A 102,878-nucleotide genomic window follows, 5' to 3' on the forward strand; every position below is an offset into this window, starting at 1 on the left:
CAAGATAAAGAAGGCTTCTAGGCAAGGGAAATACTTTAGCATGCTAAAGGCTGAAACTTTATGATTATAAGTAGCAAGATGAGCCTAGATCTGAAGTTCCAACTTCAGATCTTGGTTCATCACTCAAAATGGAACACCAACATGCTAAAATGGCCCTAAAACCCCAAATATAAAAGGATCTAACAAGAAGGATATCAAGGTAACGACTTGATACCTTCAAATGATGCTAAACTAGGGTAGACTTCAGATCCACACATGTTCCTTGCCTCAAACTTCTTGATCTTCAAGCTCCTCTCACCAAGATCCACCTTCCAAGCTTAAAACACACAAGTATGGAGAGAAAATGGCAATGTAAAGTTTCTAGACTCACAAGGGGTTGTAAGGGAGGCTAATAACCCTTTAAATAGGGTGCAAAACCCCAGAAATTAGGGTTTCATCCTCCAGCTTCAACTCGTCGAGTCATGTCTCTGACTCGTCGAGTTGATCATTTAAAACACGTGGTCCCTAAAGTTCCTATTCGACGAGTCAGGGCATCAACTCGTTGAGTAGACCTTCCAATATGAAAAATGTGACATCTCCAAAATCTCGGCCAGAAAAGACCGATTTTCATTTATGCTTTTAAAATAATTTCAGAGTAAATCCTTTTGATTTAAAAGAGTTGCGGAATTTGTTCCCAAAAACAAAACATGATAAAACAGTGTTTACCAAAGCATTTCATAAAAGAAATGTATTTTTCATTATATAATCAAAACTCGGGGTGTCATGTTCCGATACAGGCCAATAAGCATAAACGATAACATTACAAGTCATTTAACAAATATATACATATACAGACTTGTAAACAAAACAACTTGATGGTTCATCCATCTGACGCCCTTGCGCCACTTCCTGTAATACAAATAAAACTGAGTGGGTCAGACATGGGAGCCTGGTGAGCATATAGGGTTTTCAACCCACAATAAATAATTAAATTAATTATTATCAACCAACAATAACCCAATTACCCATTCCCGTTATTCTCACTTTATGTCCCTAAAATAACTAACACTAGGGACCTAGTCTAAGAATATTTCATCGGGGTGACAACACATGCTTCGGGGGTTCCTCAGAGGCAACCATGAGGGGGATGGAATACAGCGAATGAACACTCAAGTTCATTAACACCTACAGGTTATGAGCCTGCTAGCGTTCCACTAGACTGTCTAAGAAAGTCCGTGGTCATCATCTAAATTCCGCTAGATGACTGGATCAAAACAACAACGAGGCCTCTCATCTGTTTATTACACACCAACTATCTACCCATGTTCTACCCAACATATTAGTAGATAAAAACATACATTTTTATACATATTTTCAAAACCTGTATAGCATGCTTGATCAATACATTTTCCATATAACAGATGAGGCACACACACATAACACGTATTTCATATAGAAATAATCAGATCTGTAAGACAGAAGAAAGTGAATATACATTCACACACATAACAACAAAATATACACATAACACGTATATCGTATAAAATACTTCATAATTATACGTTAGGAGAAAGTAACAACACACTCACACATATAAACAACAATATACTTAGTACACTCAAATCATACTTGTATTATTATCGTGTTTATGATCGGACAGCAAAAGTAGTATACACTCACTTGATCATACTTGTATTATTATCGTGTTTATTATCAAGGTAGTATACACTCACTTGATCAGAAGATGATCGGACAGCACTACGACTTGCAAAAGTAGTAACCCTCAGCAGATCTGGAAGATCTCTACAAAAATCAAACTTCTCGCGGGCAGAGCTTCGGCTCGGGAACCGCACTTCTCGGGATCTTCGGGATCTCGGGACTTGCTTCGGGACTCGGGAATGATACCGGGGCTTCGGGGTGGCTTCGGGGGTAAAAACGTAGAGCTTCGGCACGAAATGGACGAGAAATGAGCAATTATGCCCGGACCCCTCGCATCCTATTTATAGGAGGCTGGAACCTCCCAGTACGCGGGGCGTACATGCCTCCGAAATCGTCACTGCATGCGTCATCCGAAGTGTCGACACTCTTCGCGGTACGCGGGGCGTACTCCGGATGAGTCCGGTGACTCGTCCTCGGATAATACCGGAATTAATAATTAAATTTAATTATTAATTATTTAATAAACTTCGAAAATTCATATCTTCTTCATACGAACTCCGTTTTCGACGTTCTTTATATCCACGTGAAGGTGAGACTACGCTCTACAACTTTCGTTTAGACTCCGTTGGCTAATTTTGAGTTATTTTTATTATTTATTTTTAATAGGCCGAGACAGAAAATTTCGTTATAAATTCATAACTTATTCGTTTGACGTCCATTATCGCCTAACTTTTTATTGCTTTGATACAAACAACGAGATATTCGATTCACATTTAGATCATTAAGGCTAACTATCGCTCTAACGTAAATTTCACTTTTTACGTCATTCAGCGTTGTCGGTTCTGTCGCGAAACTTCGACAGGTCATAACTTCCTCGTTATAACTCGGATTTCGACATTCTTTATATCTTCGGAAACCTTGTTTCAACTACTACAACATTATATAAAGATATCAAGTTTATTTTACACTTAAATTTTGACGCTTTTATTTATTCTTAGTTAATCAAACCACATAACTAAGCAATTAAGCACAAAACATATAATACTCAAATAATACACTTCTATTATTTCAAAACGGGTTACAAAGGTTAACCTAGACTATTACATTGCTAAAAATGGCAAGCCCAGAAACACAGACGTTACAAAAAACAAAGTTGTAAAAATTAATACATGAGAGTCGAGGCATTACAAAATGGTTGTTCAAGATGAATTAAAAAAATAAGGTTTTATTGATGCTTCAATGCTAAACAGATAAAAGAACAAAAAAAACTTGTTTTTCATTATATACCCATTTAGACCAAAAGTAACCAAGCGTAATTAAATCAGGGACAAAACATCAAGTAAATTGGTATATGATAAGGCAGGTACATACACATACCAGGTTATGTAAAAGCTTAAATTCTTTCATCATCGCCTCATTGGCGTCAACGCACAACCCTAAACAGATCGCAAAAGTTAAAATCTTCAAAAAAAAGATTAATAAAATGGGGCCGAATTGATAAGAATGTTAAAAAGGAAGAAGTGTTGATATCCTACAATTGGATGAACATGGGATCTATTAAACGATTTAAGATGTAAATCACATACTAGGAATAGTTATTTTCAAATCTAGTTTATGCTTACATTAGGTTGGATAAGAAATAAATTTGTGTTGAAATAGGGAAGCTAGAATTGAAATATCTAAGTATTGCACTATGATATCATAAACTGATATCAATCCAATATCATAAACACCTTGGCCTAATGCCATCATTTTTTTGCTTCTGAGAAATGATAGTAGATAGAGTCAATATGAAGAGAGAAATCGATTTCTACAAAGAAAGGATCTTTGAATCAATACCTTTACCGATGTCTTTAGTCCTGAGCATATATGTAGGTAGCCCTCCATCGAAGTAACCCAATTGGGATAATACACTTATAACTCTCTAGGTTTTTTTGAAGATTAGGCAGCTCAAAAGCATCAAGAGTTAACACAACAACAACGAAAATCAGTAAAAGTACATGATTGGTTTTTGGAGTCAAATATAGCATCAAACACACAAAATTGTAATATATCATCAAATACACACTAACCTTGGCTAGAAAAGGATCGACAAGTAGCAAATCAGCGAGACTTATGGATTTGAGAACCAACAATAAGTTAAATATGGATGATTTTTGTAACATCCATAAAATTTGAGCCAATTTAAAACTTTTTCAAACAATTAAAACCATTAATTATTACAAAGTGTTTTCAAAATATTTTAATGTCAGAGTATCCCAAAAATCAAAATCATAAAATTTGAGGAGTTGTACGATCACATATTCGCCTTCTCGCGATCATCTGATGTAATCCCGAAGCTTAGTGAGTTCCCCCAAAATAACGATACATAACAAATAGCACACATAATAACAGTGATAGCTTATTTTATTTCCTTATTTTTATTAGTTTATTTTAGTATTTTTAGCTCTTTTATTAGCATTGCATTGTATATTCTTTATTTTCTTTATCATGGATCGTTTCGGGTACTCTCTATTTTGCATGAGATATTTTGTAGGGTTTTGGAGCTCATTGTGGTTGCGGTTTGACTGGAGTTGGGCTTGACTGGACTTGTGAGGCTGTAATCTCAATCGTGCAATGCTTGTGCGGGTACCCGCACAACTGCACACTTTTGGGCATTTTGGTTATTTTTTTTACCATTTACCTTGGGGGTTGGATTTTTCATATACACTTTGATTTTCCACCATGGGAGACCATTAGAAGCGATTTTGGAGCTTGATACTCTTTCTTCTCATCTTTCTAAATAATTGGTAGTTTCTTGATACCATTATATTTTTGTGATTGTTATTTTGTTGCCATGAGTGGCTAATTTCTCTATTTTGGTTAACTTTAGCTATAACCAATTTGGGATGAATGATAAGCTTCATAATGAATCCTAATGATAAACATACAAATGTTCATTGTGTTGAGTTGCCTTGGTTAACCAATTATCTCCAATATTGTAGCATCTCACCGTCTTTCTTAATTGCAAGCTTTTTAGTTATTCAAGTCTTTTAGTTTTTAAGCAATCACAACCCCCCCCCCCCACCATTTTAGTTTAATTGTAGTTAGTTAGTTTATTTACAATTGTTCTAGTGTATTGCATTGGTGATTGAATACAACCATTTCCCCGAGGATCGACACCCATTTTTACCATTATATTACGTTTTATTTGCAAACAGATGGTGTAATTTTCTTGGTGGACTTGACATCCCACTAAGTTTTGGCACCGTTGATGGGGATATTGGTTATTGTTATTTGATTGTTCATGCCTAGGTCTACAAGAACCGAGGAACTACTCTACAATCCGAAGATTGAAAAAGAAGCAAAAAGGTTGAAAAAGTTAGCCAAACAAGCAAAGCAACAACAACTTGTTCAAGCTTCTTCCTCTTCCCCACTAATCAACTTAGAAGATCAAGTTCATACTTCAAGTGATACCAACACCGAACCAAATTCTGCAATTGTTGGTCATTCCTTTGAAGACATTTCATTTGAAAACTACATAGCCATGAATCACACTCCACCTTACAATCCCAACCCAAACCCAAACATTCAAGATGACAATACCTCACCCCTAACAACCAAGACAACAACAACACCAAGAACCTCTCATAGATATATCACCTTGGAATCAACCCCCTCATCAACCAAATCAACCTAATTATCAACAACCACAACCACAAAATCAAAACTTCCATCAAAACAACCAACCTCAAAACAATGTTTTTCAAGTTCAACAACAATCACATCAACCAAATCAACTTAATTACCCATAACCTCTAATGTACCAACAACCAGTGTACCCCCAACAACAACCTCCCTACAACCAATACCCTAACTACAAACCTTATCCACCATAAATGTACAATCACCAACAATATCATACACAAATTACCAACAACCCCTAATTACATGCAACAATATCCTAATAACCCCACTCTACATAATCCCCCTCAAGAGTTGACACTTAGAGAGATGATGGAGATGGATGTTACTCACACACCCCTTGGTATTGTTTATCCCGCAAACAACGAAGGGATTGAATTGAAATCAACTTTCATACATCAACTCACCAAGATCCATGGTTTGGACAGAGAAGATCCTCAAAGGTATTTGAAGTCCTTTCATATAATATGTGTTAGCATGTTACCCGAACATGTGACATTGGATGATTTCAAGTTAACCGCCTTCCCGCTCACCTTGGAAGATAAATTAAGCTAGAGAGTGTTTATTCGACTTACCATCAGGATCTATTCACACATGGGAAGAGTTACTCAAAGCCTTCAATAGCAAGTTCTATCCCACCTCTCGAATATCAAGTCAAAGAAGTGACATTTTGGGGATTCGTCAAGGGGAGAATGAGACTTTTCATGATTTTTTAAAGCAATTTAACAACTTATGTACAAGTTGTCCTCAACATAACATACACGCATAATTACTTCTTCAACAATTTTATGAGGGTATGAATGAAAAAGATCGAAGGATGATTGATACTTCAAGTGGTGGTGACATATTCAACAAGACACCTCAAGAGATAAGATTACTTTTTGGTACCATTTCTCAAAATCAAAGAAATTTTGCGACTCGAAGTGAAATGAAGAGAAATTCCCCACAAGTGGTTGGTGAAGTTAGCAACACCCAATACTTGGAATCAAAGCTCTTGGATTTGACTAATGTGTTAAGTCAAATGGTGGTGGGAAGTGGTCAACAATTGATGGTGTGTGGTATTTGTGCAACGACGGGGCATTATACGGATAAGTGTCCTATACTTGGAAGTGAATAGGAGGATTTTAATGCAATGGGAGGATATCAAGGTCAACCAAAACCCATGGGATTTCAAAATACATATAACCCAAACTGGAGGATTAATCCAAACAACCCATACCCACCAAAGAAAAACCCACCAAATGTTATGATGAGACCCCAATTTTCCCAATACCCATCCCAAAAACCTCCATATCCACAAACATCTCGTCCCCCTCCAGATTACCAACAACCTCAACAACAAGGACAATAAAGTGGTAACCATCAAATGAGTCGTTAAGAACTCATCACTTCCCTTACTCAAAGCCAAACCCAATTTCAACAAGAGACTAAGAACACCTTCTCCAATATGCTCTCCTAGCCCTCAGCTCGCATATGGGATGCTTAGGAGTCCTCAGTATGAGTCTGGCATGCTCTCTCTAGCCCTCAGCTCATATCTGGTATACTTCAGGGTTTGTTGGTCACCGCACGGAGCAGTGTAAACTCAACCCTACCCACATAACATGTCGACATATTGAATACTAACTAAGCATACGGATACTCAGACCATATCACAGGTAGTCCTATAGATTTATCAAACTATTACAACAACTAGCATGCATTAGCACTCTCAGAATATCATAAAAACTAGCATGCAATACTAACTTATATTCGACATATCAACAACTACTAGGATATCAAATCCAATAGGCCGACCTTGGTGCCTTAGACCCCTTAGTATGGTGAGGAGAACTCCCCTCACAATTGTCAAACCGAAGTGATAATCTCAAACTCTCAAATCACAGCCACAAACTCCACTACCTATATTTACCACAAGACCACTTCCATAAATTTCCAATTTACTAAAATACCCCCAGAATTCAAACTGGTCAACCCTTGGTCAAAGTCAAAGTCAACGGTCAAGGTCAACAGTCCATGTTGACCCAACTCATCGAGTGCAGCTTACTGACTCGTTGACTCCTTTCAAAACTCAAGAAATCTTGAAAACCCTAGTTGACTCGCCGATTTTCCTAACTACTCGTCGAGTTCATGCGATCCAAAAGTCGGGAAAACCCTAACTGACTTGTCGAGTCGTCTTACTGACTCGCCGAGTACTTGCATAAACTATACACGGTCAATCTTCATCGGACTCGTCGAGTCGTCTATGCGACTCGTCGAGTTTATGCAGTCCACTTCTTATCCAGACGTTTTTAAGCCACCCCAAAGCCCTATATTGCAGATATAACCTCTTAGGGATTGGTTTCTATGTAAAGTTGCAAACTTTACGTGCATGCATGGTCCTAAATGCCAAAACCAAACTAAGGGAAAGGTTTAACCCAAGGAAAGAGGCCCAAGCTTGCTAAATCATATAACTTTATGGCTATAAGGACCAAGAGGAGTCCAGATCTGAAGTTACAACTTCAGATCATACCCAATACACGAAATGACTCCCAAAATGCTAAAGATGGCCCTAAACCTAAACATGAAAGGATCTAGCTAAAGATAAGTCAAGGTAACGACTTGTTACCTTCAAAATAAGTAGAGTCAGATCCACAAGCTCCTCTTTGCTCCAAGCTTCTTGTACTTCACACCTTCTTCACAAAATACACCAAAATCACTCTTTAAGCCTCACAAACACTCAAGAACAAGATTAATAGCAATTAGGGTTTCTTCTGGCCGTCAAGAGGTGGTAAGGGACTGGAGGTAAGGACTTAAGGTTCTTTAAATAGGATGCAAAACCTAACAATTAGGTTTTTATCTTCCAGCTTCTACTCGTCGAGTTCGGGTCCTCCTACTCGTCGAGTAGGTCCAATAATCCACACAGGCTAACCCGCCTCTACACGACGAGTTGGGGCAACCAAATCGTCGAGTAGGTCCATAAACGTATACATAATGCTTTAAAACTTATACCTTGGAGTCGGGGTGTTATAATTTTTAGGGATCTCATATTAATTTCTTCATGATTAATTGGCATTATGCACAAAACTGCTCAAAATTGAGTGATAAATAAGAGAGCAAATCAAAATACAATATAGTCATGGGAGGGAAAAACAATTAGCTGGGATCAAAAATAGTGACACGTAGCATAATGGATTCTAAAAAATTGTCAAATGGTATATATATATATATATATATATATATATATATATATATATATATATATATATATATGCGCGTCAAAATAATTAATTTATGACTAAACTGCAAAATATGTCCTTTTTGTTTTGTAAAAACTATAGATAGAATTTAAAAAATTATTGATTTGTATGGAAAGTCCAAAATTAAGAATCTATAGTGTATTTGATCAAAATAAATTTGAAATGAATATTTTACCATGATTATTTCTTTTTTACATTTTCTTATTTTTTTTAGAATTAAAATAACTATAAAATAATAATAATAAAACAACACCCCTACCGTACCCCTCCCCTTTTTTTTTCTCCCTCCTTTTCTTTTTTACCCTATTTTATCTTTCTTTTTTCACTATCTCTCCACATCTTTTTCTTCCCCACATTTCACCTACAATTTTTCAAGATGCAAAAAAAAAAAAAAAAAAAAAAAAAAAAAAAAAAAACCAGATCCATCATCGGCCACCTCCAACCACCTCACCTATCACTGACATTTGTCGCCCACTCGACAACACCTAAAACCATCGTACCCCCTCTCTCACTCAAGATTTTTAGGCATGAACATAAACAGGTCTAGAACACAAAATAAATCCATATTCAAATTCAAGGAGAGAAAGACATATTATATTACTACTCTCTCGTATTCCAGAAAACAAATTTACATAACCCAAAGACTGAAACTACGTTGAACCTCTTGTAATAAATCAAAAACTAGAAAGGGTTTTCATCATACAAAATCATATAAATCACTTCTGGTTCTGAGTACCAAATCCTCTTCTATAATCTCCCTATTCTCAACCCTATTCCATGGAACCCACACATCAACTTATCTCGCCAATGCTTTGTCCCAATCACCAAACCACTCTCCCTAAATTTGAATCTCCGGTCCTTCTCAACATTTTCGAGAAATTAGAATCATCATAAACTAATACTAACTAATCAATTCCTTTACTCATGGAATGGTTCATCTGTCTCTTCAATGCCCAATCCACCGTTTGTGGCTTATCCCCCACCGTCTTCACAAAAAACTCCGCCCTTCTAAGCTCCGCTTCCAACTAATACCCAGTTTTGGGCATAACTACGGTTCTAGAAGCCTCCATGTATGTTTGATTTCCGGTGACAAACCTCTCTCCTTAAACCGTTGTCGTTTCTTTCCCTTCAAGAAATTCATTCTGTTAACCTTATTCTCTCTTTCTTTCATGTGTAATTGTTTGAATTGATTCTTGTGGTAAGGTAGAACAGAGATAGAGGTGGTACAGAGGGTGGAGGAGAAAAACCGGTTGCTGTCGTCAGTGGAGACAAGGACGATGGTAGAAACTTTGTCTTGTTGGAGAGAGTAACACCCTGTTCCCGAGTGTCATTTCATGAGGGAAATGGATAGAAAGTGGGGGAATAATATAGAAATAGTAAGCCATCGTGTTCCCGAGTTTTTTTTGGAATGATTTGGGAATAAAAGAAATGAAATCAGAGGATAATCTTCCTCCGAAATTGGAGAGATTTGGAGATAAGAGAATCCTTGATAAGGATAACAACACACAATTTACCAATTTATCCTTATTAACCCTATATAGGATCATGTATCATACACAACACAAAAAAAAAAATCTTCAACCTCTGTATCGACGTCTTGTTGTCGGCTTCCATCATCCATCATCCATCACAGATTTCACTAGCCTCTCCACTGCATTCTTTTTCTTGTTATAGTATGAATCAATTATATGGAATCGTGTATAATATGAATCAATTATATGGTTTCATTATTCTTTTTGTCCCTTGTTAAACTATTAACCACTTTTCCACCATGGATACAAATGTCTGCATGAAAAGATCATTATTTTTTTTTTATGTTTTGACTTCTTTTTAGTAACTTAATTGCAACTTGCTTTTTTAGGAGTGGTAGGGTCACATGGGGGATTGTAATGATTATTAAATGCTCTAACATATGATTACTTTATCTTTGGTTGAATATAAAGTTTAGCTGCTAAAGCATTTCAAAAAGCTTCGAGAGTCCTTCTCAACAATAATAAATTTGTCATTCATGATACATATCCACTTCAGGTACAACTATGGGTATTAATAAACACATATACCATAACATATATGATTTTAGTTATCTGTAAGTAATATTTTTCAAAATAAATCACTTTGGTGACATTATGTATTAACTCAATTGAGAAGTACATTTTGCTATCTTTTAATTAGAATACTGATGTGTTGTTTGTTTTTCTGAAGCAAAAATATCTGCAGTCTGCGAACCACATCTGTAAGCCTCTGCAACAGAAGAGGTGGATCATACGTCTGCAGTCTGCAATAAGAAGACTTTGTTTTTTAACGTCTGCAAGATGCTAAAATAAACTGAATTTTAAATAAAATTATTTTACAAACTCCAAATGATTTTTCAACACCAAAATTTTAACAATAATAATCATACAACACTAAAAATAAAATTCATTCAACTAAATTAGTCATACAATAAAAAATGGGTTTTCTATAACCAATATATCATTAGACAAATAAGATTTTATAAGGTATTGTAAAAAGTATTTTCAACAAAAATCATAACATTTACAACAATATTTCATATTTCCAGCACAATTTTTCATATTTTAATCAAGAAAAAAACTTGATTTCAACAATGATTTTCACAGCAATATTAAACAACATTTTCAGCAACATCTAACTTCAAATTTAAGAAAAAACAACCATTTTCAGCAAAAAGAATCAACAAATGTGACTAGATTATAGACTTTTCAGCAAGAATAAACAACATTCACAATTTTCAGCATATTAAACAACTTAAAAGGGTCTTTCAACATCAAAATTGAATTTTTCAGCAATGTTATGGAATTTCTAGAAATTATTTACACATTTTCAGCACTATTTGCTTATTTTTAGCAACAAAAAATTTGATTTTCAGCAACAAAAAACTTGATTTTCATCAATCTTATGAAATTACTAGCAAAATACATAAGGAATATGATTTTCGGCACTATTTTCATATTTTCAACAACAAAAAACTTGATTTTTAGCAATAAAAAAATTAATTTTCAGCAATCTTATGAAATTTCCAGTAAAATACATAAGGAATATGATTTCCAGCAAAATTTAATAAGAATTTTACATAGGAAAATCTATTTTCAACCATATTTTCGGATTTCCAATATCCAACAACAAATTCATACAACAAGAAGAAATTTTAGAAAAATTAAACCACATATTTCAGTACATTAGAGAGTTTTCAAGCAATATTAATCATCAATTTGATGTTAGAAACGAGAAAAAAAAAACGAAGAAATAAACGAAGAAAAAAGAAAGCAAATATGTTCGCTGCGTTGTTGTTCATCTGCGATGGGAGAGGAGGCGTTTTTTGTTGCCTGTGATCGGAGAGGAGGTGATGGCGGACAACGGTGTTGATTGGAGAAGATGAACGATGAAGACGATGTTGGAGCGAAGCAGGAGCGTCGATGGTGGGTGAAACGTGAGAATGGATGGGCCGAATAGAGAAAGAAAAAAAAAAGGTGTGTTTTTTAGGTTAAAAGGATTTCACGGATCTTAGAAGATGTTAGTCTATGTTTGTATGGTGAAAACCTCGTGCAGACATTTTTGGATCTGTCCACTTCGAAAAAACAAACACACTGCGAGAATCTATGTCTGCGCAGTGCAGACAAAAGTGATTTTGCAGATCTGCAGCAAAAAAACAAACAACCTCTAAATGATACTATCAAACCTAACTTTAATTTACTTTTTGATTGTCTTTGTTTTTTACAATTTGTCGTTTATGATTTGCATGTTCAAATAATTTATAGCATTATTAATCCAAACAAAAATATGTATAGACAACACTTATGGAGAAAAAAAAACACAGCCTTAAATGTTCTTCCTGATATACATATTTTTTTTAACACTATGAACCGATACCAATCAATCGAGAATGGCCTTCATTCACCCGCTCATATTCTGAAATTAAGACAAACGCAAGTGTTTGTCGAGAGAAGAAAGAATATTTCATCTGGTTTCTTATGATCACAAAGGAGATGGGGCATTAATGGGCCCATCGCCTTTTGTTTTATTTTTAATTATTAAAAATGATACAAAATATGAAAACAACAATCACAAAATAAATTAATAAAACAAAATATAAAAAAAAATCAGAAAAATAAATTAATAAAATGGTCATTTCAGGTGTTTTAGCGACCAAAACCATGGAAAATTCATGATTTTTTACTTTCAATGTAAGTTGTACATTTTTTGAACGCTATCCATAATTTTTGCAAAACCACAAGAACCAATTTTACAGTTTTATCTTAATTTATAAATATGATAATTTATTATCTCAATTTATTCACAAATTATCTAACTTAATATTATAGTCCCTAGAATTTTTTTTTATTTATTTACAAACTACATATCTTTTAAACAAAATTGTAAAAATGGTATTTATGATTGTCAAAATTTTATAGTTTGGTCCAAAAAAACTTGGTAGTGCATTGGTGGTCTAATTTTAGATCTTTTTAGTGATTTTGGTCCTATCAACTTAAAAAGATTAGTATACCCTTATATTTGTTCTTTTAGTCTCTCTCTCTCTCTCTCTCTCTCTCTCTCTCTATATATATATATATATATATATATATATATATATATATATATATATATATATATATATATATATATCACCCCTAATGGTTGCCACTATCACCATCGAATGCTACCACCGCCAACCGACCGCCACCATCATCGACCACAAACATCTAATCTCACCTTCACCCCCATCTCTCCTTCCTCAAACCCGATAAAACTTCCCCACCATCCACCACAGCACCGTTCACCAACTTTCTGTCACAAAATATTACTAGACGTTGGCCCCCCACTCTTCTCTTCGGAGCTGTTGCCTTTATCATCGGAGATGATGCCTTCTCGTCAAAGTAGGGGTGTTCAGACGCCTCTCAAATGTCGTCACCACCCTTCTAACGGGAGTTGTCCCAACCCAAATGTGGCCACCGCCATCTTTCAGTGATTAGGGTTTTCAGCCGCCGCCACCACCATCGCTCTAGCGTCGCTTGCCCAGTTACAACATCATCTTGTTCGTTGATGGTCAGGTGGCGATTGTCGGAGCAAGGGTTTTCAGATGCCCAAATCTTCCAAGATCTGTTTATCTTCGTTAATAAGGATTTATGTGAGGAGGCCAAATCAGATCTTCTATAAAATACTTCCTCCGTGTGAGGTTTTTTTAGGGTTGAAGAACATAACAATGAGTGTGTGTGTGTGTGTGTGTGAGAGAGAGAGAGGGGGAGAGAGAGAGAGAGAGAGAGAGAGAGAAAGAGAGAGAGAGAGGGAGAGAGAGAGAGAGAGAGAGAGAGAAACTAAAATATTTTTGGACCAAAACTATAGAACTTTGAAAACCATATGGACTATTTTTGCAAATTTTTTTTTTGTTCTAAAAAGTTACAAATTTTTGACCCTAAATTTTCATCATTTATATATATATATATATATATATATATATATATATATATATATATATATATATATATATATATATATATATATATATTTCAATTTTATTTAAATTATGGTTCTTTTTGGTAGTTTTGGTAATTTGTTTTAAAATAAATAAAATGAAATGAAAAGGGAGCATCAACGTGAAAATACTTTTCCCTTTTGTCGACCTAATTTAAGTTAATTATAATTTCGTGTGTTTTTTAATTTGTATTAATTAGAGTTTCAATATTTTTATAATTTTTTTCTCTCTTAGGCTGGTGGGGATGTCATACCATACATACCACATTTTTGTACTGTCATGTTATTGTCGTTTCATTTTGCCTTCGGTCCACAAAACTCATGGGCATAATACCACACATTATCATACTTTTATTTAACTTTAAATATATGTAAACAATATATCAATATTATATTATATATGTAGAGAATTAAAAACCATTATTTTTGATATATTTTCAATAAACTATATATATATATATATATATATATATATATATATATATATATATATATATATAATAACTAGGAAAATATTCGTGTGTTGCACGGATCATCCTTTTTAGAAAAATATGACAAAAGAATATGATAGACAAAAATAACAGAGAATAAAAAATTTACCAATTTTTTAGAAAACATGTGGCGAAAGTCTCAATATTAAAAAGTCCCGGTTGATAATAAAAGATGGATAAAGTAACAAAATAGAAGAATGTTGGAAAATTGGAGGCTAATTTGTAGATGGATTAAAGAAACATGGCACTTTTGGAAAAATGTAAAAAACATGAATGACAAAAGAATATGGTAGACGAAAATGACAGAATAAAAAAAATGAGTTGAATTTAGCAACTTTTTAGAAAACATGTGGCAAAAGTCTGAATGTTAAAAAGTTCGGATTGATAATAGAAGATGGAAAAAGTATCAAAATAGATGAATGTTGGAAAATGGGAGGCTAAGCTGTAAATGGATTAAGGAAAATATAAAAAACATAAAGGGCAGTAGAATATAATAGATGAAAATGACAAAGAATAAAGGAAAGGGGTTGAATTTAGCAACATTTTAGAAAACATGTAGCGAAAGTCTGAATGTTAAAAGTTTGGGTTGATAATAGAAGATGAAAAAAATATCAAAATAGAAGAATGTTGGAAAATGAGAGTTATAAATGGATTAAAGAAACCAAGTACTTTTGGGAAAATGTAAAAAACATGTGAGAAAAGTCGGAATGAAGAAGGTCACTCTTCAAACATCGCAAGCGGGTAAGGATGACCAGTGGAACTGGGTACCCGCTTTCGTAACCGGAACCGTTGGTTCCAGAATTTGAACTACCTTAAGTGGTTCTGGTTCATGTTCTTATTTTTATGGAACCGCTACCCGTTGTGTACCCATCGGAACCGGTATATATATATATATATATATATATATATATATATATATATATATATATATATATATATATATATATATATATATATATATATATATATATAGGTGGGTTCAATTGAGAAAATAAAAAAGGTTGAGAATTGGGGAATCATTCTCAGTCACTCATTTAATCTAAGCATAAAAAGACACGGTGACAAACTTTTAAATATGATAACAACCTTCAATCTCAAATATGTATCTGTAGAGAATTAGATTACACTTCAAACCCATTCATCGTTCATTATCCAACTTTCTTCTCCAACCTTCAACAATCATCCAGAGATCATCAATTAAACCATCATCAACATCATCCAGTGCTAATCAATCATCGTCTTCGTCAATAACATTTTTATCAACACGATTCAACAGTTAACAACAAAAATTTATTTTTGGTTCTTTTAATCCAACCTTCAATTATGCTTGAATACGATCAGATCTTCAACATCTACGATTAATTATACTCCCAGTTTCATTAGATCAACATTATCGATAATCAACAGAAAATCCACTTCATATCATTCATTCAACATCGATTATCAAATAAAACTTCAAAATTGAGGTTAGAAAAAGATGAAATCATTTTTTTTGAAAAATTTCATATAATTCTCTATCAGTCTACTATTTTGTAAGATTTAAATAGTCAAAGGATCATGTTTTTAACATTTTTAAAAAAGTTAAATTGTATGCACTCCAACTGTTTGATGAAATGCATAAACTAAATTACCACGTTATATTCATATATAGATATGTTTTCTCACCTGAATCGGTATATGATTATTAAAACAAAAAAAAAAACAAATATGCAAGTTTGTATGTTATTCATATGTGAATAATATATAAAAATTATATATATTTGTGAAAATACCTTGTAATATTCATATGTGAATATACTGTGTAATATTCATAAGTGAATATATCATCTAATATTCACAAGTGAATATACTATATAATATTCACATGTGATATACCATGTAATACTACGTAATATTCAGATATGGAAATATTATATAATATTCATAAGTTAATATATCATATAATATTCACAAGTGAATAAACAATGTAATATAAAAATACATTGTAATATTCATATGTGAATATATTGTGTAATATTCATAAGTGAATATATCATCTAATATTAACAAGTGAATATACTATGTAATATTCACATGTGATATACCATGTAATACTACGTAATATCCAGATATGAAAATATTATCTAATATTCATAAGTGAATATATCATCTAATATTCACAAGTGAATAAACTATGTAATATTCACAAGTGAATGCATCGTTTAATATTTAAATATGAATATACTATGTTTATTATATGTTATATTCATATATGAATGATACTTAAATTGTAAAAAAAAAATAATCATAGTTTTTATTCATAAGTGAATAACGAATGTAGTGTAGTAAAAAACTGATTCATTTTTATTCATTTATGAATAATGAAAACTGAAAATATAAAAAAAATAAAAATTTTATTTTATCTTAAAACTATATCAATATGGATGTCTATTTGTAGCGAATAAAAAATCATGAATTTTGGTATATTTAAAATCATTTTTCGATAAAAATAGCTTCTTAAAAATTAAAAAAAATAACGAAAACAGTATGTTTTTTTATATATTAAGGTAACGTTTAATATAGTTTAAGGAAACATGTTTTGTTGGAAAACACATGTCTATTACTTTTCCATTTCCACTGGTACGAAAGAGGCTTTTGCGGCAAAAATAAATGAGTGGCTGAGAATGATTCCCTAATTCTCAACCTTTTTTTTCTCAATTGAACCCTCCTCTCTCTCTCTATATATATATATATATATATATATATATATATATATATATATATATATATATATATATATATATATAGGTAAGTTCAAATGTTTTTCACATCTATTGTGTGCTACAATGCACCAATATGAATTTAGTATTAATTAAATGTATATTAAATGTTATCTATACTTATAACTACTTTTTATGGAAACCAATTAAACTCATCATTAATGTCAACAATAATATTCTTTCAGAATAAATTCATATCTAGAGAAATGATAGTGTATTCCAGCAGAATGAGATTACATTCTTCATATTTCATGCAACTTTATTTTATTTTAAGTGAGTGAGCCCTGAAACAAAATATAAACTCATATATAAAAACATAGATGTGAACTCATTTTGATAGAATGTTATTACTGACATTAATGACGGATTTAATTAGTTTCCATAAAAAGAGAATCATAGTTATGGATATCATTTAATATACATATAATTATGGAAATCATTTAATATCTATATTTATTTAATTAAATAATTATTTAATTTACTAAATTCCTATTGGTGCATTCTAGCACATAAAAAATGTAAGAAAGAAAATAACCTAATCCTATATATATATATATATATATATATATATATATATATATATATATATATATATATATATATATATATATATATATATATATATATATATATTAGTTTATAACCCGTGGGAACCATGGTTAGAAAATTAATTAAACTTTCTAAGTAAAAACTCAAAACTATTAATTAATATTTTTAAATAACTTATTAATTAAAATATATTTTTTAGTTATATATAAAATTATAATCGTTGATTCAAATAAATACGTAAAATATATCATCTTATAATTTGTATAAATTTTATTTTATTATAATTTGTATAATTTTATTTTATTTTTATTCTAATATTATTAATTTAATGTAATTAAAATGTGATTTAAATTTTGAAATTAGAAATTGAGAATTAATAGATTGATAAGTGTCATGATATTAATTACAAGTGCCAATAGATTGACAAGTATCATGATATTTATTACAGTACCTAATATGATGACACATGACAAAAGAACTACTCTTTTATTAGTATATATATATATATATATATATATATATATATATATATATATATATATCACAATCGCTAACTTTATACAATATTTAGAATAACGTCATATAATATTATAAAATTTTGAGTAATTTGTTTGGAACCGTTAAAGGTTTTAAGAAACATACACATTTTTTCATCATGTTTTCAAGCTACTAATATTTTATAAACATCATTTTTAATACGCATCAAAAATTACATATTGATGTCTCGATAACTTTCTTGTAAATTTACAATAGATATTTTATAAGTTTTAAAAATTCAACAAATTTAACGAACCTGGTACTCGGTATTGAAACCGCTACCCGTCGGTTTCAGTTCCGGTTTCAACATTTTAAGAACCACCGGTTCCGGTTCCATATCCAGATAATTAGGACGGATACCCGCCTACATTGATCCCTAACAGCGGGACAAGAGGATCGGTGGGGTGTATACAAATTACACACCTTTCATTTCTTTTTAAATTTTCATCGTTTTGAAATGTTAAAAGTTTAATCCCTAAAGTTTCATCATTTAAAACACCTCAGCAAAGCGTGGATATTCCAACTAGTTTATTGCATTATTTAAAGTCCTTCATGTGTTATGTTGTACATGAAGGATATATATATATATATATATATATATATATATATATATATATATATATATATATATATATCTTATTCCAACTGTAACATTTATGTGTAAATGTTGATTGTGTCGAATCTTGTTATATACATATCTCTATGGTACAATTTACAAGCTGATCTCCATTATTACTGGTCATAAAAGAGTGGTCACGAGCCATAAATGCAACACAACCCAATAAGCTATAAGACCCAACCTTGCCCTTGGCCTACTCATCAAAGCACCCCCACCTGAAACCCTATACACATACAAAAAGTCAAAAACTAACCCATTACAAATTAACTCCATATTTTTTTTTACTAAGTTAGTTAAAAGTAATTTATTTACCACATTCCATCAAGCCTATCTGCAATCATCTTCATCTTCCCTTGTGTTGGCACAAGACCAGATGTATGCAACGACTTGAATATATGACCTAAAAACACCAAAGTTTGAAACAAATTTCAACATTTTAACGTAAATGAATAACAGAATTTTTTTAGGATCATACCTTTGTCTTGAACAGTTTCTTGTTTATCAATTAAATGGTCAGATTCTTGATCGATGTTGAGGGCAAGATGGTCATTTGATCCCCTACGTGAACTTCTCACCATAGACATGCTCCGTTTTCCAATTGATACCTGAATAAAAAATCACTTTAAATAAATAAATAAATGATGCTAATAAAATGCGAAAATACATACCGGATCTTCAACTTCTGATATCTCTGACTGTGGAGCTAATGGAGATGCTTCAGTCAGACCTTTTTTATTTTCAGCCTCTGAAAAACAGCTGAATATTGTTAAGATGTTTATATTAAATGTAAACATATCTAAAATACATGTATTCATTAAACTGTACCATGATCTTTGGCAAATTCAGTTAGTTGCTTAGATAACTCTGCTTCTCTTCTATTCCACTCATCTTCTTTTGCCTGGAAATCTTGTAATTTAATGCCCATTTCGCCCCTCATGGTTTGAGATGCTTCAAGCTCGGTTTCCATCTTAGAAACTCTGTGTTGTAGCATGTCATTTTCTTCTTTGACTTTGTCATATATTGACCTGGTTTTCTCTAATTCAGCCTGCAATTCTTGTATTTCGGTGGAGATTAATAACATTTTTTTCTCCTGTACTTGTTTATCAATCTGCAAATCATCAACATTTTTTTGCAAAGTTTTTGTGTGTTCAAGTGTAATTGGCATAATGTTCTTTATTGTCTCCAGTTTTGTTAACAAGGATGTAGTTAGCTCATCAATGAATGTAGAGAACCGGATAAATTCATCAGTGAGAATCTGGTTTCTTAAATTTAACTTTTCCAAAGTTTTTCCTGCATATGATTTGATATTCTCAGCATCTGCTTCATTGCTGTTAGTTGTATCAGTGTTGAGAACATTGTTGAAAAGAGTTGATAACTGGAATCTTTCCTGAAAAAAAACAAGTGTCATAAAGAGCTGAACAAAAACCATATTTATATTGTGAGGATATAATTTGTTACCTCAATGTCAGGATAATCTTGAAGCTCTTCTGAATCTAAATAACCCTTCATATCTTTAAGATAATGGTCCATTTTTATAAAGGTTTCAAACTTTTTCTCATTACTTTGCTTGAACAAGATCAACAAAGTTTCATCTTTCAAAAGCATTTGAAGATTTTCAAGAAAGCTCGAGAGCTCAGAAGGCCAATCATCTGTCTTGCATGTCAACTCTTCCCTGAGGGTTGAAATTTCTTGTTCAGCATTCTTCTTTTCTTCAAGAAGATTGGAAACAGAGTTGTTGGCCTTCAGCAATGTGTCTTCTAATGTTTTGATAGTTTCAGAGGCATCCATGAACTTATGCTCATGATATGCAGCTTCATCTTTCAGCTTCTTTATTTCACTTTCTAATAAATTTATGTTATTTTGTGTCGTCTCATTTTCATGAGAAAATTGAGACATATGTGTCTGTAACTGAGACACTGTATCCTCAAGTGACTTTATAGTTCTGCAGGATTCCTCCTTTGCATTGTGTAATTCCTCTTCAATACAAGTTTTTAGATTTTCCAATTTTATCTTTTCTTCATTTAACTGAGACATGTTTTTTTCTGAAATAGATAATGCATCTTCAAGGGATTTTGTGGTTTTCAGGGCTTCGTCTTTTACATCTCTCAATTCCTGTTCTACTTGTGCCTTTGAAACTTGGGATTCATTTAAATATGCTGCACACAACTTCACCTTTTCAACTGGATCATTTATATCATTTGGAAGAATAATCTCATTAGTTGCATCAATTACCTGTTGTAATATGGTATTGCTCTCAACTAAGAATTGCTCAATTTGATCCCTTTCTTCTTTTGAATGTAGGAGATCAGATTCCAGCTTTATTATCCGTTCCACATCACTTGACAACTTACTAATATGATCTTCTTGATGTTTCAATTCAAGGCTTAATGCCTCAATATGAGCATTCTTTTCAGCTATTTGCTGCTTCATTATCTCACGCTCTTGAACCAAACCTTTACCCTTCTTAACTGCCATTGATAACTTTTCCTTCAATAAACCAACTTTATCCTCGGATCTTTGAAGATCAATTTTCAGAAATCCATTCGTATCTTTTAACACACGAAGTTCTTCAGAAACCTCAGCTATCTTACTCAAGCACTTATCCAGCTCCAACCTATCCATATTCTCTTTCTTGAGAAAATCTTCAAACTTGTGTGTCATATCTGCAACCTCATCTTCAAGATACTTCTTCTCCAGAGCTTCTATCAACAGTGATACTGTTAGGCGATCAATCTTCACACTTTCAGCCTCTTTCATTGTGTTAATTTCATCTTGTAGCTTAAAAGATTGGTCTTTCAGTGAATTAGCTAAAGTTTCAAACTGTAGCATCTCCTTTTCTCTTAACTCAGCAGCCTCCAGGGCACTTGACTTCTCTTGCAATTCAAGTAAACATTTCTCTAATTCACTTGTCTTTTCTACAACTGCTTGCTTCAATGAGTCACGTTGTTGAACCAAAGACTTCCCTTTGGTCACAGCCAAGTTAAGCTTTTCTCTTGTATTACTATACCTTGTCTTCTCTACTTCAACTTCCCCTTTCAGCCTTCCAATCTCTGAATTCAACATCTTAATGGTTTCTCTACCTCTCTCAAAATGTTCCATCAGTTTCCTGTATTCATCTTCTATATGACTACTTTTATGGGTCAACTCAAGTTCTTTCCTTTTCATCTCTGTCAAACACTGGTTAAGCATCGCAATTTCTGAAAGGAAGTGATTGTGGTTTTCAACTAAAAAGGAGATACCTTTTTCAAGATGTAACATTTTACCACTAACAGATGTTTGCACGGATTCTTCCACACCAAGGGCATGTGCAAGTGAAGATAAAATTCTATCTGTTGTGGTCTCAACAGAGGAGTATTCAAAGATCTTTACATTAAGATCATTGATTTCTTTATCTTTTGTATCTATAGTGGAATAGAGTTCTTTGACTGTGTGCTCAGTCTGTGATTGTTCACCTAAAGCAAGCTCAATAAACCTAGAGCAGTCAAAGATCATCTCATGCAGAGGCCACAAAGACTTGTCATCACCAGCTACTGTTGCTGCTGCAAGTTCATAAGTAAACAGAGCACCATCTTTTCCATCAATCAATGGATGTTTCTTGATAAGGATCTTCAGCTTATGGCGGAGATTAGTCAACTCTGTCATCAGCTGCTGTCTTTCTTCCTGCAAGAAAAGCTTAGTCAGTCAATGCAAGTCAAAAAGACTTCTACAGAGTAAAAGGTAGTAGACATTAGTCACATTACAACCTGATAATGGTGTGGCAAGATTTCATGTTCACTGTCAAATAAACTATGTTGATGATCTTCAGAAACTACTTCTTCTGCTTCCTGACTTTCATCAAAATCAGTCCTTCCATCATAGGAAAGTAAGTCATCTGGACAATCTACAAACTCTTCATTGCCCCCATCATCAGTCATTCTTAAATCACTTGACTCATCTTGTACAGTGTCTACTCTTGTTACCACTACCCCATCATCCTGCACAAGAAGATTAAATTGTAGTTTGATAATAAGTTCAAGGTACTGAGTCAATTATACATCATTTAAACTAGTAAAATAACTTGCCAACAAACCAATAGTGTGAAATTATCAAACTTAATGACAATTTATAGATCACCTAAAGCTGCACGATAATTATTAGAAGATATAAATACTGAATTGCATAACCATACCAAGGACTCCTCCATTCCCAAACATAGAGAGATATAATATTGACTTTTGAAGTCAAATTTCATACTTTTTTAAATGACATGCATGGTCTAACAAATTCAAGATCAAGAGTTTCTCACTAGTAAACCTATGGGAAGTTTCATAGTTTGTCAAATGATCCTGATAAATTTTCTGAATTTGAGTACAACTGTTCAAGTGGACATCAAAAGTCAAAATGGTTTCTATCTCAACCAGAATATCCCTGTCTTGTTTTTTTTTGTTTCTGGATAGGAGGGAGAACAATGCACATAAAAGGAGGGATTGCTATTCAGTTGTGAACAGCTGAAATAAAATTGTCTAAATTAGTAAAGACTAAAATTACCTGAATAATTGCGCTACCATCCATTGAAGCCGAATTAATCGACTCTACGTGAACAAATCCACTCTCTCCAGCTGTCGGACTTCCCGTAACGTGCTCCAAATCACTATCCTCTTCCATATCTACCGATTATTATAGAAATCGGTTCGATTCGCAAACACAAATACACACACATAAGAATAAAATACTTCTGGGTTCCTTCAGTATGTGTATTTGATATATACGGTCGCAAAAATGGAGATTGTAGGGTTTCGTGTTGTTAATTTGGCGTAGAAGACGATCGACGATTTTGCGCGGTGTGCGTTACACACTATACTTACCCGCTCAGTCAGAAAACCTAAATACGACGTCGTAAGGTTCTTCTGACGAGGACAGTTGGACGTTGGCCGCTGGTGCCGCCGATCAATATTATTTGTTTTAAAAAGGAAAATCGTCAAAAATAATCCTTGCTGCTTCCATAAAAATCAAGTTTGGACCTTAATCTTTTTTTGTATTCCAGGATGGTCCCTGTAGTTTAAAAACTTAACTTCATCATTTTTTTTTTATTTTTTAGTTAAGTCTAAACATATGCAAGCATACGAGGGGCAAAATTGTCTTTTACATACATACTGGCAAAATTGCCTTTTACATACATACCACAGCAACCATGTAAGTCATCTAGTGTTTTCTTGATCTTCACAACGAAACCCAAGAAATCTCTCTTGAACTGGAAATGGTGATTTCTACGAAACCATTTTTGATTCTAAACCTACTACTAACAATCACATATATCTTCCTCTGTACGCCTTACTCCTCATCCGTCGTTGCCGCCAATATAGTCGCCGACCTCCACTCCCTACAATCACAATTCCCTTCCGGTATCATTCGCCTCAACGAAAGTATTCTCTACAGAATCTTCAATGCCAGCCCTAGATCTTTCTACTTGATCATCTTCTTCGATGCTATCCAACTCCACAATAAACTAAAGCCAAATCTCAAAACTATCAAATTTGAATATGCCCTAATTGCCAAATCCTTCTCCATCAACAACCAAAACTCCTCAAGTCTTTCCAAAATCTTCTTATGTGATCTTGAATTCAGTGAATCTGAAAAAGATTTCCTCTGATTTGGTATACATGCATTACCTAACATTCGCATCGTTCCTCCTGATGCTGACAATTTAAAATCTGATTCAATCCCCTTAGACGTCTCAGAGTCCTCCAGTTTAGCCGAATCAATGGCGGGTTTTCTCGAATCCAAAATTGGATTATCAATCGGCCAAATCTACGGGCCCTCAATGTTTTCCAAATCACAATTAGGGTTTCTAATTGAGGGGTTCGATGACATTCATGACCAAGAAGATATAAGGAAGTGAGACTCATTTTCATCATAAGAGGATTTGGATGTTTGGTATTATGTTTGTTTACATCTTTAATGTTTCAGGTTTTATGTTCATATTGATTCGCAAAGTAGGATGAGATTTAGAACCGGAAAACCGGATCGGAACCGGAATCGAAACCATTAGAACCGAAACATGTAAAACCGGTCTGGGTCCTGGCTTTAAAGAATAGCTCTATTCGGGTTCAGGGTAATTCGGGTTTCGGTTCATTCGGGTCCGGGTAAATCGGGTGGGACCGTGTTAGGTATCGAAACCGGTTTTAGGGGCCGGAACCGATTTCTGTGAAAAGTTTAAAACATGCATATCTCATTCGTTTGAAGTCAAATTGGCATCAGGTTTTTTCCATAGTGTAGTTTATAATTTTTACATGATTTTAGACTATAATTTATCATTTTTGGGTTTATATTCATTGACTTACAATCTCTTAAAGTCGGGATATCAAAGCTGGAAATTTTATGTTTTCAACTTTTTTGTATTCACTGATAGTTTAAAACATGCATATCTAATTCGTTTGAAGTTGGAATAGCATGCGGTTTTTTACAAAGTGTAGTATAGAGTCTGTACATGTTTTTAAATTTTAATTTTGTCATTTTTGGCTTCATATGCATTGATTTATAGTCTCCCAAAGTCGGGATATCAAAGCTGCAAATTTTTTGGTTTTCAGCTTTATTTTTGTATTTTATGAAATTTTAAAACATACATATATAGTTCGTTTGAAGTTGAATTATCATGAGGTTTTTTTTCAGCGTGTAGTTTAGAGTTTGTACATAAGTTTGTCGTTTTTGGTTTAATATTCAATGACTTACAATTCCTCAAAGTTGGGATATCAAAATTGAAAATTTTCAAAGTTCAACAACTAAGTGATTGGTCTGCCCGCACCGAGCCTTCAATCCACTTGGTCCACTCTCTGAGTCTACAGTATGACTGGTCCGCCCGCACCGGGCCTTCAGTCGGCCTGGTCCACTCTCCGAGCCTCGGCACGTTTGGTCCGCCCTCGTGGGGCCTACATCCTATTCGGACCGCTCGTTGGGCCTTCGGAATATCCTGTCCGCACTGGGTATATTGGCCTACAACACAAAGCAGGACCCGCCTCAACCCAACCCTAGTCAACCCACCATGTGCACATAAACATATAGCCACATAACAATTAATCATCAATCAACTGATCTAGCAGATCACATACATAACATACTCTAAACAGGATACCGACCTAACCGGTCACTAATATAGCATCATCCTATGTACCAGGATACCGACCTTAACCAAGTCTCTAACATATACCATCCTAACTACCATGATGCAAACATAGCAAAGCAATAACATAACAACAATACCCGGATTACAATCTGATAAAGGGTCGGCCTTGGTGCCTTAGACACTGTCGATATAGTGAGGATAATTCACCTCGCAACTGCTGACTGAAAAGATAAGATCACGCTGTTCCAACCTCCGACACGAACTCCATCATTGATAATACCAAAAGACTGAACTCAATAAATACCAATAATTACCAAATTACCCCTGGAAGTCAACTGGTCAACTCTTGGTCAAAGTCAAAGTCCTCAGTCAAAGTCAACTTACCTGACTGACTCTACTCGCCGAGTCAACCCGCTGACTCGTCAAGTCCCATGAACTCTGAGTCACCTCCTACTCAACTCATCGAGTCGTCCCTCAACTCACCGATTCACAGCTCAACCAAAAAGGTTAGGACTCCGCGACCATACTCACCGAGTCCAAGAACAGACTCGCCGAGTCCAAGGCAATCTTCAACAGACTCGCCGAGTTGTTCTTCCAACTCGTCGAGTTCCTGTCTATCTTCATCCAACTCGCCGAGTACCTCTAGTTCTTAATCCGTACAGTGGCTTTCCGAGCCATACAGGGGCTCTAGTCCATAGATCTACCCTTCTGCAAGCTATTCCTCACGTAAAGTTGCAAACTTTACGTGATATCAAGGAGATATAAACTCAAAGCACCCCAGGGCTTGGGTTTTAGACAAAAGGGGCTTCACCAATCATCCAAGGACTTAAACTTTATGATCTTCTGGACCATCTCAAGTCCAGATCTAAGGTAGAAATCTTTGATCCAACCTCCAAACCCGAAATAACTCAAGAAATGCCACAAAACTCAAGCAACAAAGGATCTAGATGCAAAGGATCTTAAGCAACAGATTATTACCTCAAATAAAAGCTCCCACTGAAGTAGACCTCGGATCTATACCACTCCCTTGCTGTAATCCCTTGGTCTTCAAGTTCCCTTTTCAAGATTTCCTTTCCAAAGCTCCAATTTCTCTATCAATGGAGTTCCACTCGATTTCTAGGGTTTGTAGGCTCTCAAGGGTGGTAAGGAGGCTGAAGAAGGGTTGTTATGTTCCTTATATACGGCAAAACCCCCAGAATTAGGGCTTTCTCTCTTCAGCATCAACTCGTCGAGTCCCAGCTACCGACTCGACGAGTTGATCACTTAACTCGCGTCCAAAATTGCGACTCGACTCGCCGAGTCTATCCATGGACTCGTCGAGTCGATCCTTCTTAATTACACCAAGCACCCTGAACTTGCACTTATGAACTCGGAGTGTTACATTATGGATAGAAAGGATCCGAATAAGTTGATTTTCTTCTTTAAGGGTGTTAGGATGCAGTTTGGTGTTAAAGGTTTGTATGTTGGATTTGTGTTCATGACTGTAGGGTTGTTGTTGCCTTTCATAACGCAAGTTATTGTTAGGATAAAAGATTAAATGATATAGAGAGCAACTATGGTTAGTGCGATGATTGTTTCGTTTTGGGCAGTGAGGGAAGTTGTGGTGTTGAATCATTGGAAAACTGGTTATTATGCTCATGCTTATTTGCCTTCGAGTTGGTATAAGTGATTGTATTTGGGTAGTTATATGTTTATGAGCTTTGAGTAATAACCATGGCTGCAACATCTTGATGATATGTTAGATTTTATCAAGATTATGGGCTAAAAGAAGTGTGTTTTGGTGGTTGCTTTGATGAATTCTTATTTTTCGATCTGGGTGAATCTTAATAACCTATCTTGTATAAGAGATTATCCGACTATATGCGGATTTCGGACTTCCATATGGTGTTTGTGTATTTTTTTATTCCAGATAACAAATAATCAATTTTTAAATCTTGAATAGTCTTTACCCCCAAAATTTCATAAATGGTCTATGTGGTATGTAAAAGATGGGTTTTCCCTCGCATGTCTTGCACATGTTCAGACTTAACAAAAGACAAATGACAAAGTTAGAGATAAAACTAAAGGTTTTTAAATCACAGGGTTCATCTTTGAAGACAAAAAATAAATAAAGACGAAACCGAATTCTTTTGGAAATCATAGGGACCATTTTTAAAGATTTTCCTCTTAAATATTATCTTATATATACTAGGTGTATTTCTTGTGTCGTAAAAAAAATATAACTATACACTTAAAATAGTCATGAGTATAGAGTTTAGTTGTTTAATATATAAAGTTGTATCTTTCTAAATATAATATAAACAAAAGTTACAATTGAATTATAAAAACACATTTTTTTTTCAATGACAATGACAAAAAAATTATTTAATTTATTTTTTTAGGGGTGAGCAAAAACCGAACCGACTAAAAATAAACCGACAAAACCACAACAAACCGCAACCAATAAACCGAAACCGATGCAAAAACCAATGGTGCGGATTTCATTTTTGCAAAAACCGAAGGTTTGCGGGTCGGTGCGGTTTTTACCAAGAAACTAGTCCATCAAAACCGAACCGCACCAAAGATTTATAAAATATCACTAATTTATATTTATATTTTACAATATATACATATTTTTTTAAAATACTAAGAAATATTAATACATATTATATTTGGACTTTAGACTTTGATAGTTGATTTTAACCATTTAATCGGGATTCCAAATCATTTTCCAAACTTATTTTTTATTTTGTTTTTATTTTTATAGTTAAAACCACAACAAAGTAGTTCACTAATTAATCATATGTTATAAGGTTATAACTAGTAAACCAAAATTCAAATTTTTTTTTCTTAGTCAACCATTGTATATATTAAGTCACTTACAACTTTTGATTTATATAATTTATTTTGTATTGAAAATAAACCTTTACAAATAAATGGTTTCAAAAAGTGAAAAAAATTGCACCACACAAGCTTACATGCACATTGTTATCGTGTTTTTTTTTTAAAAAAAAAAATACTCCAAAAAACATCAAAGACCACACCAAATTTTAGAATCGGTTTAAAACCGAAACCGCACCGTACAAACTGAAACCAAATTTGGAAACCGAAAAATCGAACCATTGGAAAACCGCACCCAACGGTTTTAAGAATACAAAAACCACACCTTGCGGTTTGCGGTTCGGTTTGTCCTTAAAATCGCACCAAACCGCATCATGCTCACCCCTATATTTTTTAAACTAATGATATTTTATATAATAAATCTAATATTAATTGACGAACAATGTGATATATTTACGTTAATGTAAAGATTACAATATTGCTTAATGTTTTCTTTTAGAGAGATGTAGAAAAAAAAACTTTATAATGATATAAAAACACTCATATTCTAATAATAAAAATATTAAATGCATCTTATTTTATTTGAGATTGCGATAAAAACTAACATTCATTTTGTAGATAAAAATTATATATTCTCAAAGCATATTATGATTTATATAAAGTATTGTGAGTTAAAAGCTATAATATAAAAATATTTTAAATTGTTTGTAGGGATAATGACTTCAGAGGGTAACATATTTTTGATTTTGATCACATTTGGTCACTGAACTTTTTTTCGTGCTCTATTAACCCTTTAACTTGTTGATTTGTGCAAATTTTCCCCTTCCGACCGGGTTTAGCCGGTTTCAAACGGTTTATTGATCCTACGTGTATTTTTTATCTTACGTGGCGAAAGAGGTGGCATGTAGGGCCCGATTTTTCGTCTCCGTCTCATTAAACCACACCCCGAAGTCTCATTTGGTCCTTAAACTCGACTAGGTCACGAAATTCTCCATCGATCATTCATCTCCTTCAACCGTTCTATGGCATCATCTCCAAATCCTACTGATCAGAACTTCATTGTAGTGGATTTCCACTACAATGGTCAGTTTGCACCCAATCCCTTAGTTTACTTTGATCCCAACAGAGCATCAGTGCGAGATGTTGACTTCAGTGGGTTTAGGTATGAGCAATTCATGGAATTCCTTCACAAGCTCACCAACTCGAGAAGCAAAGACATCTATTTCTGCCTTCCACAAGAGTCTTTAGGTCTTGGAATTCATACACTGGTGAACAACGGTGATTACAAGGAATTTTTGGATTTGGCGTATGCTAATGACAAGAGAATGAATGTATATGTGGATCACCATAATGAACCTATCTTCGACTGGATTGAGGCTGAGGAAAGTGAAAGTGAAAACGAAGACTTAGATGAAGATGAGGATTCAGTTATTCAAGATTCATATTCTGTTGATCATGAAGAAGATGATGCTACCTATCCATTTCCAGCAAACAAAACTGCACGTGATAGATTTTTAAACATCCTTTGTGAACCTATAGAGAGTGAAGATCAAGATGATGAATACGTGCCACCCCAGTACCCTGTGTATGATGAGAGACAGCCATGGGATCAGATGAAACCAATTATAGGTATGCGATTTTCTAACCCTACTGAGCTTAAACATATGTTAAGCAATTATGCAGTTGCTAATGGGTATGATCTATGGTTTGAAAAAAATGACTCTGATAGAGTGTTAGTGAAATGTTGCAAAAAGAATAAGTCACCATCTTGCCCTTTCAGACTATGGGCCTCCTGGATGGGTAAAGAAAAGACTTTTCAGATCAAATCTCTAGTGAATGAACATAATTGTTGTAGGGTGTTTAAGTTTGGGTCAATTGTAACTTATAGATGGATAGGGAAACATTTTATGAGTCAAATTATAGAGAACCCCAAAATGAGTGCAAGGAAGATGAAAGCTAAAGTGTCAACAACATTCAACATAAATGTGAGTGTGGGGCAATGCAGAAATGCAAAGAAATTTGCATTACAAGAGATTGAAGGAAGTTTAATTGAACATTATGGGAGATTGTGGTCATATGGTGAGGAAATTATCAGGTCAAATCCTGGGTCTACTGTGAGATTGGATGTAGACATCATGCCAGATTCCACAACTTTGTTTTCTAAGTTTTATGTGTGTTTCAAAGCTGTAAGGGATGGTTGGTTAGAAGGGTGCAGGCCAGTAATTGGGCTTGATGGTTGCTTTTTAAAGGGTATAGTTAGAGGAGAAGTTATTTCAGCTGTTGGGAGAGATGCAAACAACCACATCTACCCTTTAGCATGGGCTGTGGTATGTGTTGAGAATAAAGAAACATGGAAGTGGTTCATAGATTTGCTTATGGATGACATTAATGGTGGTCTTGGTGCAGGCATTACCCTTCTTTCTGATGGACACAAGGTTAGTACTAGGTCATTTTTATGCTTCATTTTTATGCTTTTTCACTCATAATGATGTTGTGATTTGTAGGGGTTATTACAAGCAGTTAAGGAAAGATGTCCAGAAGCTGAACATAGACAATGTGCTAGACACATTCTGGCCAATTTTAATAAAAGGTTTACTGGTCAACAATACATAAAGTTATTTTGGAGGGCTGTAAGGGCTAGTACTGTGGAGAAGTTCAGAGGTGTAATGGAGAACATCAAATCTATTGATACTCATGCTTATGATTACCTTATAGACAGAGATCCTACTACCTGGTCTAAGGCATTCTTTCAAGAAGGAAGAGACTGTGATGCAGTGGAGAATGGGGTCAGTGAGAGTTTCAATTCTGCTATTAGGCATGCTAGAAGGAGACCTATAATCACTATGCTGGAGGAGATTAGGTTATTTGTGATGGAAAGGATATACACTCAAAGAGTTGAAGGAATGGAATGGGATTTGCTTATATGTCCAACTATTAGGAAGCGTATAGAACATCTGAAGGTTAAACAGAGGTAATTATTTTACTTTAATATGCTTATGTTAATTATGAGGATGTGTTATTGATTCACTGATGTTAATATGCTTAAACAGATTGTGGGGAGTTACTCCTTGTGGTTATCAAAAGTATGAGGTTAGATTCACTGATGTTGCATATGGAGTGGATCTAATTGCAAAGAAGTGTGCCTGTAGAATATGGCAACTTACAGGGATACCATGCTTACATGGAGTGGCAACAATATCTTACTTAAATCATGATGCTGAGGCATATGTGTCCCAATCATACACTACTGAGGCTTACCTAAAATGCTACAAATATAGCATTAATCCTCTCAATAGTAGTGAAATGTGGCCAGATGTTCCATACCATAAGCCTTTGCCTCCCAAAAGAAGAAGATTACCTGGTAGGCCATCTGTGAAAAGGAAGAGGGATGCAATTGAACGAGAGTTGAGTGGATCAAGTAGACAAACTGTCTCAAGAAGGGGTAGCATAATAAAGTGTGGTATTTGTAAGGAACCAGGTCACAATAAGAAAAAGTGTCCATCTAACCAACAAAGCAATACATCAGGTGAATATTTTTTAAAAAATTACATCATTTGAACAAAAAATTGACATTTTAATTTTTGTTTGCAGTACCAAGTTCTTCCAGGGGCAGTGGAGCAGACCCAAGTTTATCCAGGGGCAATGAAGGACCACCACCTCCTCCACCACCACCTGCAGCCCAACAACCTCCTCCACCACCACCTGCAGCCCAACAATCTCCTCCACCACCACCTGCAGCCCAACAACCTCCTCCACCACCACCTGCCCCCATGCCAAGAAGAAGGGTCCCAGTTAGTAGAAGTGGAAGGAGGAAATATTCTGAACGGATTATCAAACAAGCATTAAGGAGGCAGATACCTGGGGTTGGGAGCAATGCAGATAACCCTTCAGTTATTGATTAATTTAGGGGATAATAGTGGGTGGGTAGGAATATCTTTTGTAAGGCAGTTGTGATGTAAAGACAAAGTAGTAGTCTTTTTATTATGCTTTTCTATGGTACTATCAAGTGGGTGTATGGGCACATGGTGGCCCTTCTTTTGTCTATGCAGGAATCTTTTGTGTTACCTAGAAACTACTTTTGTGTATGCAGACAAAAACTTATATAACTGTAGAATATTAATGGCGTATTACAATGAATCCAACCACCACATTCACTTACTTTTTTTATTATATGCATTTGTTATATGTATGCTACTTTATGATTCCATTCCAGTCAAAACTAATTCTTTATATGCATCCTACTTTGTGATTCCATTCCAGTCAAAACTAATTCTTTATATGCATGCTACTTTGTGATTCTATTCCAGTCAAAATCAAATATGTATTCATTGTTATATGTATGCTTCCTTATGATTCCATTCCAGTCAAAAATATTTCTTGGTCATTCCATTCCAGTCAAAGTTACTTCATTCCATTCTTTGTGATTCCATTCCAATCAAAGTTAATATGTATGCAGTTAATATGTATGCTTCTTTATAATTAAATTTTCCATTACAATCAATGTTACTTCATTCCATTCCAACAAGAAGTTAAGATAACAACTCTATTCTATTCTAACAACATCTTTCAATACATCATGTGACTTCATTTCATCATATACACGATGATCAGAAAAAGAAATCCAATGGTAAACTTATATATTTTCTCCTTCATTGCAATGGCATCAGAGTACTTTTCCTTCTTCATTTGTTCCATGTCTTCCTTCACCTTCTCTACTTCGGTCTTCAATGCTACTAATTCAGCTTTCATTCCCTCCACCACTTCCATTAAAGGCATCTGTACAGGTTCTACATCCAACCATTTCCAATATTTGCATTTACCCTTCCACAATAAAATTTCAAAGTGAGATTTCAAATCTGGAATAAATGAATCAGAAAAGAGGGAAAATTTAAGTGAAATTGCTTACCTCATTGCACACCATGAAATGCCTCCCTGGATTCTTTGGTGTTGTTGATGTTAGAATACGTGCAGGGAACCCACAATCACAAGTTTTTGGATCATTCACTGTGGATTTCTTGCTTGATCGATTGAGGGAGGATGAGATGCTGTAGGAGGAAGCCATCGGGTATTAGGGCAACGGGGTATTAGAGCACAATAAATGAACAACAAACGCCCCTCCTTTAATAACAAGAACCCTAGATGCTACTTAGGATCAAAACTGACACGTAGGATCAATAAATTCATTGAAACAGGCAAAAACCAGTCGGAAGGGGAAAATTTGCACCAATCAACAAGTTAAAGGGTTAATAGATCATGAAAAAAAGTTCAGTGACCAAATGTGATCAAAATCAAAAGTATGTTACCCTCTGAAGTCATTATCCCTTGTTTGTATTACCACAATGTAGTTATATATATATATGTATATATATATATATATATAAGGAGATGATCAAATGAGAACACCTAAAAGGTTGAGAACGCGAGAACAGTTCTTGACCAATCATTTTATAAGGGTATATTAGTAACTTTATATAAATATTAATTAATGATTTCCTAAAATCTAGGGATAATGATTTTAATTACCTAACAAAATTAATATTTACTTTTTGTTAATGAAATATATATAAATATTTTTTTTATGATTTTTCCCAAAAATTATTTATGACAATTTCAAAAAAATTACCTAAAAAAATTAATATTTCCTTTTATATTAAATCTGAAAAGAAAATCTTAAAAAAATATTATTTTCTACTATTCACGTTTTTGTTTTTCAAAAAAAAAAAGAATATAAGTCCAATCTCAACTCAATACACTTCCAATCATAAATGAAAACACATTAAATTACAAATAATTCAATGCATTTTTCATAAATTGAAAAATAAAAAATAGTGTAAAAATTATCATTTTTTCCTAAAATGAATACATCTAATCATAAATAAATACACCCATTCACATGAATACACTACTATTCATAAAAAAAAAATATAATCATTCACATACGAATACATTGCAATTCACAAATGAATACACTGTTATTTATATATTAATACACATTCTATCATAAATAAATACAAACATTCACACATGACTACAACGTTATTCATAAATGAATACATATGAATAAATTCATAGTAGAATGACCACAAAGCCCTTGCTTCCAAGAATTGACAAAATAATAAAAAAGAACTTCATTTAAGGCTTGTCACATAAGAAAATCTTCAATCCTATCACCTCGCATATCAAACCAGGCGCAAAATTCATCAAAAAAACTTATATATTCCAAAAATGCCCTCGCTCTTTATCCTCCCTGTACAGTTAAAAAACCTTTAATCCTTGTGAACCCACCCATCTTCTTGAATCTATGTCGGCTAATCTGAGTCAACAAGAACCAACCCACAACCACCGCCATAGAATTCTTAACCTTATTCCCAAAATACCCTTCAGTCAAAAAATCCCCATATCGATCTCGCCTTGAACAATTAATTCTTCCCTCTTTCGCCATATAATTATGATCCAACCAATCAATAAAGCCATCAGAAAGATCAAACCAGGACCAGACATGTTTAGAAAAAGAAAAGTACCAAAAATGCCCCTGGTTAATACCACTCCCAACCGAACGCACATAATCATCTACTTTTATTTTTCTTCCCACCCCCAGGCACCTGCGACAACAAGAAAGCATCGACATCACCCAAACACCCATCTAGTCCTTAACTACACATTACACAATCACAATTCATTAATCTGCAAACATATATCGCATACAAACAACATTCTAACCAATAACAGTTCTATAAAAACAGATGCATACAGAAACTCATAGGAGAAAATCAGAAATTAATCTCAGAAAATCAAAACATGAAGAACAAGAAGAAGAAAGGCATGTATAATAACGATAACCACAACTTTGAAGTACCAGGTTCATAATCGGCTTGCTGGGCCGCCCAATACAGTGCGACATCAACAACTTCGCCTCTAACACCGCTATTACATCGCCCCCCTTCTCGATCTCTCTCTGTATCCTCCTCGTGTTATCCATTTTGTTTGCTTGTTTAAGAGAAAGTGAAACCTTGTTGTAGTTGAAATCGATCAGGATTCAAAGAGGGAAACACTGTGTGTAACTGACATTTAGACGAGGGATGAGCCTCGATGGTTGGTACATCATGAGATGACGATGACGAAAAGAGGCGAATTTGTTAATGAAACCCTAGGTATACAAGAGAGGGAGGATGATAAAGACGGGAAAATAAAAGGAAATAGGTGAGATTGAGAAATTATAGGAATTACTAAAGTTGTAATTACTTTTATACCCTTTTGACAATTTTAAAGTTATACTTTAATGTCAGTAGTTTAAGAATTTACATAAATAGTCCGATTAGTAATAGCCTTAGATCTAAATATTTACATAGTATAGATTTGTTCTCGCGTTCTTAACCTTTTAAGTGTTCTCATTTGATCCTACTCCTATATATATATATATATATATATATATATATATATATATATATTGATGTGACTAAATCTCTGGAAGGTCTTCTCGACTGCTGCGATGATAGTGATCTGGAAGGTCACAACTGAAATGAATATGTCAACTATTCTATATGTTGGGTTCCCAAGAAAACGCTCTGACAGTCAAGTTAGCGACTTGAGAAAAATGGTGTAGTGAGAGTATGGGTGATAGAGAGCTTAGTTTTTTTCGTTTGACAAAGGATATATTAGTTAGGTCTCACAGCCAGTCTATATAGTAGATAAAGATGTTAGATCCGACAAGGATCAGATGCATTGATTAGATGATCGTGCTCTTCACTATCTCAAAGCTTGTGATTGGTTGAGGTGTTAATGCTACTAGCATCACCTTTGTTGCCTTTTGTCGCAAGGCCATACTGTCTATTGGACAGTAGTGACTTGCGTAGATAGAGTAGACGTCTGCAATCATGGAGCTTGATCGTTTGTCAGATGGAGGAGATCTTGGTCGAACTGACGGTCGCCAAGGTGTCTTGTTGGGAGTTGTTTGGATGTCCATTGACCTGTGCCAAGGGGTATGTTACTTCGTTTGAGAAGACTGATTATGAAGCCAAAAACATATTTTTTAGATTAACTTTTATATCATCCGATAAACCTTTTTTATAAAACAAAAGAATATAGGGGTATTGGGATTGTGGGATTTTTGGTAGTATTTGCAATGTGTAAATATATTTGCATTTGAACTCTATTAGAACTAAAATGCATTTCAAATATGTAATGTATTTGGAAAATAGGATTTAATATAAAAGTGAATACCAATTTTTAAGATTTTGTTTGAGTTATAATTAGTTTTAAAAGCATTTTTCTTATGTGAAAAAGTTATCCATCTATAAAATATTATAATCATTAAAAAAAATATAAGAATAAAAAGTATTAAATTAAACTTTTATTAATTTATTATCCACATTTTAAAAACTACAAATTGAGATAAACTGTTATCATAATAATATATTGATGAAATTTATTAAATCATGAAATAAAAAATAACATATAACGTTAACAAGTATTAATAAAAAAATTAACATATATTTCGATGATTTGTTTTTAATCTAATGATTTATATGTTGGTTTAATAAAGTGCTTAATTTTTTTTTTAATGAATAGCCACGCAAATTGGTTTGACTGATAGTAAATTTATTTTATTTATAAAATTCATAACTGTTTTATGAATTAATACAAGTAACAAACATTAAATTGGTTAAAAAATCGGAGTTAATTGGATGTGAACATAAAATAACATATTCGTTTTATGATTTTATGATAAATATTGAATATTATTGGGAATATTTATATTGAATTTAATGCAACTTCTCAATATTATTCTAAGAATTTATTTGGATTACGGTTGATAAAGTTAGATATGGTTAAAATAACTTATTGACAAGTAAAAATAATATTAGAGCATAATAATATTGCCAGGTACAAAACTATCTAAACATCAATTTCGTGTAGTTGAATATAACGTGGAACATGAATTCTCTCAAAATCTAATTTCTTCAAAAAAGAAAAAGCCTAGTCTTAGTTTTCTTTTTAAATAATTTTAGTTTTCTTTTTAAATAATTAAAAATTATCATCCTCTTATTGTTATTTTTTATTTTAAGAAGGTGTTTGGTTTAGCTTCTTAAAGCCCAAAAGTTTTTTTTTGGAAAAGTTACAAAAAATCGGGATTTCATGATTTTTCCAAAAAATTGATTTTCCTTGTATAAAAACTCCAAAAGTAATTTTTTAAAACTAATTTACCAAACATTTTTCGTTTTTTTTTTCTTTTTCAAAAAGAATTTTTGGCTTTAAAAAACTAAGTCAAACACCTCATAATCTCTAAGTTTTACATCCTATGCAAATAGGTGTATAACAATTGTTTTGTGTCCCTATATATTCGACCTGTGACTTTAGCTATAATATCTTTTAGGTATACTAAGCAACATTTTATTTTATTTTATTTTATTTATATACTTTTGTTTTTCATTTGTTGGGTTGACAACCCAACAATTATACCCTAGAAATGCCAACAGTCCAACTACCTTGTAAACAAACAAAATTATGAATATATGTATTAGGGATAAAATGGTAATTTTGTTACAATTGGAAAACTTTTTCTTCTTGGATACAATGGTTGGTGCAAAGTTTAGTGGGTTGAATATTTCACCTGGTTACCAACTTCATTAGGAGGTAAACTATAACTTTTGAAGATTGGATCTTAGTTTACACTTCTTGGATTCTTGGTATTCAGTCATATTCTGATTTCAACATAGTGAAACAAAATGAATATGAACACGAACATGCCAGATGATATGCGAAATATTATGATTTACCAACGTTGTAATGTCCATATGAAATTTCCACTGAAGGACAAAAGAGAACTCTTCAACTTGCATCCTCACTTTTTATGTGAGCTATGTTATTTCATATTTGGATATCCATAATATCCTTATTTTCACCCTTATTATCATGTTGTTTTCACCCTATTATCATGTTGTTCAATCATTTTGGTAGGATCTTGTTGGATAATATTGTTTTAGACAACCTTAATATAATTTACTTCTATTTAATTTTTGTTTTAATTATGTAATACACAAATATCTAAGCTAGTCCTATTGTAAACATATAAGAAATAAAACATTTTCATTTATAATCAAGAGTCATTAACCCAACCATATTTTCTAAGAAAAATATTACACAATAACAACCTAACATGAAAGTTCATCAAGCTTAGTAATAACGATTTTCAAAATTTTGGATTTTTAACAACTTTTTCATTATATATATATATATATATATATATATATATATATATATATATATATATATATATATATCTTTACTATCTTATAAAAGAAATCCTACTATTACTAAAAATAGATTGAATAAAATAATAATATTTTTTAAAACGTTCAAATATTTATGCTTAAAGTACAACTGATCTTTAATATAATAATATTATCTATTATATCTACAAGTCTTTCTATACTACTTTGGCTCTTATCTCCTCCCGATATATCGGACGCCTTCCCCATGTTTCTTAACAAAATTGAATCCGCCCAAACTTATCATTTGGTTTCTCGTGCCTTTGTTTAAAGTAGCTTCTAAATCGAGGAACTTGGCACCGTCTTCTCCATCATTTTCAGTCTCTCAAATCCTAATCTCTCTCTCTCTCTCTCTCACCGTTTATCATCGCCACCACATCCCTCCTATCTACTCTCTCTAACATCCCGATCATTATTCACCATCTCCACAACACCGCATCGACACCGCCATTGGGGTCTCTCTCCCTCTTACTACCGCCTTAAATCACTGGTCAGTGGTCACCCATGTCATCAACGTAAGGAAATCGAAACTTTCTATATTTTTTCTCTGGTACATGGTCCATTTTTTAAAGTAGCGCTACAAGTTATTAAACAGGTTCGTATAATCGTATTAGCAGGATCAAATGCTGAGATAAGATATTAAAATCACCATCATTGTCTCAGTTTTGTCCTCCAGGTAACAAGCCCACCCTCTCTCTTTGTGGATTTTTATGGGTTTTGTTGTTTTACGCAACACATTCAAATTTTTTCTTGCAGGGTTTTTATGGAAATCACAATCGTCTTCTTCGTTTTGTCATCTAGGTAATGGACTCCCCCCTTCTCTATTGTTTCATTCAAAATGTAATTGAATTTACAGCTTTATCACTTGTAATTTTGAGGAGTTTTGTTCTCATTTTGAATATTTTTGCAGTTGTAACAACAATAAATGGTGAAGAAAAGAAACAGAAGAAGTGATTAAAGGATTGGCGGCAACAAGTTGGAGTTTTATTGGGGCCTGGGGGTTTAAAGTATAAAGATGAGGAATGTGTTTCTTATCCAATTAGAGGTAAATAATATATTTTAAAGTTTTGATTGTGGGTTTGCTTCCATGAGTTCGGACTCTTCATTCTCCATCACTCTATCGAGTCCCTCCATCTCCCTTTGCATCAAAAACCCTAGCCGTATATCACCATCAATTCCATGTTCTGGACCTGGTATGTTTAATCATAAACATATTTCAGATTTATGACTTCAATTATCTAAGATATATAAAGAAAATCATAGACCTTGAATCATTAGATTTCTGGAAGGCGGATATGGTGTAAACTAAATTGAAAGTTTTTGAACTTTATCCTTTCGTGTGTGGCTCTTGATTCTTATCCTTTTTCTGAATAATCTTGATTTCTTGGGTTTTTCTGATTTATCTTTTTTCTGATTAAGGTGTTTTGTTTTTTGGTATTAGGCTTTCAAATTTCTTGATGTTTTATGTTTTAGCTCTCTCTGATTTTAGGTTCACGTATTTTTCTTTCAGATTTCCTCATGGTTGTGTAGGGTTTTGCTCTACAAATATGGATATACCCCAATAACCAATGAGAAGATACACGAGGATTTGTTAATTTAATTATAATTTGCAATATGATTTTGTGCAACGATTTCATCCTAAAGTCATTTGCTTATTATATACAGTATTTTTTTTTCAACTTTAACATATTTGTGGAGCTATGAATACATTTCAACAACAGAGAAAAGAGAGATGAAATCCATAGTTCAACATGATTATAGATCCATAAACCATGGATCTGGATCTACATCCAGAAACCACCGGCATCGATTCACCACCAAGTAGTTTCTATTCAAATTTTGCATGCAAGAATCTCGAACCTCTCTCTTCACTATTACTCTGCACAAATCTATTGTCTTGTATGATATTTGGTTTCTAAGTACTTGAGAGATCTGATACATAATTTTGTGTTAAATAAGTTGTTAAGGGTTCAATATTTCTCGACAGGCTTTACTTCAGTTAAGGGTAATACTTCACCGAAAATGAGTTTAGTTATAATATTTCAAATTGTTTGTTAAGAAATTTGAAGCCTTTCTATTATGTGTTGTCATTGAAGGACGATCTGAATCTACTTCGCCTCTATATCCTGCTCCTCCACCAGCTTGTCAGTCATGGAGCAGTCTAAGTCAATGGGGAGAGGAACTTCGACCAGTCATCACAAGCCTAACTGGTAGCATCTCTTTTTCTTATATTTTGGATTTCATATTTTCTAATTTTTTTTAGTGTCTATTTTATTATATGATGACTAAAGGAGTTCAAAAGTCTTGAACTATGATTTTTTTTTTTATTTCCCACAATCTATCGGATTCTATAATGATCATGTAGGTATTTGTTCTAAATTGTTCCTAAAATGATTCTTTAAGCCATTATTAGTAAAAAATTCAGGTATTAGTTTAGGTTTTTTTTCCGGCTTCATCTATTTCAGAAAAATAATCACAAATAGTCTGTTTTTTCCTTTAATAATAAAGAGTATTTGTTACGCATTCATGTTTGATACGGGATATATTATATACTATATTGGGCATCAAAAGTGTATAGTGGACTAATAGCTTTTGACTCATTTCTTCAACATTTATGGCTATTGTGCAATAATAATCTTAGTTTTGAAGATAATGTTGAAGAAAAATAGCATGCAACAACAGCTTGGGTGAATCAGGACACGTCCATATTTTTCGGAGGTAACACGGTAAAGGGAGTTCAGTTTTAAGCTTTTTTTTGGCTTTGTTGTTACTCATGTGGGTTATGCCTCTCAAGGTTTATCACAGGTGGTGGCGAGTTTATCATATACGTAAGTTGTTATGATTTAGTTTCAGTTTTTTTTCTTCATATCTTGTAGCTTGTGATGGTCACTGAAGCAAGAAGTTCTGAATGTAATTAAATTTGGCTATTATGTTTATTGAATAATAAGATGAACCGAGAATAGGGTAAAACAATCATTTTTATAAATTATACATGTAGGTTGTCGAGTCTAATGGGCTTAGTGTGTCTTAAATTTTGAAGAATAGGTTGTTTTGTTGCAAAAGATATTAATGACATTACTATTTCTCTCAAAACTGATAATATTCCCCCAACCCCTCCCCCTCTTTCAGAAATGGGTTTGATTGAGGAGTGCACACATGTGTTTATATTTGAATTTGATTTTTAAAATATTGAATGAGTTTTTTGCTTCACAGACTTGCTTATACACAAATAATGTCAGGCCTAACATTTCTTTTTTACTCAATTTGTAGGTAATGGAGGTGGAGGGTATACAATAGAGAATGTTCAAGCTAATATATAGTCAACTAAAGTTTTGGAATATATGTACCCTGATTCTTATACATGTCAATTGAGATCTGGTATATATATTAATTTTCTTATTGCATTGTTTGACTGTCATGACTCACCTGATCTAATTCATTGAGATTCCTTATCACTTATGTATTCCCTGTTTGTTTTCTTGTTTTCATTTTCTTACAATATATTTTTTTAAGCAATACACTTCGAAAGTAGTAGGCGATAACATTACAAACTTTCAATGCCTTATGTATAAACAATGCTTGAATGACCAAACAGCTCGTAAATGCTACATGCAAATTCTCTTACACAATTTGGAATTGTTTTTTTTTTTAAATTCTAAAATTGTAATTTTTTTCTTTAAATTTCAATCGGTTGACGTTCGGACCATTGCAAACTGCACACAATGTGTGTATAATGGATTCCAAAAGCATAAATTGGATGTGCCCTAATTTCTAAAATGAAGGACTATAAACGTACACTAAACACCAAAATATTTAGTTTCTTTTGTATTGCGAGGGTTACATTTATTTGTTGTCGTAAAACCGATTGATAACAATATGCATATGTTTTGTGTTACTTGAAATCTAACATGTTTCTGTATAGAACTTATTGCCGAATGAGTAACTATTTTTCGCCGCCGCTTTGCGCGGGTATACGGCTAGTATATATATATATATATATATATATATATATATATATATATATATATATATATATATATATATATATATATATATATATATTAACTATATTATAAAGCATATTCAACATTTTTTGAATTTTAAGAGGTATAACTTTTACAACACCATGTACAACAGTTTTATGCGGCTAGCCTTATCCCGTGTCTCTGCGTCTTTCTCGCTCAATCATATGCATTTATCCCGAAAATACGTAAAATTCAATTATGAAATATTGTATTCCTTCCTCGATAAGGTTTATTCGATAAATCATTCTCATTCTTCAACTGCGATTTAGGGTTTGGTTTTGGCTTCCGCCCCTATAGCCTTTCAGACCCTATTGTTATTCCACAAGTATCCATTCCAAATTAATCATCAAGTTGAAAAATCTAAACGCAAAAAGAACGATACATCGGAGCCCAGGGAAGGAGAGGTGGTTTGAATCAAGAGGATACACTTCCCTCCCCGTTTTCTCTAAATGCCCTAGATGCCACCAGCAACCAAAACTACCGTCGTCACTAATGGTATGCATTGACAAAACCTAAAAGCTAACCAATTTTGCTCCTAAATCCGTCTTGTTCCTATCCTTGTTAATCACCATATTGAAACTATAAATCCTCTACTGATGGAAACCTTACCGAAGGAAGAAGGCCTGGATACGTCTCGGCTACATCGACGTCTGTTATGAAGGTAAGATTAATTTATGTTTCTCTCGATTTTGGTATTTTGAAATCTGTTTCTTTATCTTTGTTGGACTTTATTTTTACGGTTTTCATTATGCTACGATCAACCACCCATGAGTCGTTTGTTTATCTACCGCACCACCATCAACACCACCATCGCTGCTTTAATCGTTAGAAACTCAAGAGGTTTCCCTGCAGTTAGTTTTACCTAAATCTTTTTATTTCCCATTCTCTTCTCACTTTTCTCTTTTCTATCTAATTTTGTATAACATCTTTCTTTATTGGCCAAACAAAAAATTGAAATTATCAACATCCTGAGGGAGAGAAAGCAATACATCATCTAGGGTTTCAGATATCAAACCTAGATGTGAAAATCTTAGATGAAGGGTTGCAAGGTTTTGAAATACATATACATGTCGATTTCTTTATTTCTTTTTTATCTTGTGAATGAACTATGATGTTTTTGACTGATCTTGGGTATAAATAATAAATCCATAGTTTGAGTTTTTTTGCTCTTAACTCTGTTTTTATTCTCTTCTGCAGTTCATATTATCCAAAATGATTATCAAACGAGAGCTCTTAACTTTTTGACTGATCTTGGATGTAAATAACATATCCATAGTTTGGGTTTTTTTGCTCTTAACTCTGTTTTCATTCTCTTATGCAGGTCATATTATTCAAAATGATTATCAATCGAAAGCTCTTAACCAGGTTTTACTTATCCTCTCTCTATTTCTTTCTTTCTTTTTCTCTATTTATCTTTGGTTTCGATTCATTTCTTGAATATTTTAAAAATTGTGATTATCATTGAGAAGTTGTGGAACTAATGGAGTGTTAGTGTTGAATGATGTGGAAAATCATGAGTTATTGACTTATACATTTTGATGAAGTGTGTGATGGTTGAAAATAATAGGCAAGTTGGAGAACCTGTGGTTCTCTCTTATACTTTGCTTAATATTAAAATGGCAGAAATATTGAAGCCAATTGTGTGTATGGATACATCAGGTATGTATATGTATATGTATATGTATATGTATATCCATGTGTGGTGTATGTACAAGAATAAGAACAAAGGGTTAAAGTGGTACCTGTTTGTGCAGATATGTGTGTATCTACGTGTGTGTTAAATGCAATAAAGAAAAAAAATGAGAAGGCTAGCCAAGAAACGGAAAACTTAGCAGGGAATTAGTGATTGATTTCTAACTGCAATTTTGAAGTAATTTTGGCATCTATTTTGGTTTTGATTTTGGATTTGTAACTCCAAATTTGATATTATGTTTTAAATGGATTTCAGGACTATGATGAAGTCGACACTGCCATCACCATCGAGATCTCTGGAAGAAGAAGTGGCAAAGCTACTATATGACTCACGATACCTAAGCCGACTAAAAAATTCACGCCCAAAAAAATAAAGGTTAGCGTCAATAACACGCGCCAAAGAAAAGACGTGCGTGAATTATACGTACCCTTATTAAGACAAAAACATTTTTGTATATAATAATGATATATATATATATATATATATATATATATATATTTTCCCTAATCGTCTTCTTAAATCTTCATTTTGAATGAAGAAGATTGGATTTTTAATTTTTTCCCTTCTTTTCTATCTTCTCTATATATTTTTATGTATATCTAACGTGAATAACGGGTTTGAAATTAATGAACAACCTAGAGAATATAAACAAATTTGGAACAACCTAAAAACATGAAAAATAAATTCCAAAATCAAAAAAATTAAAAATATTTGAATTATATATGAATTATTCAACCTATTGAAACAAGGAGTTTGGAATGTCAAACAATTTTTCAGAAGAAATAATTTTCGAACTTAGCTTTTGAAAAAAAAAAAAAAACAATTTAAAAAAATTACAAGTTTCGAACTTTTTGGTTATTTTATTTCTCAAATTTCAAAAATATATAGAACAAAGTTTTTGTATGGTAATTGAGCTCTACAAGACATCACATTTCAGGATTGTGAACAATAAATGAATTTAGGAAAGGTCAGGACTTTAATGAAATGGGCTTTAGACCTTATTGGATGATGACAATGTTGGATAGTGATTAAAGCCTTGATTTGTGTCTTGGAGTTAAGTGGTAAAATGGGAAAAGTGATGTTTTAGACTTCTTTCATGAATTATGATTTTTAGTTTGACATGTGTTAAGCCAAAATTAACTAGATAGAAGTATGAGGCTCATCAGTACCTTTAACCAATGTTTTGACCAAGTGTGACCAAAGGGTATTTTGGACAATAGGGGTGTAAGAGGCTCATAAACAAAATATTTTTGTACTCTTAGTAACATAAAATACTTCTATAATATTTTAAATATTTGTTTGTTTCTAATTGCGGTTCTTGTATGAGGGTTGGTAGGTTAATGGACTGGTTGCCCACTACAACTATCCCCCGACATATGCTAGTCACTTCTCGGACGAATATAGTTGATTAGACTATATTCCTCCTAGACTTGAGTACATACCCCGAGGCATAATGTTAGTGTACAACTCATCCATTTTTATTTTACTTTTCGTGATTTATCCTAGATGTGTCACTATACTGGCATGCATGTACGTACTTATACTTTTTATAACGAAACTATTTCATTTCCAAAAGTATAGTTATTTGAAAATTGTTTAATCAGAGACTTTTAGTCCCAATACATTTAGAGCTTATATATCTTACGTTGTTTGATATACTAAGTTCACTATAAACAATGCTCTGATACCAATCTGTCACACCCCTAAACCAAAGATGACGGAAACATTCGGGGGTGGAGAACTTCATGTATAGTATCACAACAATGAGTATGATAGTGCTCAAAGTACAAACAACCAACATAATTATAATTGAAAAAGTTACGTCATAGTATGAGTTTACATGTTTCTAAATCAATTACATTATGTTGACAAAAATACAATGATTGACGTCTTAGCGTTCCATCCTCAAAAGTCGTTGTTTACTAGTTTTATTGATTCCCTGAGAATACAAGTAGTTTTGAAAAAGTGTCAACAATTAAGTTGGTGAGTTCATAAGCTTTTTGAATGAAATGTTGAAACCCTTCTTTGTAAAAGTAGTGTTTGTTCCAAAAAAAATCCAATATTTTCCCTTTTAAAATGTATTGTAGTCTTAAATGTCAAGACTAATAGTATACTAGTATTTTTCCATATAAAATCGTGAATCATGCAAGTTAAAATCGACATAAACTTGTTAGTTTAAATGGAAATCCCGTAAATCTTATGTTTGTTAATACCCCATGTGAGTTATTATAACCATACTATGACTTAGTTGGCCTTGTATACGACGTTCTTCAGGCGTCGAAATGTTAATGACATTTGTCACCCCAAACCTGCCGGTCTGGCTATTGCATGCAACTAAGGTGTGGGTTTGTCAAACCCAATATAGATCTATACACAACTATCACGTTCTCCTTACAAGAGATTCTGGTTATAATTATAGGACTTTTGTTGTGCTACTTTGGAAATAACGTGAAGCGAATGTCTCACAAATTTATTCATTAACAGATTTACGTAGTGTGAAATTGAAAACCCCTTTTTGTTTGTAGAAATGTACTCTTTTGTAATGTTATGTAAAATAAACTATACCTATTATAGTTTATCAAAATGTTCGTAATGTATAATATTCATTTTCTGTATAAGTAGATTATATAGCTAAACGTAATTATGTGGATGTTGCTTCAACATGCATTTATTGTAATAATAAATAGTTATTACAATTTAGTGAACGTTTTTTTTAATATAGTTTTATCCTGACAGATAACACATGAAAATTGTGAAGACATCAAAGATTTACACTTTGCTCAACATGTTACAAAGTGTTAATAAAGTTGTAATCTGTAAGTTGTTTTTACCATTTATACATTGATTTAGAAAAATCATACGAGATCGAAAACCAGATCCGTAAGCTCTGATAGTTTATAAAATGTGTCTAGTTTGTTCACAATTTTTTTTATGATTTTTAGAAGCTCCTAATTGGTGTGAAAATGTTCATATTTACAGACAAGTCTAAATTCGTAACTACAGTGATAGGCAGTTTTGTAAAAATCACAATAAATTGTAGAAAAATCGTATGGACATGTGCAAGTAGTCATTTTAAAGGTATAAACCTGAAATATTTTCACCTAATATAGTTTTGAAAAGTAAAAAGTTTAAGATGTCCAAAACAGTTCGTGAATGAACATTAACTTTTCTGTTGAAAGCTGATTTTTGAGTTTAGTTATGTTGTTGGTGTTTTAACTTGTATTCTCCCCCTAAAATTTGAAGAAAAGATGAAAATGTTAGGGTATGAACTCACCTTGAGTGATTTCAGTAGATAGATGATGAAGAAAAAGGGTTTCCAAGTCAAGAACACTTGGGAGATACTTGAGGATTCGAAGATCTAGTAACAAATATGATGTTATTTGTGTAAGGAATCCATGAGCTGAGTGAAAATATGTAAGATAATAAAGTGTAGGATGAAGTCACTTACCAGACTTGGAGGGAAAAGCTCAAGAACAACCTCCAAACTTGAGTTTAGAGAAAGTGAGAGAGAAATGGGTTTGATTCTTCTTTGAGAAAGAGTGAATAATATGGGAGGAGAAGTGAAGATTTCTAGCCCTTTGATTTGATTATGGGCTGGTGAAATAGTGTGAAAGGACAACTAGTTGACTAAGTATGGAGGAATAGTGACTGAGTATGGCCCTGGAATGGTTGTGGTGGGTTGCTTGTGTCATAACATTAAGGTAAAGTCAACATTCCACCTTAATATCTTACCCACTAGATTTTATTCTTAAATAAAGATTTCCTTAAAATGTGTTTAAATTATGAATATTTAGGGTCTTATATGTCAAAATATGATTTTTGGTGAAAATCTCACATCAAAATCATGAATAACGGGCTTAAAACGCGAAAATGGTCGAAAACCGGGAAGAAGGGCGAAATCTGTGAAATTTCTGATTTTGGAGCCGAGGGCTCGGTCCCTGAGAGTCTAGAACCGAAGGTGGGTTCGGTTGTGGAAGAGAACCAAAAGGTGGTTCGGTCCAAGGAATCTCGCAGGCGAAGAGGCGAAGGCGAAGGTAAGTTCGGTCCTCCGGGTTTCGGGTTCGGTCATGCGAAGTTCGGTTTTAGCGAGTTCGGTCCCCTCTCTCGGTTTCGCTTGCTGTTGTTTCGGTCCCTTCTCTCGGTTTCTCTTGCTTCTATTTCGGTTCCCTCTCTCGGTTCGACTTCGGTTCTTAAGTTCATAGGGGCTTCGCTTCTTAGGGTTTCGACCCTAAGAGGGTTCGCCCCTATAAAGTTGGTTTTCAAGATTTCTTCTCGTGTTGCGAGGTTTTTGGCTAAATTAAGGGTCAGGATGCCCCCAAATCATTATAAAAAGTTTAAGGAGATTGTGAGAGAGATTTGGGAGAGAGATAGATTGATAAAGAGAGATTGAGAGAGACTTTGTTTGTGACATTTTTGGATGTTTAGCTTCGCAACGCAAGGTCCTTACACCCCGTTAAGCTACGTTATGATGGTTATATGCCCCCGAGGGGTATGGAATAATGTTTTATCGAATAGTTTCATCACTTAACCCGATTAGGGTTTGGAATTTTTGAACGGATGATCTTCCCAAGAGATAACTTGTTATTAAAATAGTGAGTTGTACAATAGTAACATAATGTAAACCCTAATATACAAGGGTTAGATGAGTTGGCCGGTATGACCTGTTGACTTTATTTGAATTTGACTTTATCGGAAATTGATGGTTGTCATACCGTTACAATTTCAAAACAATAGCAATTCGAACGAAGAAAATATAGAGGGAAAAGGAGATAGTGATGAAATCAATTTAGATGATGATGAGCCTCTTTTTCCTAGTTTCGATGAAAGCAGTTCAAGTAAAAGGAAGAGGTCTAAGATTGTTTCCAACAACCGTTCAACCAAGAGTAAAATTTCAATTTATAAGGAAAAAGTAGATGCTTTATTGGATGTCATATCAACAAAAAGCACACAAACTTATCTACAAAACAATCCTTCCCCCAACAATAGCAGATTCCATGGTCATTGTCATCAAGTTTCCCAATTTTCGTGAAGGTTCCAACGAATTTTTACAAGCATTACTTGTCTTTATCAAAAAGCAAAATCATGAAGCTTTTATGTTTTGACAACTGATGAAGCAAAGATGGAGTTTCTTAAGTTACTTGTGAAATAATGACTTGGCATTTGACATTATGTCTTATCGTTTTCTGTGTTATTCTTTGACATTATGTGTTATGCTTCGATAATATGTGTTATGCTTTGATATTATGTGTTGTCCTTTGACATTATGTATTCGAAATTTTATATGATGTGTTATTGTTTGTCGTTACATCATCTACATTTTATATTATGTGTTACTGCTTGACATCTTTTTATTTGTATTATGTAGGATGGATAGTGATGACTCTAATTCATCTAGTGATAATGAAGAATGTTAGGTGGAAGAGGATAGAGAATTTGAAATGTTATGTGAATTAGCTTTGAAAGGGATAATACTATGTAACATCCATAAAATTCGTGCCGATTTAAAACTTTTTAATTCATTTAAAACATTCAATTAGTACAATTTGTTTTCAAATAGATTAAACATCAGAGTATCCTTAGAACCAATCACAAAATCATGAAATATGAGGAGCGGTACGATCACGCCTTTGCCTTGCCACAATCTCCTGATGTTCCTGAAACAATAAACTGAAACTGTAAGCCCGAAAGCTTAGTGAGTTCCCCCAAAATATCAACCTCATAATACCATAATCATATCATATATCAAACACAGAACAATCATGCATCTCGAGTCTACAAAGTGACTGGTCCGCCCGTAATGGGCCTTCAGTCCACCTGGTCCACTCTTTGAGTCTACAGTATGACTGGACCGCCCGCACCGGCCTTCAGTCTATCTGGTCCTCTCTCCAAGCCTCGACACATCTGGACTGCCCTCATGGGGCCTTCAGCCTATCTGAACCGCTCGCTGAGCCTTCGCCCTGACTATGTGCCCTCCTGGGTCTGAAGTCTATCCAGTCCACCCTGGGTATGTTGGCCTACAGCACGAAGCAGGATCCGCCTCATCCCAACCCCTTTACTAACACAATCATGTGCACATAAACAGATAATCACATAACAGTCCATATATAAACAAACCGATCTAGCAGATCATATAGCATATCAACGTCCTAATCAGGATACTAACCTAAACCAGGTCACTAAACATAGCATCATCCTACATACCAGGATAACGACCTAAACCAGATCACTAAGCATAATACCATCCTATCTACCAGGATGCAGGTCTAACAGATCAATAAACATATCAAACAATACTGGTATATAATGTGAGAAAGGGTCGACCTTGGTGCCTTAGACCCTGTTGATATAATTAGGATAACTCACCTTGCAACTGTTGAACTGAACCACAAAATCGCGTTCCCAAAGCACTGCCCCAGACTCCAACAAATAACCATCAATGGTCCATTGACATGAATTTCCGATTTACCAACATCTCCTACAGAAGTCAAACTCAGTCAATCCTGGTCAAAGTCACAGTCAATGGTCAAGGTCAACAGTTCATGTTGACCTCAGCTCGTCGAGTATCCTCAGCTACTCGCCGAGTTTCTTGCATATCTCAACGACTCGTCGAGTTCCTAATGTCAGTGGTTGCCACTCCTTGGCCAACTCGCTGAGTTTTTCCTTACAACTCATCATGCTCATACGTGTCACTAGATTGGGAAAATCCCAGCCGACTCATCGAGCCACTCACTCAACTCACCGAGCTTCACGACAATCTTTATCGGACTTGTCGAGTTGTTCATCCAACTCGTCGAGTTCATGCTTATCTTCATATGACTCGCTGAATCGACCATGCGACTCACTGAGTTCATTCAGTCCTTTATCCATAAAAGGGTTTTTTAAGCCATGTAAAGGCTCCAAAATTGTAGATCCAGCTTCCCAATACATGTTGATCACGTAAAGCTGCAAGCTTTACATGCATGCAAGGCTCTAGATGCTCTAATTGGCAGATCCAAGCTTGATATGGGGTTTAACTCCTTAAGAAGGGTTCATTCTTTGAAAGGGCTCAGACTTTATGAACTTATAACCCAAGAAGGGTCCAGATCTGAAGTTGCAACTTCAGATCTAGCTTATTCACCAAGAAATAGCTCCAAAAACAAGGTAAAAAGCCCTAATTTCACCCAAGAGAGACCTAAAAGGAAAATAGAGATAGGATCACGAATTGATACCTCAAAACAAAGCTATAGGAGGCATGTTTATAGATCCACACGAGTTCCTTGCTGCTAGCTTCTTGATCTTCAAGCTTCCTTCACCAACTTCACCTTCCAAATCTCAAACACACTCAAATGGAGTCCTCACACGAAACTAGGGTTTTCTGGCTCTCAAGGGGACTGAAGGGAGGCTAAGGAGGTCTTATGATCCTTTAAATAGGATACAAAACCCCGACAATTAGGGTTTCATCCTCCAGCTCCTACTCGTCGAGTCCCTACTTGGACTTGGCGAGTAGGTCACTTAAAGTCGTGGACCACCCCGCTGCTACTCGGCGAGTCAAGCAACCAATTCGTCGAGTAGCCCTAAACTCATGAGAATTTATATCCATAAATTGATCCTCGGGAAATCGGGGTGTTACATACTAGCTTGTAATGTACGCAAGGCATGTCACACTTCAAATTTATTAATAAAGTACTAATGGCCATCCTACACGGTGTTATGAGATGTTTAGACTGCACGTACCAGTTTTTAGACAGTTATGTATAAATCTTGCTACAAATTACAGACTGCAACAAACACAAAATATATCTATTAAGGAGTTTGTAGGAATATTTTAGATGACTTTGGCTCATGGGTGTATCAATATATTTATACAAGAATTTTTTAATCATTTGGAGGAACCGATTCATAGGAATCTCCATACAGTTTTGGAAGTTGTGCTAAAGCTGAGTGCCGACATCATCAAGCCAAACACAAACTATAATAATGATGTTCTCGAATATATATATATATATATATATATATATATATATATATATATATATATATATATATATTAAATAACCCTCGATATCATCCAATGTTCAATGTATTATCCAGTGTTCAGTTACTTGGTAGTCAAATTTTAACAAATGACTTATTTATGATATCTTTTGTATTTGAAGGATTGCATTGGTGCTATAGATGGGACACATGTTAGGGCATCAGTTCCACAAAAAGAGGAAGCGAAGTATATTGGTCGAAAGGGATATGCAACACAAAATATAATGGCCAATTTGTGATTTTAACATGTTGTTTACATTTGTATGGGCCGGTTGGGAGGGGATAACACACGACACAAGGATTTTCAGTGAAGCCTTACAGAGACCAGATCTTAGTTTTCCATATCGAACGGATGGTTAGTATAATTTCTTTTGGAACACAAGTTTTATGTTTTTACTACTTCTTTGAAACGAATAACAAAATTTTGTTTTATTTACAGATAAATATTACGTTGTTAATGCCCGATATCCAAATACCAAAGGGTATCTTGCTCCACACAAAGGCGCAAATATTCGTAATCATTTACCGGATTTCCAACGTGGACACATGGCTGCTATTCGTGAACCTCGTGGACCGAAAGAGAAATTTAACTATCTCCACTCATCATTGAGAAATATCATTGAACGAACTTTTGGAGTGTGAAAACGGTTGGATTAATGTCTAAGTCCATAACTATTTTGGTATGTACTTGACCCGATTGTACATGGTCCTTTTGGGTTATATTCACCAAAGCAATTTGATAAGATGATTTATGGAGAAAGAGGATTAATTATGATTTATTAATACATTATATGAATAATATATTAAAAGAGAAATCATATTGTTTAATTAATAATAGTCAAGAATTAATAAGAATTAGTTTTGTGGCTAAAAGACATTAATTAAATAAAGGGGACTAGAATTGTCAATTGTGTGATAGTTGAATATTGGGCTAATGGACTCCATATTACAGGGGTGGACGAATTTTATGGGGAAACCCATTAGAAATCATCCAAGGCCTCTAAGGAGGGAGTCCATGGGCTGCTTAGGGCCTGAGTAGTCAAATTAGGTTTTCCTTGTTTGATAACCCTAATAGCCTCACTATTTAAGGACCCCTAGAGCACCAAAAACGTGGCCAAGAGTTTCCTTAGGGTTTCTAAACGTTTTTGGACGCCTCTCCTTTTCTCCTAAGTCATCCTCTTGCTCTTGGTGTTTGTGAGCCATTAGAGGTACTACACTTATGGTACTTGCTTTCAAAGCTAAGGAGATTCAAGGAACTAGTTGTTATTACTACATAACAACAAAAGGTATGTATTCTATTCTTCTATGTGGATTTGGAAAATAGTAGTAGCATGCCAGGTCTCTTTTTGTGTTCATAAAGTTGTATAACTAATAGTGAAAACATAGATCCAACTATAGGGTTGCATGCACACATATGATTGTTTGTATAAAACCTATAAAAAACTTGGGTGAACGTTATTAAGAGACATGCATGTTAATTACAAGTACAAGAATCAAGTGAGAATTGTGATAGCATCGATGACGATCCATAATTATATTAGAAATGTTGGTAGGTATGATGAAACATTTAATAGAACACAACAAGAATCATACAATCTCATACGAGGTGGTACTAGTAGTGAAGTTTACGAAGAAGGTCCAGGTACACATCTACGGAGAAGGTCCATGTACACATCGCACAGGTGATGATAATTCGTATATGGCAGCGATACGAAATATTACTGCATAAGATAAATCACATTGCAGGGATGAATGTAATATGACGTTATCTATGATATTTTTTATGAATAATTTATAATTTATAAGAACGTAATTTTAATATTATCATTGTCTAATAAAAAAAATTAGCAATATTTTAAAAGAATTTTATATTTTATATTTTCTAATAAAAATTTTACAAAATTATAATATGTGTGTAAAAAAATTGTTAAGTATAAAATAACATATGTAAAAGAGTAAACCATTGTAAATATGTAAGCATGTCTTTTTAGTCATTTTAGAGGTAAAAGTTTAGCAAACATTTTTTAAAAACAACTTTTGACTTTTGTTCCTTATAAACTAATCAAAACGCGCTTTAAAAAAAATCATTTTACAAAAAGTCCCTTTACAAGTCATGGACCTTTTTTTTTTTATAAAAAGCAATCATGTTTAAGTTACCATTGAAAAACGGAAGACATAACATGGGATTTACTCAACCTAATAATATTTGATACCAAACAAAATTTCATTCGTCAAATTTCTACATCAATCAAAAGTAATCCTTTTTAAGTTGGGAGCTGATATTTTCATGGAGCTTTTTTATTTTTCCACTGAAAAATATAGCATATTGACCATTATACCCTTATTTCCAATTTTCCATTCGTAAATAGAGAGAAATCCGTGTTTTCCTTTCGAACCTATATTAAATCCCAACCCATTCACAAGTGCCATCGGAAGTTGAAACCAGATCAAGCTAAGCGAATTCTTCTTGCAACAGTTTATAAGATAAGTCTATAGGACAGTAGACGATGTCGATTATTCCAAGTTTCTTCCATGGAAGACGAAGCACATCTTCGATCCTTTTTCACTCGAAATATGGGACCCTTTCATAGATTTCCTAATTTGATATGCGTTTGATATCTCAAGAGAAACCAACGGTTATGTAAATACACGTGTAGATTGGAAGGAAACCCTATAAGTCGATCTGTCCAAAGCCGATCTTCCTAGGATCAAGAAAGAAGAAGTCAAGGCGGAGGTAGAAAGCAACATGATTATACAAATTAGAGGTAAGAAAAATGTTGACAAAGAAGATAAAAACATACATGGCATCTTGTCGAACGAAGCAGTGACAAGTTCACCGGAAAGTTCATGTCGCTAGAGAATGCTAATATGGATCATGTGAAAGCAGCCATGGAAAACAGAGTGCTAACGAGTCACGGTTACTATACCTGGGGAAAAAGTGAAGAAGTCATATGTCAAGTCCATTAAAATCTTTGTTTAAAAAATCCACCGGTCTATAAAGTTGTACATGATTAAAGGTGTATATTGTTTAGTCTGGTTGGGTGTGGTTGTTGTGTGTGTGTCAATAATTTAGGTCTTTTTGTTTAGCAAGACTGATATATTAATAACATAATGACCGCATCTTTAAGATCATGTTTGATATATGGGTGATCGAGAAGAAATGAGAAAATCTTGTTTTGTGGGCTGAAGAAGCATCAGCTGAAGATGCAACCTCTAAGGGGAAGAAGTGTTAAGTGTTTCGTCCGCCGTTTGGAGTTTCCAAGACTTGGTCATGTAAACAAAAACTGCATTTCTTTATTTTTAAGTATTTACAAATTCAAATGGGGCTATAATAGTCCATATGTAATTTTTTTTAGTGGAAGAACCAAAAAGTTAAGTGGAAAAATCAATTCCCTTTTAAGTTAGCATTGAAAAAAGGAAGACTTATTACTCAACCTAATAATATTTGATACCAACAAAATTCCGTTCGTCAAATTTCTACATCAATCTTCCGTTTGAAGCCCCACACTTGCATGTTCTCTCGAGATGAGGCTTATAAAAAGATCTTACAAGTTAGGCAACGACTACTCCTTGATTTTGATTGCAAACAAAAAGAAGAAAACATGTACGACTTAACTTATGTATCAGTTTCTTCATAGTTATTAGATTAGTATACACATTATCTAGCAGAAGGAACCAGGCAGTCGTTGGAAAGATCTGGGCTCTCGATATCAAGGAAAGTCGTTAATAAAGTTTTCCGTGAAGATTGTGCTCGCGAACTTCCCGACGTTATTATCTTCCCGTCGTTCCCCTTTTCAATCGTGATTGCATCTTGTATCGCCAAGATGATTTCTTGCATCCGAGGTCTATTAGATCCGTGTTGATCCACACACTGAATCGCAACTTCTGCAATTCGCCATATCGATTCAATCTTCACATCCCGTGTTATCGTAGGATCGATTATACTCGCCACATCTCCTTTTCGAATCAACGACCTCGCCTGCAAAAACAAAAATCAATACTCTGCTCCACGAGAATCTAAACCCTAAATAAACCCATAAACTTAAATTACCCAGTGAACAATGCTCCAATCGGCCCCGTACTCTTCCGGCGACACAGGCTTCCGCCCGGAGATAAGTTCTAACAGAACGACTCCGAAACTGTAGACGTCGCTTTTCTCTGTTAACTGTTGGTTAGCGTAGTACTCGGGGTCAAGGTAGCCGACTGTTCCTCTTGCTACGCTCGATACGTGTGTCAAATCTTCTTCGGTTTGTCTTGAAAGTCCAAAATCCGATACTTTAGCCCTCATATTGATATCCAGAAGAATATTGCTGGTTTTTATGTCCCTGTGAATGATGCTAGGGTTGCATCCGGTGTGCAAATACTCAAGACCTGAAATTAATCAAACTTTTCCGGTCATTGTTCGCTTTCATTTGAAAAATCCACAAGAAGTTTTATTTAACCTTTAGCGGAATCTTCTGCAATCCGGAGACGAGCTCGCCAGTCCAAATGCTTCTTGTTGACTCGATCTGTTTGGATTTTTGTCTCGTAAGATTATCAGATTGAATACGAAGAGTGTAGATCGTGATTTGGTTAACAATTAACGTACCGTGTATGTGATCTCGCAAAGTTCCGTTGTGCATGTACTCATAAACAAGCATGCGATGGTGTTCTTCTTCACAGTATCCTATTAATGGTACGAGATTTCTATGATGAATTCTTGACAAAAGAGCAACCTGTAAGTATAGTACGCATTTCAATTTACTTATCGTTTCAAATGTAATATATGAATTACTGAAAACTGTTGTTTGTGATTTGCGATTACTACCTCTGTAACGAACTGTTGGGTTCCATGGCTAGATGAATCCGCCATCATTTTAACAGCCACCTCCTTTCCGTCTTTCATTTTTCCATAATATACAGGCCCGAAACTTCCTTTACCAATCTTCTTCGAGAATCCATTTGTAGCTGCTTCTATTTCAGCAAGTGAAAAATAATACGATACTCCTTCATCCATTAAACTTCCAGCTCGAGTCGAGTAGGCCATTAATCCTATGGTGCTCTTGCGTGACGAAAATGCCCCTGGAGTAGTGGCTAGTTTCACAATTACCAATCAGATAAAAACGTCATAATGGGAATGGGAACTAATTCGTAAAAGGATGTAAGATTAGGTACCTTTATCGTCACTTCTTTGACTCGGTGTTTTTGTCCGAAAATGTCGCAGTAGTAATAAGCTTCCTAGAAACAGAATAAATAGAACCGCAAGAATTCCGACCGAAATTCCTAATATCAATTTGTAATGAGATTTGTGCTTCGTATTTCTGTGGAGGCCATGATTACCTTCATAGCTGCAGTAGTAAATCTTGTACAACTTCAGAAAATGTGTTGTCAAATCAAAACACCAGACAGCATAGGACATTACAATTTTTAACTTTTTTTTTTTTACTACATCAATGTCATTACAACCTGTTTCTAATGTCGTTTTTTTTTTCTCTCTAAAACATGAAAAGGAAAAATTGCTTACACAAAGATTATTTTTCCTGTTAATAATGCCGGAGGGATGTCCCCTGTCAAAGAGTTGTTCTGAATATACCTGCATAAGGACCAATCAAAGTTACCTAACGGTTAATAACCCCATGAAAAACCCATTGATGTGCAAAAAAATTAAAAAAAAATCACCACTTACAATTCTTGTAGGTTTGGCAAACTACCAAAATAAGATGGTAACAAACCGCTCAGCCTGTTGTTCTCTAAATGTCTAATTTATCCAAGAGGCAAGAACACATTTAGTCAGCAAACACTTAACAAGACTACTCTTCTTTAGAATATTTAAGAGTAATAAACCAAAAACTTACATAATTTTCAATTGCTCAAGGTTACTCATATCCGGGATTGTCCCATTGAGTGAATTCCCATTTAACCACCTAAAAATAAACCAATAGCGGGTGTTAAATGTTAAATGTTAAATGTTAATTGTTAAAATGTTGAATTGACTTAAAGATTTTTATTGTAGTACAATACTTACAACTCTGTCAACTCTTGTAAGTCTTTAATCCCACCCGGAATTTCACCTTCCAGATTCGAACCTGGCAAAACGCTGTTCAAACATATCAATATAAATCATATAATTTTTTTTAACTAAGTTTAAATTTATAATATCTCAACTTACATTTTGGTGATTCGGGGAGGAACATTCGAGCTGCAACTCACCCATGCCCACTGAACAGGGACACATGGATCACCTTCTTCAATCATATCTCCAGTTTCAAGCATCGAACTAAACGCACCAAGAACATTCACTTCCATGAAGAAGACAAAAAACTGATCAGTCAACTTAATTTGTGATTAGTTTCATATAACTGAGAGATAGTTAGTTTGTTCTTACAATCTTTTCTATCGGTTTTTGATGCAATGGGTACATATTTACTGATTTCAACAGCATTCAAGAGTGGTCCTTGAGAAGAATCTAGTGTTTTCTTAAAAGAAAACGAAAACACAAAAGACAATGAAACGTTCATATAACTAGGTTCATATAACGTGTAGCTTCCATTAGCATTTTCTTCAATATTCACCACCGCATTACTGTAATCAGGAACATAAGGCTCCTTCATTGTGAACTTTCTAGTTTCATTTTCCGGCAAGTCTTCAATTTCTGCAAAATAAGCATAAGCTCGAGCATTTGCAGGGAAATCTTCCAAGTTCAATCTGTAACTAAGAGTCCCTTGAGTCCCCACAACCGCTGTTTGCATCACTTTCACCGGTGGATATTCTCTCGTGTTTGTGTTTATCTCCTTCGTTGTGTTAATCCTCACAGTTCCAGGCGCCACCCCCACCAGAAAATTCTGCCGTTTTGCAAGATCCGAATCCCATATTCGATCATACGGATCATCTGGATACCTAAAATATCGAAAATTTTGTATCAAAATCGTTCAATTTGTCAGATATGAAGATCGTAAGAACATACCTTACGGCTTCCGTGCTTGAAGCACCGAAGTTAACCCTAGCTGCGACTTTTAAGAAGAAATTATCTTCATAATCAGTAGCGTACATCGAGAGATTCAACGGCCGGAGCTCGAGTGTGGATAGAAAAGGAGCACCCGTCGTCGCACAGCATAAACATACGTCGATTGAACTCGAAGGTGCTCTGATGATCATCTCTTTGACGTAAACAGTCGATGCATCCAATACGCTAACAGTTGCCCATCTGGTTGCATCGAGATAGAGCTGAAATTTAGGGTATGTGTTTTCGCTCTCTGAACTGCCGTACAAAAAGGTGGTACGAACTACGTATCGTCTTCTTTCTGTGGTATTTAGAGTATAGCAATACTTCTTGTTGTCTATGGGGAAATCCCTGCGCCTTTGATACTGAATTGCGTTGTCGTTTGGGTTTTCGATCTCGACTGATGTTCCATGGTGAACGATTCCAGAATCCGAAACCCATGCTAGACCTGTTTTAGGGTCGGTGTGATTGCTTGTTCCTCCACAGTCGATACTTACAAATTCTGCAATGATTATATATATATGCTAATTAATTAAACACGAGAATCTTCCAATTCAGTGTAAAAGATGAAGATGACGGCATACCTGTAACTTGACAGAGAAGAGAAGGGATTGAACAGGTGAGAAATAGTAAAACAAATTGAAGAATTAAACCCATGAAGGTCGGGAAGTAGAAAAAGGTTGAAAATTATGAGGAAATTGCAGCATTTCAGTGAATTATTAGGTCTTGGATCGACATTGACAAATCTCGAAGTCTGGACTCCACTTGAATTCAGCTTTTTTTGATTGATGAGTTTGTGTGCAGCGTTGATTCACATTCTCTGTCTGTTTTTCCTGATTTTTCAAATCTTGCTTTTCTTTATGGACAGAATCTCATGTTCTTTTTTTGGTGTTCTCCTTTTAGTGCTTTGGTGAAGAATATAAGCAGGATACGACACCAGCTCATTCAAATAAAGGTGAAAAACATCTGCTTTGGACATAATGTAACACAAAATTATGTTAATTATCTCGCTGGTTAATTTGAGAAAATATGTCTGATAATACATTTACAAGAAAAATACAACCAATTTGATTCACTTTTAATTTATTACTTTTAAGGAAACTCATTTGATTTTGGTTATTTTGTACTTTATCCACTATGTATTGAAATATTTCATTAAAACAATTTTTTTCTATATAGACCATTTTTGTTGCCTATAACATGTTAAACTGCTCGTACCAGAAATAATTATTAAAATTGAGTATTTTAGTTAAATACTTTTATTTACATTGGTTAAAATGTGTTAAAAAAACAAAATATAGTTGTTTTTAATATAAAATATAATTAAAGTAACTGACTCATTAATTTAGTTATATTTTATTTGATAGTATCCTTAATTTTTTATATAATTATATTAAATTGTGAACTTTCTACTTTTGCTTTTGATCATACCTTTCCAACCAAACCTTATTGACTATGTAAAACACTATTGCCTTTGATTGAATTGTGCATATATTTTTTAGCTTATTTGTTCCATTCAAATATTACTATCACATATAATTCTAGGAGTATGCAAAGATACGTTTGGGGTCGATGAAAAGGTAAATTTTAAACGATCGTATGGAAAGGATTGGAACAAAAGATGTTTAGTTTTGTTTGGTACTAATTTTTTAAATAAATCATGTGCAACTTTTACCAATAATATATATATATATATATATATATATATATATATATATATATATATATATATATATATATATATATATATATATATATATATATATAATCTTATAGTTTCACAGATAGTTTGATCACCTGATATATACAATAAAACGTAGGGAAAATGAATTACAAGCCCAACAAAGTTTTCAAACCGTTCAAAAAACCCTAATCATGTTTTGTATGTTCAAAAAAACCCAACAAACTTAATATTTTGTCTAAAAAGTCAAACTAAGTTACACTTTCCTGAAAGTCAAATAAGAGAAACAGATGACGTGGCTTATTACTGTATCGGAAAAATGACTTGTTAGACCAACGAAGTTTCCAAAACGTTTAAAAAACTCCAATCATGTTTTGACTGTTCAAAAAAACCCCAACGAACTTAAACAAAACAAAATTGAGATTTTTTTGAATGGTTTGGAACTTTGTTGGATTTTTTAGACAAAATATTAAGTTCGTTGAGTTTTTTTGAACACACAAAACATGATTATAGTTTTTTGAATGGTTTAGAAATTTCATTGGATTTTTAAGTCATTTTCCCTAAAACGTATCACAATGTTACTATTTTGTATGATTTGGGATTTATCGAAACATGTACATAAAGACTTGTGTATAATGCTTGTAATTTGAGCATTACTTTAATAGTTTTCTTATTTCCACACTTCATAGAAAAAGTCTAACTTTAGTATTGTGAATCTAACATATATACTTATTTATGAGTGATTCGAGTTCAGTCACAATCTAGAGTATTCTTGTGAATGGGTCACGTTTATCTTTCATTAAAAAGAAATCTTTTGTGACATGCTTAGGGAGTAATTTAAATGTACACTATTATAGATTAGTAATTAGTGTACCAATATGTAATAATAAGGTGTAGTAGTGACATCTTACTATCCTAGACAGGTAAAAAAAGCATATTAAAGCAAGAAAAAGCAGAAACAAAAGGTACACAATTTAAATCTTATCTGCACTTTTGCTTTTGCTTTTTGGTAACACTGAAAATCTTTTTTTTTTTCTTGGTCACTTTGAACCAAATTCTCTTTAAGCTTTATTTAGAGTTTGTGAAAAGCAAATGCATTTGATGCCGGATGGCGGATATGCCTCCACCTTCATATGTTTGGACATTTTCGTTAGATAATCCCACCTAGTAATTAATCACTGTTAAAATTAAATATAATATTTGTTATATTTTCCCAACTTAAATGCAAATGTTATTGTTATAAAAGAAAAGCTCATTTTATTCATTAATCCACTTTACAAGACTTATATGTACCTCTATTAAAGGTTTGTATACCAAAGATCATTACTTTGTTCACAGAGGCTTCACTTCCGAAAACCGCACTTTGGCTAGGATATAATACATAATTTAAATCTCAAGTTTACAATTTTGAGAGGGAAAATGTGATTTTTATCGTTCACTCACAACCTATTTATACTTTGTCCTTTGTCATAATTTTGTCATCAAACTTTGGTCAAATGACATAATGACCACTTGACATTAAATTTTTTTTAGTGTTATTGCTTACATTTCAATCCCTTTTTCTTAACTCTTAAACCCCTAAAAGTATGATGCAAAAAATGTCCACGTAAGGGTGTTAATCGTGTATACTTTGTGGGTTTCAAGTAGTTCGGGTCAGATAGTTCGGGTATTGTCTAATAAAAAAGACAAGATTGCAAAATTGGTCGTTGTGGTTTGATAAAACTATGAATATGGTACAAAAAGTTTTTAACTTGCATGAAATATCCAAAATTTGAAAATTCCCGTGGTTTTGGTCCTAAATTACTTGAAAAGACTATCGTTGGCATCCTCCACCTGAAATGAAAGCCATAATCGATACTTGAAATCACAACCGAGTAGGATGATGGTAATGAAAAAACATCATGATTCGGTAAATAAAAACCAAATGCTAAAAAAAATCAAACTTGATCACTTGAAAAAACATCACACTAAAAAGAGCTCGATTAGGAAATAAACCGTTATCGGTTCTCTCATCTCCAACATATACCTCCCCCACCCTATACACATTTTCTTTTTAAACCCAGTTGAACTACAGATCACCAGTTTCAACCATACCTTTATAAGTGCTTCTTATGTTAACTCCTACATTGTTATAGTCCTTTTGCTTCGTGTTCATCAGAGGGAATAGGTGGGGGTGCCAACGACAGTGAGTTCTTTGGAGACACCTTCAACGTTGTCACTTTCATTGACCTGCTTTTAGATCCATCTCCTACTAACCCTTCCTTGATTTGCTTCAAAGTTTTCATCTAAAAGTAATTTCTCAAAGTTTTTCTATCTTCGGCTTCTATATGTTCATTTGGGTGAAACCCATGAGATCGAACCTCAAAACCCCTGAAATCGAACCCCCTTGATTTCAATCGAAACTAGAACTTCTCCAAGACGTTGATTTTGATGGAATGATATTGGTTTCGATTTGAAGGGATTAAATGGTTTTGATGGAGTTGCTCTTAGAAAGTTTATATCTTGAAAGAATTGTGTATGTATGTGGTTATGTCAACGACCAGTGTGTGGAGAGAAAGAGAGAGAGGTCCATTCTTTTCTTTTTATTTTTAATTAATAAAAGATTAAAATAAATATATAAAATACAAAAAATAAATTAAAAGGGAAAATTGTCCTTTTAGGTTTTCGAGGGACAAAAACCACAACAACGTTTTAATTTTTAGGACTAAAAACACGAAAAAATCTTAATTTTTGAACCGTTCATGTGACGTTCGATAATTCTAAGGTATTTATTTAAATTTGGTTATTTTAATTATTTTGATTTTGGGCCTTGAAGTCATTGAACTTTTCATTTTGGGCTTGGGGAGTGCCGTACGAGGGGCATACCACCCCCTTGATGGGTTTTGATCGCTACATCAATCCTAAGGTATACATGCAAACCCTAAAGCTTTGAATCTAGTTTGTCTAATAAACAAGCAATAATCATCCAAAGCTCATAAACCCTTGATCTAGCATACAATAATCGAATTAACATATGAATTAGGGTTTAGATCTTACCTTGATTGTTATGTAGCAATAACAATCTCAATTCCTTTTGACCTTGACCCTTGAAAGCTTAGTGCCTCAAATGTTGCACCTCTAATGGAGTCACAAACACCATGAGCAACAAGATGAGGAGGAGCACCAAAAACGTCCAAGAACCCTTAGGGATTACTTCACCATGTTTTTGGGGCCTTGGAGGTTCCTTATATAGGTATGCTATTAGGTTGTTCAACTAGGAACCTTAATTTTACTGCTTAGGCTCTAAGCAGCCCATGGACTCCCTCCTTAGAAGCTTTGGACGAATTCTAATGGGTTTCCCCATAGATTTCGTCCACTTTGACTTCTGTGGAGTCCATTATTCATATTAATTAAAAAATATGATTTCTCTTTTAATACATTATTCATATAATATGTTAATAAATCATAATTAATCCTCTTTCTCCTTAGTTCATCCTATCAGTTGCTATGGTGAAGGCAACCCAAACGGACCATGCTCACAATCGGGTCAAGTACATACCAAAATAGTTATGGGTTTAGACACCTAATCCAACACCCATGTATGTAGGGCATACTAGAGTAAAAGGAAATCAGATGCCATGCACGTACACGCAGCATACGAGTGGGTACGCCCGACGTATGTGTTCAGACCCTAAAACCCTAATATTTAGGGTTTGAGCACTATTTAAAGAACATTATATCCCAATGATCTTTTCTATCAGCCTCCCTCTTGTCCCTAATCAGCCTCAACAAAATCCTAACTCCATTGTTGAGTGTTCTTGATCTTGGAAGCTCTTTTTAAGTGTACTTTGATGCTTTGAAGGAAAGAGAAGGTTGGAGAAAGGTGTTGATTCAAGGAGCAGCTTGTAGATCCAGATTATCTGCTCTATTTCAAACTTGTTTGAGGTATAAAGTCTTAATCTTGCTCTTTAGAAGCTTAGATCTCCTTTGTTTGAGTTTTGAACCCTTGTTGTTGTAACGTCCGTAGATCCGAGTTAGTCAATTTAAAGATAATAGGGGTCTAAATAATCTTAACTAATTTGTATAATATTTCTCAAGGGTTCCATACATATAAAGAACGCCGAAATCCGAGATATAACAAAGAAGTTATGGCCCGTCGAAGTTTTACGGCAAAACCGACACAGTACCGAGAGACGTAAATAGTGAATTTATGATGGAGGATTTTTTAAACTTAGTGATCTAAACCAAAGTTTTAGTATACATTAAACCGAGAACATCCATAAAAAGAACGCCCAAATCTGACTTCGTATGAAAAAGTTATGATTTTTCTAAGATTCGGCTTACCAGTGTACAGCCCGAAACTCGGATTTAAGTTCGAGCGGTTTTTGGCTTATGCAAACTTAATGAGAGTTGAATATATCATTAATAGGAACTCAACGGTAAAAACATAGACGAAAACGGAGTTCGTATGTAGAAGTTATGAATTTTACGCGGACATTTAACAGTATAATCTCCTCATACTATTAAATTTAAGATCGATCGAGAATTAGATAACGGAGTCTAAATGAGAGTTGTAGATCTTATTTTTACCTACGTATGGATATAAAGAACATTGGAAACGGAGTTCGTATGCGAAAGTTATGAATTTTTGAAAATCGGTTGATTTCCACCCTGTGTGCGATGCCACGTGTCAGCACCAAGTGAAAACTTGGAGCCTACGCAACACCACGACATGGTGAGAGGCACCACAACGTGGTGACGCCCCTGGAGGCCTATAAATAGAGGCTCGAGGCTACCTCTTTTTCTCACACCTTTCCCCACTTCTTTCTCTCTCTATACTCTCTCTCTCTCTCTCTCTCTCTCTCTCTCTCTCTCTCTCTCTAAGCCCTAAAACCCCCCAAAAAGCCTAGGGAACCCCCTAGCACGAGGCGGAAGCCCCGGAGCGCCAGACGGCTCTGAAAAGAAGAGCTTTCAGCTCGGAAACACTGCTCTAGTGAATCCCTATTTTCAATAAAACCCTTTATAAGTGAGTTGTGCCTATCCTATCCTTAGTATACCTTATGTTTTGATATAGTAACATTAGTAGGACCTTAAAATAATTATTTTGGATATTATTATGAGTTATATAAGAGTGTTGTTTAACACTTATATAATAGTAATAATAGCTAGATTATTAATTAGTCTCAGTGAATATTAGACTAAACTCTAGTGGTAATGATACAAGGTTTTGTCCGATGGAAATTGTTTTGAGATAACGAAGTGTTGTCCGAGTGCCGAGTCACCACCTTCTTAGGTGAGTGCATGGTCCCTTTCATCTTACACATAGATATGAAGTATTTAATATATATTACGTGTTGTGAGTGCATAGTTACTTTCATCTTACACATAGATATGAAGTATTTTATATAAATTACGTGCTATGTGTGCATATTATCTAAATGAACGATTTTATACACGTTTTCAATGATTTAAACTGTATATGTATTTTATATCTACGAAAATGTTATGGTAAAACATGGGTAGATGTAATAGATGGAATATGAGTTGGACGATGAGTTGAAAGGTGTTATAGACCGTGAGGTGAGGGTGAGAGGTGGACGATGTGAGAAGCCTTTTTCCCAAATGATGGCCCCGTCATTCAGCAGAGTATGGATAACAACCACAGACTATTGTAGACAGTCCAGTGGAACACTAACAGGCTCGCAACCTGTAGGTGTTGCGAACGATGTGTTCACCCGGTGTACTCCAAACCTAGGTGATCATGCAGACTTGATGCCTAAACCCTAGTGATCATGCAGACTTGATGCCTAAACCCTGGTGATCATGCAGACTTGATACCTAAACCTTGGTGATCATGCAGACTTGATGCCTAAACCATGGCGACTATGTAGACTTAGTGACCGTTGTGTAAACCGTGGCAACGATGGACTTCGTGCCAATTCCTTAGGACGATCCTTAGGAATGAGTGAACGAGAAATAGTTTATTCTTAGGGTAGATCCTTAAGAATAAAGAAGATAATGGGGTTGGGTAATTGGGTTGATTGCTTGATTATTTAAACATAATAATTATATTATTGTAGGTTGAAAACCCTATGTACTCACCAGGTTTCCCAACCTGACCCACTCAGTTTATTTGTATCACAGGTGTCGATATGAAGTTACATTACACTGAGAGATTTAAAAGAGATGTAGATCACTAGTGATAATGAATGTAAGTTCTATTTATGCTTATGTTTCTGTATTGACGATGACATCCCAAATGTTTTAAAATGAATAAAAATACTTTTCTTCGGAAATGATTTGATAGCGTATTTATCATGTATTACTGGGAACAAATTCCGCAACATTTTTATTAAAAGAGGTACTCTGATTTTTATAAAGCATAAACAAAATCGGTCTTTTCTGGTCGTGAAAATGGGGATGTTACATTGGTTCCATAGATGAGATCTTATGGTTTAATATCATTTCTGAAGCTTAGAGTCACCACTCTTGGTGTTCTTTTGGTCCTAGAGGCATAAAGATGTCATATTTGAAGCTTAGATCCATCCATGCATGAGTTATATCAATTTTTATGAAAGTAGAATGTTATAAATCCAAGTTGGATCTTTTGGTGCATGCAAACTCACCAAGTCAGTGACTTTATGGTTCTAGATACTCTTTGGGACTCAGATCTGTGTTTTGGACCGGTGGGCTTAAGCATTAAGAGATTAATGGAAAAGTTGGCTTAATGGAGGAGTATGTTAGGCTTATAAGTCAGTACATGCAGCGTACAAGCCATGCAGTGAGTACGCTTAGCGTACAGTTGAGTACGCTTAGCGTACAGTTGAGTACGCCCCGCGTACTCAATCAGTTTGGGCTTCGCATCTTTTGGGCCTCGGTTGGGCCACTTCTTTGGACCTTGTTGCTTTGGGTCTTTGAGGCCATCTGAAATCAAGCTTTTGGAGTAAGGAAAATTATTGGGCTTTAGGGTAAGGCTCATGTGACATCCCCAAAATCACGGCCAGAAAAGACCGGTTTTTGTTTATACTTTATTTCAAAATCAGAGTTATCTTTTAAAAAAAAGGATTGCGGAATTTGTCCTAAAACAATAATATGATAAAGATTTATCAAAAGCATTTCCATAGAAATGTATTTCATTAAAAGACTCGGGATGACATGTTCGTACAGATCAAAAGTATAAACAGTACAATATAAGCCTTACTACATTATTTCATATCTACAGGCCTATATCCGTAATCCCTCGTCCAAAACATCACACCTATGCTCATGCGTCACTACCTGTAATACATAAAACTGAGTGGGTCAGGCTTGGGAGCCTGGTGAGCACATAGGGTTTTCAACCCACAATAAATAAGTTTATTAATTTCATCAATCAACAATAACCCGATTACCCGTTACCGTTATCCTCACTTTACGTCCCTAAACACCTATCATAAGGGACCTAGCCTAAGGATCATCATCGGGACGGACACTACTACTAAGGGGATTCCTCAGCAATAAATGTCCTAATAGGCAACCATGTGGGGGATGGCGTACACCAGTGAACACATCGTTCACAACACCTACAGGTTGCGAGCTTGCTAGTGTTCCACTGGACTGTCTAGAAGAGTCCGTGGTCGTCATCTATACTCCGCTAGATGACTGGATCAACAACAACAACATTGAGGCCTCTCATCATTTTATCACACATCACCTATTACATCTACTCATGTTTTACCCCAACATTTTCGTAGATATAAAATACATATACAGTTTAAATCATTGAAAACATGTATAACAACGTTCATCTAGCATAGATAACAAGTATTCAGATAATATGCACACATAGCACGTAATTTATATAAAATACTTCATATCTATGTGTAAGTTGAAAGTAACTATGCACTCACCTGAGTAGGTGGTGACTCAGCACTCGGACAGCGCTTCGATACTCTCAAAACGATATTCCTTCGATAAAACCTAGTATCGATACCACTAGGGTTTAGTTTAATGATAACCGCGACAAATTAATTAGTCTGAGTATTATTAAGCATTAATAATACTCGATATATCTCATAATAATAGCCCAAATAATTATTTTAAGGACCTAATAACATTCCTATAATTATTTGAAAACTCCTTTTTCTCGAGACTCCGGGAACCTCGGGGCTTCCCTAGGGTGCTAGGGGTTTAACTAGGGCTTAGGGGGGTTTATAGCACTTAGAGAGAGAAAGTAGTGAGAGAAAGAAGGTGGAAAGGTGTGAAAAATCCAGAAGAATTCGCATGGTATTTATAGGGGCCGAAGCTCGCATTTACGCGGGGCGTACCGAGGCTACGTTGGGCGTAGTCTCGGATATGGATGCCAGCTCGCAGCCAGCTGTTTCGCACACCGGTCGATGGGAAGCGAAGGTACGCGGGGCGTAATACGAAGGGGGCGTGTCACTCATCCGAAGCGAGACCGTGGGCCGCAAGCGACGGCTGGGATTGTGCCACGTCATCAACTTCGCAACAGGTTTCGAATTTTCATGCTTCAACTTTAAAAATTCGTAACTTTCGCATACGAGCTCCGTTTTCGACGTTCTTTATATCCACGCGAAGGTGGGAACCTACTCTACAACTTTCGTTTATAGTTCGTCGGCTAATTTTGGCTCGATTTTAAATTTTATATTATCAACGGGCCGGGAAAGGATTGGTCCGTTAAATCCTCATAACTTTTTCATCCGACATCCGTTTTCGCCCATCTTTTTCTCGTTACGCTACTCTTAATGAGATCTTCGATTCTTGTTTAGGTCGTGTCGGCTAAAAATCACTCGATCTAATATTCGAATTTCGGGATGTACATTGCTAGTCCGAAACTTAGAAAAATCATAACTTCTTCATACGAAGTCAGATTTGGGCGTTCTTTTTATCGATGTTCTTAGTTTAACATATTCTAAGAATTTTGTTTAGATTGATAAGGCTAAAAAGTCTTCTATCATAAATTCACTATTTACGTCTTCCGGTGCCGTGCCGGTTTTGCCGTAAAACTTCGGCGGGCCATAACTTCTTCGTTATAACTCGGATTTCGGCATTCTTTATATGTACGGAAACCTTGAGACATATTCTACAACTTTATGTAGAGATATCGGGATTATCTCACACTTTAATTTTGACGCTCATTTTTATTCTTTATTAATTATACATTTATAATTAAATAATACACATAAACACACATAATTCACATAATACTCAAATATTTCATCTTTATTACTTCAAAAAGGGTTACAATAGTTGACCTAGACTATTACATTGACAAAATTCTTAGCCTGGAAACCCGGACGTTACAATTCTCTCCCCCCTAGGATGATTCCATCCCGGAATTATGCATCAGTAATCAGATGTGGATAGCGACTCATCATGTCATCCTCTGTTTCCCAAGTGAGATTCGGCCCATTCAAATGTTTCCATCGGACTAGCACCAAGTCGACCATCTTGCGTCGTAACTTCTTAGCCTTACGGTCAACTATTGCCTCAGGCTCTTCGATCATCCTTTTATTCTCATCCATCCTTAATTCCGAGATTGGAATTATGTCGGGAACATCTCCCGTGAATTTCCTCAAATAACACACATGGAAGGTGTTATGAATACCATTGAGTTCTTCGGGCAATTCCAGCTTGTAAGCTTGGTTCCCAATCTTCTGAAGAACTTTGAACGGTCCAATAAACCTTGGACTCAACTTTCCTCGTTTCCCAAATTGTATAAGTCCCTTCCACGGTGAGACTTTAAGTAAAACGGAATCCCCAACTTCGAAGGTTATCGGTCGTCTTTTCTTGTCAGCATAGTTGTTCTGACGATCCTGAGCTGCTAACATTCTTTCCCTAATCACCTTCAATTTCTCAGCAGTCTCATGGACTATCTCGGGGCCCATAAACTGCTTCTCTCCGGCTTCAACCCAACAAGACGGCGTACGACACTTCTGTCCATACAAGGCTTGATAAGGTGCCATCTTGATGCTCGAGTGAAAACTACTGTTGTAGGAAAATTCTACTAGAGGTAAGTGCTCATCCCAATTCCCTTGGAATTCGAGGGTACATGCTCTCAGCATATCTTCCAACGTCTGAATCGTTCTTTCGCTCTGACCATCAGTTTGCGGATGGTAAGCAGTACGCAAACACAACTTTGTACCCAACTCCTCTTGTAGACTCCTCCAAAACCTCGACGTGAAACGACTATCACGATCTGACACAATCGTAAGAGGGACACCGTGAAGTCTTACAATTTCCTTCACGTAAGCATTGGCGAGCTTATCCATAGACCACTTCTCGTTGGCGGCTATGAAGTGTGCACTCTTGGTGAAACGATCCACGACTACCCAAATCATGTCGTGTCCGTTCTTCGTTCTGGGCAGTTTAGTCACAAAATCCATGGTGATGTCTTCCCATTTACCCATGGGTACAGGTAAGGGTTCTAAACTCCCATACGGTTTTTTATGTTGTGCCTTAACTCTTGCACATGTCACGCACTCGGCCACATACTTCGCAACATCGAGCTTCATCTTTGGCCACCAGTAGTAGGGTTTTAGGTCCCTATACATTTTAGTGCTACTGGGATGAATCGACTACATGGTCTTGTGTGCTTCTTCCATTAGAAGATCTCTTATTCCTCCCCTCTTAGGTACCCAAATTCGATCTTGGAATACCTTCAGTCCTCGACTGTTCGTACCGAACACTAACGTTTTTCCCAAACGTTCTTCCTTTCGGTCATTCTTTTCTAAGGCTTCTTCTTGAGCTTTCCTGATACTTTCCACAATCTTCGAGACGACTTCAATTCTTAACGCTCTTGGCCTTTTCCTTTCAAGATTGACTTTCCGACTGAGAGCATCAGCAACAATATTTGCTTTACCTGGGTGGTAAAGTATCTCACATTCGTAGTCCTTGAGAAGTTCTAGCCAGCGTCATTGCCTCATGTTCAATTCCTTCTGATTAAAGAGATACTGAAGACTCTTATGATCAGTGAAGAGCTTGCACTTTGTGCCGTAGAGGTAATGCCTCCATATCTTTAAGGCAAATACTACCGCTGCCAACTCCAGATCATGAGTGGGGTAGTTCTTTTCGTGCTCTTTCAATTGTCGAGATGCGTATGCTATCACCTTTTCTCTTTGGGTCAGAACACAACCCAACCCGACTCCAGATGCATCACTATAAACCGCGAAATCTTCGACTCCATCGGGTAGAGAAAGTATCGGTGCTTCACATAACTTCTTCTTTAGTTTCTCGAATGCCTCATCGTGCTTCTCACTCCACGTATACGTAGCTCCTTTATGAGTCAAAGCTGTTAATGGAGCAGCTATTGAAGAAAAACCTTGGATAAACTATCGATAATATCCGGCTAATCCTAGAAAGCTTCGAATCTCCGTGGGACTCTTCGGACGTTCCCACTTCATTACAGCCTCGATCTTGGCGGGGTCAACCATTATTCCTTCCTGGTTAATAACATGACCCAAGAATTGGACTTCCCGTATCCAAAAGTCGCATTTGGAGAACTTTGCAAAAAGCTTCTCCTTCTTTAACACCTCCAACACTTCTCGTAGATGCTTGCCATGCTCTTCCTGGCTTTTCGAGTAAATGAGAATGTCGTCGATGAACACTATCACAGATTTATCGAGGAAAGGTTTACAAACCCTATTCATCATATCCATGAATGCTGCGGGAGCATTGGTTAGTCCGAATGACATAACCAAGAACTCGTAGTGTTTATATCTTGTTCTGAATGCAGTCTTCTCAATATCCTGCTCTCTCACCTTCAGCTGATGATACCCTGACCTAAGATCGATCTTTGAGAAGTAGCTCGAACCTTGAAGCTGATCGAATAGGTCATCAATCCTCAGCAATGGATACTTGTTCTTCACCGTTGCCTTATTCAGCTCTCGGTAGTCTATACACATCCTCATGCTTCCGTCCTTCTTCTTTACAAATAACACCGGAGCTCCCCAGGGTGATGAACTAGGTCGAATGAAACCGCTATCCAACAGCTCCTGAAGTTGCGTCATGAGCTCCTTCATCTCCGTCGGTGCTAATCGGTAAGGTGCCTTTGCTATCGGTGTTGTTCCTGGTAATAAGTCTATACGAAACTCCACTTGCCTATCAGGTGGTAATCCGGGAAGATCTTCGGGAAAGACTTCCGGATAATCGCACATAACCGGTATATCCTGCACCTCTTTCTTTTCCTTCTTAGCATCGATTACGAATGCCAAGTACAATGCACATCCCTTGGACAAACATTTCCTGGCTTTCATCAGGGAGATGATTCCAGAATTCACTCTGCGTTTGTCCCCGTACACCATAAATGATTCCTTTCTGGGTGGGTTTATCCTAACTATCTTCTTTCGGCATAATATCTCGGCATCGTTGGCGCTAAGCCAATCCATACCCAAAACGATGTCGAAACCGTTTAACTCTATGGGTAATAGCTCCTCATGGAATTCGTTTCCGTTTAGGTCAATGACGATGTTCCTAATACGATTAGTAACAGGTACGAATTTGCCACTGGCAACTTCTACAATCAGGGCATTATCTAGTTTTTCTACAGTTAATGCTAATTTCGCACTAAATTTATGCGACACAAAGGAGTAGTTGGCTCCGGAATCAAACAGTATATTTGCAGGCAAACCATTTACAAGAAAGGTACCTGAAGCGACGTCTGCTGCCTCCTTTGCAGCCTCGAGCGTCATCTGGAAGGCTCTCGCCTTCGGCTTTGGTGGTATGTTGGGTCTTCCTGCCTCCTTCTTCTTCGGGCAGTCCTTCAAAATGTGCCCTTCTTCATTACACCCATAACAGGCCTTCTGATTGAGGGTGCATTCATTGGCATAGTGCCCAGGCTTTCCGCATTTGTAACAAGTGACCCCTCCATCACACTTCCCAAAGTGTTTCTTCTTGCACTTGTCACACCACTTTGCTTCTGATCCTCCTCCTCTCGAACCAGATTTCAAGAATCTACTCTTCTTGTTGGACTTCGAGGATCCATCGAACTTCCGTTTCTCACCAACCTCAGCCCTTTCCAGACCTCTTTCCTTTTGTTGGGTCTCCACGTTCTTAGCTGCTCGAACAGCTGATTTCAGAGTGGTTGCCATCTTGACTGTTGGGCCAAAGTCAGCCGGCAGTCCGTTTGCAAATTTCTCAATTTTAGAAAGTTCGGTTGGCACTAGGTATGGAAACAACTTCATCTTTTCCATAAATGCAGCAGCATAGTCATTGATGCTCATTCTCCCCTTCTTTAAATTTTGGAACTCATTGTTCAGATCAATCAGGTCTATCTCTGAACAGTACTGCGCCTTCAGTTGTTCCAAGAACTCATCCCATGACATTTTCAGGGCTTCTCCTCGTGGCATCGTATCTGCCAATAGCTTCCACCAACTCAAGACTCTAGTTTTCAATTGTCTCACAACGAAGACAGTCTTCTGCTTCTCGTTGCAGTCGCAGCTCTCAAACACCATCTCCATCTCGGAGATCCAGTCCATAATCTCAACATGCTTTAGGCTTCCTGAGAGACTTGGCGGTTTTGCACCCAAGAAATTTTTGTACATCCGTCCATCCTTGTTGTTTCTCCCTTCTGGGCCATCCCTTTGCTCGCCTTGAGTCCCTATTTGACTCACTTGACGGCTATAGTTCCCTTCCTCAGATGGCTCGGGAACTGGCTCCGTCGGTTCAACATGTATGGTAGGTTCGTCCTTATTCTCGCGGAGCATCCGTCTCATTTCTTCCCTTTGTTCAGCTAGCATAGCCTGAATCATGGCTTGAACTCCAGCCATGGTAACTGGCTCAGGTGCAACTTCTTCAACAATAGGTATTTGCTGAACCACTGGGGGTTGGTTCCTACCTCCATTCGCGTTCACGTTTCCGCTACGGGTCCTTGCCATCTTGATCTATGCACCGAATAAGGTGAATTTAGATCTTTATTTAGGAGAGACGTTTTAAATCGTTGTTATCACTCCGAAACGTTTACATGCTAGTTCTAATATCGTAGTCGTACGTTTAGAATCCTAAACACATAAGGTTTCCAGATCCGGTCGGCAACAGACCATAGATCCGAACAAAATAACAGCATATCATGCATAAAGCATTTAGCACATAAAAGCATTTTAGGCATAATTTCTAAAATAAGCTAGTGCTCACACCTCACAATCATCGCTTAGCATTCTAAGTTTAAGTGTAGAAATCCTACAAATTCCTAGTTCACTTAAACTAATGCTCTGATACAACCTGTGACATCCCCAAAATCACGGCCAGAAAAGACCGGTTTTTGTTTATACTTTATTTCAAAATCAGAGTTATCTTTTAAAAAAAAAGGATTGCGGAATTTGTCCCAAAACAATAATATGATAAAGATTTATCAAAAGCATTTCCATAGAAATGTATTTCATTAAAAGACTCAGGATGTCATGTTCATACAGATCAAAAGTATAAACAGTACAATATAAGCCTTACTACATTATGTAGCACCTGGTTTCCGGTATGTGAATTTTATTTGAGCATTGCCCTAATTTAGCCTTGGACTCGGCGAGTCATAGGGTCCGACTCGCCGAGTAGGGACGAGACTCAGGACACGTTTTAAGTAGGCGACTCGGCGAGTCCACATCCTGGACTCGGCGAGTCACCGCTGCTGGATGAAACCCTAAGTTTCAAGGGTTTGCACCCTATTTAAACTCTCATTCCGCCCCAACTCGTCCCCATTCACCCCCAGAACTCCCCCAACATCGTTTTCCCTTGTTTCCTTGAGAGATTGAGGTGTTCTTGGTGTGTTCTTGAAGGTTTTGAGGAGAAAGAGGAGTAGATCAAGAAGAGGAGAAGGAGATCGGCCATCTTTGTGTCATTTCAACATTTTCCTTGAGGTATATCTCGTTTTCCCCTGTTTCTATGCTTAGGATGTCATTTGGGACACTCTTGAGCAATTCTCCAAGCTTGTTTGTGCTTAAGGACTCGTAATAAGTGGTCTAACCTTTAGATCTAGGCAATATTGAGCTCCAGGAGCTCAGATCTGTGAGCTTTATGGCCCCATGTGGCTTGTTCATCCTAGATCTACCCTTTTGAGGCATTTTGCACCCTAAAATCCACATTAGTGAATATCCACACGTAAAGTTGGAAACTTTACGTGTGATTTGTGTCCTAGAAGTCCAGATCTATGAATGGCATGGACTGAAACCGAGTAAATCTGTGTATTTGGTGGATGCATGGCGACGACTCGGCGAGTCGCATAGGTGACTCGGCGAGTCTGGTCGCGAGTCACCGATTTGGTCCCTTCTTCATGTGTTGATTTGAGCCATGAGTCACAGGGAGTGACTCGGTGAGTTGGGAGCTGAACTCACCCATGTTAGGACTCGGCGAGTCAATGCCCTGACTCGGCGAGTCCAAGGCAATCTTCATAGATCAAGAAAAGACTCGGCGAGTTGTTCATACAACTCGGCGAGTCTTAGCATAAAGTGTTCATCGGATGAAGATGAACTCGACGAGTTGTTCATGCAACTCGGCGAGTAGGATGAAGGAGTTGAACGACAGTTAGAAGGTGAACTCGTCGAGTCATAGCCCGACTCGACGAGTAGAACCAGGGACCCAGGACATTGGTTTGCTAGGGACTCGGCGAGTGGTGATCCACTCGGCGAGTCGGGTCAACTGAAAGTTGACTCTAGCTTTGGCTTAGAGCTAGACCGGGGGTAAAATGGTCATTTTACCTAAAGGTCAGTTAGCAGTGTTTGATTGAGTATGTTGTGGGAATTGCAGCCGGAGGACTCCCGGAGCAGCAGCAGTCAGTTAGTTCCCGATCAGTTTAGCAGCTACTTTGAGGTGAGTTACCATCCAGTAGCAGTGGGTCTAAGGCCACAATGCCGACCCACCAGTAGGAGATGTATGATAGATAATTGTCTTTGTGATATCATCTAAGTTTGCTACTACCTGATATGTTATATGCTAGCATGATATGTTGTATGTGATAGTAGTAGAGTTTGGTTGTTAGGACCAAAGGGTAGTCAGACACCCCAGATACGTCTGACAGTATGTGATGATATGTTTGCATGTTGGCTTGTTATGTTATATGTGATCGTAGTAGTAGGGGGTGAAATAGTCCCCGAGGATCGGTTGTTAGGACCGATGGGTAGTCAGCACCCCAGAATGGCTTGACATGGGTAGTCAGCACCCCAGAATGGCGTGACACGGGTAAGACGGCACCCCAGAATGGCCGTATGGGTAGGTCGGCACCCCAGAATGGCCGTACCGGGTAGTCAGGCACCCCAGAATAGCCTGGCAGTACGTATGTTATGTGTTTGTATGGTATGCGGTACGTTGGGGGAACTCACTAAGCTTTGTGCTTACGTTTACAGTTTTGTTTTCAGGTACCTCTGCATCGAAGGGGAAGGAGCCGGCGCGGTAGCGGCACGTCATACACACACTCTTCGGTTTCCGCATTTATGAGATTTACTGGGATTGTACTCTGATATTTTGATGGGATGTATGGTTTGACTTTTTAGAACATGGTTGCGATGTGTTATGGTGTGAACAAACAATGTTTTTATTTATTAATGTTTTCTAAAGTAATACCTTAAAAATGAAATTTTCGGACGTAAAAATTGGGTCGTTACAAGTTGGTATCAGAGCCCTGGTTTGAGGGATTCGGACACGCCTTCGGGAGTGTTTGGACTCAAATCGAGGGATTGAAAGATTTTTCCAAAAGAAATTGTTCTTTAAAACCCAGAAAAGAGTCACAAGAAAGAGTAAAGTGTGTGACGTGCGCGACCGGCCGAGCTCAAGTAAGTATTCCCCATAGTACCCATACAAGTTTATGTTATGTTTATCAGCTTTATGAATATTGCATGCTAGTATAGGCTAAGGATCTAGGAGTGATGCCTTATGTGCCTGTTTATTTGCTACAGCTTTATGAATATTGCATGCTAGAATTGAGTAGACAGCAGTAGGAAAGCCTGTTTAGGTTATGCCTGATAGTATGAGCTTAGCATCCTATGTTAAGTGTCGTTTCTTGTTCTAAGAACAGTTTTGGCTTGAGTCTGTTTTTCCTTATCCGAATGCTGCTTGCTTCGTGCTTGGTGGGATTCTGAGTAATGGGAGTGAGCCACTAGGTAAACACGTCACACCACATGTAATCAGGGTTGAATAATCCCAAAGTGTTGGAACTGGCCCTATTGCGCAACTCTTGTTTGAGTCCAACCGTTGTAGGGACGGATCTTTTACTTGATGGATTATCTAATCCTCATCACATGTGATGGTGTTTAGGTGGTGGCTAACTGGCATTATGAGGAGACCTACAGCAGCTGAGGACCAGTTGTGTTGAACTTGGGTTTTCCCTAAGGCAAGCCTAGGATGAGAATAACAGAGAGTAGCAGTAGTAAAGGGGAGCTGGTGGAGTCGAGGAATTCCTCGGAGAAGGTACGGATAGATGTGGAAGGTAGTATGGGCCCGTACTACTGAAAGCAGAGGATCTGTACCCGAGCTGAGGAAGGCCAAGACGAGACCAAGGAACCTGTAAGTAGTTGAGATCCCTCAGAAAGTAGCAGTACCACTAATGATTATTATGATGTTTTGCAGAATGGTGGTACTTCGACCGAGACCGACAGATGGCGGGTCAGGAGAGGGGTCAGGTTCGGGATCTGGCACCGAGCCGATTGAGGAGAGGCTACGTGAGTTCATCACGTCGGAGATCACTAGGGGCATCCTTGAGTTGACCCCCATCATCTTTGGGTCGATCAAGGAAGGGATCGTGGAGTTGATGGAGGATCGCCTACGGGCATTCAGGAGCGACTTGGCCTCTAGCCAGTCGGGATCTCGCACACTGTCCTTCAAGGACTTCAGAGGCAGTGGTGCGCCGGATTTCCATGGGGTGAAGGACCCCATTGTCGCCAGGCGGTGGATTGCGGATATCGAGTCCGCCCAGTTGACCAGCTTCTGCCCCGAGGGGTCGAAGGTGAGGTACGCAGCAGGGTGTTTACGGGACCGGGCCCGAGATTGGTGGGAGTCAGTGGGTGACTCGTTGGGAGCCTCGGCTATCGAGGCAATGACCTGGTCGGACTTTGTGGCTAGGTTCAGGGCAGAGTTTGCACCAGCGGTCGAGCTTCAGCAGCTGGCCAGGGAGTTTTTAGACATGAGGCAGACGACAGAGACCGTGGCGGAGATCACCGCCAAGTTTCGGGAGAGGGCTTTATTGGTGCCCCAGTATGCAGGTGACGAGGATATGAGGAGGACTCGTTACCATGATATGCTACGAGCTGACATTCGGGAGCATGTTAGCTTTTCGGCTTGCCCTACCCTGGACTCCATGATTGCCAGGGCTAGGGAGAGAGAGATAGATTTGGAGCACATTCGGAAACGGAAACTTGAGGATGGTCAGGCATCAGGGGCTTCGGGGAAGAAGCCCAAGGGATCAGATGGGAGGCCAAAAGGCCAGTCGGGACCGAGCCGCTGCAGGAGGTGCGGCAGGCCGCACGAGGGGGCGTGCAGGATGGGATCGTCAGGCTGCTACAAGTGCGGCAAGTTTGGGCATATCAGCAGGGATTGCACTGCTCCTGCGACAGTTATTCAGACAACGGAGTTGCTGTGTTTCCACTGCAACCAGAGGGGCCACAAGAAGGCCAATTGCCCCATGTTGACAGTTTCAGCGCCAGTGAAGGCGCCAGCTCCAGCGACCCTGCGGATCACGGATGGCTGTCAGGGCAAGGCAGAGGCTCCAGTGGTGAGGAGTCGGGCATTTCAGTTGACTGCTGAGGAGGCACGCGCCACGCCCGATGTGGTGACGGGTATGATTCCTTCCTTCTATCTTTTATTTTACGTTGTTATGATATTGATATGTGCTCCGTGTGTATACATGTGTATTAGGATCGTTCCATGTGAACGGCATCCCGGTTCAGGTATTGTTCGACTCGGGTGCATCCCGATCGTTCGTTTCTCTTGCTCTTAGCAAGAGATTTCATGAGACTTCAGGCGAGTTAGATTGCCCGTTAGAGGTAGAGATTGCTGACGATCGATCGGTTCGAGCGTCGATGGTGTTTCGAGATTGTGTCCTGCGACTGTTTGAGGAGCGTTACCTGGTAGACTTGGTTCCCATTCCATTGCGTGGGAACAAGGTGATTATTGGTATGGATTGGTTGAGCCCTAATGGGGCAGTGATAGATTGCGCACAGCAGCTAGTGCGAGTCAGGACCCCAAGCGGGGGAGAGTTAGTGATTCATGGACAGCGGCTGCAGTGTGGACCCACTGTGTGTTCAGCAGCGAGGGCTAGGCGCTACCTTCAGCAGGGATGCGCGGGTTATGTCGCGTATGTGATGGATACCCGGGAGGCGGGTAAGGCGACCGTGAGCGAGGTCCCGGTGGTTCGAGATTTTGCTGATGTTTTCCCGGAGGAACTACCTGGGATACCTCCGGAGCGACGGGTGGAGTTCAGGATTGACCTCATTCCCGGTGCGGCTCCGATAGCCAAAGCACCATATCGGTTGGCTCCTCCCGAGATGCAGGAGTTGTCTACGCAGCTGCAGGAGCTGCTGGACAAGGGATTTATTCGGCCGAGCAGTTCACCCTGGGGAGCCCCGATTCTGTTCGTAAGAAAGAAGGACGGGTCGCATCGGATGTGTATAGATTATCGGGAGCTGAACAAGGTAACGGTGAAGAACCGATACCCGCTTCCAAGGATTGACGACCTATTTGACCAGCTTCAGGGAGCATCTTGGTTCTCCAAGATTGACTTGCGTTCGGGGTATCATCAGATGAGGGTCAGGGAGGAGGATATGCAGAAGACTGCGTTTCGGACGCGCTATGGTCATTACGAGTTCGTGGTGATGCCGTTTGGGCTCACCAATGCTCCTGCCGTGTTCATGGACCTCATGAACCGCGTGTGTAGACCGATGCTGGATCGGTCTGTGATAGTCTTTATCGATGATATCTTGGTCTATTCCAAGACTCGGGAGGAACACGAGGAGCATCTGAGGGAGGTATTGGAGACCCTGAGGAGGGAGAGCTTGTATGCCAAGTTCTCCAAGTGTGAGTTTTGGTTGCGCGAGGTGCAATTTCTTGGACACCTCGTCAACCAGAACGGGATTCTGGTTGATCCGGCCAAGGTCGAGGCCATGATGAGATGGGAGGTCCCGAAGTCTCCATTCGAGATTCGGAGCTTCCTGGGATTGGCGGGCTACTATCGGAGATTTATCCAGGATTTCTCCAAGATAGCCGTACCCCTGACACGACTGACGAAGAAAGCCGTGGTCTTTCGGTGGGGACCCGAGCAGCAGGCTGCGTTTGAGATGCTGAGACAGAAATTGTGTGAGGCACCAATCCTAGCCCTGCCTGAGGGCGTAGAGGATTTTGTGGTTTACTGCGATGCGTCCATTTCGGGGTTGGGCGCAGTCCTGATGCAGAGGGGGCATGTCATTGCCTACGCTTCGCGGCAGCTCAAGCCTCACGAGGCAAATTACCCGACGCACGATTTAGAGTTGGGGGCGGTGGTCTTTGCCCTCAAGATTTGGCGGCATTACCTCTATGGGGTTCGGTGTACCATCTACACGGACCACAAGAGTTTGAGGTACCTCATGGACCAGCCGAATCTGAATATGAGGCAGCGGCGGTGGTTGGACGTGGTGAAGGATTATGATTGCGAGATCCTTTACCACCCGGGGAAGGCCAATGTGGTGGCCGATGCGCTTAGCCGCAAGACGGTGCCGATCAGGGACGTCTGTTTGAGGATGACAGTGGTGACTCCCCTGTTGGAGCAGATTCGGGAGGCTCAACAGGAGGCTATCAAGGAGGAGCATCGGAAGAACGAGCGTGTGGTGGGTCAGGTTTCCTCCTTTGATTATGATGGCAGAGGACTTTTGACATTACACCGTAGGGTGTGGGTGCCGTATCACGGTGGTGTGCGTCAGATTTTAATGGAGGAGGCGCACAAGTCCCGATTTTCTATTCATCCCGGGGCGACGAAGATGTATAGGGATCTTCGTCCGGATTATTGGTGGCCTTGCATGAAGCGGGATGTGGCATGGTACGTCGAGCGGTGCTTGACCTGCAGGAAGGTCAAGGCCGAACATCAGAGGCCGCATGGCAAGATGCAGCCATTGGACATTCCACTGTGGAAATGGGAAGATATCACGATGGATTTTATCACAAAGCTTCCCAGGACCGCGCGGGGAGTGGATTCGATTTGGGTCATCGTGGATAGATTGACCAAGAGTGCTCACTTTCTTTCGATTCAGGAGAGCATATCGGCCGAAAAATTGGCCGACATCTATATCAGAGAGATTGTGGCACGGCACGGGGTGCCAGTATCGGTAATCTCGGACAGGGATGTGCGTTTTACTTCCAGATTCTGGAAGAAATTTCATGACGAGTTGGGCACTCGTCTGCATTTCAGCACCGCCTTTCACCCGCAGACAGATGGTCAGAGTGAGCGGACCATCCAGACTTTGGAGGACATGTTGCGGGCGTGTGTTCTGGATTTCGGTGGTAGCTGGGATACCTATCTTCCTTTGGCTGAGTTCTCCTACAACAACAGCTATCACGCGAGTATTGATCGACCCCCGTTCGAGATGTTGTATGGGCGGAAGTGCAGAACCCCGATATGTTGGGGGGAGGTTGGCCAGAGAGTCATGGGAAGCACCGAGGTGGTGCTAGAGACGACCGAGAAAATCCAGCAGGTTCGGAGCAGACTTCAGACTGCACAGAGTCGGCAGAAAAGCTACGCCGATAGACGCCGATCCGACTTGGAGTTCCAAGTCGGGGATATGGTCCTCCTGAAAGTGTCGCCTTGGAAAGGTGTCATTCGATTCAGGAAGCGGGGCAAGTTGGGCCCAAGGTTCATCGGGCCGTTCAGGGTTGCAGCCCGGGTGGGCAAGGTGGCGTATAGGCTGGATCTGCCAGCCGAGCTCAGTCAGATCCACAGCACCTTCCATGTTTCGCAGCTGCGGAAGTGTCTGGTGGACGATTCAGCAGTAGTACCGTTGGAGGATATTCAGGTTGATGACAGCTTGAATTACATTGAGCGCCCAATCGCAATACTTGATAGAAAGACCAAGACGTTGAGAAACAAGAGGGTAGAGCTAGTAAAGGTGCAATGGCAGCACCGCAAGGGTTCGGAATGGACTTGGGAACCGATGGACGAGATGATGGAGCATTACCCCGAGCTGTTTCAGGACCAGGCAGCAGACTTCGAGGACGAAGTCTAAAATAAGTGGGGGAGATTTGTAGCACCTGGTTTCCGGTATGTGAATTTTATTTGAGCATTGCCCTAATTTAGCCTTGGACTCGGCGAGTCATAGGGTCCGACTCGCCGAGTAGGGACGAGACTCAGGACACGTTTTAAGTAGGCGACTCGGCGAGTCACCGCTGCTGGATGAAACCCTAAGTTTCAAGGGTTTGCACCCTATTTAAACTCTCATTCCGCCCCAACTCGTCCCCATTCACCCCCAGAACTCCCCCAACATCGTTTTCCCTTGTTTCCTTGAGAGATTGAGGTGTTCTTGGTGTGTTCTTGAAGGTTTTGAGGAGAAAGAGGAGTAGATCAAGAAGAGGAGAAGGAGATCGGCCATCTTTGTGTCATTTCAACATTTTCCTTGAGGTATATCTCGTTTTCCCCTGTTTCTATGCTTAGGATGTCATTTGGGACACTCTTGAGCAATTCTCCAAGCTTGTTTGTGCTTAAGGACTCGTAATAAGTGGTCTAACCTTTAGATCTAGGCAATATTGAGCTCCAGGAGCTCAGATCTGTGAGCTTTATGGCCCCATGTGGCTTGTTCATCCTAGATCTACCCTTTTGAGGCATTTTGCACCCTAAAATCCACATTAGTGAATATCCACACGTAAAGTTGGAAACTTTACGTGTGATTTGTGTCCTAGAAGTCCAGATCTATGAATGGCATGGACTGAAACCGAGTAAATCTGTGTATTTGGTGGATGCATGGCGACGACTCGGCGAGTCGCATAGGTGACTCGGCGAGTCTGGTCGCGAGTCACCGATTTGGTCCCTTCTTCATGTGTTGATTTGAGCCATGAGTCACAGGGAGTGACTCGGTGAGTTGGGAGCTGAACTCACCCATGTTAGGACTCGGCGAGTCAATGCCCTGACTCGGCGAGTCCAAGGCAATCTTCATAGATCAAGAAAAGACTCGGCGAGTTGTTCATACAACTCGGCGAGTCTTAGCATAAAGTGTTCATCGGATGAAGATGAACTCGACGAGTTGTTCATGCAACTCGGCGAGTAGGATGAAGGAGTTGAACGACAGTTAGAAGGTGAACTCGTCGAGTCATAGCCCGACTCGACGAGTAGAACCAGGGACCCAGGACATTGGTTTGCTAGGGACTCGGCGAGTGGTGATCCACTCGGCGAGTCGGGTCAACTGAAAGTTGACTCTAGCTTTGGCTTAGAGCTAGACCGGGGGTAAAATGGTCATTTTACCTAAAGGTCAGTTAGCAGTGTTTGATTGAGTATGTTGTGGGAATTGCAGCCGGAGGACTCCCGGAGCAGCAGCAGTCAGTTAGTTCCCGATCAGTTCAGCAGCTACTTTGAGGTGAGTTACCATCCAGTAGCAGTGGGTCTAAGGCCACAATGCCGACCCACCAGTAGGAGATGTATGATAGATGATTGTCTTTGTGATATCATCTAAGTTTGCTACTACCTGATATGTTATATGCTAGCATGATATGTTGTATGTGATAGTAGTAGAGTTTGGTTGTTAGGACCAAAGGGTAGTCAGACACCCCAGATACGTCTGACAGTATGTGATGATATGTTTGCATGCTGGCTTGTTATGTTATATGTGATCGTAGTAGTAGGGGGTGAAATAGTCCCCGAGGATCGGTTGTTAGGACCGATGGGTAGTCAGCACCCCAGAATGGCTTGACATGGGTAGTCAGCACCCCAGAATGGCGTGACACGGGTAAGACGGCACCCCAGAATGGCCGTATGGGTAGGTCGGCACCCCAGAATGGCCGTACCGGGTAGTCAGGCACCCCAGAATAGCCTGGCAGTACGTATGTTATGTGTTTGTATGGTATGCGGTACGTTGGGGGAACTCACTAAGCTTTGTGCTTACGTTTACAGTTTTGTTTTCAGGTACCTCTGCATCGAAGGGGAAGGAGCCGGCGCGGTAGCGGCACGTCATACACACACTCTTCGGTTTCCGCATTTATGAGATTTACTGGGATTGTACTCTGATATTTTGATGGGATGTATGGTTTGACTTTTTAGAACATGGTTGCGATGTGTTATGGTGTGAACAAACAATGTTTTTATTTATTAATGTTTTCTAAAGTAATACCTTAAAAATGAAATTTTCGGACGTAAAAATTGGGTCGTTACACATTATTTCATATCTACAGGCCTATATCCGTAATCCCTCGTCCAAAACATCACACCTATGCTCATGCGCCACTACCTGTAATACATAAAACTGAGTGGGTCAGGCTTGGGAGCCTGGTGAGCACATAGGGTTTTCAACCCACAATAAATAAGTTTATTAATTTCATCAATCAACAATAACCCGATTACCCGTTCCCGTTATCCTCACTTTACGTCCCTAAACACCTATCATAAGGGACCTAGCCTAAGGATCATCATCGGGACGGACACTACTGCTAAGGGGATTCCTCAGCAATAAATGACCTAATAGGCAACCATGTGGGGGATAGAGTACACCGGTGAACACATCGTTCACAACACCTACAGGTTGCGAGCCTGCTAGTGTTCCACTGGACTGTCTAGAAGAGTCTGTGGTCGTCATCTATACTCCGCTAGATGACTGGATCAACAACAACAACATTGAGGCCTCTCATCATTTTATCACACATCACCTATTACATCTACCCATGTTTTACCCCAAACATTTTCGTAGATATAAAATACATATACAGTTTAAATCATTGAAAACATGTATAACAACGTTCATCTAGCATAGATAGCAAGTATTCAGATAATATGCACACATAGCACGTAATTTATATAAAATACTTCATATCTATGTGTAAGTTGAAAGTAACTATGCACTCACCTGAGTAGCTGGTGACTCAGCACTCGGACAACGCTTCGATACTCTCAAAATGATATTCCTTCGATAAAACCTAGTATCGATACCACTAGCGTTTAGTTTAATGATATCCGCGACAAATTAATTAGTCTGAGTATTATTAAGCATTAATAATACTCGATATATCTCATAATAATAGCCCAAATAATTATTTTAAGGACCTAATAACATTCCTATAATTATTTGAAAGCTATATTAAAAATTGCGTAAGCGTAGCATACTTACAGCGAATTTGATCGAAAACCGGAACTTAATTGGAGCAGTGTTTCGAAACCGAAAAACTCCTTTTTCTCGAGACTCCGGGAGCCTCGGGGCTTCCCTAGGGTGCTAGGGGTTTAACTAGGGCTTAAGGGGGTTTATAGCACTTAGAGAGAGAAAGTAGTGAGAGAAAGAAGGTGAAAAGGTGTGAAAAATCCGGAAGAATCCGCATGGTATTTATAGGGGCCGAAGCTCGCATTTACGCGGGGCGTACCGAGGCTACGCTGGGCGTAGTCTCGGATATGGATGCCAGCTCGCAGCTAGCTGTTTCGCACACCGGTCGATGGGAAGCGAAGGTACGAGGGGCGTACCGGACCTCGTACGCGGGGCGTAATACGAAGGGGGCGTGTCACTCATCCGAAGCGAGACCGTGGGCCGAAAGCGACGGCTGGGATTGTGCCACGTCATCAACTTCGCAACAGGTTTCGCATTTACATGCTTCAACTTTAAAAATTCGTAACTTTCGCATACGAGCTCTGTTTTCGACGTTCTTTATATCCACGTGAAGGTGGGAACCTACTCTACAACTTTTGTTTAGAGTTCGTCGGCTAATTTTGGCTCGATTTTAAATTTTATATTATCAACGGGCCGGGATAGGATTGGTCCGTTAAATCCTCATAACTTCTTCATCCGACATCCGTTTTCGCCCATCTTTTTCTCGTTACGCTACTCTTAACGAGATCTTCGATTCTCGTTTAGGTCGTGTCGGCTAAAAATCACTCGATCTAATATTCGAATTTCGGGCTGTACATTGCTAGTCCGAAACTTAGAAAAATCATAACTTCTTCATACGAAGTCAGATTTGGGCGTTTTTTTTTTATCAATGTTCTTAGTTTAACATATTCTACGACTTTTGTTTATATTGCTAAGGCTAAAAAGTTTTCTATCGTAAATTCACTATTTACGTCTTCCGGTGTCGTGCCGGTTTTGCCGTAAAACTTCGGCGGGCCATAACTTCTTCGTTATAACTCGGATTTCGGCATTCTTTATATGTACGGAAACCTTGAGACATATTCTACAACTTTATGTAGAGATATCGGGATTATCTCACACTTTAATTTTGACGCTCATTTTTATTCTTTATTAATTATACATTTATAATTAAATAATACTCATAAACACACATAATTCACATAATACTCAAAAATTTCATCTTTATTACTTCAAAAAGGGTTACAATAGTTGACCTAGACTATTACATTGACAAAATGCTTAGCCTGGAAACCCGAGCGTTACAGCTCATATGGGGGTTACACCCCACATACATTTATAATTTTTAACATTTTTGTTTGGTAAAGGCAACTGTGAATGAGGGGTTCACTTTCACATTTAGGTGCACTTCATCTTTGGATTTTGACTGTCTTTTACCTTAAGTGTTACGAAATATGGTGATAAATAGAAATAGTGTATATCAAATAAAAGGAAATTATGTTTACCCGATAACCGAACTAATTAAATATCAGGTTAATTGAATACTAGAATTTTCATACCCGATATACCTGAAATCTAAACGGGTTGGGCGGGTAGTTTGGGTTTCGGTTATTTTCGACAGGCGTAGTTCATGATAAACATAAAATTTACAGGAAATGTCTCTAAAATTAAGAATAAATATCCTTATTAACAATTAATGGATTGTTTGATAGTTGTTGACTGAATCAAATCTGATTGAATCAGTTTCCCGACTAAGTCAAAAGCTCTAACTAAAATCATATTGTTTGATCATGCATGTGAATGGCTTATTATCTATTGAAAATGAATATTTTACCCCTCTGTTCTATTTTTATGTTGGATAAAATATATTTGTTTGATAAAATATTAAAATAACTAAAGAAAGTTGCTAAATAATTATAAAAAATACATTGGAAGTCGGCAATTGAAGTTGATGGTCAGGGATGCTTATGTGGTCGATGGAGCGGCTCTAGTAGATGTCGTTTGGTGGGGGAAGATGTGGTCGGATCGATCAGAGGATAAAGTGGAGGGCGCTGGAAGCTGGATATGTGTCACACCCCAAAACCAAGAACAACGGAAATGTTCAGGGGTGGAGGATGTCATGTGAAGTATCATAACAGTGTAAAGTAGTAAACAAGCAACAACATCATCCATTGCATTAAAAGTAAAGTTTTAATACATGTGTGTTCTTTTATAGTAATAAGACACCAAAATATGTAATCAAAATAAAATACGAGTCTTGTCTGTGCTCCGTCTTCTCAAAACCTGGTCATCGTACCTGTCTATTGGTGACCTGAGAATACAAGTTATTTTGAAAGCGAGTATCAGCATAATGCTGGTGATATCATAAGTATTTAAGTGTCATTACCCTGTTTTGGAAAGCTGTTATGAATGCCATGTAAACCGTTGAATGAAACATTTGATATAAGTATGAAAACCCTATAAAATCCCATATTTCCTACTAGTATAAGAGTAGTCTTCTACCAAGACCCAAATGTTTTGAAAGTAGTCTTCTACCAAGATCTGAATGTTTTGCTGTAACAAAGATGGTTTTTCCCTTGTATGACTACTATTAAGAATATATAGTCTACTCATCGTTTATGTGAATGTATCACAAAATAAAAGTAATAGGGAAAAATATAGCTATATAAGTATTATCCTTTGTATTAGGATAAACACGACATCGCGACTGCCGAAAAGTATTAACCTTGAACATCCGTAGATGTTCATTTTCCTCTGTAGCTAACAACAGGTCGAGGGAATGGTTAGTCCCATAAAGGTACCCCTAGTATAAGTATTAACCGTAGGCATCCGTAGATGTTCATTACCTCTGTTGCTAACAGGTGGTTGCCGGAATGGTTAGTCCCGTATAGTATCCTTTTGTACTAGGATACAAAGAACTAAACTACACGTATGATATGTAATAGTATCTCATCATATAGTATATAGGTACAAGTATCCATGTAAGTGTATCCATGTAAGTGTATCTCTTCATATTGCATTTAGTATAGACTCATGAATGAACTGACTCTGGTATAATTCCTTGTAATAGGAATAATGTTTTCTATCTCTTAACTATCCCTATAATAGTTTACTGGAAGGTAATTGATGTCCAATAAGGTTTATACACCCTTGCTACACAAGAGTGTGGGAACTGAATGAAGGATGAAACTTATCATATCAATACATATATATAAGAGCATAAGTGTATAGATATAGTTTTGATCAAGAAGATGAAAATGGTTTTGTAAGAAATTTAAGAGTTTTGAACAATAAATAACAATGACTTGATGTCATTTTAAGAAAACATTTCAAAAGTAATACATTTGATAACAAAGTATTTTTATGATAGAAAATCATTTAATGCTTCACATTTTGAAGCATGTGAAATCAATTGGACGAAAACATAGTTATAAATCACATGTGATTGATTCATTAACATGCTGTTTTCTACTTGTATCCCCCCCCCCCCCCATTAAAGCATTTAAATCATTTAAAACATTGATTAAGGGGTATGAACTCACCTTTAGATGGTGGTTTGGATGAACTGAATGATGTAGGATAGCTAGGTGTCAAGTGAAGACTTGTTCACACCCAATGATCCAAGTTAACATATAATCACACATATATGTATTCAATTAAACTTTAAACCACTAATTGACAAATTTAAGACATCCTAAGGCATGTAAAACACCTTATATATGTGCTATGAGTCATAAGGATTGCATCTAAGTGCTAAAGGACCTTGCTATTGTGTTTGGGGTTCAAGGGTAAACTCCTTTGGATTTTATGGTTTTCACGACCATTACCCAATGAGTTTACGGTCCTAAACTCAAGAGTTTATGGTCGTAAACTCATCACTCTTTGACCATAAGTTTTTTTGAGGTTTTACAAGTCCTTTAAAGCATTTCCACTTGATGGTTAGGCCTTTGGAAGAGATTATGGCATCATTACACTCCTTTGAGGAGTTTACGGCCTCAAGACCATTTCCTTTTGGGTTTACTACCGTAAACCCATATGGAAAGTGGTATTTTCATGTTTTCAAGTCCTATACACAGTAAGGAGTGGATCTAGACTAGTTTCACAAGGAAGGAAGGGACTAAGGCACACTTTTGGCCCTTAAAGAAGGGTTTACGGTTCAAGGAGTTCTTGAACCATAAACACCTTTGATCTTGGTGTTTCCTTGACTTTCTTTGATGTATAGAAGTATAACAAGCCTTACAATACACTAGGTTAGGAATACTTACTAGTTGAAAGCTTGAAAGGTACCAAAAGGCCAATAACACTAGTGTGTGTTCTTGGTGTAAATTGAAGAATCAACCTTTTGGAATGATTTCACAGTTAGAAGTGTGTTAAATCACTAGATTAAGTGATATACTAACTTGAAAGGGTTAGAAACACTTACTAGAAGAAGATTTGGACGAAATATTTGGATGATACTTCAGAGAGTTTGGGATTTGGATCTTGAAAGTTGGAAAAGTGATAAAAATAACTAAGTGACACTTTTATACCACTTCCCATTAGGGTTTACGACCATAAACTCCTTGTTTACGTCGTAAACTCTAAACTTTTGATGTTTTGAAAGTTTATTGTGGCATAATAAACCCTAGGGTATCCTCTCTCCTGATATCTCCTAAAGTGTAAATCTTGAAATACTCAAACTTATTCCAAAAAGTCCGAAAATTAACAGTAACTATTCTGACTTCTATTGACTTGATATGTTGTACAGAATAGAAATTTCGGGTTGTCACAATTTGAAAGGAAAGAAAAAGGCATTAATTTTGGGCACAAAGGGGAATAATGGTCTTATTTCACTCGTAAGCTATTTTTTAGCTTTAAGAGACTGGTGATTGAGTAAAATACAAGAAGTTTAAAAAAAAAAGTCGGTTGCAGACCCTAGTCGCACGTTATTTCTTAATGGACGCAGTAAGAGTTGAAACATTCTTTTTTTTTTAAAGGCATATCCCAAACATGGAAAATGAAAATATACATTTATAATGCATTTCGTGAAATGTCTGCGACGACATAGTGTCACTTTCTTTTTTAGGTTAGAGGTACCTGGGTACCTCCAAGATCATGGCTCCTCGTCATGCGGTACCACTCATTTACACTCTTCAATGGATTAATGAACCCGCACATAATCATGTACCATAAACATAAGAAGTTGTATCTTATATTGTTTTCTATGTTTTTAAGAAAAAACTTCAAGAATGGTACATGTGGTTAGCTAAAACTGTCATTTTGGTCGAAATTTTTTTGGACCAGTACCAGAGGTCCAACTTTTTCATTTTGAGGCATGTTTGGTTCGATTTTCTTCGAACTTTTTTATAATGAGGAATTCTCCCCTACTTTTTGCTTTTTCAGTTTTTTTTTTAATTATTTAAAGGGAGAATATCACTGTAGCACATTAAAGTTTAGTCATTTTCCCAATTTGGTCACTAAACTTTTTTTTGCGTAACAGACCATTAAAATTATTTTTTATCTGTCAATTAAGCCATTATTCTCGATTTGAAAAGGTTTATCGGTTACCATTCCTATGTAGATATCTGATGTGTCAAAGATGCTTATGTGGATAGAGATAAATTCCACATGGATTTTTAAATTATATTTTTTATTAATATTTAATTTATTATTAATACTATTATTATTATTATTTAAAATGATCAACGACTTTTATCCACGCCTTCACCAAAAACTTCATCTTCTCAGTTTCTTATTTACTCGCTTGCACTATTGCGTCAAGGGTGCGTTCTCGTCATTCTGTCTGTAAAACTTTGGAATTTAGTGGCAGGTTTTGGGTTTAGCAACCAAACTCTAGGCTACCACCACCATCAAAAGCTACAGTGACATTTTTCCCTTATTTAAATACTTTGATAATTAAAAGAAAAAGAAAATACTCCTCTCTCTCTCTCTCTCATAATCGGGGAATTAACTTAAGAATAAGATGAAAAGGTGTAACAAGAATCAAAGCTCTAACCATGACAGTTACGTCCTATATGAGTGAGATTTTCATAAAATGTAATACAATATCCATTCAAACAAGAAAATATGAAAAAATTTCCATTCAAAATCGGTTAAACAAACAAATAATCTCTTACCAGTTAAACAAACCCCAACAAAATTCTAAATTGATGCAGAGGAAATTGTTCTAACCTTTCAAGTTCCTAAAATTAACATCATTTTTGCTGAATAAAAAAGAAATATGACCACACACCACAAATATCAAACTGAATATGTTTCTTTTTCTTTCTACTGGGTTTGCAGAGTCGACGTCGCTACTAGGGATTGTAGAGGCACCGACAGTTTCTTTTGAAGATTTTGTCACATATCTGGAATGTCGTTATTTTTGTCATCGTAGATATAGAAGATCGTCGTCAATGTTACAACGTTTGTGGGTATGAAAAAACTGGAGCTTCGTCTTTCCAAATCTGAAGATCGTGGCGACCCTAGGGTTTATTGTGGCTCCGGCGACCTCGAGTTTCATCTTTATCCTTCTCCGATGATGGCTACGAGCTACAAGATTCATAAAAGGGAGGAGATGGCAGTTTACATATGTGGTGCAGATCCAATTTCGGCGGTGTAAATTTGGTTTCGGCGGCAACAGTGAAAGATAATGACTGAAATAGATAAAATCACTCCGCCAATGTTAGTTCACAGCAAAGAGGAGGCAACGGTGTTTCGCGTTGTCGAAATCGAGAATGAAGGTTAGGTGGAGTTTCGTCAAGCAGGTGGAAATTGATGGGTAAAGGCAGTAATGGTAACGGTGGACGGTGGGGACGGGGGGTGGTTTAATGACTAGTTGTTCTTGTGTATATGTGAGGTGTTTTTGATTTGAAGAAGATGAGATCAGGAATGAGAGAGAGAGAGAGAGAGGGGACAATTTTTTTTCTTTTGGGAATTTGACTTATTAAGGTAATTAAGTATTTCAAATGTTCACATATCCATAATATTGTTTTTTTTGTACTCATTTACCCAATTAACTTTTTTCATTCGTTCAAAAATAACCAACATTACCGGCTATTACCTGTTTTAGCCGGTAACATTGATTTAGTTGGGTTGAAAACATTATGTGGAATCTTACGTGGCCATTACACCCCTTTCTCATTTAATTAGGGTTCGTCATCATCAGCTAACACACCTCGATTACCTTCTTCTTTGAGAAATCAATCGATACATCAAATCGAAGATTAGGGCTTGGAATTGGAGTCAAATGCTATCATGGCGTCCTCATCTACAGGTATGTATGTATGTATCTGTAGATTTTCATTACAATGGATTCTTTTCGCCAAACCCATTGGTGTACTTAGACCCCATAAAAACAAATGTACGTGATGTGGATTTTGGGGGATTTACGTATAAAGTGTTTCTTTTGTGGCTTACGGAATTAACCAATGGAGCCTGTGATAATGTCTACTACTGTATGAGAAAGGAATGCTTTTGTGAGGGTATTAGAAGAATCAACAGTGATGTTGATTATTGGGACTTTGTGGAAACTGTTTATAGTTTGGAAAGTGATAGTCTTGAGAGTGAGTTAGATGTGTACATTGACCACCGAAATGAACCAATTCTTGATTGGGCTGATAACGAGTTCTTAGCAGATGGTAAAGGGTATGAGTCGGATTATATGGATGAAGAGGATGACAAGGATTCTGAAGTTTCAATGATAATGGAATATGAACATGAATGGGATGATGAAGAGGAACATACTTTTGATAAAATTGTTGGAGACCCATTCTTGGACAAACTTTCAGGGCATATTAGTGATGATGATGAAGAGGAAGCAAACAATGGGAAGCTTAAGGATGTTGTGTTCCCTGTCCATAATGAGAATCAAGAATGGGAGCAAATGGTGCTAGTTTTGGGTATGAAGTTTTCTAATCCATTGTAATTGAAGTTGTGTATCACCAACTATGCAGTCAAAAATGGATATGATTTATGGAATGAGAAAAGTGATCATGAAAGGTTATTGGTAAAATGTTGTAAAGGTAAGACAAATAAACAGGCTAAAGGTTGTCCCTATAGGTTATGGGCAACCTAGATGAGCAGTGAAAAATCATTCCAAATTAAATCTTTAAATGATATGCATAATTGTGCAAGAGTGTTCAAATTTGGGTCCATTGTTACCTATAAATGGATAGCAAAGCATTTCATGAATCATATACTTCATAAACCAAAGATAAGTATAAGGAAGTTGAAAGCTAAAGTTAGCAAGAAATTTAATTTGATTGCAAGTTTTGGTCAATGCAGAAATGCAATGAAGTATGCATTTCATGAGATAGAGGGTACTTTGAAAGAGCATTATGCAAAAACATGGAGTTATGGAGAAGAGATAAGAAGGACTAACCCTGGATCAATAGTGAAGATGGATGTAGATGTCATGCCTAATGGAACCACATATTTCTCAAAGTTTTATGTATGTTTCAAGCGATTGAAGGATGGATGGGTTGAAGGTTATAGGAGGGTAATTGGACTAGGTGGTTGCTTCCTAAAGGGAATATGCAGAGGTCAATTGCTCTCTGCTATAGGTAGAGATGCAAATAACCATATATATCCCATTGCTTGGGCTATTGTATCAATGGAAAGTAAAGAAACATGGAAGTGGTTTATTGACCTTCTAATTGAGAACCTTGGAATGGGAGTTGGGCATGGACTAACCTTGATATCAGATCAACACAAAGTAATCAATTTCTATTATTTCCATCTTTATTTTAGCTTATGTTATGTTTTTGTTGTTTAAGTTATGTGTCTATTGCTAACAGGGATTACTTGAGGCTGTGAAGTAAAGGGTCCCAGCAGCAGAGCATAGGCAATGTGCTAGGCACATATGTGCTAACTTCATGAAAAGGTTTAAGGGCCAACTGTTTAGAAAGCTTTTATGGTATGCTGCTACAGCTACTACCCCTGCAAAATTTGAACAACACATGAATGAAATCAAGAAATTAGAGCCACTAGCTTATGACCATTTGATGGAAAGGGACCCTAAAACTTGGAGTAAAGCATTTTTTCAGACTGGTAGGGCTTGTGATGCATATGAAAATGGTATATCTAAGAGTTTCAACTCTGTGATTGAAGTTTCCAGGAAGAGACCACTAATCACCATGTTAGAAGAAATTTGAATTTATGTGATGGAGAGGCTTTATAGACAGAAGATTAAGGGGCAATCTTGGGATTTAACCATATGTCCTACCATTAGGCTGAAGTTGTCCAAGCTTAAGGATCTTCAAAGGTAAGTGCTTAAAAATGTTTGTCCTTATATATGTTTGTCTTTTAACATGTTTTGTGACAACCGTCAAATTCTGGTCAATTCAAAGTCAAATAAAGTCAACAAGTCAAACCGGTCAACTCAACTAACCCTTGTGTACTAGGGATTACGTTATGTATTTACTAAACAACTCGCTATTCTGATGAGAAATCATAAATCAAAAAGTGCGAACATCTAGATCTCCTTAACCTAAAACTGTGGTACGTGGTGAGCCAAACCGATAAAACAATGTTGCATACTCATCGGGAGTGTGTAAGATCCTTAAACAAGGCTTAACAGGGTTTACAAACCTTGCATTGCGAAGCCGGACACTCACAAATGCCACACATGAAACCTCTCTTAATCGTTTTCACTCTATCTCTTCTTATCAAGAATCTCTCCCAAATCTCTCCCAAATCTCTCTAAGAATGTCAAATCTCTCCCAAATCTCTCTAAGAATATCACATCTCTCCCAAATATCTCTTTGTATGAGAAATCTCTCCCAGTATGTGAAATCTCTCTCAAATATCTCTCTGTATGAGAAATCTCTCCAAGAATGTCAAATCTCTCCCAAATCTCTCTCAAAAGTTTCCGTAACTTTTTGGAGTCATTCCAACCCTTAACCGGGTCAAAAACGGCTTAAAACGGGGTAAAAACGAGTAAAATAGGCTAAAGGACCCGAAACCCTCTTATAAGAGGCGAAACCTCTTAGAACCGAACCTTCTAAGAACCGAAACCAGGAGGACCGAAACTAGGAGGCCCGAACCCGAAGGTCCTCTCAGGGCCGAACCTCCCCCAGGAGGAACCGAACCCGAAAGGTCCTCTCAGGGCCGAACCTCGCCCAGGAGGAACCGAACCCGAGCCCTCGCCTTCGCTTCTCAACTCTGATTCGCCTCCTCTCGCTTCCTCGCCTCCCTTTGTTTCCGGCTACAGTCCTCAGCAAGGACCGAACCTCGGCCTAGGATCGAGAGGTCTCGCTGGGAATGCTTATCTTCCCGGTTTTCGCGTAGTTTTGCATTTATGGCCCGTTTTTAATTATTTTAATGCGGGATTTTCACCCAAAATCATATTTTAACGTAATAAACCCTAAATATTCAAAATTTAATCATATTTTCATAAAAATCTTTATTTAAATAATAAAAGCAAGTGGGTAAAGTACAAAGAGGTGGAGTGTTGACTTTGTTTTACCTTATGACACAAGCAACCACTCTCACACCCACTCTATGACCAGCCACACATCCCCACCTTACCTATGTCACTTCAATGTCCCTTACACTCAATTTCCACTCATTCCCACATTTTTAGAGCTGGAACAAAACATCATCTCTCCTCATTTCTCTCGTTTGCTCTCATTTCACTAAGTATCAAACACCACTTTTCTCTCAAACTTTTTCTCCACCAAATTCGAGATTCAAGGCTGATTTTCAAGCGTTCTTCCACTCTTAGTAAGTATAATTCATCCTCCTTATTATTATTGCACTTCATTCTACTCAAATCATTGATTGCTTACACAAACTCCATAACTATGATGTTAGATTCTCGAAAATCTTCAAGGCATCTCCAAGTGTTCTTGAGTTAAACACTTCCATTCTTCAACAATCATCTACTGAAATCACTTAAGGTGAGTTCATACCCCTACATTTTCATTTTTTCTCAAGTTTTCAGGGGGGGAATACAAGTTAAAACACCAAGAACATAACTAAATTTTTCTAACAACCTTCATCAGAAAATTTCAACTCCATTCACGGACTGCTTTGGGCATCTTAAACATTTTTGTTTTCAAAACTGTACAACGTGAAAATAGTTCAAGTTCTTAGATTTAAAATGACTACTTGAACATCTCCATACGATTTTTCTACAATTTATGGTGATTTTTACAAAACTGACTATCATTTCAAACAACAATCCGGACCAGTCTGTGATTATGGACTTATTCACCCAAGTTGGAGGTCATTAAAAATCGTGATAAAAATTATGAGTAAACTAGACACATTTTTTAAATTCTCAGAACTTACGGATCTAGTTTTCGACTTCGTATGATTTTTCGATGATTTTTCTAAAACAGTGCAGAAAGATTAAGAATTAGTTAACAGCTTCTAACTATCAAAACACTTTGTAACATGTTGAGCAAAGTGTTAAGTCTTTGATGACTTCATATATTTCATGTATTTCTTGTTATGATATATTTGTATATTAGGAAATTACTTACTGAATTTATAAGAATCCTCCATCATAATCATTAGTACAAAACAAAGCAAGTTAAACATAGCTATATTGTACTATACATTTGACTTACATAGAATGGGATTTTTAAACACCACAAAGAAATATACTAAACTATAATAGGTATAGTTAGGGTATATATACATTTCAAACACTTTAATAAACTATAATAGGTATAGTTTATTATCATTTACATAACATACTCGTACAAAAGGGGGTACATATACAAAGTACTGGGTTTTTATACAAAAGAGGTACAAATACAAAGTGTCGGGTTTATATATAAAAAGGGGTACAAATACAAAGTGCTGGTTTTATACAAAAAGGGGTACAAATACAAAGTGTCGGGTTTATATACAAAAAGGGGTACAAATACAAAGTGCCGGTTTTTATACAAAAAGGGGTACAAATACAAAGTGTCGGGTCTTTATACAAAAAGGGGGTACCGATACAAAGTACCAGGTTCACTTAAAATAGTTATTATGATATTAAAACTATATTTCATCTAGAATTGTTAGACTTCAACTATAATCGCTGAGCGTACATGTTTGAGTCATATAAGAATTTAGTCTTGATTGGCCTAGAATTGGTGGTGCCCGCCTCATCTCCTGTTCCTCGTTGGGTTGTGGACCTAGGGCAGACCCACTATATTCAACGTTTTATCTAATTTATACCTTATATAACTTATATACGCTGGACGATTATAGAGGAACTCTACGGGTCATTCTAGGGTTCATTAATGCATCATATAGGAATATTTCTATTCACACTTAACTAAGAAAATATTAGATTTTCTGGAAATCAAACTATATCGATTTTACAAGGAAAACGGTTTCTACTTCAAACAAAACTCTTATGAACTCACCAACTTAATTGTTGACACTTTTCAAAACTACTTGTATTCTCAGGAAATCAGTGAAACAGGAAAACTTCATCGCTTTGAGGATGGGACGTTAAACCGTCAACAATTTATTTTTGTCATCATAATGTAATTGATTTTGAATCATGTAAACATATACTTTGGTGTAACTTTTTCAATTATATTTATGATGGTTGTATTTACTTTGAGCACTATTATATTCGTTGTTGTGATACTGTACATGAAGTCCTCCACCCACGGACGTTTCCGCCATCCTTGGTTTAGGGGTGTGACATGTTTGTCCTTATATATGTTTGTTTTTTGACATGTGTATATGGACAGATTTTGGAAAGTAATACCATCTGGTTATCAACAGTATGAATTCAGACTTGGGTATGATGCATATGTTGTGGATATTGGTAGCAGCCTAGCAGGACATGTGCCTGCAGAACTTGGCAGTTAACAAGTTACCCTTGTGTGCATGGGTATGCTTGCATTGCAAGCCTCAACAAGGATGTAGAGGAGTATGTGTCACCACGGTTTACCACGTCAATGTATCTAAACTGTTACAGGTATACCATTAACCCACTAAATGGTAGTGACATGTGGCCTCAACCCTCATGTAGACTACATCAGCCCATTACCCCCCAAAAGGAGAAGGCTACCAGGAAGACCATCAACAAAAAGTAAAAGGGATCAGATTGAGAAGGAAAACCAAGGAAAAAAGCATTCAATCACAAAAAGAGGAAGTGTGATGAAATGCAGCATATGTAGGGAAAGTGGGCATAATAGAACAACTTGTCCTCAGAAACCAATTGGGGAATCATCAAATGCAAGTTCAAAGAAAAAAAAATCCAAGAAAGTTGGTATGTTTGATATATTTATTTATATATAACTTGTATAACTTAACATATTTGGCATAACTTAACTTTTCAAGTAATGCAAAACAGGTAAAGTGAAGGTTGCATTGGCACATGAAGTTGATATTGACAGTGACAGTGAAGTTGAAATAGAATCTGAAAGTGATGTTGACTCTTTTAATCTTGAATTTGAAGATGATGTGCAACCTGAAGTTGAAGATGGAGTAGAACCTGAAGTCCAAGATGGAGTGCAACATGAAGTTCAAGATGAAGTGCAAGCTGAAGTTGAACCTAAAATTCATCCTGAAGTTCATGATGCTAACCAAGTTGAAGTTCACCTTGCAGTTCAAGCTGAAGTTGAACCTGAAAATTCATCCTGAAGTTCATGATGCTAACCAAGTTGAAGTTCACCCTGCAGTTCAAGCTGAAGTTGAACCTAAATTGCAAGTTCAAGTTGAAGATGCTAACCAAATTATAGTTCAAGATCAAGTGGAAATACCAGCTTTTCAAGTTGTAGTGGGAAAGAGGGCAATGAAACCTTCAGAAAGAATTACAAAACTGAAGATAAGAAAAATATGGGAGGGAAAACAGGGAAGCAGTGATGACAATCAGTATGAGTTGGATTAACTTTTGGCTTATTGTACTGTTGTTAATGTTTTTGGCATCTTTGACTGACATCTTTTAACTTTGGAATCTTTTGGCACATCTTTTGAAAATTAGTTGGAATAGCTTAAATGCATGTTTAAGTGTGTAGTGTTTAAATTTTTGCACATCTTTTGGGTGTAATGAATGTTTAACTATGTTATGTAAAACTTTTGACACATCTTTCAAAGTCAATGTTCCCCGGCATGTTTATAATGTATTACCATATTTTGCACATGTTTCTAGTACCATTTGTATTGTTTATAATTTATTACCATCTTTTAGAATATCAACTGTAATCACAATTCCATTACAGTGTAATCACAATAACATTACAAGTTTTGTACACTACCATTCCAATGATTCAATTCCATTAACATGTTTATTACTATCTTTTGTACTACCAAGTTTAATAACAATTCCATTACAACGTACAATTCCATTACAATGTGCAATTCTATTCCAATGATTGAATATAACCTTTTTCATTGAAAACATCACAAAAACATACATAATTTAGTCATACTACATCATAATACATAATTTAAAACAACATTTTGACATACAAGAGAAACAAGAAAATTAATTCAAGTCTATGGGTAAACAATTTCCAATTGACTTTGTCAAGTTCTTGTTTATTCTTGTTCTTCTCTTCTTTAGTCTTCATCCTGCATATGTTGATTTCATTCTCCAAGGTACAAATTTTCAAGGTAAGATTGCAACTTTCTTCTTCTTACATCTTGTAATGCCTTCTTCCATCTTTCCTCCATTCATCCTCATCCAACCATTGCCAAAAATTACAGCTTGGACTTTTTCCATTCTTCAAGAAATTTATAAAAACATGTTAAATTGAAAGATAAAGAAGAAGTAAAAAAATATGAATTACCAGTGAGTTTTGATAAAATCTGAATTTCCTTCCAGGATTGCCTGGGGTTCTTGATGTCTTCACACGAGATGGCAAGTCACAATCACATGGATGATCCAGTTGTAATTCGTCTTGTCGTTTGGAAGAAAAGGATGAGGAAGAAGATGTCATCGATCGATCGATCTAGGGTTTTAATTAATAAGCAGTCGTATCTCACTCTTCTTATAATGTAAACACTTCTCAATGCCACGTAGGTGATGAGTATTGCAGCGTACAAGCCACGTAGATGACACATCACCCAAAACCTACAATAACCGGTAAAGTTGGTTATTTGTGAACGGGTGAAACAAGTTAGTTGGGTAAATGAATAAAAAAAACAATATTACCCATATGTGAACATTTGAAATACTTAATTACTTTAATAAGTCAAATTCTCTTTTCTTTTAATCATAAAGGTATTAAAATAAATAAATAAAAACTGAAAAAGTAAAAATAAGGACATATTCCTCGTTATAAAAAAGTTAAAAAAATATTAGACGAAACTCGCAACAAAATAAATAGTTTGACCTTTAATGTTAGAACAAACCCTTTTTTTTACCAAAGTGATAATTTTCAGCTAACCGTATGGACCATTTTTGTAGTTTTGTCTGTTTTTAATTGAGTTAGTTGGTTGAGGAAGATAGAATTTTCATGTGTTGTGGATTTAAAAAAATGAAACAACATAAAAGAGACAAACTAATATGGCAATGTGTTGAATTGGTTGGAAGGGAATGTCTCCCTCTACCCTTACATCATAAAGTGTCATACAACAATCACCACAACACTGTTGCAACTTGCAAGATCACATCATCATCACATCAATTTTTTTCATCACCCTACAAAACCGGTGGATTATAGACCACACCTTATCACACAAACAACAGACAACACATACACTCCAATGGTAAAAAAAATAAAGAGAAATTGTGAGGTAATAGTTTCGCGTGCGGTATCCTTACCGCGGTCCAACGAAGGGATCGGTGTTATGTTCACCACGCACTGCGGTGCCACCTCAGCCACTCGGTTATACCAAGCGACCCTTAGGGGACCAACCTTTTGATTACTTTACACAGTCAAAGCAAAGCGCGTCACTCGTCACAAAGACAGCAAAACTGACATGTGACTCTTGTCATTTTTTATTTTTTTTCCTTTTCCCGTCACTTTTCCCCGGTTAGGATCCACCAAAACCCCAATTTATCCGCTTTTTACCAAATCCTGTTTATACGGGTCGGATATACACTAAAACCCAGTTTATCTACTTTTTACTATATAGTTTGTATACGGTCAGATAGACGGATACACACAAAACCCAATTTATCTAACTTGCTTTACACTTTTAGAAAACAACTATTACTATATACATATA

At 36.5% G+C, this 102,878-nt stretch overlaps 6 protein-coding genes and 1 pseudogene across 9 annotated transcripts; 4 read left to right on the forward strand and 3 right to left on the reverse strand.

Annotated features, from left to right (window-relative positions):
- Positions 1-19,017: 19,017 nt before the first annotated feature.
- On the reverse strand, positions 19,018-23,902 carry LOC145034904 (trans-Golgi network-localized SYP41-interacting protein 1-like). The gene is made up of 8 exons (XM_078983465.1): positions 23,528-23,902; positions 22,744-22,974; positions 20,459-22,660; positions 19,826-20,387; positions 19,669-19,745; positions 19,476-19,605; positions 19,313-19,400; positions 19,018-19,223 (listed from the first exon to the last, which is right to left on the reverse strand). Exons 1-8 carry the CDS (start codon positions 23,642-23,644, stop codon positions 19,121-19,123), a joined length of 3,510 nt encoding a protein of 1,169 aa, XP_078839591.1. The 5' UTR covers positions 23,645-23,902; the 3' UTR covers positions 19,018-19,120.
- Positions 23,903-29,941: 6,039 nt separating this feature from the next.
- LOC145035299 (uncharacterized) lies at positions 29,942-32,477 on the forward strand. The gene is made up of 3 exons (XM_078983866.1): positions 29,942-31,354; positions 31,424-31,890; positions 31,970-32,477. The coding sequence occupies exons 1-3, from the start codon at positions 29,942-29,944 to the stop codon at positions 32,475-32,477; spliced, it is 2,388 nt and encodes a 795-aa protein (XP_078839992.1).
- Positions 32,478-33,448: 971 nt separating this feature from the next.
- Positions 33,449-33,999, reverse strand: LOC145033494 (uncharacterized). Its single transcript, XM_078982090.1, has 2 exons — positions 33,826-33,999; positions 33,449-33,740 (listed from the first exon to the last, which is right to left on the reverse strand). The coding sequence occupies exons 1-2, from the start codon at positions 33,979-33,981 to the stop codon at positions 33,504-33,506; spliced, it is 393 nt and encodes a 130-aa protein (XP_078838216.1). The 5' UTR covers positions 33,982-33,999; the 3' UTR covers positions 33,449-33,503.
- A 9,401-nt stretch (positions 34,000-43,400) lies between these two features.
- On the forward strand, positions 43,401-45,459 carry LOC145033496 (uncharacterized). 4 transcript variants are annotated; one of them, XM_078982091.1, is made up of 6 exons: positions 43,401-43,707; positions 43,827-43,873; positions 44,534-44,577; positions 44,780-44,871; positions 44,967-45,082; positions 45,161-45,459. In XM_078982091.1, the coding sequence occupies exons 1-5, from the start codon at positions 43,671-43,673 to the stop codon at positions 45,053-45,055; spliced, it is 309 nt and encodes a 102-aa protein (XP_078838217.1). In that variant the 5' UTR covers positions 43,401-43,670; the 3' UTR covers positions 45,056-45,082; positions 45,161-45,459. The 4 variants fall into 4 exon arrangements, 1 of the variants encoding a protein (XP_078838217.1); XR_013677590.1 differs by having other exon boundaries at positions 43,404-43,873; positions 44,757-44,871; XR_013677591.1 differs by lacking the exon at positions 44,780-44,871 and having other exon boundaries at positions 43,405-43,873.
- Positions 45,460-55,264: 9,805 nt separating this feature from the next.
- Positions 55,265-56,050, forward strand: LOC145034907 (17.5 kDa class I heat shock protein-like; annotated as a pseudogene).
- A 291-nt stretch (positions 56,051-56,341) lies between these two features.
- Positions 56,342-60,800, reverse strand: LOC145034905 (Leucine-rich repeat protein kinase family protein). The gene is made up of 14 exons (XM_078983466.1): positions 60,482-60,800; positions 59,862-60,399; positions 59,283-59,794; positions 59,067-59,196; positions 58,923-58,994; positions 58,753-58,821; positions 58,584-58,655; positions 58,422-58,490; positions 58,073-58,245; positions 57,726-57,991; positions 57,507-57,633; positions 57,361-57,426; positions 56,970-57,289; positions 56,342-56,897 (listed from the first exon to the last, which is right to left on the reverse strand). Exons 1-14 carry the CDS (start codon positions 60,552-60,554, stop codon positions 56,577-56,579), a joined length of 2,808 nt encoding a protein of 935 aa, XP_078839592.1. The 5' UTR covers positions 60,555-60,800; the 3' UTR covers positions 56,342-56,576.
- A 34,021-nt stretch (positions 60,801-94,821) lies between these two features.
- On the forward strand, positions 94,822-95,566 carry LOC145035300 (uncharacterized). Its single transcript, XM_078983867.1, has 2 exons — positions 94,822-95,460; positions 95,543-95,566. The coding sequence occupies exons 1-2, from the start codon at positions 94,822-94,824 to the stop codon at positions 95,564-95,566; spliced, it is 663 nt and encodes a 220-aa protein (XP_078839993.1).
- The last annotated feature ends 7,312 nt before the right edge of the window (positions 95,567-102,878 follow it).

The sequence above is a fragment of the Lactuca saligna genome, chromosome 3 (genome assembly GCF_052625555.1).
Source record: "Lactuca saligna cultivar CGN05327 chromosome 3, ASM5262555v1, whole genome shotgun sequence".
In the NCBI taxonomy this organism is placed as follows: domain Eukaryota; kingdom Viridiplantae; phylum Streptophyta; class Magnoliopsida; order Asterales; family Asteraceae; genus Lactuca; species Lactuca saligna.

Bases quoted from the DNA above. Each gene is read 5' to 3' on its own strand.
- LOC145035299 (XM_078983866.1), top strand. From the start codon at position 29,942: ATGGCATCATCTCCAAATCCTACTGATCAGAACTTCATTGTAGTGGAT. The intron at 31,355-31,423 runs GTTAGTACTAGG...TGTGATTTGTAG, and splicing joins TTCTTTCTGATGGACACAAG to GGGTTATTACAAGCAGTTAA. The intron at 31,891-31,969 runs GTAATTATTTTA...ATGCTTAAACAG, and splicing joins CATCTGAAGGTTAAACAGAG to ATTGTGGGGAGTTACTCCTT.
- LOC145034904 (XM_078983465.1), bottom strand. From the start codon at position 23,644: ATGGAAGAGGATAGTGATTTGGAGCACGTTACGGGAAGTCCGACAGCT. The intron at 22,975-23,527 runs GTAATTTTAGTC...CTTCTTGTGCAG, and splicing joins ATGGTAGCGCAATTATTCAG to GATGATGGGGTAGTGGTAAC. The intron at 19,606-19,668 runs GTATGTATTTTC...TTTTTTATTCAG, and splicing joins TATCAGAAGTTGAAGATCCG to GTATCAATTGGAAAACGGAG.
- LOC145034905 (XM_078983466.1), bottom strand. From the start codon at position 60,554: ATGGGTTTAATTCTTCAATTTGTTTTACTATTTCTCACCTGTTCAATC. The intron at 58,246-58,421 runs GTAAGCAATTTT...TTACTACTGCAG, and splicing joins ACAGGAAAAATAATCTTTGT to CTATGAAGGTAATCATGGCC. The intron at 57,290-57,360 runs GTTAAATAAAAC...GATTAATTTCAG, and splicing joins TGCAGAAGATTCCGCTAAAG to GTCTTGAGTATTTGCACACC.
- LOC145033496 (XM_078982091.1), top strand. From the start codon at position 43,671: ATGCCACCAGCAACCAAAACTACCGTCGTCACTAATG. The intron at 43,708-43,826 runs GTATGCATTGAC...ACCTTACCGAAG, and splicing joins AACTACCGTCGTCACTAATG to GAAGAAGGCCTGGATACGTC. The intron at 44,872-44,966 runs GTATGTATATGT...CTGTTTGTGCAG, and splicing joins TGTGTGTATGGATACATCAG to ATATGTGTGTATCTACGTGT.
- LOC145035300 (XM_078983867.1), top strand. From the start codon at position 94,822: ATGAGCAGTGAAAAATCATTCCAAATTAAATCTTTAAATGATATGCAT. The intron at 95,461-95,542 runs GTAATCAATTTC...TATTGCTAACAG, and splicing joins TGATATCAGATCAACACAAA to GGATTACTTGAGGCTGTGAA.
- LOC145033494 (XM_078982090.1), bottom strand. From the start codon at position 33,981: ATGGCTTCCTCCTACAGCATCTCATCCTCCCTCAATCGATCAAGCAAG. The intron at 33,741-33,825 runs GTAAGCAATTTC...TTATTGTGGAAG, and splicing joins ATTTCATGGTGTGCAATGAG to GGTAAATGCAAATATTGGAA.